Source organism: Alligator mississippiensis, chromosome 15, assembly GCF_030867095.1.
Source record: "Alligator mississippiensis isolate rAllMis1 chromosome 15, rAllMis1, whole genome shotgun sequence".
Lineage (NCBI taxonomy): Eukaryota > Metazoa > Chordata > Crocodylia > Alligatoridae > Alligator > Alligator mississippiensis.
In genome coordinates, this window is record NC_081838.1 from 20,545,985 (window position 1) to 20,668,940 (window position 122,956).

Consider the following 122,956-nt stretch of genomic DNA (forward strand, 5'->3'; position numbering starts at 1 on the left):
GTTATTCACCAAGAATGGACCAACATCCTAGGTCATTTTGCCATGTATGCTTTGTTGATCCTTACTTTTAAATGTATATGGCTGAATTTCGACACCCCTGCGACATTGATAGTCAATGCAGATGCAATTAGGTGTTTAGCATTATCTTTCCTTGAATTTGTTGTTCCTCTGCTCTCTGAAGTGCTGATGCTAGAATCCCTCTTCCAATCCTCATCTCCAGGCAGATGACATTGCTCATATGACTTCTAAGGATCCAGTGTTATACCAGGTGCTAAACTAGGTATGGAGCGGGTGGCCTTTGGCAAAGGTTGCAGATGAATTTAAGCTATTTGTTACACATCAACATGAACTTTTCACCCTTAAGGGATGCCTCCTATGGGGTAACTGAGTGGTCATTCCCAATACAGGAGGAACATGCATTCCTGATGCTCTCCAGGTGGGAGATTCAGGAATTCTTCGCATGAAAGCACTTGCCAGAAGTTACATATGGTGGCCAAAACTAGATGATGACATCAAGCAAATATTAAAGAGGTGTGAGCCATGCCGAGTACACACCATGCACCAGCTAAGGCCCAGTCCCGTCCAAGGGAAGTGGCCAGGACACCATAGTCTCACCTGTACAGAGATTTTGCTGACCCTTTCCAAGGCCAGATATTTATTGTCGCTGATTCTTTCTCAAAGAGGTTGGAAGTTGTTTCCATTGAATGAATGACTTTACACACCATAATACGAGTTTTATGGCAGCTGTTTGGAACTCATGGTTTTTCAGATACCACTTGCATCCAACAATGCTGTGCAATCCACCTCTGAAGAATTTATGTTTTTGGAGAGGGATCTCATCCATCACACCACATTCACATCATTTCACCTGTCATCAAATAGGCAAGCTGAGCAGATGGTCCAAACTACTAAAGATGCATTGAAGTGAATCACTGATGGTGATTAGAATCAAAATTTGCTAATTTCTTTCTACAAGAGCACATGCAGTGCTACAGATCACAGTACTGAAGAACTACTAATAAACCACCAGCTGAAAACTTGCTTAGATTAGATCCACCTAGAAATGGTAGCTGAATACAAAACAAGGCAAGAAATCCAGTTCTCCAAGAAACAAGATGTTTTACCTGTAAGAGCCTTTGAACCAGATGAAGGTGACATCTGAAACTATGTGACTGAGCCACAGTGGGTGCCTACATCTGTCTGTGGAGCTACAGGGCAAGTATCATATAAGATCCAGATTCCAGACACTAAGCAGGCACACTGACTGGATGCAAGGCCAAGTCTCAGACAGTGGGACCTCTGCAACAACAGTATCACTGTCTACCAGGCCAGCCAGCCTAGTGGGCAGAGCTAGAAGTGGCACTGGGGATTGCAATGGTAGGGGTCAGAAGCCACAGATCAGGAACCAAGTATCAAGCCAAGGTCAGGATCTGGGAATCAGAAGTCTAGTTACCAAATGCCAGGAACAATCCACAAGGTGAGGCCCAGAAACAGAGCTAAACCAGGGTCAGGAGCCAAGAAACAGATCTTCAGGGAAATCGAAAGCTGAAATCCAGAAACCAAGCCAAAAGTAGGGGCAGAAACCAGGAAAGCCAGAGATGTTGCTGAAAGCCAAACTGGAAACCAGTAAGTTGCTCAGCAGGGCTTAAGTGCTGGAGGAGTAGCCTTAAAAGCAGCCCCAGAACCAACCAAAGGGAAGGGGCTGGGGGTCAGCTGGCCTCGATTACTTGTTGAGTGTGACTGACCCAGTTGCAAGGGCTGTAGGGGAGAAGCATGACTGAACCTTACAGAGCTGACCCAGGCTGCAGGGCTTCTGCTCTGCAACCAAAGGTGTTGCGCTGCTGATGGACGCAGATTCTGCAAAGTCCATCAGCTGCTATTTTAGACCTGCCAACACTTCTGGTTGCTGGAGCTCCTCTAGAAGAGCTGAAGGAGCCTACTGCTGCTGCCAGTGAAATGTCTGTTTAAGCCTGAAGTGGACGGCATGAGATGGGTCACCGTCTGGCCCAAATTCTCACAGGACTATGTTATCAAGAGGAGAGGGGTGTTTTGTATTGAATGTCTGTATGCATGGATGTCAGAAATCCCTTGATTCGAGGATGATCTCTACCATGGCTCATTGATGAATCTTGAGATGACTTAAGAGTCCAAACCTTGAGCCACAGATCCATCCACAGAAGTTACAGGTCTTTCTGTGGGCCGTAAAGTGTCTTGCCCGCAAGGCAGAGAAGATGAAGGAGGAGGAGATGAATCCCAGGCTCCAGCCTGCTTTCCCCTGTGGAAAGACCTGCAACTTCTGTGGATGGATCTGTGGCTCAAGGATTGTACAACCTCAAGCATAGCTCTGCTACTAGCATGGATCTTCGAGAACTCCTGGCGCTCAGGCGAAGTGCCCAAAGATTGGAAGAAGGCCAATATGGTGCCTATCTTCAAGAAAGGGAGGAAAGTAGATCCAGGGAACTACAGGCCCATCAGCCTGACCTCTATCCCAGGGAAGATCTTGGGAAAAATCATCAAAGAGACCTGTCACAGAGCAGTGAGGTGCCCTGCTCCTACGAAGGGAAAAACTGCTGGGGAAGGAGCCCTAGCAGGGAGGAAGGAGCCCAGCTGTGGGTTGCCAGGGCAACTGGAGGGAGCAAGAGGTCACACCTGCCAGCGGTCAGCTGATTGAAAGGGGCCGGACCAGGCTCCTTTATAAACCTAGGAGATGAGGCCAGAGGTGGTTCCTTACTAGCAGCCATAGAGGAAGGAGCTCTCTCAGGGAAAGGATGGAGTATTTCCTGGTAGGCTTGAGCGTTGTTATGGCCGGGCAGCTTCTGTTTAAGTTATAGCCGGAGGGCTTGTGTTTGCGTTGTTGTTTGTAACCGGTGGTTTGGGTGAGGCTATTACGGGTTGGAGGAGGCCTCATAGGGGACCCACAGAGAAGTGTGGGGACCCAGTGCCAGTGGGGGCACAGCATTTGGGGTGCACAGACCCCAGCCCCAGAGAAAGGGGCAGCATTGTGGAGAAGCCCCAGTGTGGGCACGGTGAGCCCTGGAGAAGGGGGCAGCATTGTGGTGAGCCCAGAGAGAGGGCAGCCTTTATTGAGACAGCCCCAGAGAGAGGGCAGAATTATTGAGAAGGCCCCGGAGAGGGGGCACTACTGAGAAGCCCCAGTGCGGGCGTGGTGAGCCCAGAGAGGGCGCAACATTACTGAGGAGCCCCAGACAGGGGGCAGCATTACTGAGAAGCCCCAGTGCGGGTGTGGTGAGGCCCCGGAGAGAAGGCAGCACTACTGAGGAGCCCTGGAGAGGGGGGCACTATGGAGAAGCCCCAGTGCGGGCATGGTGAGCCCAGGGAGAGGGCAGCCTTTACTGAGACGGCCCCAGAGAGAGGGCAGCATTATTGAGATGACCCCAGTGCGGGCGTGGTGAGTCCAGAGAGGGCACAACATTACTGAGGAGCCCCAGAAAGGGGGCAGCACTACTGAGAAGCCCCAGTGTGGGCGTGGTGAGCCCAGAGAGAGGGCAGCCTTTATTGAAAAGGCCCTGGAGAGGGGGCACTACTGAGAAGCCCCAGTGCAGGCACACTGAGAACCCCGGAGAGGGGGCAGCACTATTGAGAAGCCCCAGTGCGGGCACGGTGACGCCCCGGAGAAGGGGCGGCATTATTGAGAAGCCCCAGTGCAGGCACGGAGGCCCCAGAGAAGGGGCAGCATTACTGAGGAGGCCCCAGAGGAGGGACAGCTCAATTGGGGAGTCCCAGGGAAGAGGGCACATAGTGAGTTAGGGCCAAGGAGAGCCCTAGCGCCGGAGAGGGCGCATGTCAAAGAAAGGAAGGCCCAGAGAGGACAAAAAGGGCCAGATTGTAATAAGGCTGGGACACAACGTCCATTCTGTCGGCGAGGTGTGGACTGCGGTGTAGGGGAGGAAACGGATCTGCAGATAGCGCCCCCTGGCAGCGGGGCAGTATGAGGGCAGCCTCCCACTAATTAACACCACTTAATCAATTAACAACAAGGCATGGCAGGAGAGTAGGCGGGCGGTTGCCCCAGGAAAAGGTGTGTGGGCCACGTTTAGGTCGGCCCAGAGCGGATACCTGTTACAAGACCGTTCTTGACAAACTGGCTGAAGGCAACATCCTGAGGGATAGCCAGCACGGGTTTGTTGCGGGTAGGTCTTGCCTGACCAATCTCATTTCCTTGTATAGATTCATAGATGTTAGGGTCGGAAGGGACCTCAATAGATCATCGAGTCCGACCCCCTGCATAGGTAGGAAAGAGTGCTGGGTCTAGATGACCCCAGCTAGATGCCTACCTAGCCTCCTCTTGAAGACCCCCAGAGTAGGGGAGAGCACCACCTCCCTTGGGAGCCCGTTCCAGACCTTGGCCACTCGAACTGTGAAGAAGTTCTTCCTAATGTCCAATCTAAATCTGCTCTCTGCTAGCTTGTGGCCATTATTTCTTGTAACCCCCGGGGGCGCCTTGGTGAATAAAACCTCACCAACTCCCTTCTGCACCCCCATGATGAACTTATAGGCGGCCACAAGGTCGCCTCTCAACCTTCTCTTGCGGAGGCTGAAAAGGTCCAGGTTCTCTAGTCTCTCCTCGTAGGGCTTGGCCTGCAAGCCCTTAACCATACGAGTGGCCCTTCTCTGGACTCTCTCCAGGTTATCTGCATCCCTCTTGAAGTGTGGTGTCCAGAATTGCACGCAGTACTTCAGCTGTGGTCTGACCAGCGCCCGATAGAGGGGAAGAATCACCTCTTTGGATCTATTCATCATGCATCTGCTGATGCACGATAAAGTGCCATTAGCTTTTCTGATGGCTTCGTCACACTGCCGACTCATGTTCATCTTGGAGTCCACTAGGACTCCAGATCCCTTTCCTCTTCCGTGCCACCCAGCAGGTCATTCCCTAGGCTGTAGGTGTGCTGGACATTTTTCCTCCCTAGGTGCAGCACTTTGCATTTCTCCTTGTTGAACTGCATTCTGTTGTTTTCTGCCCATATGTCCAACCTGTCCAGGTCTGCTTGCAGCTGTTCCCTGCCCTCCGGCGTGTCCACTTCTCCCCACAGTTTTGTGTCATCTGCAAACTTGGACAGAGTACACTTCGCTCCCTCGTCCAAGTCGCTGATGAAGACATTGAAGAGTATCGGTCCAAGGACCAAGCCCTGTGGGACCCCACTGCCCATACCCTTCCAGGTCAATACCGACCCATCCACTACGACTCTCTGAGTGCGACCCTCTAGCCAATTTGCCACCCACCGGACTGTGTAGTCATCCAAGTCACAGCCTCTTAACTTGTTCACCAGTATGGGGTGGGATACTGTATCGAAGGCCTTCCTGAAGTCTAAGTAAACCACGTCAACCCCTACTCCTGTGTCCAGGCGTTTCATAACCTGGTCATAAAAAGAGACTAGATTAGTCAGGCACGATCTGCCTGCTATGAACCTGTGCTGGTTTCCCTTCAGCATGATTTGTCCTGCCGGGCTCTCGCAAATGTGAGCCTTGATAATTTTTTCAAAGATTTTGCCGAGGATGGAGGTGAGACTGACTGGCCTATAGTTGCCCGGGTCCTCCTTCCTCCCCATCTTGAAAATGGGGACCACATTGGCCCTTTTCCAGTCCTCCGGGACCTGGCCCGTGCGCCACGAGTGTTCGAATATTTCCGCCAGTGGCTGTGCAATGACGTCAGCCAGTGCCTTCAGTACCCTCGGATGGAGCTCATCCGGGCCTGCCGACTTGAACGCATCCAGTTCCTCCAAGTGACTCTGAACCATCTCAGGGTCTACGCATGGCAGTCTGGCGTCTTGCTGCTGCCTCTCTACAACCCCAGTGAGAGACTTGTCGTGCCCCTCGCTTAGGAACACTGAGGCAAAGAACTCGTTGAGGAGTTCAGCCTTGTCCCCCCTGTCCGTCACCAATTGTTTCTGCCCGTTTAGCAGGGGTCCTATTCCTCCCTGGGCCTTCCTTTTACTCCCTATATATCTAAAAAACAATTTTTTGTTATCCTTTACTTGGGATGCCATCCTCAGCTCCATGGTAGCTTTGGCCCATCTAACTGCCTCCCTACAAGCACGAGCAGAGGAGGTATACTCCTCTTTAGTAATCTCTCCCTGTTTCCACTTTTTATATGCCCCCCTTTTTGGCCCGTAGACTGCCCTGGATTTCTCTGGTCAGCCAAGGAATCCTCCTGGCCCCTTTCCCTCTTTTTCCTCGCATCGGGATCGTCTTGCTTTGTGCCCGAAGGATCATTTCCTTAAGGCACAGCCACCTTTCTTGGGCTCCCATCTTTTCAAAACTCCTACTCTGCAGTGCGTCCTTGACTAATCAAGGAAAATCATTGAAATCGTTCATTGAAATCAGCTTTCCTAAAGTCTAGCACTTTCACCCTACTAGTTACCTTACCCACTCGACGTCTTATGATGAATTCTATTATTAGGTGATCACTGTCCCCCAAATGGCCACCGATCTGTAGGTCCCCTACCATATCATCCCCCGTTGCCAATACCAGATCCAGTAAGGCATCCCCCTAGGGGGACCGTGTACTTCCTGTGTCAGGTGGAGGTCCTGTACACAGGATAGGAACCTGCGTGACCTATCACCTGGACAAGGGAGAAGAGATTGACGTCATATATCTTGATTTTAAAAAAGCTTTTGATCTGGTATCCCATGACCATCTCATAGAAAAACTGGCCAACTGCGGCCTCGTCTACATCACAGTCTGTGGGCTGTGGAATTGGCTCCGTGGTTTGACCCAGAGGGTGGTAGCTGATGAAGTCAATCATCATGGTGCCCTGTGACCAGTGGGGTCCCCCCAAGGCTCTGTCCTTGAGCCTATTCTTTTCAACATCTTCATTAATGATGTGGACATTGGTATCAGAAGTGGACTGCCCAAGTTCGCTGATGACACCAAACTTTGGGGTAAAACATCCACACCCAAGGACAGGATGGTGATCCAGGCTGACCTTGGCAGGCTCGGAAAATTGGTGGACAAAAACCTGATGGCCTTCAACGCTGAAAAATGCAAGGTACTCCACCTTGGGAAGGAAAACCCGCAGCATGCTTATAGGCTTGGCAGTGCTATGCTTGCTAGCACCATGGTCAAAAGGGATTTGGGGGTCATGATTGACCACAAGATGAATACAAGCCACCAATGTGATGTTGCAGCCAGCAAAGTGAGCAAAATTCTGGCTTGCATCCATAGATGCTTCTCTAGCAAATCTCAGGATGTCATCCTCCTGCTGTACTCGGCCTTGGTGAGGCCGCAGCTGGAGTACTGCGTCCAGTTCTGGGCTCCACAATTTAAAAAGTATGTGGAAAAGCTTGAGAGAGTCCAGAGGAGAGCCACGTGCATGATCAGAGGGCAGGAAAACAGGTGTTATAATGAGAGGCTGAGAGCCATGGGACTCTTCAGCCTGGAAAAGAGCAAGCTCAGGGGGGACTTGGTAGCTGCCTATAAGTATATAAGGGGTGCTCACCAGGATCTGATGGAAAGTCTGTTCACCAGAGCGCCCCATGGAATGACAAGGTCAAATGGTCACAAACTCCTACAAGACTGTTTCAGGCTGGACATAAGGAAGAACTTCTTTCCTGTCCGAGGCCCCAAGGCTTGGAACAGACTGCTGCCAGAGGTCGTGCAAGCACCTACTCTGGACTCCTTTAAGAGTCAATTGGACATTTATCTTGCTGGGATCCTGTGACCCCTGCTGACTTCCTGCCCCTGGGGCAGGGGGCTGGACTCAATGATCTTCCAAGGTGCCTTCCAGCCGTAATGTCCATGAATCTATGAAACCAAGAGGCACCCTGTGTCAAGGAATGTGTCTTGCCCTTGATGCAGAGAAAAGAGAGTGGAGAAAGGAAGAGGAGAGGAATCCCAGCCTGTGACTGCTTCAGGCTCCTCACATTGGCCTTTACAGCTCCAGGACCACCAGCACTGCCTGGGCTTGGGGTGCAGTGAGGCCTCCCTGGGAAGCGGTTGGCCTGGTTGCTTCACTGGGTCCTGCTTTGCTCCTGTGGCCTGGTGAGATTGAGATCATGACTGTCCTTGGGGGTCTGCAATGGGGGGGCGTCCCTTCTATTCCTCCTGTGTTTCCACCAGTACCGGACCCTGGAGCACTTTCTTCCCGTAAAGGAGGCACACCCAGTGGCACACCCACCCTCTCCACTGGGGGCTGCTAGGACCACAGGGATTCAACCTGAGGCAGCCAGGCCAGCAGACGCAACCTGGGTCCTTAGCACCACTGCACAGCTGGTCAGACAGCAGCCCCAGCCCAGTCTGGTCCCTCCTATGAGGATGTTAAGAAGGAGTCAAGTGACCAAGGGAACGTATAGGCACCTCAAGCCCCTGACAGGGAGTATAAACCCCCTCCTACTTCCTGTGAGATTTCTCTCAGCAACATCACTCATGTATGTGCTCCTTGGACCTCTGCCTTGCTGGCCAGATGCCCTGGTTTTGAATTTTTATGGTCCTAACAAGGGTGTGGGGAGCAGCCAGGCCCTGTGCTCTGAGAGTGCCACTAGCTCAAGCTAGGAGGTGTAGGACATCCTGGCCGGTGAAGCCTGGTGGGACAGGAGGGTGCAAGCCAGAGGAGCATGAGGTGACAGGCGCGTCATGGTGTCTCTCGGTCCCCAGCAACTGTCTGTACTGGGGTGACAGCACTGCCGGCCTCCCAGGACACACAGGGAGGAGCTGACGGATGCTCCACTCTCTGCTGGGGCAGCACCAACCTACAGACCAGCGTGCGAGCGTGTGGGGCAGGCCTGGCCATGCCGGAGGGCTCTCCTGACCTGACCTGGGCTGCTCCAGGAGTGGGCTTAGTTGTTCCTGCCCCAGACCCCCGGGTCCCTGGACACTGCCCTCTACCACTTTGTATCCTACACGTCTGGGCATCAGTGCTAGGGTGATCACCTTTTTAAAATGTAAAAGCAGGACACATACCTGCCTCCCCCACTGCTGGTGGCACGGCTGGAGCCAAGCCAAGTGGGGGGAGATGCGGGCTGCCCGCTGTGGGCTCAGGGCTCCCCACCCCGCTGCCCTTCCCCAGGGAGCCCCACACCAGCTGTGCATCCCCAGTCTACCTGGCAACAGCAGGGGCGGTAGTGTGGAGTTGTGCCCCCTGTTGTTGCTGGGTGGGCAGGGGGTGTGCTGGTGTGGCGGCATGGGGGCTCCCAGGGCAAAGGCATCAGGGTGGGAGCCCTGAGCCTGCAGCGGGCAGCCTGTATCCACCCCTGCCCTGTGCACAAATTGGGGGGGGGGGGGCATGTGCCCCCCTCAGGGGGTGCAGCAATGGTGAGGAAGCACCCCTTGCCCCCTGGACGAGTTGCCTGTAGCTCCATTCTGCTCCCTGCCCCGGCCTGGGTCCCATGCACCACCCTGCCTGGGCAGCACCCTCCGGCCCAGCTCCTGCCCCACTCCCTCCCTCACTGTGGGGGCCTCAATCTGCCCGCCTGCCCCATTACCTGCAGGGAGCTGCTCTTCATACTGCCCAGCTGTACTCCTGGCCACGTGCATGTGTGCAGGTGCACACGTACACATTGCACCCCCTGTGTCCTGCTCCCTGCAGCCCCTTGTAGGCTGAAACACTGCCCACCTGCAAGAGGAAACCTGGCATCTTTCAATCCCTGCAGGATACTGCAGATCCAGGACAAATGCTGTTCCAGAGTCATGCAACATGGGACCGTGACTTGTTCCTATTCCAGGACCATCCTGCCCAATTAGAGGTGAGTGGTCACCCTACTCGGCATTCTCCCCTCCAAACAAACCTGTCACCTGGGGTTTGCTTTTGGGAGGACAGAGACAGGAATGAACACGTTCCTTGGGACTCTCAGACACCACGGAGGCTCAGTAACACTCCCAGCTCACAGAAGTTCCTGGGTGAGCCAGTGTATGGACAAGTCCCTGGCAGCTCTGCCTCTTCCTGACTGCAATCCCAGCCTCAGAAAGGGACTTGTGCCAGGCAGGACCACCTGCAAACTCAGGCCAGAGACTCCCGCCCCATGGCCCCTACCTTGGACTTGGGACTCCCATGTGAGTTGCAGCCCCTTAGCCCAGTGATGCCTAGCCCTGATTTGGAGATCTCAAGGGACAGATGGGTCATTCTAACAGCTAAATCCTCTCCCTGAAATCCTTTCATGAAAACCTTTTTGGACACAAACAGAGCACCTCTTATATCACAACACTGGAGAATCTTGGAGGAAAGCTTGGGCAGAAAACACTTTCCCGAATAAACACCTTGTTTCTGACCCAACAACAGGGCTTCAACCTTCCATGGAGCATGTGGACAACCCTGAATAGGATACACACTGGACATGGCCAGTGTGGCCCCTTGATTCATAGATTCATAGATGTTGGGGTCAGAAGGGACCTCAATAGATCATCATGATGTACAAGTGGCACCTAAAAACCTCACCTGGTTGTGACTGTGGAAACCTGGACCAAACCATGGAGTACATAACATCGTGCCCCAGATACAAATTTGAGGGCGACGTTCTGGAGTTACACTCACTTTCCAGCAGGGCATTGGCCTGGCTGGGGAATTTGGAATTAAAACTGTGATGATGGCTCTTGCTCCTAAAGCCATACAAAAGAAAGAAAGAAAGAACGAACCTTTTCCCCATGAAAATCTGCGCCTGGTCCTGTCCATCCATCACTGCAGCCCCAGGCTCTTTCTCTCCCTGTCTCTTCTGGATTACAGAGCCCTCCAACGGCCAAAAGCTCTCCTTGCAGGGACTTCCAAATCAGGAAAAAATCATCCCTACCCCACTGCCTTCGCTTTATTAAATTACCGTATTTAATGCCATATGTGGCATCAGGAAGGAATTTTGCCCCACAGACAGATTGGTATGAATGGGGGGTTGTTGTCTTCCTCTGTAGTGGGGGCCATGGCCTTCTACTGGGGATCTCTTGAGCATATACTGACAACCTTTGCTGCAGCTGGACATTGGCTGCCGTGGTCTCCCTGCTTTACCTGTGGCAGATTTGGGTGTGAGGTCTTATGTTGTGTCAGGGGTGACTGTAGTTTTGCTAAGAGCCTAGACAGTGGATGTGTCTGGAACAGTTTGGGTAGGGACGATCCTGCCTCAGGCAGGGGTTTGGATTAGATGTGACCTCTGGAGCTCCCTTCCAGCCCTGCTACTCCATGATTCTGTGACTGCAGAGTTGGGCACTTGGACAAGTTACCAGGGAGATAAAAAGGAAGGGATTTCCCATGGATCTGCTGCCTCAAGTCAATAACCTATGTGGACATGGGGCTGGGGGATATGACTTATGAGGAAAGACTGAGGAAAGTGGACTTATTTAGTCTAGAAAAGAGGAGACTGAGAGGGGACTTAATAGAAGCCTTCAACTACCTGAAGGGGAGTTCGAAAGAGGATGGAGCTGGACTGTTCTCAGTGGCGGCAGATGCTAGGACCAGGATGCAGCCAACTCCATCTGGAAAAGGGGCATGTGGCATAGGCTGTTCAAAGCTCCCCTGGGAAGGGAAGTGGACAAGGAAAACAAAGGGGACAATGACACAACTGGACCTGAAGACAGTGAGGAGGACAACAACAGGATCAGCAGCAGCGGAAGCAACAGTGACATGGACACCAACAAGGACTGTGAATGAACTGAGAAGGGAAACCCCAAATTGGGGCTGGGACTATGAGACTGTTTGGGTTAGGGAAGGACAGAGGGTGGGTGCGTGTGGGCACAGGGGAGCAGGTGTGGATATTGTAATGGGTGCATGGGTTTATTAAAGTGGTTTGGAAAAGAAAAGTTGCAATGGAAGTCTATGATAGAGGATTTATATAGATATAGATATATTTTAATAATTTAAAAAAGGGGAAGTTTAGGTTAGATATTAGGAAGAATTTTCTCACTAGAAGGATAGTAAAACACTGGAACATTACCTAGAGAGGTGGTAGAGTCTCCATCCTTGGCGGTTTTCAAAACCTGGCTTGACAAAGTCTTGGCTGGGGTGATGTAGAGGGGGCTGGTCCTGCTTTGAGCAGGGGACTGGACTAGATGTGACCTCCTGAGGTCCCTTCAACCCTCATTGTCTATGATTCTGTAATACTCTTAGCTCATGGTAAAGAAAGACCAACCCCATGGCACTGTGGCTCTCTTCTTTACCAGGATCTGAACTACTAAAGTATATGGTGCAGATGGTGCAGTGGACACCCCCTTTTACTTGGCCATGGAGTGTCCATGGCCTGAGTTTGTTTAATCCCCTCTAGCCACGTCTACACAGTGAGCTCACTGCACGTGGCAGCAGTATTTGCAAGGAAGGCACTCTGCTCCTGTAGGGATGCCTCCTAACCCAGAAGCAGCAGTCACCACTGCACAGTACTGTGGACTGGCTGATTAATTGGCTCTTTCTCCCTGCAGTGCTAATTAACCTTCCCACCGCACCATGTGGACATGGCTACACTGCTTGTGGGTTAAGATGCAGCACAGTGTGTCACAGCTTCACTACCTGGCATAAGATGTCTACTGAATCCCTAAAATGCCACACACCATTCATTTCTGGGCTCTCTCCAATTGTTTGTATCCTGCAGCCCTGGACCTGGATGCAGCATTCAATGATGATCTCACTCCCAGGTTTTGTCAAGGAATCCTTGCTTCTCATGTTGGGCAGGGGACCATTCTCGTCTTGTGATATTTTACCTATAATTTTATTTACGTATATTCTATGCATATATTTATCTACATATATTTTTGCTTTTCTCCTCCACTATTTCCCCAATGTGGTGGGGGGTGTTTGGAGCTGGGCCCCACAGGGAAGGGAGGTAACTCCTTTGCTAACTATCTTGGGGGGGATTGTTAACCCCTTTGTTAACAATCTTTGCAGCAGCAGGACATTAGCTACCACTGTTGCCCTGCTCCACCTGTGGCAGGTTAGGGTGTTAGGCCTTGTGGATGACAGGGGCACCTGTGTAGTTTTAGTAATTGGTTAGACACGGATTTCTTTAGGATGGTTTGGATAGGGATAATCCTGCTTCTGGCAGGGGGTGGGACTACATCTGACTTCTGGAGATCCCTTTTAGCCCTACTTTGATACAAAGATGGAGTGATTCATTTCTACTAGCAGGTTAGTTTTCTTCCACTAAAAACCCTATCACCTGCCTGTACCTAGTAGCATTTTTTTTACAAATTCCTGCAACCATAAAATTAAATTCCTGAAAGACAGGAAGCCTTAGAGCAGTGGGGCTGGAAGGGACCTCCCACATCTAGTCCATCCCCCTGCCTGAAGCCAACTGTATTCTTGTTCTGCCTCCTGGGTCCCTTCAAATGGACCCTGTGCACTTGTCCTGCACCAACAACTGTTTTGCTTCTTTCCTTAGCTAATTCAGCTGCCAGTGAAATTTGAATGCATTAGTCCAGAGTCAGGTCAACCTCTCCCTTAGTTTAGGATTAGATGTTCAACAAGTAATTCTGTTAGGGGGGCTCTTAAGTTCCCAAAATTATATGTGGATGCTAGTGTTTTCAGCTCTGTAACAGTTATTAATTCCTGATTCCAGGTAAAATAACAGTATTTTTCCAAAGCTGCTTTTTTTTTTTTTTTTTTCTGGGGTTACAGTACTTATCAAAAGCCTTCATCTGCTGCCCTAATGTATTGTGTTGTACTCATTTCTCTTTCCCTTGTCCCAGTGAGGTAATGGAAATGGTTTGCCTCCATTTTCTCATCCTTGGCTGCTCAGCTGTGTGTACAAGGTCAGCTTTTTCTTCCACAGCTTCTATGCTGCTGCCAGGTTTTTTGACTGGAAAGCCAGATGTGCAGGGGGTCTGAGCCCCATTCTGCTTCCTGCGGTTTCTGCTGTGTGGGTGATGCTCTCAATCGCATACTCCTCGTTGTTGTTCTCATCTACTGCCACCATATTTCCTGCATAAAGCTCTGTGCAGATAGCCAAGGGAGCCCATTTGGGCTGCAGGCACTCGGATCTTTATTAGAAGAGCCACATGCTCCATGCTGCTGCTTGCAGCCATGAGGTGCACCATGTGTCTGAAGCCATTACAAAATTCCCCAAGCGCACGGAGATTCCTGGTGTCTCTCTCCAAATCACCCCCACTACGGCTCATGTTCCAGCCTACAGGCTGTTACATGCCCATGATTCATTAGCTAAACCTAGGTATGTCCCATAGTAATCTATAGTGTCAAAGCATTTACACCTGGTGGACTGAGGTCTTTGCAACATATAAAATGCTCTATTTTATGTTGGTTTGTTTCTTGTAGTCAAGAAAAGCGGGAGTGAAAGCTAAGAGCATTTTCCAAGGGGGATGGAGCCTGAAAAGACTGAGAACCACTGGTCTAAGAAGACAAAACAGGTGGAAGGTGGAGCAGAGAATTAGTTTCTTAAATGCCAATGGCTTACAGATAGGCATCCCCCCCCCCACATCTTTTACAATTCATTATATCACACACAGAAGCAGCCCTCCACCCTTCTCTTCCCAGCTGCTTTCCCAGCATGCTTCCTTGGGAGCAGGACCCTTAAATTTGGCAGAGCCAAGCTGCTGCTGAGCTCAAACAGTCCTGTCCCATTAGGCTGCTGGCTGGCAGTTGTCTTTTTTCCAGCTTTACTGGTAAGTCTTAACTCTGGCTATATGTTGCTGTGTGTTCCCCTTTCTCTCTCTCTCTTTCTTTCAAGGAGACAGCAGTTTGGATATTCAGTGGTGTTGTGGAGCCCTGCATGTGAGAAAGGAGCTGTCTTTCCTGCTAACGGACCCCTGATGAGAGCCCTCAGGCCTTGCTGCAAGCCAAGTAAACAATGCCCTATCGAAACTGGGGAAACTGAGGCACAAAGCCATGCAGTAGCTTGTGCGCGTCAGAGCTCAGCCCTGACTCCAGGTGTCCTGCTCTGCAGACCAGCGCTCGCTCCTCTCTCTCAATAGCCCCTAGCAGAAAAAATCCCAGGGCTAATACATTGATGTAAATGGCCGAAGAGCAGAAGCTGTGCCAGGCGGAGATGAACCGGCAGGGATTCATAGATGCTGGGGTCAGAAGGGACCTCAGCAGATCATCGAGTCTGACCCCCTGCCCTGGACAGCAAAGAGTGCTGGGGTCAGATGATACCAGCCAGATGCTTGTCCAGCCTTCTCTTAAAGACCTTAAAGGATTTTTTTTGCAGAGGGATCTCTGGTCCCGTGTGGCTAGACCAGCTTTTGCATGCAAGGCCAGGTCTTGAAACAGCAGCTGCCTTATCTTATCAGGGGCCTGGAGGCATTTCTTGGTGTCAAGCATATGTTCTGCTTAAACACAAGGCCATATGTCTGTCAGCCGTGCCCCTGCCCAGCTGGCCTGGGAGCCCTCCACCCCTCCCTTCAGGTGCAAGGTGCCTGCCCGTCTGCCCTCACACAACATGGCGGCCACCTCCCCACGGTTCCCAACGGGAGTGAAGCTGCCCCCGCAGACCCCGGATGGAGCTGCCAGGCTGCCCTCGACCAAGATGGCGCCGCCTCCCATGCTTCCCAAGGGCGGTGAAGGCAGGGGTGGGAGCCCGGATGTGAGCGCCCCTCAGGGGGCGGGGCCGGGTGCCCGGATGTTCCTCCTGCTTCAGACGGGGAGAGAAGCTGACGGATCCAACATGGCTGCCCGGGTCCTGAGGAGAGAGTGAGCGAGGCCTAGTCAGCCCGAGCCCCGGGCGGCGCCGCCCGGCAGCAGCGGGGCATGGGCCAGCGGCACTAGGGGCGGGGAGGCCCCGGGGGCCCGGGCGGGGGGGCGCAGGCCCCGGCGGGCCGTTACCCGGCGCTCGGGGCGAGGCGGGGGCAGGGCGCCCGGCCCCTACCCCGGGCCGGGAGGGGATGGGGGGCGCCCCGGAGGCCTGAGCCCCTCGGCCAGGAGCCCCCAGGAAATACCGCCCCTCCTGGGCCCCTTCGTCTTTGCTGGGGGGAGGCGAGGAGCCAGGTGTGTCTGTTGGCCTGTGGGAGAGGAGAGGAGAGGAGAGTCTGAAGGCTGTGAATTCAAACCAAACATTTCTTAAAAATACACGGGGTTTTTTTGGGGGGGTGGGGGGAGGTTGGGGTGGTTGGTTGGGTTTTTTTGGTTTTTTTTTTTTTTTGTCCCAGCCTCAGCTCAAACCAGCTTTTCCTGGCCTGCCAGGAGAGAGGGCGGGGAGGGGGGAGGAGAAGGCAGGGAGAGAATTGCTAAGCTGTGATCACATGTATTAATTAATTAATACAAGGGGAGGAAAGCTGTGATCGTAGAGAACGAAGGAGTGGGGAAGGTTTTCGGGACCCTCTTCGGGCAGCAGATCGCCAGGTTTCAGGGGAGTTTTAGTTCTGTTGTTTGGGAGCTTTCAGCTTACTTTCCGGGAGAGTCAAATATTTAATTGCTGCAGTTAAAAGAAGGACGAGTCTGGCAGCTGTGCGGCGAGCCGGCTGTTGGGAATGTGACGCTTCTCGTCTGCGCTCGGAGAGGGGCCTTTTCTTGGACGAAACAGTGTTAAGGGGTAGGGGGAGGGAAACGAGCACTAAAAGCGACCATCGCAATTTAAAAATGAAGTGGAAGGTACGGGTTGAATTTTAAAATAATTCCCCGTTCTGTTGACCTTTCCTTGGGTATCGGTGAATTGGTTTTGGACGTCAGTTTTCCAGAAATTATTATATTATTTATTATTACAATATTAAAAGGAGAAAAATTGAGGGCAAGGAAAAGTAGGCGGGAAGCTCATCTTATTTGCAAGGTTAATGACAAGGTGTTAGCCGTAAAGAAATGGGCCAATCAGAGCTTTAATGCAAATTATACTTTTTAAGAGAAATGACCTAGAGGGTACAAATTTGATTCTTTTCCTCTTCCCTCCCTCACGTCAACGACTCTTTCAGTGAGGTAGGCATCAGAGTTTTTTGGGGGAAAACCTTTGGGCAACTTCAAGGCAAGTCTACCAGTTTCAATATTTCATTCTGCTCGTCGAACTTGAGAAGTTAGACTTCCCTGACCCAAGAGCCATATGTCAAACAGTTCACAATTTTTTATTTAATAAGAAGTAAAGTGAAGGGGGTTATAGAAGACTACTTAAAAATTCATGGTCGGCCACTGTATTCAAATCGCAGCACCGGAGAGGATATAAGCAGGAAAGGAAGCACTTCAGATTCAGGTTGGTTTTTATATATTTTATAGTATGGTAGTGATTCATTCACTTCTGTTTATCTCCCTGGAAGGTACGGTTAGCCCAAGTGGAAATAGGCAGAATATTAGGTCTTGTGCTGGTCTGGGTTCGTGAGACTGACTGGGCCTCCAGCTGAAGCATTACCCAGCGGATGTGTAAAAGTTTCCCTTCCATCGGGTAAGCTTTAAACTCCAGCTAAAACAGAGTAAGTGATTTGGATTGGGAGGGAGGGGACAGAGGACAGTGAACCTGGTTCTCAAGCCAAGGCGCAAACACAAGATTGTTCGGACAGAGTCTAGTGACCCTTGTGTCTTCCTGGACTCCAGAACAATTGTGGAAAGGTCTCTGCATCCTGCCTTCTAGAATTATGGAACAAAGGAGTGCTCTATAGAGATTCTGGGGCTTAATAACATTTGAAATGGCACCAGAGGGCTAGAAGCGCATCCCCAAAGTGTGGAGCTTCAGCTCACTGAATAAGGTAAATTTTAGAAGGTGCAGAACCCTTTAACAGCCCATGGGAAGGCTGAAGGACGATTTTGTATTGGTTTCATTTTTTTCTGAGGTTAAGGCTTAACTTCCAAAAGTTTGGGCATGGCGCTATAGGCACACACAGCAGGGAATCCTGTTGTGGAGGTGAAGGGAGGGAGTATACTCTGTGTATTGTATTAAGTTTTTGTGCTGTGGTCCAGGGAATAGGGCACTGCGCTTGGAGTAAGCTGCTTGGGCCAGATCCTGGCTCTGGTCCTGACTTCCTATGTGATGTAGGTTGCATTGCCTGGCTGACTTAGGCCCCAGTTATCCTTTCTATACAGTGGAGAAGATGAAGCTGATTTTCTTTGAGATGCTTGTGTGGAAAGTGCTCTCAAAACAGTGTGTGATTAGTCATGGCCAAAGTGCAGTTCAGAACATTTATTTTCAGAAGCAATCTGGGTTCCGATAGGCTTCCTTTCCTCTAGTGTTATGTCCCAGCCCTAGTTTTGACCCTGAATTCTAGCTACACACCGCTCTGGTTACCACTCGTGCAGACGTTGTGTTTCATCAGCTCTCTTTTTGGCTGTGTAGGCCCTGTGTACAGTGCAACTCTTGTGTGGTTACAAACTCAGCTGTGAGCTTAGCTGTCTGTGTGTCTGCCCAGCGTGGTTAATGTTTCATTTTATCACCCTAGTTGCAGCTTTGCCCCTGCCTGCACCCTGGCCTTGCAGGTGACTAAATTTCTGTAGCTATCTATCTGGACAAACTGTTAGTTTGCATTTTGGAAGGATCCCTTGTTTGCCTATACAGCCAGGTTGTCCCAGCTGTCTACATGATAATAGTATCTCGGGGCGCATTTCCCTGCTTACTGCTGTTCCTGCTCGGGTTACACTCCCTTCATCCTTGGCTGAGGCATTATGGGGGATCACTTGGATACTACTCTTAAGTGATATACATGCTCAAACTTTGTCTATGGCAGGGTATTTCTGCAGGCAGATAGCAGCTGCTGCAGGAAAGTCTCTGGAGCACGCGTGTCTCTGCATGCTTGTGTTGGATCTGTAGGCTCCACTGCTCAGCTATGGTGGAAGGGAGTAGAGTGCACCCTCAGGAGACATCACAGCTGAAAGGACCTCAACAGTGGGCAGAAATCTACACGTGTTGCCTAATGGCAGAGTCCTTTCAGTGGGGGAGATGGTTATTCTGCTGGCAGGAAACAAAAAGCACAGAGCACCTACTAGTGCGAACACATTTTTCCAGCAAAACTGTGCAGTGTTAGATCAAGCTTTGAGGAAGAGAACTACCTAGCTTGCCCCAGGGTACACTGATATTATGCTGCCTACTTGTGCTAGTATACATAAAGATGCAAACCAGACTGATCTAGGTGGCTGTGCTGTGAAAGAAGCTGTTAGTTTGGGCACCAGCCTTTTTGTAGGTGTCAGGTCAGGGGAGGTGGTCATGAGCAGCACACACAACTACAGTGGTGGTTATTGGATGTACAGATCTTTCATTACGTGGCATTGGAGCCAGCTGTGAAGTTGCTTTTCATGATAAAGGCCCTTTCCACTGGAAGAAAATTCATTCATTCTATTTTTCCATATGGTTCTCCCTTGCAGCATTAGTGATGGTTTGTAGCCCATGTTTTAAACACTTTAGTTGGTGTGCTTCCTTCTCGGATAGGCTCATCCCCTGCACACACCACCCAGAACAAGCTTTATTATACTAGGTTATGACATTAATCTGGCATAGTAAAAGGAGGGCCTCAGCTATAATAAGGAACTTGTAACTGTAAACTCGCTTGCATACAACACAAGCATCTTTAATAGCTGCTGAGCAGGGGTAGTTGATATAAAATAGCCAGGGCCTGTTTGCAGTTCAGCTTCAAGTGTTAGTAACATCAATCCTGCTCTACCCAGGAACGACATGGCCTCAAATAGTGTGGATAGGAGCAACCACAGGATGGCATTTTGTAAGCTACTGAGATTGCCATGCTGGCCATCAGTCCTTGTGGTCATGTATCCTTTTTGCTGCGAGCAACAATACCATTGCTGTACAGCAGGGGTGGGCAATTATTTTCAGAGGAGGGCTGCTTACCCAGTTTTGGCAGGCTGTCCAGGGCCGCATGGGTAGCCAGAAAGGGCCCCGCTGTTGTTGGAGCCTGCTGGGCTCCCCCTGGGTCCTACTGCCCTTGGTTCCTGTCACTTTTGACAGGAACCAAGGGCAGAGAAATAATATTAATTTCTACATTTCTTTTTTTTAGGGGCCCCGCGGGCCGGATAGAATGGCCTCGTGGGCCGTATCCGGCTCATAGGCTGTATTTTGCTGACCCCTGCTGTAGAAGAAGGTCCAAGAAACTCCACAGTGGACAATTAGGGGTTATAATAGATGTTTCTTAAGAGCTGTTTTTCATGATGGCTTCTACTCAAATCCTTTCTTGAACTTTTGAGTCGCTAGTGTTTTCTAATTCAGGCCTACTGAATTTGGGGTTGTGCGTGGCTGTGTTCTGGCAAAAATGGAGGCATTTCTCTTGTCTGTCTTCAGTTGATGATGCTGAGGATTGTAGGTGTTTTTCAGCTGATACAGTGGGATGTCTGTTTAGAGTCCTGGGAATTAGGAGGATATACTCATCTCATTACACAACAGCTAAATATCTTGGGCTATATAGCTGAAAATCTATGCAAGAACTTAGTTGCAGTCTTAACTGTCATTTTATAGCATTGCTTATGTGCTGGGTGAAAACACCAACTTGCATGTGTATCTGAGAGCCACGTGTCAAGTGTGCTGTGTGTAGCGATACTCAGTTTCTAACATGAATTGGGGATATGACTGGAGTCTGCTCTGCTGTGAAATAGGACCCTACTTTAACCATGTTAGTGACCTCACTTGTGACTGGGGGCCCTTCTCCTACGGACCTTAAACATGATGTGAAGAGAGAATCTTTAAATCCAGTTAATGTAAGTTGTTTTTCCTACTTTGATCTATGTAGGATGCATGAAATCTTTCTTTTCTCCTTGCATTTTGTCTTAAATTTCCAGAGTATTAACTGTACTTCTATTTGCTGTCAGTGATGATAAACGGTTTCTTCCAAAGCAGGTGCAAAAAATGGGTTACTGGGCAATACTTTCCAAATCCAGACAAAAAGGTGTGTTGTACCCATACCATAAATTTGCTTCCAAGAGGGCAGGAGGAAAGAGAGACTGGCTATAAAATGGAGGCAAGATAAGGGATTTTTTTATATTGGAGCTTTTGCCATACAGTGAGTTTTAAACTTTTTTTTAAAGAAGAGACTTGAAAGTGCTGATCACGCTCATGCCCTGCTACCATGCAAATAATCATAGCAAAGGTTGGCCGGGAGACTAAATAAGATGTTAGTTTCTTTCCAGTAACTCGTTCTCACTGATCAACTTAATATTATGATCTGGTCAGTCAAGCATTTCATTCAGTCTTTAGATAAGAGACTGAGCTTGATTTCACTTTTTTTGAGAGTCCTAGAGGATACTTCTGGGCTACACGGGGATAATTATCTCTGATAATAGCACTTTCTGAAACTAAGGTGAATGCTTAAAAATGTGGCATTGCTCCCAGTGAGCTGGGGACTTGAAAGGAAAGGCTAGTTCTTGATGCAGTTAGAATGCATGATTACTGCCATTGATCTTGAATTTTGTTGTTCTTATTATATATTTTAACTAAATTTAACTTTAGCTAACTGTAGGAACATCCGATTTTAATGGGAGGGACTATTCACGTGCTTAATATAATCAGGATGAGAGCTGAGTGCCCTGTCCTGGAGAAGCTCAAACGTTGTTCTTAGCTGTGAGTAGGTCTGCTGAAGTCAGAGGGACTATTTGCAATGTGTGAAATTACGTCTGTGCATAAATATGAGGTCAGGTCAATGATTGTAAGGGGGAAAGCCCTTGTGTGTACTTTTGTCTGCATTTTGCCTAGTTACTTAAAGTGTTTCCCCAATACAATTGGCTTCCTCCTGTTTGTGTGTCATTAACACAGCAGCAAGGGGACAAAAACACTCTTAAAAGAAAGTGACAGCAGAACTGTAAGAATGGTGGGTCAGCAGGGGGACATCCTGGTTGGTGGTGTAGCAGAAACTACCTGAAATTAGATTTTTGTTTTGTTTTTGTTTTAATAACCTCGTCTGGGATTATGAAAACAAGATCTTATGTTTGTTCTTTTGCTCACATTAGCATTTCAGTTTGATCATAACATTAAAATAGGAAATTACACATCCAGGCTTTTGGATAGTTTTGTGAAATGTTTTTTGTTGGTATGTCTTGTGGCACATTCTTTGGTGTCCTGATTTTTGGCAGGTGGAGCACTTCTGTTTTCTGTTATGGGGGGTGACTTCCCTCTTCTTCCCCCCCCCCCCCCCCCCAAATGCTTCTGAAGCTACATAAGGTTAAATCCTAATAGTACTTAAAACAAATGGATAGGTTTCTCGTTAATATTTATATGACCATGAAATTATCGTCCTGTATCGAAGAGGTGGACTTAAGGTTGCTTTTGGAAAGTTTATCTTGTGTTTCCTGAGTTACGTGCCAAATGCCTACTACAGCTTTGCCTTGATACGACCTTGAAGGTATTTTGTATGTGTGATTTCTATGGATGTTTAGAGGATAAGGTAAACCTGTTACTCCATGGAATGCATTTTTGCCAATTATTTTGTTAATTTAGAAAGTGAATACTTTTGAGAAGAAAAAATTCAAGAATGTATTTGGTAACAGCCAAGTAAATCTACAAAAACAAGAGCCAAAAAAACTTGAGCCACTGAACTGCCACCTGCATTGTAGCTGTAGGAAGCTGTTTTCTGTTTCAGGTTATCTTTAACTGTATCTTTCTGTATAATCATGACTCCTGGTTTACAAGACCTTTCTGGAATTGTAAGCCAGGGATTGTGAGGGGGGAAGGAAGAGGTGTGGGTCGGGAGCAAATTGAGGCCCCCATGGTGAGGAAGGGCGTGGGGCTGGGTATAGGTCTGGGTATAAGGCTGGGCCAGGCGCTGCCTAGCAGGGACAGAGCATGGGATGGAGCTGCAAGTGGCTTGTCTGGTAGGGGGGAGGTGTGGTTCCCGCTGCTGCACCCCCCCCCCCCCCCCCCCCCCCGGATCTGTGCATGGGGCAAGGGTGGGCTGGGAATGGGTGCAGCACCGGGCTCTTCCTGGTGGGGGGAGGGGTTGGCATGGGGCTGTGCTTGGGGTGGTGATGGTGCTGAGACGAGGGGCTACGATGAATTCTGGTGTGGCTGTAGCCCTCATTCCCAGCGCAGCCATGACCCAACCCCCACACTGGGAAGAGCCTGGCGCTGCCCCCAGCCCCAGCCTGCGCTCGCCCTACCCACAGATCCAGGGGGCACACACCCTCTGTGCCTCCCCCGGCAGGGTGTACAGCTATTTTTAGCCTTACCCCCATCACCCAGACAAACTGTGGTTCTGTCCCATGCCCCATCCTGACTGGGCAGTGCCTGCCCCAATCCCAACCCCACTCCCTCCCTCACTGTGGGGGCCCTGATCTGCCCCCTTCTCTCCCCTCTTCCTGCTTCTTTCTCCCCAACAGACTTACCAGCCAGACACTATTCTCCAAGCGGCCAGGTTGGCTGCGTGCATGGTGCAGCTGCATGCACGCACGTGGCATTTATCGGCAACATTAATAGCTATATCAGCCAAAAAAGCCAATTGTTGATCATGTCAATTTTTGTTTTTTCGGTGCTGATTTGATCTGGACCGATGTATCAGTGCACCTCTAATAATTGTTTAGGCAGTAGTTGTTAAGTTCCGTTCACTAGGATAGCAGTGATGTGTGGCTGAGACATTTTGCCTCCTGCATACTAGGTATTACTGTACCTAGTATTTTTTGTAGCCAAGTCACAAAGAGCTAGTCTTACATGGTTAAACAGGTGAGATATAGCTGTGATTCACCCCTGACTGTGCAGTGAAAATATTTGCATCAGCATGTGTATGTGCACGCATGCATGCACGCCAAAAAGAGTGCACTCTGAAGAAGTGGGCAGTTAACTTCTCAGTTTCTTATGGGTGTGTCTACATAGTGGGAGGGTATTGCCCACATACAGCTGCCACTAGGATGCCCTACTGCACGGAGATTTGGGAGCAAGGGGGATGAGCTGAACCAATTACAGGCTCAGCACTATGCATCCCGTCTGTACTACAGGCTTTAATGCCCTGATTGTAGTAGAACAGCCGTGGCGCCTCCTAGGCTAGTAACAAGAGTGCAGAGCTCGCAGTGTGCAAGTCTCATATTATCAGAGATACCATCAGCGTAAAATTGGATGTCTATGGAATTCTTCCTACTTTTTGTTAGAAGCAGGAAGCTGCAGCTAAGATAAGAGACCAAAAGAAATGAATGGTCTTTTGGCAATTCTACTTCATGCATTTGCCAATGGTTTGTATAGTCTGTTGTGGCTGTTCCTGTAGTCAACTTCCCCTGTTTGTATTGGGTTTTTCTCAACTCTGGGTAGGGGAAGAGAAAGGGGGCGGGGGTGAGTTTTAAAGATACACAAATTGACTAGACGTTTCAGGATAGATGCAAGACCTGAAACGACTTTAACTAGATCTCAAGTTCGTGGTGTCCCTTTGATCATGGAGGCAAAACTATAAGAGCAGGTCCTCACGTGGTTTATTATATCAACAAGAAACTATGGCAGCTAAGGACTTGGCCCCGTTATTTTTTTAAACTAGTCCATGCAGTTCACAGGTGACAAAAATATACCTTTTGATTTAATTTATTTATTTATTTTTAAACTTTAGTGAGGTGTTCCTTCTGCCTCTGAGCTCGCATGCTTAGGTGCAAAACATCCCTAAAAGAAGACGAAAGGATTCTCAGACTCTGTGTTAGCTTTCTATAATTCTGTATAGCCAGAGATTGGAAGGGACCTCAGGTGGTCACATCTAGTTCAACCCCCTGCTCAAAGCAGGACCATCTCTGACTAGATTATCCCAGCCAAGGCTTTGTCAAGCTGGGTCTTAAAAAATCTCTAAGGATGGAGACTTCACCACTTTTGGGTAACCTGTTCCAGTGCTTTACTACCCTCCTAGTGAGAAAATTCTTCTTAATATCTGAACTACCCTTGCTGGAACTTGAGTCTGTTGCTCCTTGTTCTGTCACCTGCCACCACTGAGAATAGCCTAGCTCCATCCTCTTTTGAACCTGCCTTTGAGTAGCTGAAGGGTGCTATTAAATCCCCTCTGTCTCATCTTCTCTAGATTAAATAAGCCCAGTTCCCACAGCCACTCCTCACAAGTCATGTCCTGCAGCCCCCATAACAATTTCATTGTCCTCTGTTGGACTCTCCAATTTGTCCACATCCTTTCTGTAGTGGTGGGGGGGAGGGGGCGGCACAACTGGACACAAGACTCCAGTTGTGGCCTCACCAGTGCTGAATAGAGGGGAAGAATCACTTCCCTTGACCTACTGGCAATGCTCCTACCAGTGCAGACCAGGATGCCATTGGCCTTCTTGGCAACAAGGGCACACTGCTGGCTCATATTCACCTTATTGTCCACTGTCACACCAGGTCCTTTTCTGCAGAACTGCTGTCCAGGCGGTTACCCCCAGTCTATAGTGGTGCATGGGCTTGTTCCATCGTAAGTGCACTTTGCTCTTGGTTTTGTTGAACCTCACGAGATTCCATTTGGCCAGTTTTATCTAGGTCACTCTAAATCCTAGCCCTACCCTCCAGCATATGTGCTACGTCCCACAGTTTGGTATCATCTGCAGACTTACTGAGAGTGCACCCTCTATGCTATCTTCCATGTTGTTGGTGAACAAAACCGGCCCCAGGACTGACCCCTGGGGCACTCCACTTGATACCAGCTGCCAACTGGACATGAAGCCATTGATTACTTTCTGAGCCCGATGCTCCAGTAAGTTTTTCTATCCACTTTACAGTCCGTTCATCCAACCCATACTTCCTTAGCTTGCCTGTGAGAATGGCTCTGGATGTGGGGTAGCATGATTTTACTAAGGCTTTTGATAGTCTCCCACAGCAGTCGCCTTGTCACAAAAGGCAGTCGGGTTGATCAGGCATGGCTTGTCCTGGCGAATCCATGCTGTCTGTTCCTAATCACCTTTTTCTCTTCCAAGTGCTTGGAAATGGATTCCTTGAGGATCTGCTCCATGATTTCTCCAGGGACTGAGGTGAGGTTGACTGGTCCGTAGTTCCCTGAATCCTCCTTCTTCCCTTTCATAAATATGGGTACTATTTGTGCCATTTTCAAATCATCCGGGACCTCTCCTGATCGCCATGAGTTTTCAAGATGATGACCAATGGCTTTGCAGTCGCATCAGCCAACTCCCTCAGCACCCTGAGGTGCATCCCATCCAGCCCCATGGACTTGTACACGTCCAGCTTTTCTAAGTAGTCCCTAATCTGTTCTTTCAGCACTGAAGGCTGCTCACCTCCTCCCCATACTGTGCTGCCCAGTGCAGTAGTCGGGGAGCTGCCCTTGCCTTTGAAGACTGAGACAAAGAAGTCATTGAGCACTTTAGCCTTTTCTGCATCCTCTGCCACAAGGTTCCCCCCCAGTCAGTAAGGGACCCACACTTTTTCCCTGATCCTCCTCTTGCTACTGACATACTTGTAGAAAGCCTTATTACCCTTCACATCCCTTGCTCGCTGCAACTCCAGTTGTTTTGGCTTTCCTGACTTCATCCCTGTATGCCTGAGCAATGCTTTGATATTCTTCCCTAGTTATTTGTCTAAGTTTTCACTTCTTGTAAGCTTCCTTTTGTGATTTCGTTCACTGAAGAGTTCCCTGCTAAGCCAAGCTGGTCTTTCTGCCCTACTTGTTAGTTTTCCCGCGAATCGGGATGGTTTGTTCCTGCACTGTCAGTAAGACTTCTTTAAAGCCTTCTAAAAGTTTGTTCTTCTGATTTGGGTAACTGTGAAATTGGCAGAGAGCTAGGTTACAAGGAAAGTAGATTTTCTTTTATAGGATGCATAATGGAAATCCCTGATTTGAAGTAATACAACAGACTTGCATATCATTCCAGAGCATTGCAGTAATAAGGAACAGCCCCCTGAGACTTCAAGAGAGCCAGATATTTTTTCAAGATGAGAATTTTTGTGCAGAAGCCTCCACTTGTTTCTGCCTGGAGTGCACAGCATGTTGAACAACTCTGTGGCTTCGTGCTTTTTTTTTTTTCCGCCCCTTTAATTACCATTTGGCTCCCAGGTGTTTGTTTAAAAACATGCAGAACAAACTAACACCATCCTTTTGTCTCGCGTGTAATTTTTTAAAAATAAAAACCTAATATACTTGAAAACAATTGGATGAAAACAGCAAGCCCTATTTTAAATGAAGTGTGAGCGCATAATACACTTTACATTCAAACTTGATTTACAGTGTTGGTTTTCCAGACTTAGAGCATTAAGGTAAAGCAGCAGTGTCGAGCTCACCTGTGTCCATGGGCCAGATCCGGACTGTGTGGCTGCTCACGAACAGATCTAGATGAAGTGACAATGGGGTGAGCAGAGGGGTTAATGCAGCCATTGCTTTCTCCCCTGCCAACTTCCAGCAGTAATGCTCGGCCCTGTGGGTGTGTGAGACAGCTTCTTGGGCCAGATTTGGGGTGCATGTTTGCCACCCTGAGCTAAAATATGATGACCAGGAAGTGAAAGTGGCCAAATGTATCCAGTAATCACAAATGAAACTTCTTATTTTTTGTAAAATTACTTCTGAAATGTGGGTGGCAAATTTGTTAATAAGGTCTCTTTACTCCCCTGGTGTGTGGATAACCGAGCAGAATGGAAGTTAAGTGTTGTTGTACCTTCAGTTGGGTACTTTTGGTTTCATGGGCTTCTCCCATATCTAGACAGATCGTAATGCAGCTGAAGTAGTATGAAATGCTAGAACTGGGAGCTGCAGGTGGAGAAGTGTTACTGTACAGCAACTGTCCAACCAAGGTCAGCAGGTAATCAGCTGAATAATAATTGGGACAGCTGCCCCCCCCCCCCTCCCCCCAGGAGACTTCTAAATATACAAGCATTGAGACTCACAACTGTCCAGATAGGTAGCAAACATTACCCTCTTTTTCATTGACTGTAGAATCTGCAGCCGTTTCCCCACCCATTGAAGAGCGGTTTATTTGGTTTCAGTGAGATTTTGAATTGGATTCCCAGTGGTTTGTCACAATCTTGAAATAAGTGTTTGTGGGGGCGGGGAGGGGGTAGAGCTCAAAGCTCCTTGCTTCCCCAGCACCGAATCCTGTGCTTTTCTTAACTAGCTTTGGACTAGTCTTCTCTTTTTAACATATGAGTTTCAGTACCCTAATTTCAGAGAAGGTGGCTTTTTTTGAAAATCAAACCTGGCACAGATATGGGATTTAGACTTGTTGGTTTTTTTTAACTCTTCCACTTATAAAATCGTCTTTGTTTCTTAAAGATTCTAAAGTATTTATAAAGAGGAATCTTTTTTTTTTAACCAGTGTTGAAACACAGCCATGTCTAGAGAGGAAGGGGATACCTGTTAAACTGTACAATATGTATAGCATGAGAAGCACCATGTCCAATTTCAAGTACTGGGTAAATGTAGTTAGGCAATATGGAAATTTTGCTAGGTGAGAATTTTAATCTGGGACACAGACTAACCCTTTTTCCGGTATTAATAAAAAGTAGTTTGTGTTCAAGTGAAGATTAGATGATTTCATACATTTTTAAAAGCAATACTGGTACACTTGATCTGAATTTCTAACACTGCTAGGTAAACGTTTGTTTGTCCCTGTTCACATTTGTGTTCAGTACTTGAACAGGATCTAGTTACTCACTTGTGAAAGGAACTTTGAAAGCAGTGCATTAGAGCAGTGGTACTCAACCCATGAGCTGGATCTGGCCCCTGGCACTGCTGTCCATCCTGCAAGGCTCCCCCTGGATCTATGGGGGACCGCACAGGCTGCGGCCCTATGCATAGGGCAGATGTAGAGGGCCTGGTCCTGGCCAGTGGAGGTGGCCTATGCTGTTCTGGCCTGCGGGGCCAAAACTGAACACCGTTGGGATTAGAGTAGTGCACAGATTGTGTGCACGTAATTACTGGAGGTCTCAGATTGACAGCTCTGAGAAGAAACATTCAGTGGTATAAAGAACCCTATCATTGTTGTTCTCTTTAAATAAAGCGTATAATTAAATCCTTGATGACAACAGAGGAGAGTCTGGCCTTTTTTCTAGGAGAGTCTTTTATAATAAGTTCCCCACTGAAATGAAAACACCTCCATGTTCATGGTTACAGTTCAGCAGTAAGCATCTCCCCTCTGCTGTTTTTCAGCTTACAGTGAAGCATGAGATAATATTCTTATTTTTCAACATGTTATTTCCACCTTTCATTGTAAATTTAATTTATTTTGTTTCCATTTTGTTCTCCAGTGATTTTGGAGCAGGCTGCCCAGAGAGGTTGTGGAATCTCCATCCATGAATGTTTTTAAGAGCAGGTTAGACAGACACTTGCCTGGGATGGTTAACTGGGGATGATCCTGCCTTATGCAAGGAGTGGGACTAAGAGCACTTCCACCCCTACTATTCTATGATTCTGTTTGTGAGGAAACTCTTGAGATTGCCCTGTCCAGTGGCCATAGGTAGAGTTCTTGTTGAGCATAGGTGCCTGTACATGAGCATGGAGGCTGCTCTGCTGTACAGCCCATTGCAGCCGTCTTGAGTAATCAAGTCTGTTGGGTGCCTGCATGTTGGAGCAGACGAGTAATCGAGTCTGCTGGAGTGTGACAATTACTGTGTTCCAGCAGCCTCCAACATCTCGTGTATCAGTGTCCTCCACTTCAAAATGGTGGCAGGTGTGCTTGAACTAAAGCTCATCAAATGAGCTTTAGTTTAAGTGTCCCTACCACCATTTTGAAGCATGGGGATGCTGATGCATGAGAAGCTGTGGCGCTTTAGTTAGAGCAGCTCTGAGAGGTAAAAGGCATGAGTGCAGTTAAGCAAGGTCAAGTCTGCATTCCCTCCGTGGATCTCTAGACATGCCAGACATGAATCTGGTTACCAGTCTGCAAATTGCTGTTTTGGTGAGGGTGCAAAGAGTCCTAATGCTTTTTCTCCCACGTTTTGACAGCTTACAAAGAACTGATGATAGTCAGGTGTTTGACTTGATGGTTTTCCTGACAGTATGAGGACCATGCACTGCTGAGAAACAGTATAGTATGGAGACCCCAGACTTCTGCATTTTTCTGCTGACATCTTGCACATCCCTTTGCATTCCAGGTGGATTGAGAACCTCTTTGACTCTTCTAAGATCCTTGGGTCATGGGTGCACTCTGTGCAATCTTGAAGTTGAATAAGTGGAGAAAGTAGAAATTAATCCCCTAACAGAATCCTGTTTCAAGCCATCCCTGATATAAAAGGTGGTTCTACTGTCAAGGGACCCTTCCAGCTCAGTGGGACAGCGTAATGGTAGTGAGCTGTTTACCTGATGTGCCAAGCTTCAGTAGATGATGTGCAGAGGGGCTAGGAGCACATGTCACCATGACTGTGCCATCCAGTTGCAAATTTAGATGTGCTATTTGAAACATCATAAATATCTTGCAGTAGAATCAGTAGAATATTAAGTATGTTGCTGGAAATGCCAGCAGAGAAAAGGGACTGCATAGATAGCTGAAAAGTGGTCAGTCATGGTAAATATGAGTAGGCCCAATAAAAAGCTGTCACTTTTTACTTTACAGGGAGCTGGAAGTGGACATTGGGAAGGGGCTTGTCTTGGGCAGCATCACTCATTATACAATCCCATATAAATTGAATAAATAGGCATTGCTTTTCTGTACCTCGCAGAAGTTATCTAGGGGGAACTGTAGTAGTAATAAAAGACACTTCTTCAGCATTTCCTATTGCTGGATCTCAAAGCACTCTACAAAGGAGGTCAGATTCACCTTTGTTTAACAGAGGGCAGCAGAGGCACAGATTAATCTGTTTCAGAGGGAGGTTTCCAAGGCCAGCAGAGTATTAGCAGAGCTGAGAAGGAAAAACCCAGATATTCAGAGTCCCAGAGCAACGCTCTAGCTAGCAACATCTTTTTGCCAGTCAGTGGTAGTTCAGCTTCCCTTTCAGTGGGCTTCATCTGACCTGCAGTTTCACAAGAACTGAGGATGTGGAAACTGTTCATGGTGGCTGTTGTGGAAAAGAAAGGAGGTCAGAGACTCCACAACTTGCTTGTCAGGCTGAGGTGTGAAAACTCGCTGGCAGGAATCCCGATGAGTCTGTGTTCTGATTCCATTGTCCTGAGCTTCAGTAGTTACTGCTCTAATTGATGGTCTGTGTTCTCATTAAACTCAGGTGTTCAGAGCTTTTGTGGCCCTAGATTCATTCCATGCAGCATGGAATACACTAGGCTTGAGCCTATGACCTTCAAGTCTTACAATTTTGGAGTGTTTAGATCATTCTGCACCCCCCCAGACATGCACCTTTTCAGGGGGGATGCATATGCAGGTATAAAAGCACCTTAATGTAGCCTATTTATTTGCAGATCAGAAGCTATTCTGATAAGAGGCACCTTTGTACAGAGAAGTGCATTCCCACTGGAGGTGGCACTAGTACAGTCCTAGTAAAAACATCTTTAACTGGGATAGTTGGAGTTCTGCAGAATTAGTTATAGTAAACTTCATTTAAGTTCATGGCCTTGGGATGAGGGAGGAAAAAAGACAATGCCCTTATCTGTATCTGATGTAAACAGTGCTCACTGACTGCATGGAGTGTGCTGGTGTTGGCTTTGAAACTGCTTGCCTTCTAATAGGGGGCTGCTAATCCCACAGTACTGCTAGTACCATGTACTTAACAAAAATCCTGTGAACATCCCGCTGTCATATCGCCTTTTGGACAAGGATCTTGCAGCATTTTAACTTTGTCAGGGTGCTCTGTAGTTAGGGAAGGTGTAAAAAGAGATGGGTTTTGCCCACCAAGAAAATGGCTTGATTCTAGGGTGGAATGTGACAGAGCTGCTTAGTATCTCAGGCTAATGACACAGCACTTTGGAGCCGGAAGTGAGTAAATCTTAGTGCTTGCATAGCTTCTTACGTCGTCAAAGCACTATGCAAACACTCATTAATCCTCCCACCATCCTGCGAAGTAGGTCAGTGTTATCCTCAGTCACTTGCCCAAGGCCAGATTGCAAGTCTAATCGAGCTAGGAACAGATGGTGGAGGTGCCTGGTTCTCCATCTCGTGTCTTCTCTACCAGACCGTGTTAGTTGTCTGAATACTGGACCACAGTGGGGCTCATTGTGCTGGAGCTGCCCCCATGCTATGAGCTGATAAGTGAGTCCCTCTTTCCAGGCAAGGACCTTTGGGTAGATGTGATATCTTTTATTAGACCAACTAAATAGTTGGAAAAAAATGTTCTTTCCAAGCTTTCAGGCTTTCTTTCCATGTGGTCTCTGCTACCTCCTTGTTTCTGTGTTTGCTGTAGACTAGATATTGTGGAGGGAGGCTGTGCACTACATGGGAAAGGTCTGTTCTTGGGGTGAGACCCACTTCCTCGAAGTGAGAGGCAAAGCACGGTTGGATCGGTTGAGGCTTGCAGCTATGTCAGAGCTGCTTCCACAGTTGGCTGCAGAGGCACCAAGGTTGTATAGGAGTCAGCACCTCTAGTCAGGGCGCAGGTTGAAACGGAGGGAGGAGTGGATCCAGGCATAGGCAGTTTCCCTGCTCCCATTGCTCTTTTCCTTCTCTGTACTTGTTCTCCAGCTGAGGATGGTGTGCCTGGGCCTGCTGTCTCAAGTTAGGAAATGCTGCCATGTCAAAGTAAAACTGCAAGAGGGAGTTAGAGTTAGCACCCTGACCCCTGTGAAAGGGGCAGAGGACCCTTCAGCAAGGGACGCCGTGTTTATATGATGTAAGTTAGCACCATGCAGAGATTCCCTGTGCTAACCCTGCAACCAGAAGCAGTGTGGCTGCATCAAGGTAGTTCTGATGCTAGTTCAGTATCTTCCTGGTGCTGACACATGCTGCATAGATGGACCCCAGAGGAGCGCAGGGCCTTGGTCGGGCATGATGCTGGGGAGGACCAGACCCTTGATCTTGCTGAACTGAGGGGCCAGTGCTTTGAGGGCATGGCTGCGATGGCAGTGCCACGTGGGCATAGCCAAGCTGTTTGTAACCGAGGTAGCTTGGGTAAAGTCCACCTGCAGTAGCATACAGCTTCAGTTTGAAAAGCATGCAGAGAAGGGCTGTGGTGACCAGTGTCAGGCAGCTGAGCAGTGACTGGACTACACTTCGGGAGGGAATAAAAGCAAGTTGGCTACAGGAAATGCCTGCCTTCAGGCTGCTGGATCTTCCAAGGCTGAGGGGCTGCAAAACGCATACCAGCACACACACGCTGCCTTTGGGTCTGTCCAAATGCTGATGCTTTAAATGTACCACTCGGTAGAGAACGGGGCCAACAATTGAGTGCTGCTTTTACTGCTTGTTGTCCCTCCAGTTTCACCTACTGACACACATCTCCCAGTGTTTGTCTTGACTGTTTAACTTGGGCATTGCTTAATTCCTAGTGCCCTCTTGCCCTAGTATGGTGTTTCTAGGCCTAGCAGCCTGACCTAGCAGCTTTTGCTTGGGCTGGTAACTGACCCACTTTATGCTGAGGATGCAGGATGCATCACTGGAGTACCATATCCTTTGCTGCTGTCCCACAGTGCCCCCCTGCCCTCAGATGGATGAACAAGTTCTACCACAATTTGGGAGGAAAGAGTTGCAGAGCAGCTCAGTTCATGCAGCCCCCGAGAACCATAGGGGCTCCTGCCCCAAATCTTCACAGGTCATAGAGGGGAGCACAGTACCAGGAAGAACACGGCCATTTTTAGGATGGCTTTACAGTGGTTGCTCAGACTTGACCTGGGTGCTAGTGACTGTCTTGCTTTGCAGTGGGGATGCAGTTTTGGAGACCTCCAGTTGAAATGTTGCTGTGTGCATCGTGAGAAATGGGAGGTCCCACAGTAGGGTGTTGGTGCTTGAAGAAAGTGCAGAACTGTGTTGACTTGCATGGCACTCTTCAGACATGGTGGGTGGGTAATGGGAATTCTGCCCCTCCATAGCAGCCCTGGAAGAAATGAATCCTCCTGTGGGATCATGGCATAGTAAAGGGGCTTCTTTTACACAGTGAGCGTGTGATGGTGTTAAAGCACAGCGTGTAAATTCATTGGTTCCTGGCTGCTAAACAATTGGGCCTCACCGTGGCTGAGCTATGGGGGCAGGAGCTGACGGACCAGGGGTGGAAGGTCTCTTATGTGTGGCTTTCATTAGTTGCATATGCTTTCTCCTACACAGATCCTGAAGCCACTCCTGCCTTCCCCCTTTTGATCTTTATACAGGTACTCCTCACTTAACGACCTACCTGTTTAATGACCGCGCGGACTTATGACCAGCTCTCTGAGCAGCCGGTATTGTACGAAACGTATTGTGGAAATGGCAGCGCGGCGTCTCAAGCCAAGGCACGCAGTATCAAGGGGCGGCTCCTCGCTTAACGACCTAGTCGCAGGAACGGAACTCGGTCGTTAAGTGAGGAGTGCCTGTAATTAATTTTTAACCCAGTTACTGCATGTGGGTGTAGTAAGACAAGGTTCTTTGGGTAAATGCGATATCTTTTATTAGACCAACTGAATAGAAAAATTATTTTTTGCAAGCTTTTGGTCACAAACACCCTTCTGCAGGCATAGGGAGAGTCTGCTGGTGTTTGTGTGCTTTCCTGGGTCTAATACAAGCATAAGTCAATAACTCTCTGTAGCTTGTTTGGGAGAAACAAGACTTCCAAAAGGCCAGAAAGCTTTTCTTAACCTATAAAATGTTTCCCTGTTAACTTTTTACAGCATTGCTGCGTAGCAGCTGTGCGCTTTGGTACACTACAGTTCCTGCTTCCGTCCCTGTGTGCGCTGTCTTGAAATTGTTCAAGAAGGGAAGCTGGTTTGGCAATACCTTTTTCTTAGACCAACTCTATAGTTGGGAGAGAGGGGTTAGATAAGCTTCCGGGTACAAAATGCCTTTCCTCGGGGCTGGAAAAGAAGCAGGTACAGCCTAAACTAAATGCTACGTAAAAGAATTACTATTTAACCACAGATGTTAAAAATATCTGGTGTAAACAGTTGAAGCGTATGTTATTTGGTTTTTGTTTGTTTGTTTTTCATAAAGCTTAGCTACTCTGAAAGAGGTTGATCTCTGAAAGGGAGTAGGCAAAGCTAAAGCCTATAAATGCTGCTGCTTAGTCATTTTGTAGAAGTGGGCAGAGATAGGTGTGTATGACCTGAAACGTACCTTCCTTAGATTACTTGGAGAAGTCTCCCCAGCTATAAATATCCATACTGATAGCTTGGGTTAATTTTTAAAGTGCGCCAAACATTTGGAGCCAAGGAAGTTTTCATCTGTAGGAATCTTGCTTTAATTTTAGGACTCTTGAGTTTCTGTGTTACCAGATACAGCAGATGTTTTACATACATTTTACTTTGTTTCATATGTCTGGTATCAGATCACTTTAATCAGCTTTCATGCATCTGGCAGGATGTTCAGTTGGCAAGCATGGTGAGAATTAAGCATTATGTTGTGTGGAAACAGGAGAAAACTCCAGTCACCTGAAGCTCCATCCAGGGCTCTGCTGTTAGGAGTTAGAATGGGGAGACTGTATCATGGTGGTTCTCAATTGGGGTGACACAGCAACCTGCCAGGGGTGTTGCAACACTGTCACTGCCTCAGTCTTCAACCCTGCATCAAGGTGAAATTGCACCCCTCACCTCCATTTTCAGGAGGCATGTCAGAGCCAAACTGAGAAGTGGCTGCAGCATAAAGGTGCCTGCCTGCATTAGGTTGTGCCTTTGTGCCATCTGAAAACCAAGGCTCAAGGCACTTGTTCACCGTATGGTGGCACTGACCAGGCTGCAGAATCCCCTTGGCTTCTTCCCTCTCAGGCATTGTGTCCTTTTGCTTCCCACATACTGCATGTACAGCCTAGCACCTTGCCTTGCTGACTGGGCATCCCCAGACTTTCTCCACTGGGGCCCTAGGGCTGGAGTTCAGGGGATTGCCCTGGGTAATTTAAGGGAAGAACTTGGTCCAGTGGTTCCTGAGCCCCACCAGTGACCTGGAGTCACATGTAGGAAGTCCACTGCTGCGCTAGGAGCAAATATGTGCTGGGCCAGGCAGGGCTAGGTGAGTGCTTCCTGCCAGCAGCCTGATGGGTGAATATAGTATAATATGCTATAATTATATCACCAATTATTGGCATATGAATGAATAATAGAATTCTAATGTTTATTATAATTTCCATAATATATTGGCTCTCTTAAATGGGGTGCCAGTGACTTCTGCAAAGTCTTGGAGGGGGGTGCCTTAAGTCTAAAAAGGTTGAAAACCACTGGTGTATTGGGACTCCTGGATTCTGTTTCCAGTGCTGCCACAGACTTTTGTGGACTGCTCAAACACATTTCACCTGTTTGAGCCAAAGTAAGCCTGTATTTAGATGTGGGGGGGTGTAATCCTGACAGACTCCTGGATGAAAAGCACCATCTAAGGGTAGAGTGCTACAAGTGCTCTAGCTGCCAAAGAAGTGTCCAAGCACAAGCTGCTCTCGATAGAGGAAACTCCAGCCTCAATTTCTTGAGATCCTTCTCCTACGAGGAGCTAGGGAACACACAGGAGAATTTCTGATTAAAGCCTGTTGCTTCTCTTTCCCTTCTAGGGTTGGAGTGCTAAGAGCAGCCTCCCGTTCCTTCGGGAACTGGGTGGCGCACACAGACATCAGCCCCTGTGCAGGATGGCTGCCTTGAAACGGAGTCGAGCCCAAGCTTGGCCGGAGGAGAGAGGGGACAGGGAGCATGGACTGTACAGCTTGCACCGCATGTTTGACATTGTGGGCACTCACCTGACCCACCGGGACGTGCGGGTGTTGTCCTTTCTCTTTGTGGACGTGATAGACGATTATGAGAGGGGCATGATCCGCAGCGGCCGGGACTTCCTGCTGGCGCTAGAAAGGCAGGGCCGCTGTGATGAGACCAACTTCCGCCAGGTGCTACAGCTGCTGAGGATTATTACTCGCCATGACTTGCTGCCCTACGTCACCTTGAAGAGGAGAAGGGCTGGTAAGTGTGACTGGCATCCCAGGCCCTTCTAAATGCTCTGCTGAAACGATTTAACATGTTGTAGGCAGCTTTTTAGGAGCACTGCAGCTGCTACTTCGTGTTGACAAGAAGAGAGCTAACAAAAGCTTTTCCGTGGTTGTTCTGGTAACCATGTGGGCAGCTCTGCGTGCGCAGTGTCCAATGCAGGGATGGAATTGAGTTCTCGGGGCTGTTTGGGTATGCCATGGGTGTCAGACTTGAATGGTTCCCCCAGGCCAGGTCCAAACAATGAGGTTCCTTGATCAAGTCAGCTGCAGTGGCAAGGGGGTTAATGCAGCTGTCATTCGTCCCCCTGCTGCCAGCATATATCCTCAATGAGACTATTTACTTGGGAATTCAGTGGTGGGCCTCAGCCCCACATTCCTGGCCCCTCCAGGAGACCTGTGGGCTGCGTGAAACAAATCTGTGGGCAGGATCTTTGGCACCACTGGGGGATGCAACCCCCAAGAGGAAGGGGGCATGATGGGAAGCATTGAGGCTTGATGCTCAGGCAAGAAATTTGCGGAAACCAAGAGAAAGCAGAGACTTTTTTTCTCTCTGCTGCTTTGCTTGCGAAGAAAAGCATCTTGTACATCAGCAAGAGTTCCTTTCACTCTGAAAATGCACAAACTGACCCTCTTGACAGTCTCTCAAATCCTGAAGCCTGCTTATGACGTTTCCTTAACAACAGAATGCTATAGTTGGGTTTCTTTTGCCAAGACTTCATTACTTCTACAAAATACGCAGCTGAACACTTGCTCTTCCACTGGCTGCACTGATGGCCCCATCTTTGCTATGGGAGTTATGGGCTCTAGGGTCCTCTTTTTACAAAAAGTCAATTGAATGGAGTTGATTAGGGAGGGAGGGGGTGGAATAAGTTTAAAAACTTGCGTTGAAGGTTTCTTGGTTTAGTGTCTTCATATCTGTCGCGCTCCACTCAAAATATTATCAGAGCTTCTAGTGTGCTCTCTGTACCTCATGCCTCACTGATAACTTGGTCTTTGCTTAAGTGGGAGGGAAAAAGCTCTGTAAAGTTTTTAATGCCTGTCCTTCTGGGAATGTCCACGGCATCAAGAGGCTGATGGGCAGTTTGAACTAGACTGAGTAGGGCTCAGGATTTAGGAGCGTAGCTTCGAAAATACATTCTGATTCTCCTGGGCTCAAAGGAAGAAAGGAAGGCTAAGATTTGTCCTCCCATGTAGCTCATTAAACCCCATCCCCTTCAAAGAGTTGGATGACCTTTCTGCTGTACCACCTAACTGCCTTTCATACACTGCATGCTCTGCAGCATGTGCTGTACTCTGCAGAGCCCCAGCCAGAGCAAGTTCATTGAATGTGGGACGTAACAACCGTCTCCAGCGTCACCATTCGCTGAGTCTTGGACTCCTGGGGTGGCCCAGATCTGAAATGGGAACACCCACTGCCTGGCAGACTCTCCTGCATTTCTTATGCTCTGCCTTTGCTTCTGCCGCTCAGTCTAAGAAAAGTCTCCCAGGTTATTTAATTTGAAAAGTGCAAGAAGAAAACTTCCATGACTTGCAAGACGGGCATAAGTAATAAATCTGAGCAAAACATAAGTGTTGTTTCAATAATAACATCCGAGCTCTGATAGCTGCACGGTTCTGTCCAACTCCGTTGCTCTTGGCATCCCTAAAGCATTCCTGAATAAAATTCCATGCTTCCAGCCAGGCTTCACAATTATGCCTTTGTATCACTGTAGACAGGAGTGACACATCCAGAGTCGGGTTCCCATAGCAGTGTTATAATCACGTGTGATATATCTCGTCATGAACTAACAGTGCAAACATCTAGGCACGCAGCATCTTTCTGTGGCTGAATCGATTGCCATAGAGAACCTCCAAGACATGTACAGTTTGAAATCATTGATTCTTTTAGAGTTAAAAGTAGTTTTAGGTTAATTCATATCCCTGACAATCTTTGCTGCATTTTGAGGCTTTACAATACCTTCCTGCTTTCTTTTTAAAGAGTCTTTTCTCTTGTGGAAAACTGCAAGCAAGTAAAAGGGGAAAATGGAAAATTCATTGTTTTGCATATAGTTAACAAAACACAGATTTTTTTTTTTTTTTTTTCCCTCCTCCTTAGCCTCATGTCTGTTTTGTTAGGTGTTAAAAGTAGGTAATAGAAACCAAATAAGACTTTACTTTCTTTTTTTCTTTTTAATGGTGTCACTTCTGAATTTTCTCTAATGTTGTGGAACAAGCAGGTTTAATATTTGAATGGTCTTTTTCTCTGCCTTCTGTCCCAAGGGTGGGTTCATTGATTTAAATAATTCAATTGAATTGTGGTGCTTTCTGTGTTCTAAAGGGAACGGTTGAATCACCATGGCTTTTATCTTGGTACTACTTCCTGCTAATCAGAAGGCTACACTATAGCTCTACGTATAAGTAGTCATAAAGATTGGTGTAAATCTGTTCAGACTTCTTATTTAAATTTTTATGATTATGCTTTTATTTCCTAGGTGACTTTTTTTTTTTCCTTGTGATTTTTTTTTTTGAGCTGTCTTCGGATAGAAATTGGAATGCAGTTATAATAAGCTATTATTTTAAAATAGTTAAGTAAAAATCTAATATTTAACATGCTTGACTTGAGGAGGAAAAATAAAAATAAATGAGGTTTATAAATCATAATTTTTAGTGTAAAATAACAGAGTTGCTAAAGAAATACCTTCTCTAAGTGACCCAAGTTACTTGTTTCTGGTCACTGTGTCCTTGAAGGTTTTGAATGTGGTAAAGGCAATCTATGAATAAAAGAGGTGTGAGATGAGAGGAACCAAGCTTTCATGCTGCTTCAACTCCCAGTTGACTTTTTTTCAACTTTAAATGACCTAGTTGACTAGCCTGAAATTAAGAAAATCATTTCTCTGCACCTGTAGGAGAGGCAACTGCTTCACAATCTAGTTGGCCCTTCCATAAACTCTAGCTCTGGGTGCCATCTAGTGACTTCCTCCCATTTAGGGGTTGGCCGTTCCTTATAGCTTGCAGGCCTTCCTCTTGAATATTTTATTTGACTTACCATTTTAATTGGGCCTTTACATATTTTTGTCATAACTCACAACTATTTACAATTCAGTTTTATCTTTAAAAGAACTTTAAATGATAAACATCCCAGATATTTTTTTCCCTTGGGGGAAAAAAATCATCTCTCCATACTGTCCTTTTCTCGGTACGTCTTCCCTAGCCGTGCTCAGCAGCTGCACTTTGATTTTGCGCAGTAACTGATTCCTGCCAGTTTCTTCAGGTCAAGTTTGAAACCAACTCCAATGTAATGCCTGCAATCACCACGTTTCTAATAGACTTCAATTTGCTGCTGTATGAAAAGCATTAATAAGGTAAGATGAAAGTGCAGGTTTAAATTCACAGGACTCTGCTGCTGCCTTAGGAGCTGCAGATTGTGATAAAGTAAAGAGATGCAGCTGGACAGCGTCCAGCAGTGTTAAAGAGGTTTTCAGTGGAAAGAGCTTGAAGTGACCTAAGTTTCTGAAAACTACTAAAAACTTACTAACAGATGCATGTTTAACTTAAAAACCTGGTACAGACTGAGCCTTATGGGGGGGAAAAAAAGTTTCAGAATTACTAAGCGTAGAAATCTTCCATTGATGTCACATGACAACATGGGCAAGTGCTACTTCTGGCCTCCGAGAATAGCCTCAGATGTTATGTTGTGGTGGGGCTACAATAACACACTTCTTTTAAGTAAGCTTTAAAATTTAAGATAATGTGGGCACTTAGTGTTGGGAGCTTAAAAAGAGTGAATTGCAAATATGGTGTATTCTCACAGCTGAGTTTAACCTGAATTCAAGATGACTTTGAATTTTAAGATGAACTATAAATTTGTTTTGAATTTTTCTCGTCTAGAATCTAGTTATTAGAGGTCCTCTTTAAATTCAAGTCCCCCACCACTGCTGCAGTGGCACGGGGACAGGCAGCCTGCCCACTGTTTCTTGCCTGCCCCATTGCCACCTGTACCAACCCCCTGCCCTGCCCACTTACTTTTGCAGCTGCTCTGGCTGTCTTCGCAGGGCACAGAGCACCCAACCAGGCCAGGTAGTAGTTGCCAGCTGTGGCTCCGGCCTGAGTTGGGGTCAGAGCTGCAGCAGCTCCCCACACTGCTTCGTGTACCCCCTCTCCATGGTGGCCCCCTACTCTGCATCTCCTCCTGTGCTCCCCCTGCACTGTGTGTTCAGTCCCCATGCTCTCTCCATGCTGCCCTTTCCTTGCATTCCCCCTTGCTTCATGCATCTCTTCTCCCTACTTGCCCCAGCACCATGCACCCTTTCCCTTGTGCGCTTCCCCCCTGCACTTTGTGTCCCCTTCTCTGCGCTCCCCCTGCACTGTGAGTCCCTTTCTCCTGCACTGTCCTGACCCACTGCATGTACCACATCTGCCACATGAGCCAACCTGGCTCTGGGTCTACTTGCCTGGCCCATACTCAACTCTAAGATGAGGCTTTTTCCCCCATACTGGACATTTTATATTCAAATTATTATGGCATTAGGGGAAACCTCCTCGTCTTATATTGTAACAAATAGGGTGTTACTGCATTCTGACTCTATTGCCTTCTCCAATACAGTCAGCAGCACATGCAGAAAATAACAGTATAATGCCCAAGGGAAACATCTGTCAGCAATTTTATACAGGTGTAAAATTGGAACTGGGTGAGACCTGAGACTTGAAGAGGGTGGAGGGGGCATCACTGGTGGAAGCCTTCCTGGGGTGGTGGCCAACTGCATAGTGTATGAAGGTACTTTTTACTCAACACCTGGTAATGGTGGTTGGTTGTCTTGTGTTATGTGCCATGCATACATGTCACTTTTAAGTGAAGACCAGTCAAATATTAGACCTTCTGATTCCATCAGGCTGAGATTTTGCAAGTAACAGTGGTAACAAATCCAAAGAGAAGTGTTCATCAATATAAGAACTGCCATTTTCTGGGTCAGACCACAGGTCCATCTAGCCTAGTCTCCAGTGTCGCGTAGTGGCAGAGAGCAGATGCTGAGAGTGAACTGGGTACAACCAGAGTCTTTTCCACTGTTGCTCTCTCATGTGCAGCCTCCAGCATTTAAAGTCTAGGAAGCTCTGATGCAGAGGCCGTGCCCCTCATTCCCATTCTCGATAGCTACTGATGCCCCTTTCCTCCAAGAACGTGTCCAGTCCCTCTTGGAATCTGGCTAATCTCTCCGCTTCAACCACATCTGGTGGCAACGAGTCCCACACTTTAATACCTTGCTGGGTGAAAAAGCTTCTGTTTTGTCAGTTTTAAACTTACTATCCCATAGTTTCATTTTGTGACCCCTTAGAGAAGAAAAATTAATAGTTTTAAATGTGGCATTTTTCATGTGCAGTTACATTTTTGAAAACTTTCTACAGCTTTTCGTATATGACTGATGGCTGGTGTTTTCAGAACTTGGCTAAATTAATGAAGTTTGATCATATGTAAGATCATAACCCTCAGGGTAAGAAGAATCTATTTGCAGCTGGCACCTAAGACATTGACTTCCGCAGGATCAAGGGTTTAATTAAAAACCACCTCGCAACAACCTGCTGTTATGGCTGTGAAGAAAACTTTCCTGGTGTGCCACGGTGTGGTCCACTGCTGCCCTAACAACCCCGTGGGCAACAGTGGAAGTGATGAGAATTGCCTGTTCCCCTCTGTAGTAGATCAGGAAAATAGTCAGGGCACTAGAGCTCTGAACCTCTTTGACCTTTCCTTTTGTCTTATAATGCACATTGGCTCCTCATAGGTCGGTGTCTGACTGTTCACGCCTAGATGATGGTTTTCTTTAGGCCCTCCTTTAAGCGTCTTCCATATCAGTCATGGTCTCTGCCCTCCTTTAAAAAAAGTCCCTCTCTTCCAGTGTGTCCAGACCTCGTAGACAAGTACCTAGAAGAGACATCCATTCGCTACGTGACGCCCCGAGCTCACAGTGATGCAGAGCATGGTCTTGGCCACCCTCACAAATCAGGTGAGCACTTGGTACTGTGCCTGAATCTCAAGGTGTGGACATTAGTTGCTGGGTAATGTCCATGTAACTAATGGAACAGTCTTACTTTGCCTTTTGTCTCCTTGTGCCTCTGCTATCATCCCTCTCATTCTACAAAACTCTCCCAAAATCTACCTTGAGGGAGTCTGTGCCCTACAGTCATAGCTTAGCCAGATGATAGTACCCAACAGAATTAAAATTCTGGGCAGCTGAAAATTAGTGCTGTTTCACCTTGTTTCCTGATGGCTTCAGTGGTTCATTCCCTCTCAGCAAGTAATTACCATGAGACTTATTTTTTTTTTTTCCCCTGCTGATCATCAGTAAGTGAAATGACACCTGCTGTCTAACCCTTTCTGGAAATACCTATCAAAACAGAAGTTTTCTACCCTCCAGCTGCTACATCAGCAGTTTACCTCCCATTTCTGTCTTCCCCCTGCCACTTCCACCACCCACAACTACTTCTCCTGGATCTCAATGCTAGTTCTTAATGGCTTCTTTTCCAACGTTTACTGCCTCCTTCCTTGGCTAGAGGTTCCTTCTCTCTCTCGTGCTGAACCCCCAAAGGCAAAGTTGCATTTAATGGATGTCTTAAACCCGTTTCACCCAGTCTGTTTGATTAGAAGTTCAGAAGGTCGGGAGCCTTTTGTGCTGGGCCACCACAGACTGTTTTCCATGCATCTCAAATTAGGCACCTGGCCAGTGTTTGGGTTGGGCATTTGGACAAAGTTGGAAGCTATAGGAAATGAGAGAGGAGTAGATGGTACTTTCCACTGAATTAATGGAACCCAGTGCTCTAACAGTGGAAGCAGGGAGTGACAGTCCCAGCTGCTAGCTGAAGTATAAAGCATGATCTTTGCCATGGTGCTTTAACCAAGAGTTGAGTCTTTAGCCCTTGATGCCTGGGATCAGCATCCCAGCTTGTTGCTGTCTGCACTAATTCCAGAAAGCAGTCACGTTTCCTGTCCTGAATTGCCATCTAACCATTCTTCATGCCATAGAATAAGTAAAGAAAAGTCTCAATCACCACATCATCTTTGACCCTACAATCAGTCAACCAGAATTTAACTGGCCACGCTGTTATTGGGCACGTCTCGACCATTTTTGAACTGGACAGGGTCACCTGGGCCTCAGACCTGTACCAATGGGATCTTTGCAATGACAATGGATGACCTTGTGGACAAGTTCAGACCACGTCCTGCATTGTTGACTCGTGTCCATTTACTAGGCTACATGGTGGCCTTCAAGCTCTTCACCCTGGTGATTAATATCCCCTTAAGATGACTGAAACAATATGCCAAAACCGCATACGCTAAATATAAATTGCTGTCTACTGTTGTGGTGGATGGATGAATAACTCTTTCACTCCACACCTGTGTGGTGAATGAAATGTTGTCCCTCCCTTTACATTTCTTGTAAAGCTCTCAGTGGATGCTGTTTAAACATATGCCGTAACCATTGATGAATGCCAGGTGCTTCAGAGCCTCCTATTGGAAAGAACTGTTTTGTCAAAGCCTGAAGTGACGTTTCTGTTGCTGATGGCACGAAGAAAGCCTCCTATCGGGCCGTTCTCCCTTTGCTGCTCCAGTATTTGCCTTTTACGCACTGACACATGTGATGAGGTAGTGAAGATCTACTTGACTTAGTCAAGAGATATGTGTTTTATTTCTGACAGTCTTCCATGGGAGACACTGAGCAAGTTGTTTTGCCTGTAAGCTCTGTGATACAGATATGACTTACAGTGATGTTGCAACTGATACAGGTTATACCCAGTTTTTATATGCTCTGGTTTAACCAGAAGTTGTGGGCAGGAATTACGGGGTAAAAATCTCTGGTTTGTTGTGCCAAAGGGCAAGTTAGCGCTTGTAAAGTAGTAGTGGTAATTCCAGTGGGTTTGCCACTATCTGATTCTTGCACTCCCAATCTGATTTTTCCCCTTAAATAAGTTCCAGTGCAAATGTCTTCTACTAGCAAATCAGAAGTGAACTTCTGCCTGCCCCCTTCAGTTGCTGGTAAGCTCCCTATCTGGTCTGCAGTCAGGCCTGTTCTTTGACAGTCTTGCCCAGCTCCCATTCTGTAGCCAAAACACAGCTGGCCCCAAACCAGCAGTCCAGATCCCGATGGATGGACAGACATGAATTGGTTTATCCTTTAATTAAACACAGCCACCATTTTGATGTGTCATTTGCTCCTTCATGTGCTTTTTGAGCAACAAAGTAGCTCAGTTTTCACATTGTCTTTTCATGCTGTCAGGCTTGGAAGAGCTCCCTCCCTTTCAGAGTTTTCTATTATTCTTCCAGCTATAACCTGAAAGTAATTTATGGTTTCAACCCCGTGTAGGAACAGGAGAGTAACTCCTGGAAGGTGTTTTGGATGCTGCTTTGTTGCTTTACTTGAGCTTGCCACTGGAGGGCAGGAGCAACAAGGCTAATTGGGTTTCCAGAAGGTCTTGAATCCAGACAAGGCAGATTCAGTGTGGACCCAGCTTCTGGGGTTGAATAAAGTCCCCACTAATGAGAGGTTGGAATGACATCTGCCTGGTTTTCCTTCGGAGGCTGTAGTCTGTTGTTTTTTTTCTTCCAGGTGCAGTACCAAAAATTAGGGACCTTAAGAGTGGTTTCTGTTCACTTGGGTGGATTTTCTCAGAACGTATGTAGGGGCCCAACCTTGGGTGCTTAGAGTGGCATTTGTGTAACTTCGCTGTTTGGGAAGATCTCGTATCCATTTCCCCATCCACTTCCCTGTGCATGGAGCAGCAGCATGGGGGTAGTCAGCCCATTAGCTGGGGCTCACTGCGCTACCCCATGAATGTCTAGTGACTTTGCCGTGTCTGTCTTGGTACAAAACAGCTGGTTACTGTGGTGGGTGCTGTCCCTCTCCATACCAGGAACTCTTGCTGTTACCCTTGCTTATGCCTGCCTCTGCCACCCTGTCCATCTTATGCTGTTGTCTGGTCGGACTTGTAGGATGGGGCCACGATTAGCTGTCCCATAAGATGTGGCTCCTTGGAACCGTTTCCCCCACCAAGCCGTCTGAGGGGCTGTGCTTCTGGAGCTGCCTGGCTTCTCAGGAGAGGGTAGGGATGACTTTTAATGGGAAGAGCTGGAGTGTTAACACCAGGGCATGGGTCAAAGTGTGGTCCAGGTGACTCTTACGTACTCCCCCTCTTTCCCCCCCCCATGCTTCAGAGTGAAGGCATCTTTCCTCCCTTCCTGTGCCCTGTTAGAGATACCGCACCCCTCCCAAGAGACGGCTGCATTTCGGCAGTGACTTTGGGCTGTGCAAGCCCTAGTACCTTATTGTGAGGTACTCTGGCTCAGACGTGGCCTGACCTGATCCTTGGCACAGTGGTGCCTGGTAAGAAGTTGCTGAGGAGAGGGTAAGAGAAGAACAGCAAGAACCATCTCTGAGCTGGAGGAGCTGGGTTGTGGGAAAACTGACTGCAAGTGCTGACCAGGTCCTGAAGCAGGAGTCAGCTGGCAGTTCAAGGAGTACCAGCAGTGGGGAGGGGAGATGCATGCAGTACTGCCAGGGAGGTAGTAACAGGTAACAATGGAGCATCTTCAACTCCCCCCAGGCCCCACTCGGGGAGCTCAGGGAGGGCTCTCATGTGGCCAGGGAGGAAGAATGTGGGGCTCAGTCGAGCCTTTTCTGTCTTTCCAGCATATGATGCCATTCCTTGGCCCCTCTATAACCCCTGTGCCCTCTTCCTCTGCCCTAGTGCCTCCCCATCACCCTGTGGTCTGCTGCTCCTCGGCGGGACCTCAGATCTGTACCAAGAGGCCTGGCCGTGGGAGAGCTCTTCTCAGTAGTCAGCGGAAGAGGAGGAAGTCGGTGACACCAGATCCCAAGGAGAAACAGACTTGTGGTAAGAGCCTCTGAGGATGCAGTCTCTGTCTTTTGTGGTCCTGGAGTGTATGCTGAGGTGCTGGCTCTTTCCAGGGCCTGATCTCTGTTTGAAAAAGCCAGTTTGCCTGGGTTGGCAGATGGTCTGATCATTCATTTGACTGGGACCTAAGCAGAGCGCTGCAGGGTAGGGGGCAAGAGGGGGACCTGGATGGCAGAAAACTGAGATCTGTGCTGAAGCTGGGAGCAGCTTGGAATGTTTCCAGGCAGCAGCATGAAAAACCCACAGGCACTGCAGCAGGCTTATCCTGCTCTGCTCCCCTTTCATGTGCCACAGCATCCTGGGATGGCACAGATTCCTTAGAGAGGTGCTCTGAAGCCCTGCTCCTGTGGAAGAAGGCAAGCCAGTGGTGCCTTCATATGCCAGGCAGCCAGTGCTTGCCCTGTGTCCCACTAGGTCTGAGAGTATGTGGGAAGTGGGGGAATAAGTGAACTGAAAAGTACAGTGTGCACCCCCCTTCCAGTTCCTATGCTTGTGGAGGTGGTGGAAGGGGCTGTAGGGAACCTGGAGGAGGGGCTGCAGCAGCCATAGATTCATAGACGTTAGGGTCGGAAGGGACCTCAATAGATCATCGAGTCCGACCCCCTGCATAAGCAGGAAAGAGTGCTGGGTCTAGATGACCCCAGCTAGATGCTCATCTAACCTCCTCTTGAAGACCCCCAGGGTAGGGGAGAGCACCACCTCCCTTGGGAGCCCGTTCCAGACCCTGGCCACTCGAACTGTGAAGAAGTTCTTCCTAATGTTCAATCTAAATCTTCCTAATGTCCAGCCAGGGCCCTGCTGACCCCTCGGGTAGGAATGGGACAGGCAGACAGTGGAAATAGCAGGGTACAGCCCTGCTGTCCCCCTCCTTGTGCCTGCTGCAGGGCAGCTGCCTCCTTCAGGGGTCTGATGACCCACCCCCAAGCTAACCAGTCTGCCCTGCTGAGCAGCTCCTTCTGGCACTTGGCCACTCCTTGCCATGCATCATGGGGTGCCCTGCCACCCATGAGATCCTTTTAAAGGTGCTACGTGGTGAAGTAAGGTCCGTAGGACAGTGATACTCACACTTGGCCCTGTGGGTCAGATGTGTGATGCGGGGCCCTTCTGTGGGCCGGATAGGCCAGGGGGCGGGGGAGTTTGGCCCTGTGTGCTGGGATCTCCTTTTCTCAACAGATTTGGTAGAAGAGGAACAGTGGCACCACTGTCCTCACTACTAAATTTGTGGATCCAAAGGGAGCTCCACAGCTTGGATGGCACGGTGCCATGGGTTGGATCTGGCTGGAGGTTTAGCACCCCTGCCGTAAGGAGATACGTTAGTCTTTAAATGGGGTGCCACTAAATCCCACACTGTGAGGCTCCCTTGCAAAGGCTGCACAAGAGAGGAGACGTTCGGTATCCAAGCTTGGCCACAGCCGTCCAGTCCATTTCCGCACATGCAGCTTGGATGGGCAGGACGGTGGCTCAGAGGCTGCGTTTTCCTCCACGCGCAGGTAGGAGGGAGAAGCTAGTTGAGTTTTCTGCTGTTTGACAAGGGGTGAAGCAGCTTATTACCATGCAGATGCTGCTAATGCATGCAGAAGCTTGGGCGTTTCAGGACTGCCTCGGGCAGCTGTGTCACTCGTGCCTAGACCTCTGACACGTGGCATATACTAGAAACAGCTTCATGGAAAGGGTCTGTGGGCTCCACCCTGCTCATGAGACTCCTCTAGTCAGTGCTTGATCCCCAGGGTGCCCTGTGGTGGGGTAAGGCAGGAGGACACAAACTGGCAGGGGAATGGCTGGGGGGTGGGTACTGGCTGGTGGCATCTCTGCTTCAAGTCTGAGCTCTGCTGTCTCTGGCTCTGTGCCACAAGGACAAGAGGCACAGACCCTGGCAGCAAGGGCATAGCGCCAGGGTCCCCGGACATGGGGGCTGTTGAGAGGAGAGTGCTCACTGTCCTGCCCACTGCCTTGTGCCCCCCAGATATCCGCCTGCGTGTGCGAGCCGAGTACTGCCAGCATGAGACGGCGCTGCAGGGCAACGTCTTCTCCAACAAGCAGGACCCCCTGGAGCGGCAGTTCGAGCGTTTCAACCAGGCCAACACAATCCTCAAGTCCCGGGACCTGGGCTCCATTATCTGTGACATCAAGTTCTCTGAGCTCACCTACCTCGACGCGTTCTGGCGAGACTACATCAACGGCTCCTTGCTGGAGGCCCTCAAGGGCGTCTTCATCACAGACTCGCTCAAGCAGGCGGTGGGCCACGAGGCCATCAAGCTGCTGGTCAACGTGGACGAGGAGGATTACGAGGTGGGGCGCCAGAAACTCCTGAGGAACTTGATGCTGCAGACGGCGCCCTGACCTGGCGGCTCTGGTGCCCATGCCCGGCAGCCCATCGCTCCTCCTCTTGGGTTTGTTTTTCTTTTCTTTTTCTTTTTTTTTTTTTTTTCCTTGTTTTTTTTGTTTTTTTAAAAAAAGATGATTTAAAGCCCTCCCAGCCCCACCTGCCCTGCGATGGACTGCCGAGCTAGGACTTGCGGCGCCACCAGAGCCAGGGCAGGGCTGAGAGCGGAGGAGGAAGGGGAGCACCCACCTACAGTGCCGGGGCTCCTGTTGCCCTTCCCTCGTTCTTCCCCCACCCCCGTGCAGTTTTTTGTACTGTCTGATTAAAAACCAGTCTCCCGTGGTGCCCGGGCCCTGTCAGTGAGCAAGGTGGGTGGGGGGGAGGGAGGGCTGATCCCAGGCTTGGGTCGAGGGACTGTTGTTAGACACTTTATCAGGGAATAGGTGCATGGCGTGAACCCCAGAGGGAGAGGGGGGCACCCTTGGGTGTGAGTGGGGGGGAGGGGGGATCATCTGTGAACCCAGATGCACCACGTAGCACTGGCCTGGGCACTGCTTCACCCATCTGCTGCTTGGCACAGGAGAGGATCTCAGCTGAGATGTTTTAGGCCTGGTCTCTGCCCCTTAAGTTGTGTTTCCTTTGGAGGCTGGGCACAGGGGACTAGAACGGCCCACTCCTGCCTCCCGGCAGGTGCTGTTGACTCCCTGGTACAGCAGGGCCCTTCCGTTGGCAAGAAGAGGGCGGCACCATGGGAGTGGCTCGGACAGGAGCAGGGCTTCTGGCCATGTTGTCATCCGAGCGGTTCTCATTGCCCTTTGGGGGGCTGGGAGTGGGACCACCCTGCCTGGCTCCATGCCATGGCGTGAGGGAAGAGTCCTCTGCACTGATGTAGCCTGTGCTGGGGGCAAGAGCGGACGGGGCTGTTCTGCTTCACCTCCCCACAACCATGTGCCTTCGTTACCCCGTCCTGCCCCCTTCCCTCCCCGGCCAGAACAGACGCTGACCTTTCCAGGATAAGGAGAGGTGTGGATATGGGCTGACATGTCTGCCAGCCCCAACCCCCCTCCCATGGGCAGCGGCCAGAGGAGCTGTCAGTTGTGCCACGTTGGCATGGAGAAGAGAGCTTGGCCCTGCAGCCTGTGTTGCTTGGGCATCCCAGCTCCCCTGGCTGGCAGTGGGAGAGCATACGGCAGCCTCTGAGGGGTGAGGGGCTGCTGTGAAGCATGGTGACACCCACTCCCAGCTCGTGTGGGAGAGCAGGCCCCATGCCCCCATCTCCCTTCCAGTCCTTCTGTGTCCCTACTACCACGCTGTGCCTGGCTGTTGTGGGGAGGGGGGCTGGAGTGTACCGGGGAAGCTGTGCAGCGTGGGTCCAGCGTCGTCTCTGTTTGATCCTGCCAATAAAGCGTGGTCTGAGTCACTGGCTTGCACTGTGCACGGGGCCAGGGGTGGGGGGAGGGCTGTGCAGGCAGGGGCTGGCTGCTGCTGTCGGCGCGGGGCCTATCCACTGCGGGCAGTGGGCGTCCCAGAGCAAGCGGTTGTGGGTGGCGCTGAGCCTGTGTGGCCTGTCCATTGCTCAAGCTGGGCTGGGCCCAGCATGCTGAGGCCTAGCAACACTAACTTCACCTGCCCCCCCCACTTATCCTGCAATGGCCCAGGTGGAAGCCCAGGCTGAAGCACTGATCCCAGCATGAGGGGTGCAGGATGTGCTGGGATCCCTCCTCCCAGCCCTGCTGATTGTGAGGCCAGGCCAGTCTAGCAACACCTGCTTGAAATCTCACAATTGCTGCTCTTAAGTTCTGAGGAGAGGCTTCAACCCCCTCCACCCGAACTTGGCACGATCACGGACTTAGCCCGTTATGTGCCCTGGGCACCAGGAGGGCTTCACCTGTTTGGCTCAGGTCCTGGAGGCCAATGAGGAACAACTGAGCCTGTGGGGCAGTGATGGCTTTTTAATCTCCCCCGCCAGGGTCTGGTGGTGCTCCCTCTTCTGTCCCAGGATCCAGCCCTGCTCTGTCCACAAGGGCTGGGCCCAGGGGTCACTTTCTAAACAGCAGCTCAGATGTTGGATCTTCCCCACAGAGCCCTGCCCCAAGGCCCTGTGTCCACCAGTCACAGCCTTACCCCTGGAGCTGCTCATCTGACATCAGGGGCTTGGTGTTGGGGGGGGGAGGGGCTCGGTGTGGATGCCAGTACAACTGGGGTGTGTTGTGCTGGCGGATCCCTGAGCAAGGGTGGGGGTGCGGGGGGTGGCAGCTGGGGACCGTGGTCAGTGGGAGGCTGTGAGCGATAGAGCTGCATTTTTTTCTAACCAATTTTCTGAGTTGTGGGTGCACGGTCAGTCTCCCCCTCCCTCCCCCAGCGCACGCACGCACACGTACGTAACCCCCCCTTCCCCAGTTTGAGGACAATTCTGGCACAAGTTGTGTAACTTCTGTGACTTCTGTATTTTTTAAGCCTCCAGTATATCAGTCATACTCCCTGTGTAGCTTTCAGTTTTCTTGAAATAAACATCTACTGCATCTCGCAGGCTCCCTGCGTCGCTGCTTCAGTGGGCAGCTGCTCTGCCTTGCCCCTGCCAGCTGGGGCTTTTCTGGAGACCCTTGATTTGGGGGGGGGGGAATCCTACTGCCCCCTTCCCCAGAGAACAGCTGCACCTGGCAGCACTGAGGGCTCCTTGTGCCCAGGAAGAGGCTTCCAAGCCTGGTACTGTGCCCTGGATGCAGCCCAGGGGCTCTGTCCTGTGGAGAAAGGGGGAGGGGGGGGAGGTGGGTTCCAGGCTGAGGCCCACCAGTGTGGCTGCTTCACTACCTCCAGGGTGTGGGATGCTGCCCACTGGCACTGAGGCCCCATCTGGCTGGCAGCACGGTGCAGGAGCTGTGCTGCTGGGTGCTTGCATTGGGGGTGGCTGCGTTCCCCTGAAGTCGGGCAGAGAGAGGGCAGGGCAAGGTGGAGGCAGCTGTCATGGGGAACAACCGACTTGGCCTAGGAATGGGCCAGGCCCGGAGCACCTGACAAAGTAGGTTGTTGTTGCCTTTGAAAGCTCCTGCCTCTGACCTGGTCTGACTCTTGGGTCTCTTGCTGGTGGTGGCTCTGGCCTGGGGAGCTGGGCTTGCTGCTTGCACACAGCTGTGCCAGCAGAGCCCTCCTATAACAAACAGCCCCAACTCTGGGCAACCTGCAAGGTGGTGATGATTGCTTTGCTCCCCGCAACCCCTGCCCAGCTCCACTGTGCTGCATAACAGGAGCTTTGTTCTCATCATCCCAACCCAGGTGGGGCTGAGCTCTCCAAATCTGCACTCAGGCCAAGCCAAGCTGGCCCTCCCTGGGGGCCTCAGACATAGTTTTAGGACTGGCTCAGACCCATTTTACAGATGAGGAAAGTAATTCCCCTGCATGTGAGCTTGGGTTGCATTTGAGCAAAGCCTTTAGGCCCAGGCTGGTGCAGCTGCTGCCTTGAGTCCTCCAACCCCCTCCCAGTAGGATGTTCCTGTTCCTCTGCTGCAGGCAGCATCTGAGCCATGGCTTTTACTGGCCAAGTGCCATGGTCCCTTTTACATGTGGAACAATTCACGTGCCAGCCCCTTCCCTGGCCAGGGAGTGCTGCCCTGGAGCTTGCACCATAAGACATGGCCAGGCTACAGCGCAGAGAAGAAAAGCTCACACCCATCCTGGACAGCTGCTCTGCTGGGACTTGAAGCAGGACCTGCCTGGTGCTCATGTGAAGGGGGGGGGGGTGAGCTGAGCCCTCCATGCCTGGAGAACTACACGTGCTTGATGGCAACTGTCCTGAGGCCTGCACCGCAACCAGGCGAGTGGCGCAGTCAGCAGCCAGAGCAGCCATTTCCTCACTCTTCGCATTTATTTTGTGGCTGTGAGGGGAAGGCAGCTCACCTAGGCCTAGTCTTGCGCCTGGGCCCTGTGCAAGGGCCATCCTGGCTGCTGGGGCAGCCACACTTGCTCCCTGCTCGGGGCAGGCTGAGGCAGCTATATGGCTGTCCTTTGCTGGAGCCTGGTGCCTGTTGGCAGTGGGAAAGGGGGGTGCAAGCCAGCTAGGCCCCCCCTAACTCCCTAGTTACTCCACCGAGGGAAACCTGATGGGCACAACCCACTCATGAACTAGCTAGTGATAGGTGGGGGCTCCTCCTGCTTCTCCTCTGTGCTGTCTCCAGGCTGGCAGGGGTCCGCCTCAGTTTCGACAGCCTCGTGGAGCAGCGGGGCCTTCTTCAGGATGCCGACACTGCCGTAGAGTTCGGGCCGGCGGTGAGCCCAGAGGGGCATCTCCTGGCGCAGGCGGTGCAGGTAGGGAAGGTCGATCTCGGCGTAGCACAGCCCTGGCCCCTCCTGGCACTGGGCAATGACACGGCCCCAGGGGTCCACCACCATGGTGTGGCCGTAGGATGAGCGATGCTCGTTGTGCTTCCCTGTCTGCGCTGCTGCAACCACGTAGCACTGGGTCTCTATGGCGCGGGCCCGGAGCAGCACCTGCAAGGGGCAGGGCTGGCCTGAGCCGCGGCGGGACTCCAGAGGGCCTGAAAACCAAGCGAGGGCACCTCTCCCCAGGCCAGGGAGGGGCTGTCAGCACTGGGAAACCCTCCCAGACCTGCCCACACAGTTGGGTGCTCCTTGGTGCCAGCCAGCCTGGGACAGCAGCATGCCTAGAGCCATGGGGAATGCCCCTGACCAGGCCCCAGAACTTGTTCTGCAGCCTCCTCCTCCAGGGCTGGGACTTTGCACCCAGACAAAGGGCATCTCCTCTGCTCTTGGGACTCGTGTTCCAATGAAAGCTGCGGAGAAACCAGCTCTGGAGCTGTTCCACATTTCCAAGCAGTAATGTAGTTGTCTGGATGTTGTTATGGCATGATTGTTCCTTTGCATGTGTGGCCTGCCTTAAGTTTATGGCATGATTCACCAGTTACCTGCATTATGTAATGTACGGCAGGGGCCTTGACGAGCTGCTACTGCCCCAAGGGGGAAGGGAAGCAGGGACTGCAGGATGGCTGATGTGGAGCTCTCAGCGCTGCAGCCCAGGACCTGCCATTGGGTGCAAACTGTGTGGGGAGTCCCTGGCCGGCACCAGTGCAGCCTGGCAGGGGTGCGGGTCTCACCTCCCAGTGGGCAGGCCCCGTGGTCTCGGTGAAGGCTGACGGGAAGGTGAGGATCTCGGCTCCCTCCCGGGCCAGTGCCAGGGAGATTTCAGGGAAGCGCAGATCGTAGCAGATGGCGAGGCCAACCTGGGGCAGGGGGGCAAGAAGATATCCCCACATGATGCAGAACAAGCCCCCAGCAACCCCATGGGGAGCCCAGCCCTGTGTCTGATGAGTCTGGGCCAGCCCTGGGTCCCCTCCCTGTAAGATGCTCAGCCCTGGGGCACTTGGGGAGGGAGGATGGGGTTTATGGTGGGGGCTGCTTGGGGTAAGAAGCTTTGGCCGGGGCAAAGTGGGGCCAGCCCAGCTCCCAGGCATGCAGCAGGTGCAAGGGAAAGGGATGAGATGGCCCCATAGGGAAACCTACTGCTGGTTGCGTGGGGTGAGGAGCACCCTAGCACCTGGCATGATTGGCCCTGGGGTCCCAGCCCCCCCCCCGTCCTTGGGGACTGAGCCCCTGGAGCAGCAGGGTGGGGGAGCCCCGTCGGGGCTCTGAGCTGCTGTCCTGAGCCCACGTGCCCAGCCTGGGCAGAAGCAGGGCTCCGCGGCGCGGGGCTGACGCTGCTCTTGGCCGCGCTCGGGCTGAAGCCGGGTCCCAGCTCCGCCGCTCGGGCTCCCCCTGCTCGGCCGTACCTTGCCCACGGACGTGCTGACCGGGGGCGCGATGTCGGAGCCCGGGTGGGTGTAGCTGCTCTCCTGCAGCGAGACGCGCCCCGCCAGCTCCACGTCGAAGAGGTGGATCTTCCTGTAGGCGGCCGCCATGGAGCCTGCAACGAGACGGGGGTCGAGGGGAGCCCGGGCGGGGGGGGCAGGGAGCGGAAAGCAGAGCGGTGGATGGGGGGGAGCAGACAGCAGAGCGGGGGTGGGGGGTGTCACAGACCGTCGGGCCCGATGAGCAGGTGGCAGTTGTAGGCGCGCCCCGCGCTGTCGCTGTGGCCGTGGCCGTGGCCCGGGCGGAGCTCGCGGAAGCCGCCGAGGGAGAGCCAGACGCGGCAGGCGCGGGCGAGGCGGGCGCAGCGCCGCACCAGGGCCCCGCGCAGCGGCTCGGCCGGGCCGGGCTGCCCGGGCGGCCCCAGCGCGGCGAAGGCCTCGGGCAGGCAGACGAGCCCCGCGCCGCGCGCCGCCGCCTCCCGCACCAGGCGCTCGCAGGCCGCCGCGTTACGCTCCGCGTCGTCCGTGGCCGTCAGCTGCACCGCCGCCACCAGCCTGCGCGGCCCGGGCCCGGGGGCCGCCATGGAGCCGGCGCCGCGCCGGGGGGGCCGCAGCAGCTCGCGGGACGCGGCCGGGGCCAGGCCCCAGCGACCTCCGGGCACCGGCGGCCGCGCCTGCTGCGGGCGCCCGCGACAAAGATGGCGCCCTAGGGGGGGCTTCAGCGCGACGCGCCCCTCACAAACATGGCGCCCCAGGGAGGGTTGCAAATAAACTCTCTTCAGGAGAAAGTAGCGCGACGTGCCCCCAACAAACATGGCGCCTGGGGGAGGGGCTTCAAGTTGGCTCAGGAACAGGCCGCGCGATGTGCCCCCAACAAGCATGGCGCCTGACGGGGATTTCGGTAGGCGTTGCTCCTGCGAAGACGGCGCGACGTGCCCCCAACAAAGATGGCGTCTGAAGGGGGTTGGGCACTTCGAGTAAATTCCAGAGAAAATAACGCGACGTGCCCCCAGCAAACATGGCGCCTGAGGGGGGATTTCGGTCGGCTTCGTTCCTGGGGGAAAACAATACAATGTGCCCCCAAGAAAGATGGCGACAGAGGAGCCGGGGGTGGGGCTTCAGTAAACTGTTCTCCGGGGGGGCGGTGCGATGCGTCCTCAACGAAGATGGCGCCTCAGGGGGCTGGGATTCAGAAACTCGGGAAAGCCGGCGCGATGTGCCCTTAACAAAGATGGTGTCTTTTTGGTTGTTCGTTTGTTTGTGTGTTTCCGGCGGGACGGCTCACGCCCCGGAAGTGGGAGCAGTGTAGCGCATGCGCAGAACGGGCGAGGAAATGGCGGATAGCGGGAAGGCTCGGCCTGGCCCGGCGTCTCCTGCTGCTGGCAAAACCTTGACGGCGGAGCAGGTGCCGGGCGGGGCGGGCAGAGCCACCGCACACGGCAGGGGGGCGGAGCTGGGCGCGTGCGGGGCAGGGTGTCGCACCCACGCGTAGGGCAGAGCGAGCACGTGCCGGACTGGACCGCTGTCGCTATGTGGGGTGCAGCGCTGGGTGGGACCACTGTTCGCATTGCGGGGGAGGGGACAGCGGGACCACTGTCCCAATGGGGGAGGGGGGGGCAGCACCGGGCGGGACCATTGTCCCTATGCGGGGGCAGCGCCGGGCCGGACCACAGTCCCTAATGGGGGGGAGGAGGCAGCGCCGGGCTGGACCACAGCCCATGTTGGGCGGGGGGGCAGCGCCGGGGGGGGACCACAGTCCGTATTGGGGGGGCAGCGCCGGGTGGGACCACAGTCCGTATTGGGGGGGCAGCGCCGGGTGGGACCACAGTCCGTATGGGGGGGGGGCAGCGCCGGGTGGGACCACAGTCCGTATGGGGGGGGGGCAGCGCCGGGTGGGACCACAGTCCGTATTGGGGGGGCAGCGCCGGGTGGGACCACAGTCCGTATGGGGGGGGGCAGCGCCGGGTGGGACCACAGTCCGTATGGGGGGGGGCAGCGCCGGGTGGGACCACAGTCCGTATGGGGGGGGGGCAGCGCCGCGTGGGACCACAGTCCGTATGGGGGGGGGGGCAGCGCCGGGTGGGACCACAGTCCGTATGGGGGGGGGGCAGCGCCGGGTGGGACCACAGTCCGTATGGGGGGGGGCAGCGCCAGGCGGGAGCACTGTCCAGCTGGGCGGGGGCGGCAGTGGGGCCGGCAGTGCCCCGGTGACATGTCCCCCCGCAGGTGGTGGCCGGCTTCAACCGGCTGCGACAGGAGCAGCGGGGCCTGGCCTCCAAGGCGGCGGAGCTGGAGATGGAGCTGAACGAGCACAGGTGGGCGCGGGGGGCGAGCGGGGTGTCCTTGGTGGCACGCAGGGCCGGGGGGCGCGTCACAGCCGCGGGACCTCACCCCCCGCACCCCCCTGTCCCGGCAGCCTGGTGATCGAGACGCTGCGCGAGGTGGACCCCACGCGGCGGTGCTACCGCATGGTGGGCGGCGTGCTGGTGGAGCGCACCGTCAAGGAGGTGCTGCCCGCGCTGGAGAGCAACAAGGAGCAGGTGGGAGACGCCGCCAGCCTCGCCGCGCTGGCACGGGGGGCAGGGGCTCACGGCTGGGCGGAGCCGGGATCCCCAGGGCTCGGCCCACGCACGTGGCCCCTCGCCGCCCTGCCCGATGCGCCAGGCAGGTCCTCGCCTCCCCCACGGCGCGTGTATCGTGCCCACGGCAGCCCCCAGCCGGCACGTCCTGATCCCCCGGGCTCTGCGTCGGGCCGTGCTGGGTCCTGCCACGTGCCCCCGCCCCGACTCCTCATCCTCCTCTCTCCGCCCGGCAGATCAACAAGATCATCGAGACGCTGAACCAGCAGCTGCAGACGAAGGGCCGGGAGCTGAACGAGTTCCGGGAGAAGCACAACATCCGCCTCATGGGCGAGGACGACCAGAAGCAGCCGCCGAAGGACAGCGCGGAGGGCAGTGGGCCCAAGGCCAGCTCTGCCGGCGTCCTGGTCTCCTAGGCGGCTCGCCCCATGCCCTGCCCCCTTCCCCAAGGACTGTCCACCCCCTTCCGGGGCCCTGGTTCTCTCCGCCCCCACCCAGCTTAACTTTATTACTTTGGCGTCTCATGTTGTATTTTTGTTAAATAAATTTGTTTTTGGTCGTGAGCTCAGTGCACAAGTGGTGGAAGGGGGGCTGGGGGTGTAGTTGGGGCAGGAGCTCGTCTGCCCCAGAGGGGACCCCTAGGTCCCCTCTGGTTCAATGCCAGCATAAGCCCTATGCGCACAGGGGCCCACGTCCTCATGGAAGGGAGGGCCCGGCTTGTCCGTCCGTCCATCCCGCAGGAGGGATTCAGGGTTCATCTCCTCCAGGGACTCTAGAGGCTCGGCTGGGCAAGGCCAAGCAGGAGAGGCCCCAGGCCTCGAAGCCAAGCGTGGAGAACGGCATTGCCGTCGGCCTCCCCACCATCACCGTGCCACGGAGAGGGGCAGTGAGGCGGGCACCGGGTGGTACCCCACAGAGGACAGAAAGGGGACAGATCCTGTTACACGGGGCCCTTTTATTTCCCATGCACCATGCCTGAGCCAAGGGCAGGCTGCACAGCTTGCAAGAGGAAGGCGGGTTGTCTGGGCCACACAGAGGATGCTGAGGAGATGGTGAGCGCTCTCTGCTCACTCGGGGACGTCCAGGACACAGACCTCGGGGCAGGGTGTCTTCCCATCGGGCCCGAAGCCCCCGACCAGGTACAGCTTGTCATCCCACAGGCAGGTGCGGTGCCCGACCCTCTTCTGGCGCCTGTCTGAGCCAGGGAAGTGGAGCCAGCTCGGGGAGGAGCATCCTGGGAAACACGAGAGGAAGGGCAGAGCATGGGGACTCGGCCAGGAGGGTCCCCCTGCCAGCCTGCCTCATCTAGCCCTGCCCGCTGCCGGCAGGCTCCACATCAGAGACCACCAAAGGGAAGCGGGCATCGACCTAAGGAGCTTCCAGGATGAGCGACTGCCTGTTGCAGGGACACCCGGGAGCCGGGACTGGTGACTCTGAGCAAGCCATTTCCCTGTCATGCCTCGGTTTCCCTACTCCGGGCATGGGGTGCACCCTGTCACAGTGTGATTCAGAGGGGGTTGTATCAAGCACTGGCAGGTGCTCACGGTTTGCCTGATACCCAGAGCCCCAGCCACCAGGAGCACTCTCCTTCCAAATCAGAGCCCAGGTTAGAGCAGCCAGGCCTCTGTCCTCCAGTAGCTCCAGCCTGTGGGAGAGTTGGGTGACAGCCCTGCCCGCCCCCAGGGCAGTGCCCGGGTGCAGGTGTGGGTGCTATGTGGTCTTGGAGATCCTGGGCCAAACGAAGCACGCGGGATCTGCAGTCTGCTGCTCCTGGCTTTCGCCTGAGCTCTGGGAGGCAGCTCCAGGTCCGCTCAGGTAGGTTGTACTAGGCATCGCTGGCTACCAAGCTGCTGTGGGAACAGGGTGCGGACCAGGATGCCCCTCTCCAGGCAGTGTCCAGCCCAGCCCTTGCTTCCTCTCCGTGGCCCAGGGAATCTCGACCTCTTCTGTGCAGTGTTGCAACTTCAGCTTCTGAGCTGCAGGGTTGTGGCTGCTTTCAGCAGGTGTGGGCCCTGGCACTGCCACTCCCATGAGCCTGTGCGCAGCAGCTCTGCCTCCCTTTGGAGCAGGGGTGGGGTGTTGCATGCTGGGAACTGTAGTTCCCCCACCTGTATCAGAGGGAAGGTGGCTACAGGCTGCTCAGGCCGAGTCCAGAGCCACATGCAGGGCATCCAGGGTCCAGTAACTACCCCAGACCATGGGCTTCCCTCACCCTCCTTCTTACCTCCTTCCTTCACCTTTCCCAGCCCATCTTTGCCCCTGGCCCCTCCCTGAACCCACAGCAAATCTTTTGGGCCATGCCAGGGCAGAGCTGTCACTGATTTGTGCCCTACGGTCACCCAGGACTTCTTAGCATTGGGCCAGGAGACGGGCAAGACACAGATCTTTGCTCCAAGGCAAGAACTAAGGGAGAATCACCACTTCTACCATGCAATATGGGGCTAAGGAGCCACAGGCTGAGCAGTCCTGACTCCTTCCAGTAGATGGCAGGAGTTAGCACATACATGCACACACACGCGCACACTTGTACATGTACACATACACACAGCTCTGTGCAAGCGCATGCCAGCCAGTTCCTTGCTCCCATGACGTACTTGTGTCATAGATGTAGAGGTCATTGCAGACGGCATCTCTCCCCTTGGCCAATGTCTCCCCCCCAAAGACCACAGCGAAAGGCCCGACCACGCTGCAGGACTGGTGCCTCAGGCCCTTGGGAGCCTGCGGGGAGCCTCTCCCCGAGCCCACCAGGCGAGAGAGCTGCGCCGTTAGCTTCGGCGCGTGCACGGGCTCCACCTGGGGGAACGGGAAGAGCAGAGGGTGAAGACGGGGTGGGTGAGCCCAGGAGCAGGCTCACCCCTGGGGAACAAAGGAGATTTCCCGCGCAGCCATGTGCTGTGGGGAGTGGGGCAGGAGCACTGGCTGGGGGTTAAGGAGAGCTCCTGGCTACTTGCAGTCTCCCACTGAAGCTGCCCGGTGCAAAGGGCTTGTTGCAGGCAGGGACCATCCAGCACCATCAGCCACTCACATGGATTTTGGTCTTGCTCCAGCGTCCGGCCACCTCCACATCACAGGAGTCGCGGCCCCCGAACACCACCAGCCGGTAGCCACCGGGGTCGTGGAGCAGCATGGCCGAGTGCCCGGCCCGTGAGGCCAGGCGCAAATCCTCCTCCTTGTACCTACAGCAGAGGGAAGGTTCCTGCCACCCCCGTACCAGGGTATTTGGGGGACCCCTTAAGCCAACTAAGGGGCTGATGGCTACCATCCAGAGGCCCCCCTGCCATGCACAGGAGACCCCACTGCCCAGGCCCAGAAGGACGCCGCATTATCGTAGCAGCCAGTTGGGGGTCTGAGCCCCCCAGTGCAGTTGGGGGCAGCTCAGACCTTTAACGACTCCCTTGGGTGTGTTAAAAGGGCCCCCAAACAGCCTGGGAAGTGAGGGGTCCCCATCACACCCAGGTAGGCCACCTTCCCAGAGCCCTAGGGGGGCCTGGGTGAGCTGCCCCGCAGGTACCTACCAGTAGGTCTTGGTGGTGGGGTTGACGCGCAGCGTGTAGAGGCTGGCGAAGCGCCGCTGGGTGCGCAGGCCGCCCTGCCGGCCCACCACCCGCAGCTCGTGCTCCGACACCTTGGTGCAGGTGTGGCTGCTGAGCCCCACCGGGGGGTCGTTGGAGGGCCCCTCGGCCCAGCGCTCCCAGCGCCCCTGCTCGGCATCAAAGCAGCCCACTGACGAGATGCGGTGCGCGCCGTCCCAGCCGCCCACCACGCACAGCCAGCGGTCGGCCAGCACGGCCGTGTCATGGTGGCTGCGCGGGTCCCCGCTGTCTGGCACCACCGTCTCGGCCGTCAGCAGCACAGGGTCAAAGGCCACTGTGTCCCCCAGCGGCGGTTCCTTGGGCTCGCCTGACCTCAGCCCCCCGAAAAGCAGCAGCTTCCCCCGTACCACGTCGCAGGAGTGGTGGGCGCGGGCAAGCAGGGCATCCCGGGCGACGGGCTTCCAGTCCCAGAGGCTGGGGGCAGCGCTCATGCCAGCACTGACCTGCAGGGAGCAAAGCAGCCGTCAGCGCCCCCCCAGCCAGCGGGTACCATGTTTCGGCCTCGCAGCCAGACCCCCACCCGGCCTGCTCCCTGCTCTGCCACTGATTCACAGCATGGCCTCAGGTAAGTCATGTCTCCTCCGCTTGACAACACGGATGCTCAAACCCCATTGATGCATTCATTGCTGCCGCCTGCTGGGTGGAAGCAGGATGGCCGACTGTGTGTCATAGGCCCTGCACTGCAAATAGTTAGCAATGATTCTCCTTCTACACAAATGGTACAGGCCTAAGTGCCCAGCACCCTGGTGCTGTGTTGACTACTGCATGTAGGATGGCAGCAGCTGTGAAGTCCCAGGGCCAGATCCTGTTCCGCTGACTGGGCACCTACATGCACCCACATGATTAATAGGAGCCCAGCTATAAGTTCAAATGAAAGCTGGATAGAAACCAGCTCTAGAGTTGTTACACATTTATCCTGCATAAATAACTTTATAGTGGGTTAGCTCTTTTTATAGTTGGAGATAATAAATGTATTGTGGGATCCACAAATTGCATAGTATATGTAACACGCTTTGCATGTGTGGCTGCTCTAAATTTCTTGCACAATTCACTATTGACTCGCTTAATATATGTAATGTACTTTGCATGCGTGGCTGCTTTAAGTTTATTGTGCGATTAATGAATTGCATAATATATGTAATGTAATTTGCACGTGTAGACACTATATTTATTGTGCAGTTCACCAGTGAATCACATAATAGATGCAACGTGTAGCAGGGGCCGAAGTGTGAGTTGCTGTAGTTCAAGTGTCATGAGATGCAAGGGTTAACGAGCTGGGTCCGAAGCCCTTATGCATATGGTGAGTAGTGTTACTGATGGGCCCTGGGAGGAGAGCCTGGGCTCTGCTCTGGCCGATTAGATAGGCAGGCACATACCCAGCCAGCCACAGGCATGCCTCTGGAGCCCGGCTCAGGACTGAAATGAAGGAGCCGAGGGGGAAAAGAAAAGCCTCCTCAGCTGGGGAGGGAAAGCAGAGGGAGGAAGGATCCTCAGAGGAGCGTGGGGGCCAGGAGCTGCTGCCCCCAGTGCTCCCACCAGCCGTGGGCACGGCCCTGCATGCCAGGCACCAGGGGCTCCCCATCACCCGGCCCTTTTTGGCAATGGAAGGGTGGGCGCCAGCAGTGTAAGTGGCTACACGGGCACAGGGCACTGCTGCAGACAGCAGTTGGCTTGGGGCAAGTGGGACTTGGGGGCATCTGAACCCCAAGGTCTCTGGGATCGCCCGTAGGATGCTGCCATGGACCTGGGGTGCTTGAAGCCCCAGGCTGAAGAGGACGCACCGCACAGACCTGAGCGATGGAGCTCTGCTCGCTCGATAGACCTCGCAGCTGGTTTGGCCCCAGGCAGGACATGAAAAATAAAAAACCTGGATAAAAACTCCAGGTGGGGCCAGGCCGGTGCAGCCAGGACTGCATGCCGGGGCCAGGGCTCGAGTTGGCGTTGCTCCTGCCTCTCTTGGGTGGGCTTCAGCCAACCCAGGGGGGGCAGCCTCTGCTCTCGCTGCACCGATGCACGGGGGTGGGGGATGGGACCTGTGTGTCGCCACCCCCTGCCCACGCTCTGCTGCCCCCCAGCTCACCCAGACCCCTCCCGGCCCCCCTCTACCCAGGGGCACCCCCAGCTGGAGCCCACCGCATCCCAGGGGGAGCCTGGGTCTCCCCCAGCTGCCTCCCCATGGCACCTGCCCCCCTGCCCTTGCCCTTGCCCTTGGCCAGCCCTGCAGCCCCCCCTCCACCCCACTGCCTGCTGTAGCCCCCGCCTTCCCCCCACACCCACCTTGCCTGCAGCCTCCTTGGCAACCGCCCTGGCAACCGCCGCGCGTCCTAGCAACCACTGCGGGGGCGCAGGGCTGGCGGGGCGGGGCTAGTACAGGGGGTGGTGCGAGGGCGGAGGGTTGGAGGGGCAGGGCTAGGAGGAGTCCTGGGGTCAGCCCCAGGGGAGGGCAGGGCAGGGCAGGGGGCACGGGGCTCCTGGGTTCTTTCCTCTGACCTTTCCCCTTCATTAAATCCAGGTGCGGGTTTGCACAGCCCGGGCCCGAGCTCCCCAGAGGTGCCAACAGACCACCCCTGGCAAGAAGAAGGATTTATCCTGGTCCCCTAAGTGGCATCTCCCCACCCCAGAAGCAGCTGCATCTCCCCTGGAGAGTTGCTTTTGCAAAAGGTTTTGGCATAAGAGCACCGACATTGAGACCCCGCCAGGCCCATGCCCTCCATGGACTCGCGCTCCCTCCCTCTGTGCACCCAGCTCTGGGTAGAAGCATTGGATTTTTTTTTTTAAGATAACTTTTCATGTCCCGAGCCAAATCCAATTCCAAATCCGTGAGTCAGTCCAGAACCATAAGTGGCCCTGCTACTGGCAAACATCCGCCCACCCCACCAGGGGCTTCAGAAGTTTCCAAATTCTTTGGGGAACATCCTACGTGCAGGCCCAAGCCTGGAGGCTTGGGGTTCAGATGCCCCCGATTTTTGCCTGCCCTCAGCCATAAGGCCCCAGGAGCAAGCTAGGGAGGAGTCTCCCCTTTCCATAAAGTGGGCATAAAGCCAAGATCTTTCCACTCCAGCAGCAAGTGGGAGGTTTACTATACGTGACCTCCATGGGTACTACCCCATGCCAGAAAAGCGGCTATCCACGGGTGCGACTAGGAAAACCGCCCCGGTGGTCACAGTATTTCCCAGCATTGGATGCCGGGCAGCGGCCTGTGTGGGGGCAGCCCAGTGCAAGATGGGCAGAGGCCTTTGCGGGTGTTAACGTGGCTGCTTCTCATTCATTGGGAGGTGCTGGAGAAGGGGAGCTCCTGTGCCAGGGGGTGGGAGGGGGTGTCTCGAGTCTCCAGCAGGTAAGAGAAGGATCTGGGGTCTGCAGCCACCTCCCTTGCTGGTTGCTGCATGTCCCACCCCGGAACTGGCTGCAGTTGCGGGGCAGAGTGCAGTGGAAGGCACGCGCCAGGTGAAGGGGCGCTGAAGGGGCATCCTCCAGGTGTGGGGATGCTGCTGGCAGATCCCAGAGCAGGGCTGCCTAGATGGGCAGGGCAGCCTGGGCGGTGCCCGCTGTTTACTGTACACGGCTCTGGTGGCTGTTGGACATGGCTCAGTTCTCTGTTACCCATTCCCCTTGCAATGACCTCCGTTGCCTTCCCCAGCTTCCTGCAATGGGCTCGGGCTGGAACTGGTTTCTGGGCAGCAGAGAGCCAGCCCCGGGCCTGTCCCTTCTGCCCCCTTGCCTTATAAACCCATCAGACGGCAGAGGCACAGCCCTGGGGACTGCCTGCAGCCCGCCAGCCCTGGCCTGAGAGGAGAGGAGAGGAGAGGAGAGGAGAGGAGAGAGCCTCAGGTAGGGACTGTCTCTGCTCTGTCCAGATCTCTGAGGGTGTCAGGACTCCTGGGATCTGTTTCCAGCGCTGGGAAGGGGTGGCGGTCCAGTGCCCGGGTATGGGTTCTCAGCGCCCGCACTCCTGGGTTTTGGACTAGGCTCTGAAAGAGGAACGAGGTGTAATGGTTGGAGCAGGTCAGGGACAGGAGCCAGGACTCCTGGGTCCTATTTGCGCTCTGAGTGGGGAGTTGGTGGGGGCTGGTGGTTAGCACCCTGCCCTTGCTCCGAGGCACAGAGATCACCTGTCCGGGAGATTCCTCCTGCTCAGAGTGACATGCGGAGCAGGAGGAATGGGTTGGGGGCTATTTCTCATCCCCCCCACCAGAGATGCGGTGCCCAGCAGCTCCGCTGTGCTGCACTCCCCAGTCTCACCCCAGGCGTTGACTGGCACCCACTGCTGAGCAACCCTTGCACCCGGGGGTTCCCCTGCCCACCACGCAGCACGGGCGCTTCTCCGCAGCCCAGCACCCAGGAGGACACGAGGGAACCGGGCTGAGCGGCACTACTTGGCTTTCTGGTGCGGATCGCAGCTCTCTGCAGCCTTGTGCGATGGGCAACTCCCAGCTCCGGTTTGCAGGTGGAGTGACCTGCTCGAGGTCTCCCCCCTGCAACGAGAGCCCTAAGTCTTGCTCCCCTCTTGCTCCCTTCCCCTGCAGGGCCTAGACTCACAGCTCCAGATTCCCAAGCTCAGCCCTAGCCCTGGTCCTGCCAAAAGATAGGCCTTTTCCCTGCTCTGCCCATCGAGCTAGAAGCAGGCGCTCATGCGGGTTAGCTTTCATCAGTGGAGGCTGGATCTGAAGCCCACGCTGCCAGAGCTTGGAGGGAGGTTTGCAAACCCAAGGGCTGTGCCCTCGGCTGTGGGAGAGCTCCACCACAGCGTGCCCGTTTCCCCGTTCACCCTCGCGTTGCTGGCTGCCCGCTGCCCCTGTTGCAGCCCCCTGCAGGGTCTAACCCGGGGGTTCTCCGCCCTTTTGGACACACGGTGCCCCTGCATAGACTCGAGGCCCTCTTCAGAAACGGCCAGCTCTTAGACTTCTCTCTTCTTTTTTGGCCTACAGAAAAAATAACAGAGCAGCCTTTCTGTTGCAAAGAACTCCAGGGGAGGGATTTCTGTTGAAAATCTCTGTCTTTGTCTTGTGAATCGTGTTTGTAACCTACCAGGGCTAATGTGGCGTGGTGACCTTGACAGCATCTCACTGCACCCCGGGGTGCTGGTACCTCCCCGGTTGAGATTCGCTGCCCTAACCCCTGCCTGTTCCTTTGCTCCCTGCATTTCTGGCTGCAGCAGCTCCCCTTCCTCTGGGGCAGGCTTCCCTTGGCTGGCGCAGGGGACAGATTGTGGAGTCAGAGGTGCCCAGTCCCCAGCACTTTGCCTGGCAGCGAGCACCTGGAGCCTTCCCCTGGCCGGCCTGTGACAAGTCCTGGCCAGCACGAGCTGGGTCTGGAGGGCCTGGAGCCTGAGCTGACAAGGCTGCACCAGGGCCTCCCAGCGCTGCCCAGCCCCGGGACGTGGGTTGCACCTGGCAGTGGCAGCCCAGAGCAATGCCCCCATAGGAGTCAAGGGTAGGATCTTCAGGGGAAGGAAAAGCCAGTTCCTCCAGGAGTCCCCCTGAGGTCCAGCTTCACCTGCGCCATCACGTTACCTGGCCGGAGCTGCACCCATGGGCCCACAAATTGCACCGCATGCCCACACATCGGCTGAAGGGGCATTTCCCTGACCCTCCCTGGGGGTGGGTCCAGCAGCGTGCCCTGTGCACATCTTGGCTAAGCTGGCCAAAGGTTTGTTATTGTCTGGCATCCTCCGGTCAAGTGAAGGTGGCTGGCTGCCGAGCAGAGGCAGCACCCCTGGGCCGTGCCCTCTGCCTTCCCCAGGGGCCCGGGTGGGCGGGCCCGGCAGCGTGCAGCGAAGCCAGCAGAGCGTGCTCACGCCTGCTGCTCCCAGCTGCACCCGAGCAAAGACCCGCTTTGCATCCCGGGGCAAAGAGCTGTGCATTGATCCTTTGCGGGGGTGACTGCAGCTTTTGCACCCCCAAAGCAGGAGCCAGGCCCGACTCGTGGAGAGGCTCGGCCAGGTCTCTCTCACCCCTGCAGCGCCGGGGCCATGGAGCTCTCCAGGCTGCCCCGGATCGAGGACGTGGAGGAGGAGAGCATGCTGGGCTTCGTGCACGGCGTCTCCGGGCCAGGTAGGGCAGCTATGACCCAGGCGCAGCGTGGAGGTGCGGGTGATTGCAAGGGGGTAGGAAATCAGTCGGGGTCCCTGGCTCAGCTGAGAGCGCCTCCGGCTCTGCTACCCCAGGGGGGCGTGGGCAGGGGTCTGGGAGGAGGGGGCAGGGAGGCAGAGGCTGGGGTGTGGGGCACGGCGGGCCCTGCGCGGGGGCTCATCGCAGCCTCTCCTGTCCCGGCAGTGGTCACGGCCTGCAGCATGATGGGGGCAGCCATGTACGAGCTGGTGCGCGTGGGCCACGCCGAGCTGGTGGGCGAGATCATCCGCCTCGAGGGGGACCTGGCCACCATCCAGGTGTACGAGGAGACCTGTATCCTTCCTGCCATCCCCTGCTGGCTTGCCCCTCGCCCCTCCACTCCCCCGCCAAGTCACCCCTCACTCCTGCCCTTCTCTGAGCCATGCCTCTCCCTCCCCTCTGCCTGCCCCTGGCCCTGGGTGTGCATGGGGGACCGGGTGCTGTGCTCGGGGAAGCCCGCCCCAGCTAGACCCCCAACTCGTGCCTTTCCTGAGCACGGCCGCAGCGGGGGTGTGCGTGGGGGACCCGGTGCTGCGCACGGGGAAGCCACTCTCGGTGGAGCTGGGCCCGGGCATCATGGGCTCCATCTTCGACGGGATCCAGCGCCCCTTGAAGGACATCACGGAGCTGACCCAAAGCATCTACATTCCCCGGGGCATCAACATCCCGGCTCTGTCCCGCCACCTCATGTGGGACTTCGCCCCCAGCCCCAACATCCGGGTAAGCGCACAGCTGGGCCAGGAGCAGCCCCCGGGCAGCTTTGGTGGGAGACTCGCCCTTTCCAAGCACTGGGCAGAGGTCCCGGTAGCAAGGGTCTCGTCATGGGCGATACTGAACGGCTGAGGCTGCCACAGTCTTGGGGGCAAGGAAGGGCTGGGCTCTGCAGGTACAGAGAGGAGGCAGGCCCCCGAAACTCTGGGATGGATGCAATGGGCACCGCATCTCCAGGACCACATTCAGGCATCTGAGTGATGCCAGGGGCAGTGCCCCTTACTGATGCCCCACCTGCCCCTGGCAATGCAGGGCTTCCTGGCACCGGGCAGGCATGAATGGGTTGTCACCGACACAGTCCCCGTTGACACAGCACCCCTCATACCGGCTGGGATCACCACCGAGCCTTTGTACATCACAGCCCCTTGCCCTTCCCAGGGGCACTGAGATCAGCGCTGGTTGCCAGGGAATAGCACCTCCTTCTGAGTCCTCTCGCAGCTCCCACACAGCCCTAGCACGGGCCAAGCGCGGGGCTTAGCTCTGACTCAAGCTATGGCTATGCTATGGTGGGCTCTACATGAGCTGTTACCACACAGGAAATATCTGAGAGGCATTATGGGCAGCTTGCTAAATGCATCCGCTCAGGGCTTAGCTGGTGCCAGAAAGGCAAACGACATGTGAGGGATTATTAATAAGGGAGTTGTAAACCAGACAGGAAGTATCAGGATGCCCCTTTGTAGATTCATGGGGTGCCCCCATCCTGAATCCTGTGCCCAGTTATGGTCCCCGCACCTCCAAAATGATCTAGAAGAACTAGAGCGGGTGCAGAGAAGGGCCATAAGGATGCTGAGTGTATGGAGGGGCGTCCCTAGGAGGAGAGACTGCAGAGGCCAGGCCTGGTCGGTTAGGAAAGAGATGCTTGAGGGGGGAGAAAAGAAGGGTTTACAAAATACTGACCGGTGAAGAGAAAGCGAATAGGGGTCTAGTATTGACCGTTTCTCTCCATACAAGAACGAGGGGTCACAACATGAAACCAGTAGGCAGTACGCTTAAAATGAACATAAGGAAGTACTTCGTCACACAGCGGGGAATTAAAGCGTGGGACTCAATACCAACAGATGCCGGGGAAGCTGAGCTTGTCGCCAGATCCCAAAAGGGATTGGAAACATTCTTGGAGGAAAGGGGCAGCATCGCTATTGAGCGTGGCAGCGAGGGGTACAGCTTCTGAGTCAGAGCTTCCCAGACCTTAAGTGCTGGAGGCTGCAAATGAGAGGGACAGTGGGAAACCCTGACCCAGTTCACTCTCCCTTTCAGGCTCTGCTTTCTGCCCCATGTGAGACAGGAGGCTGGGCAAGATGGACCCATGGTCTGGCTCACTCAATGGCTATGCTTGTGGTCTTACTATCCCTGAATCCCTGTTGTCCCTTGGCCCCGAAGGATGTATGTAAGGACAAAAGCATCTTAGTTCCCAGGTCATCCTTCTGCTTCTGCTGCTCTTTCCTCCGCAGGGCTCCCCGTGTAGGTGTCAGTTGTGGTGATATCCCAAGCAGAGGCATGGGGAAAGGGTGCAGGGGTGGATGAACCCCTGCAGAAAAGCAGAGGAGGGCTAGGAGCCTAGCCAGGGACACCCCCTATGAGGGGTGGTGGCTGTAAAAACCTGGCCTAAATTGGCATTAAGCAGTACCCCGTGCTGCACATCTCTGTCCCATCCTCTTGGCTGGAGGTCTCTGCAGCTCACCCATCCGTTCTCTCCCCTCCCTCCCCAGGTTGGCAGCCACCTGACCGGCGGGGACGTCTACGGGGCAGTGAAGGAGAATTCCCTCATCAAGCACAAAATCATGGTGCCACCTCGGAGCCGGGGGACGGTGACTCACATTGCCCCCGCGGGGCACTACGACATCTCGGTATGTCCATGGGGAATGACCTGCTGGGGCAGGAGCATGGGGTAGGCAGCCTTTATCCAGAACAAGGCTTGTGATTGATTGATTATGCAGCATCGGGGTGGGGGGAGGGCTGGAAGCTGGCCTGACGGCACAGCTGGTGAGTGCTCAGTGCCAGATTTGCCAGCTGCTATCGCCCGTCATGCTGGCACTGCTGTAGGAGCTACCATCTCACTGCTACCCCATAGGGACAGGGCCAAGTGCCAGGCAAATGGGGCCTCTGACCTTGAACTTGGGGATGGGGGCTTCTGGTTCTGATCCGGGCAGACCTAAGCTGAGCCATGTGGATCCTGGATGCAGGATTATCACCTGGACTGATCTGAAGGGTTTTAGGGTTTTTAAAGATTTTTTTTGCCATCTCAAGCAACATCAGAGGGCACATCCTGCTCTGTGTATTAATGGATGAATTCAATTCTCTGTATTTCACAAGTCCCTCTACATCTTCTCCCATGAATTGACTCTTCCTTGCAGTCGAATGCAGCCAAAGGGAACTAGATTCCCGGAGCGTTCTCCGCCTCCCCTCCCGTGGCCCCCTCCATATGGTCCTTTCAGCAGGCACAGCTGCTTTTCCACACATGGATCCTCTCTGTCCCAGTCCTGCTCTTGGCTCAGTGTCAGGCTTCTTCAGGGGGGCTGGGCTTGTTTGGCTTGACAACATGCATGCAGCCAGTGCCACGTTGTCAAAACAGAGCCTGAGACACAAGCGGTTTCGGTGCAGCTCAGCCAAGCCCCGTCCAGCTGGTTCCAGCAGTACGTTACCCTCTGCTCCTGCCTGGGGCTGTCCAGCAGAGCAGCACATAGCACTGCACAGGCACCGAGCCTCTCCGCTCGGGTGCATTGGCATCATGGCCCTGCTAATGGGCGGGAGCGCAGAAGCAATGGCAGAGCCGGGAGTGGAACCCAGGAGTCCTGGCGTGCAATCCCCTGCTTTCACCGCAGCATCATTGAGATCCTCACCAGACATTGGGATCCTTCAGCCTGCTGCTGCATCCAGCAGTCTCCCCCCGGCAGCAAGAGCTCTGAGAGGCAGGAAAGGCTCCCAGGATCTGACTTAATCCATCCTCCAGCTCTGCAAGAGTCTTCCCACAAGCTCCGGGTGTAGCCCTGAGTGTCAATGGCTTGCAAGCCATTAGCGGAGTTTGATTTTCTTGTGACAGTCTTGTTACCACAATCCGGTCTTGCCCCAGCCATTATCTTGCATTTTTTGTGCAAGAGACACTGCCCAAGCTTTCATGGTTTTCATATGCAGCACAGCTTGCACCTACTTTATTTGAATCCATATAGTGATTCTGGCTTGACCTCTCAGAGACCTCGAAGGCAGGAGTGATTGCTGTGGCTGTAGGGCCCAGATGGGTAGTTAGCCGTGTGAGTCTGAAGGCAGGGTAGGCAGGCACCTTTGTAGACTAACCAAAAAAAAATGTAGACAGCTTAGCCAGATTCACAAAGGCATTGGACACATTCTTGGAGGAAAGGGGCACGGGTTGCTGTGGGAGTGAGGGGCTCAGCTTCTGTATCAGAGCTTCCTGGACCATCAGTGCTGGAGGCTGCAAGGGAGAGAGGAACTGGGGGGAAATCCCTGGTTAGAGCCAATTCACCCTCCCTTTCAGCCTCCTTTCTCTGCCCTTGTGTGACACAGGAGATTGGGCAAGGTGGACTCGTGGTCTGACTTGGGCCATGGCAGCTCTTAAGTTCCCATGCTATGTTCTTGCAGAGCACAAGCTTTGGTGAACCCAAGGTTACTTCAGCAGATGCTGGGGTCCCTAGTCAAGGGCTTGTCTGAGCCAGTCCCTCTTTGAAATAGAGCAGATCTCCTATCAAAGCACCAGTAGGGACACTGCACTTGCCGAGAGTCCAAACCTGCGCTGGGGAAGCTCTGCCAATGTTCCTGTGCACCCGCCAATGTTCATCTTATCTGTCACCAGAACATGGTCCAGCTGTGATGTCTAGGCCCTGCCTCTTGTCCTACTTTTGCCTACCAAAGTGAGGCCAAAACCTGTCCTTGGAAGTGGGAACATGCCGCCCCTTTCCTCTGTGCAGCTGAATAGCTCAAGCACCTTGATCCACTCTCAGGGGCTTGTCGTCACTGTGCCAGCCCCAAATGCCATTCTGCGATCCTCATCTGCTCTTGTTTACACCCTCCAAACCCAGAAAAACCCCCAGTGAGACCACTCCAGTGCCATGCCCAAACATGCAGGAGACCAAGGACTTGAGAGCACGCACACAGGGAGGCCATGTAGCAGCTGTGTTGGCCCGTTGTCCTGTGTGGAGCATGTCACCATATGTGCGAGAGGGCCAGGCGTGCTTGAGAACATCCTGGCTGAGTGCATCCTGCCATGGGGGGCATGTTTCCAGCCCTTTCTTCTCCAGTTTTCCAGCTGCCTTTCTCAAATTGCAAACCTCTGGCTGCACACAGCAGTTCAGTAGCTGTCACACCCGGGCCAAGTATAGAGGTAATAAAACCACCCCGCTGTGTCACTCATTAGCTGTTCTGGCTGCAATACAGCCACAGAAGCTCGAGTCCAGCTGACTCTGCTCTGCCCCCTGCATCTGGTTCAGAGCTGCTGGTCTCTCCTTGCTGTTCAGGTGGTTTTCTGGTGCCCTGGCAGCTTTCACATGGCCTCTGGCAGGGAGGGGGAGTCCATCCCCTGTTGATATAGATGCAGCCATTGCTTCCTGAGGAGCTTTTGCTCAATATAGGGGCTTCTCTAGTACAGAGGCAGGTAGAAGGCTGCTCCCAGCCCCTCCTGGATGAAGGGCATGGCAGTGTATCTAGTGCTGTGAGTCCCCTGCACTCAGTCCCCAGTACCTATCTAGTACCTTTGCTCCCCAGAGCCTAAAGAAGTGGCATATACATATACATATATACAGCCTTAAGGTCACTCTGATGGCCATCAGGGTTAGGGAGAGCCCAGAATATGGGGAGCAGATAGTTAGTTATCCTCCTCTCCCAGGGACCAGCTGCAGAGAGCCCTGGTCCCCAGGGCCACAGCCCAGCAGTCTCCCCCCTGTCTCTCCAGGATGTCGTGCTGGAGCTGGACTTCGAGGGTGTGACTGAGAAGCTCAGCATGGTGCAGGTGTGGCCCGTGCGGCAGATCCGGCCTGTGGCTGAGAAGCTCCCTGCCAACAACCCTCTGCTTACGGGCCAGCGCGTCCTGGATGCCTTGTTCCCGTAAGTGATGCCCTCTTCCTCTGGGGTGGGGAGGGAGATACCAGGGGCACAAATGATGCTCCCTGCCAGGGTGAGGGGTGTGGGGCTGGTGTGAGGTCCTTGGAGCTGAGCCTCACTCTCTTCGTGCACTCTCTTTGTCTGGGAAGAACGGGGCCTCCCTGGATGCCTCCATTCCTCGGGATCAGGGGCAGATCCAGGGTGGCAGTGGAGCAGTCCCACCCCACTTTGATCCCTGCTCCACCCAAACTTTAAAGCCAACTGCCTGGGAGAGGCAGCAGCATTTCTATTCAGGCAGCGCAGAGGGAATCAGCTAACGTCATGGCTCACTGTCATCCCCCGGATTCCTGCTAATCTCTCCACTCCATGGGTGTTAATGGCCCTCTTTCCTTTTTAATGGTCTTGCTACTCCACTATTCAAACTATCCTTTTTTCTGCAGAGGTGCTGTCTGTCAGCCAGTGCTGGGAATCTCTCTCCCATTTCACAGCCCTGCAGACTGTTCTTAGCTCTAGCTAAAAACCTTACCTCAGGTGTGGTCATATTAAGTCTGGTATAGAAATGACTGACAGTGAAGTATGGGAGGTGCTGTCAAAACACCCAAGAAGGCGAGATTTGTTTTTATGACTCTGAATGAGAGATGCATATTTAACTAGAATGACTGTGGGACTAATGACAATATCTTTTGCCTGTTTTGACTATTTTTGCCTAGTTTGTTGTGTGATTTAAAAAAAAAATGAATATATGATCTAGCAAATCAGTGCTTGCTTCAGTAGCTATATTTCTTTTTCCTATGATCTTAAACTGAATGCTATAGCGTTAGACCCCCCAAGCACATTAGTAAAGCTTCTGATTTATCTTTAAGTGGAGAGAAACATGTGTTGTGTTGTATGTGATGGTGAGACACACCTGCTGCACCCACCTCTTCCAAGTCCTACATCTGCCCCTGCCCGGGATGACTGCTGAAGTAACATCTCTCGTTAAGGCACATTTCTGAGCAGAGCCCCCTTCCCCTGTTCCCACAGTGCTGGGCATCTCCAGCATCCAGGGCAGGGCTGCCTTCCTCCTCCTATGGATACTGCAGGGCATAGTCTCCGTTTTCTGCCAGGGATTGTGGTGGTTTTGTAGGTGACCAGCTTCTCTCCTGCATTGCCTGCGTAGCAGATCTTTCTCTTCCTTCCATCCCTGCTCCCAGCCTGAGGGCCCGATTCCCCTCTGCCCTTGAGCTCATGCAAAACACGGGCACGTCCATCACCTCTCACACTCACTTAGTGCTGGTGCAAATGATCCTCCCTCCTCCTCCCCCACCGCCCCCCTTCAGTGCTCCCAATGTTTTAGCCTCCACTGCTCCTCCCCAGAGTCAAGCAGGGTGAACTGGTGCCCAGGACTGGTCCACACCTTGGAGCTCAGCTGATGGATGGGGTCAGGGCACAGGGTTTTGAGGGTGCTCGCACTTGACGTGCCTCAGTGGTGGCAGAGCTCCCCTTCCTGCCGGCCGGGTGTGCTGGGTGGAATAAAGCTTTTGGTGTTCCCAGCAGAAGGCTTGCAAAGGCTCCCCCATGCCTTCTGCTGGCAGTTGTGGTGTCTTCGGCCCCTAGGGCTGCCCCTGGCTGTGCAGAGCCACCAGCCAACTTGCTACAGAGGTGGGTACATGCACACAGAGGCTTGGCCTCATGCTGGCTGGCAGGGCATCGAACTCCAGGCCATCGCTGCCTCAAAGAGAGGCCTTTGCTGTGTGTGCTGAGGGCATGGTCCCATTGGCAGGGGGCACAGGGAAGCTGGGACAGTGGCTGGCTGCCAGAGGGCACTCCAAGCACACCCATGGATGGCTTTGGCCCCCTGCACTATGCATCTTGGGTGGTGTAGATCTGCCCCTGCCCAGGGCAAGGCTGTTGATGCCCTGAGCTCGCTTGGGCAAGAGGAGGAGCCTATGCCTTGGGAAGAGCCACAGCTCGCTCTGTGCCCCACTTTCTTAGATTTAATAGATTTTGTAGACATTAGGGCTGGAAGGGACCTCGAAGATCATCAAGTCCAGCCCTCTGCCCCAGGGGTAGGAAGTCAGCTAGGGTCAAAGGACCCCAGTGAGATAAGCATCCAAGCGTTTCTTGAATAAGTCCAGAGTAGGTGCCTGCAACACTTCTGGAGGGAGCCTATTCCAGGTCCTGGGGGCTCGGACAGTAAAGACATTTTTTCTTATGTCCAGCCTAAAATGGTCTTGTAGGAGTTTATGACCATTGGTCCTTGTTTTTCCTTGGGGCGCTCTGGTGAACAGATGTTCTCCCAGATCCTGATGAATACTCTTTGTGTACTTAGAGATGGCCACCAGCTCCCTGCTGAGCCTACGCTCTTCCAGACTGAACAGTCCCATGGCTCTCAGCCTCTCTTCATAGGACCTATTCTCTTGCCCTCTGATCATGTGCGTGGCTCTCCTCTGGACTCTCTCAAGCTTCACCACATCCTTCTTGAATTGCAGAGCCCAGAACTGGACGCAGTACTCCAGCTGCGGCCTCACCAAGGCCGAGTACAGTGGGAGGCTGACATCCCGGGATTTACTTGAGAAACATCTATAGATGCAAGCCAGGATTTTGTTTACTTTACCAGCTGCAACATCTCATTGGTGGCTCATGTTCATCTTGTGGTCAATCATGACCCCCAAGTCTCTTTCAGCAGTGGTACTAGCAAGTGTAGCGCTGCTGAGCCTATAAGTATGCCGCAGGGTTTTTTTCCCCGAGGTGGAGTACCTTGCATTTATCACTGTTGAATGTCATCAGGTTTGTGTACACCCACTTATTAAGCTTATCCAAGTCAGATTGGATCACTAGCCTGTCCTCAGGTGTGGATGCTATGCTCCAAAGTTTAGCATCATCGGCGAACTTGGCCAGTGTGCTTCTGATACCAATGTCCACATCGTTGATAAAGATGTTGAAGAGGACGGTCCAAGGACAGAGCCTTGGGCAATGCCACTGGCTACAGAGTGCCATAATGACTTGCTGCCATCAACTACTACTCTCTGGGTCTGACCTTGGAGCCAATTTCCCAGCCATCAGACTGTGGTGTAGCTGAGGCCACATTTGGCCAATTTTTCCATGAGGAGGTCATGGGACACCAGATCAAAGGCTTTTTTAAAGTCCAGTTATATGATGTCAATCTCTTCTCCCTTGTCCAAGTGATAGCTCACCTGGTCATAAAAGGAGATGAAATTGGTCAAGCAAGACCTACCCACAACAAACCTGTGCTGGCTGTCCCTCAGGATGTTGCCCTCAGCCAGCTTATCCAGAAGGGTCTCCTTGATAATTTTCTTGAGAATCTTACCAGGGATTGAAGTCAAGCTGATTGGCTTGTAATTCCCAGGATCCACTTTCCACCCTTTCTTGAAGATGGGTACCACATTGGCCTTCTTCCAGTCTTCAGGTACTTCACCTGAGCGCCATGAATTTTTGAATATTTTTGCCAATGGTTGGGCTATGACACCTGCCAGCTCTTTTAGTACCCTAGGGTATAGTCTGTCAGGACCAGCTGACTTGAAGGTGTCCAGCCTCTCAAGGTGATCCTTTACTAGATCAACACTGGTGCTGGGTATAAATACACCCTCACCCTGGCTGTCCTGCATCTTGCTAGACAGTGCAGTCCCATTGGACTGACGAAAGACTGTAGGGAAGTCAGGTTGGCCTTTTCCTGGGTGTTGGTTATCAACTGTCCCATTTGGTTCAGCAGGGGTCCAATGTTACCCTTGCTTCTTTTCTGATTCCCTACATATCTGAAAAAGGACTTTTTGTTATCCTTGATATGTGAAGCCAGATGGAGCTTGGTTGCAGCCTTGGCTTTCCTGATCTGCTCCCTGCAGGCATGGACCAGTGCTGAGTACTTCTCCTTGGTAGTAACTCCAAGCTTCCATCCTTTATAAGTCTCCCTTTTGAGGCATAGGAGGTCCTCGAGTTCCCTGCTGAGCCAAGGGGGTTGCTGCACCCTTGTGCTACCCTTCCTCTGAGATAGGATAGCTGTCCCTTGTGCTGTCAGGATCACTCCCTTGAGGAGCAACCACTCCTTTTGGACTCCTCTGCCTGTCGAGTTGTGGTTCCTTAGGGTCTCAACAACGAGCCTCCTGAGCTTGTCAAAGTCAGCTTTCCTGAAGTTGAGGACTTCTGCTTTGCTGACTGACTTGCCAGCTTTGGAACGGATAGTAAAGGTGATCAGCTCGTGGTCACTGTCACTCAACTTTCCATCAATTCTTAGGTCACTGACTATGTCATCCCCTTTTGCCAGTACCAGGTCCAACAATGCTTTGCCTCTCATTGGTCCATAGACTTCTTGAGTCAAGTAGAGCTCATCTGTGCATGTGAGGAAGCTTTGCGACTGATCGGATTTGGCCGAACGCTCTTCCCATGAGATGCCCGGGTAGTTGAAATCTCCCATGACAACCATGCACCAAGAGCGTGCAGCCTCAGCCAGTTCCCTGCCGAATTCCTGGTCCTGTTCTTGTTTCTGGTTCGGAGGTCTGTAGTAGACTCCTACCATGATGTCCCCTGAGCCACGTTCCCCATGTATTTTGACCCAGAGAGACTCCAGTCGTCCCTCATGGGTGTCAAAGTCAATTTGGAGGGATGTGTAGTTGTCCTTGACATAGAGGGCTACACCCCCACCCCTTTTATCTGCACGATCACGCCTGTACAGGGTACAGTCATCTATACCCATGGCCCAGTCATAGGTGGAGTCCTACCAGGTCTCCGTTATCCCTATGAGGTCGTAGTTATTCTTCTTTAGCAGGAGGACCAGTTCCTCTTGTTTATTTCCCAAGCTCCTGGCATTGGTGTACAGGCAGGCAAGTGTCCCTTTGGGGGCCCTTGCCTTCCCCACTGATCGTTCTGGGGCTAGGGTAGGGGTGGGTTCCCTTAAGTGCCTTGGCCCTCTGGATTTACAAGGGTTACCCAACGGGTCAGCAGTGGTGATAATCCCCCTAACCTCCGGCGGGCTCAGTTTAAAGCCTGGTCAAGCAGCCAGGCTGGCTGAAAAGAGCCTCCTCCCCAGCAGAGAGAGGTGGAGGCCGTCTCTCCCCAGCAGACCACTGCCTCTCTCACCAAAGAGTGGACTGTGATCGTGGAAGCCAAAGCCTTCCCGAAGACACCAGCGCTGCAGTCTTTGGTTCACTACCTCAACCCATCTCTCCCTCCTCTGCCCATGACCCATAGCCGGGAGGAGCAAGGAAAACACCACCTGCACCCCCAACCCCCTAAATCCCGGTCCTAGAGCCCTGTAGTCTCTCATGACCTGGCTGGGATTGCTCTGAGCCACGTCACTTGTGCCCACATGGATAAGGAGCATAGGGTAGTGGTCAGAGGGCTGGATAATCTTTGGGATCCTCTCTGCTATGTCCCGGATGCGGGCCCCTGGGAAGTAGCAGACCTCCCGGGCTAGGGGGTCGGGGCGGCAGATTGTCCCTTCAGTCCCCGTCAGGAGGGAGTCTCCCACAATGACCGCTCTGGGTTTCATCGTAGGGAGAGTAGGGGTGGGTGATCCTCCCTTGCCTGCAGGAGCTGGCATCTCTGCAGGCTCAACTGGGGTTGCAAGAGGTTCATACCTGTTACAGAGCCCCAGAGGGGAGGGGACCTTGGTGCAGATCACCTTGAGGCCCTTGACCACCTTGGTCCAACCCCCTGGCTGGGCAGTATGAGAGCTCCTCCCTTGTCCTAGGAGGTGACCTTGGTCTACCCTCCGCCTCCAGGGGGTGAAGGGACTGGCAGTAGGTATTGATCTCCTGCTCGCTATCCCTGATGGCACGCAGTCTCTGGACTGCAGCCTGGAGCTCCTCTATCTGGCGTCCCAGAGCCTCCAAAATGGAGCAAAGCTCGCAAGGGGAGGTGGCCATGCTCCCGGTCCCAGGAGCCTGGAAACATGCCAGGCAGCCCCCCGCAGCCGAGAGCCAGGGGCTTCGTCTTTGTGAAGCCGGGAACCACAGGCTCCGTCTGGGTGGAGGTCTCTGAGGTGCGGGGGGGCACAGACTTTGAGGGGACCCTCGGGGTGTAGTGTGTGCCCATCCACTTCGTGCCACTAGTAGACCGGCTACTGATGGGACTGCCTTCCCTAGGGGGCGTCACTGGCAGGGCCGTGGGTCCTCCCGCTCATCCTCCTGTGCAAACTCCCATGCTAACTTGTGCGCTGGGCCCAGAAGTGCACCTGTTTGTGTGGCTCCGGTTGCGTGGCTCCCTCGGGGGCTGGGCCAAGTAGGAGCCGGGGTGGGGGGATGTGACCCTCCTCGGCTCCACTCAGCCACCTCCCAGCTGGCTACGTCCCTCCCACCACGGGCCCCTCCTTACTTGCAGGCAGGCTGGGGCTTGTTGGGGGTCCTGGGGTCTCTCCTGGGGGGTCCCTGGGCTCACGGGGGTGCAGCAAGCTTTCACCTGCACATCTCGCACCGGAGCTGGGACGCTTGCTTCCCTGCTCAGCCATTCTCACTCCCCCACACACCCTCTTCCCACCAGATGCGTGCAGGGAGGGACCACAGCCATCCCAGGGGCCTTCGGCTGCGGCAAGACCGTCATCTCGCAGTCGCTGTCCAAATACTCCAACAGCGACGTCATCATCTACGTGGGCTGTGGGGAGCGGGGCAACGAGATGTCCGAGGTGCTGCGGGACTTCCCGGAGGTGAGACGAGGGCAGCTTGCAAGCCCCGGGTGCCTCCTTTCTGCTGGGGGTGGGTGATGCCCTGGCACTGGGGGTGGCACTGCAGCCGTGAGTGTTTGGGCTCCTCCTGTCCAGCCCAGTGGAGCTGTGTCCATCCCACCGATGACTCCTCCAGGGAGGCTCCATGGTTCTTCTGGGTCTGGGGGGAAGGTTTGTGGTAGGGACTGGGGTCAGAGTGGGTCCCTTCAAAGCCAGGGTGGGACTTAGACCCCCAGAGGGACCTGCCTGACCCTGTAGCAAGGCAGGGCCTTCTTCACCAGCATGAGCGGCCTTCAGAGCTTGGGAGCAACTGCTATGAATGTAGCGGGCTGAGGGGACAAGCTTGTCCCTCCCACTGACTGAGCACAGAGTCGCCTAGCCTGTCTTGTGCTTGCTGTGGGTGGCTGGGTTAGTAGGAGCCACTCCTGACTGGGCCAGTGGAGCCATGCTGAGCTAGTCCAAAGTGGGAGGTGCATCCAACCTGGGCCAGGAGAAGCCATGCAGACGCTGTCTCCAGGCCTGCCCATCTCGCTTGCCCAGTGTAGGGGCTCCGCTCTCAGTCTACCAGCTGCGGGCTGTCAGCACTCAGGGCATTGCCCCTGCACTGACCATGCTCTGCTTGGCCCAGCTCACCATGGAGGTGGACGGGAGGACGGAGACCATCATGAAACGCACTTCGCTTGTGGCCAACACGTCCAACATGCCCGTGGCCGCCCGTGAGGCCTCCATATACACAGGTGCATGAGCACCCCTCCCCAGAGGCTGGGGGATATGGCTGGCGCCCCTGCCAGCTGCCAAGCACCCCTTGCCACAGCACCCATTGGGCGATGGGTTACTGTGGCCAGTGTTGTCCAGGTTGCAGGGAGCATGGACCACAATCGAGGAGATGGGGTGACGGGAGGTGGAGTGCTCTGGGAAGAACACCGCACACTTCAGTATGCATGGCTGTCTGTCCTGGGGGGGGATAGAGGGGGCTGCCGGGCACCCCAGCAGAGCGGGGAGTGGGAAGCTGGTTGGGAGGGGTCCAGCAGAGCTCCTTTGTTCATCCCGTGCCCCTGTCCGGCAGGCATCACCCTCTCTGAGTACTTCCGCGACATGGGCTACCACGTCAGCATGATGGCAGACTCCACCTCCCGCTGGGCCGAGGCACTGCGTGAGATCTCCGGGCGGCTGGCGGAGATGCCAGCAGGTAACGCTCCCTTCTGCACGCCTGCCCCTCGCTGCTTCCCTGCTCCACCTCCCTCTGGGGAGAGAGCAAGGGGGCAAGGCACTTGGCAAGCCCCTGCTCCATCCCAGGCCCAGAGCCGAGAGTGGAAGCCCAGCTCTGTCCCTGGGTTTTTGGAAGGGGCAGGGGATGAGAAAGGAGAGACACCATCCTCTTTCCCCAGGCATTGACCAGGCTGGCACTGCTCTGCTTTCTGACATGCCATCAGCTGGTCTGGTTTCCTCCCATCCCTCCCACTGCCCACATGGGCTTGTCTCTTCTCTGCAGCCATGGGATCATCCCCTGTTTGGTGCCATCCCATCCTTTGGGGCTCCCCTCTCAGGTGTAGGTGACCTCAGTGGTTCTCTGAGTCAGAGGGAGGGCTCCTGGCCCTGTGCAGAGGGTAGTGCTGGCATCTGCAGTGCCCTGTGAGGTGGGGGGGCAGCGCTGAAGTAGCAACCTCCTTGTCCCCCCCGGAGTGACCCAGCCACATCCCCAGTCCCAGCTCTGGGGACTCCCCGGCCCTTCCATCCACTGGCTTTGGATCACATGGCATCTCCCTGAGCCTGCCCAGTCTCAGGGAGCTTGTCTCACTAGTGTGGTTGGGACCTGGTGCCACAGCCCTGAAACTGTATCTTGATCTCCAGACAGCGGCTACCCAGCCTACCTCGGTGCCCGCCTGGCCTCCTTCTATGAGCGTGCGGGTCGAGTCAGGTGCCTGGGCAGCCCCGAGCGGGAGGGCAGCGTCAGCATCGTTGGAGCGTGAGTCCTTCCCAAGCCCTGTGTTTCCCTGGGGCTGGCCACCGACCCAGCCGTTGGCTTGGGAGGCTGATGAGGAGGGGCCTGGGGAGATGATGGAGGAAAGGGGCCAGAATAGCCATGCCCTGGGCCCCCGAGTGCCAGCTACAGGTAGCAGAAATGCTCAGGATGGGATGGGGATGTAGCCAGTTAATGCATGAGCTTCTGCCCCAGCCACAGTGTGGACTATTGCCTAGTGGTTTATGCTGAGGCTCGTTTGCCATCTCATCTCATCTCATCCCATCCATCCATTCATCCATCTGTTTCATCCATCCCATCCCATCCTGTCCTCCGTCCATCCCAGTGTCTGTCCCACATGCACTTCTGTGGGGTTTGAGGACCCCCTGGGAGAGCTCAGCAGCAGCAGGATCCTTAGCATCTGAACTAAGCCCCTCCCCATGTCCCCCACTAGGGTGTCCCCTCCTGGAGGTGACTTCTCCGATCCTGTGACTTCCGCGACCCTGGGCATTGTCCAGGTGAGTCTCCTGGGGCTGGGCATTTCCCCTTTCCCCTGCCCCATTCTAACCCACTCCCTTCCCCCTGCCGGCTGCTTCCTCCAGGTCTTCTGGGGCCTGGACAAGAAGCTGGCCCAGCGGAAGCACTTCCCCTCTGTGAACTGGCTCATCAGCTACAGCAAGTACATGCGGGCGCTGGATGAGTACTATGAGTGCCAGCACCCGGAGTTCCCCGCGCTGCGCACCAAGGCCAAGGAAATCCTGCAGGAGGAGGAGGACCTGGCTGAAATTGTGCAGCTCGTGGGCAAGGTGTGGGCTGGGTGCTGGGGAGGGGAGGCTGGGCTGGGCTGGGCTAAGGGAGGGGAGGTGGAGATGGAAGGATGAGGGAGGGGAGGGAAAGGCCATGCCCGCTTCCTTCTGCAGCCCCTGGCCATGTGCTGTGTCCCCCCTGCAGGCCTCCCTGGCCGAGGCCGACAAGATCACCCTGGAGGTGGCCAAGCTGATCAAGGATGACTTCCTACAGCAGAACGGCTATTCCTCCTATGACAGGTAACTGCTTCCAGCTGGGCTGCCGCAGCTTGGCTGCTGACTGCTGCTCACCCTGGGGCAAGGAGTGGGACAGGCTGCCCCCTTTGTTACCCCATTCCAGGGTTTTCATAGATTCATAGATGTTAGGGTCGGAAGGGACCTCAATAGATCATCGAGTCTGACCCCCTGCATAGGCAGGAAAGAGTGCTGGGTCTAGATAACCCCAGCTAGATGCCTATCTAACCTCCTCTTGAAGACCCCCAGGGTAGGGGAGAGCACCACCTCCCTTGGGAGCCCGTTCCAGACCTTGGCCACTCGAACTGTGAAGAAGTTCTTCCTAATGTCCAATCTAAATCTGCTCTCTGCTAGCTTGTGGCCATTATTTCTTGTAACCCCCAGGGGCACCTTGGTGAATAAAACCTCACCAATTCCCTTCTGCACCCCCATGATGAATTTATAGGCAGCCACAAGGTCGCCTCTCACCCTTCTCTTGCGGAGGCTGAAGAGGTCCAGGTGCCCCAGTCTCTCCTCATAGGGCTTGGCCTGCAAGCCCTTAACCATATGAGTGGCCCTTCTCTGGACCTTCTCCAGGTTATCCACATCCCTCTTGAAGTGCGGTGCCCAAAATTGCACGCAGTACTCCAACTGCGGTCTGACCAGCGCCCGATAGAGGGGAAGTATCACCTCCTTGGACCTATTCGTCATGCATCTGCTGATGCACGATAAAGTGCCATTGGCTTTTCTGATGGCTTCGTCACACTGCCGACTCATGTTCATCTTGGAGTCCACTAGGACTCCAAGATCCCTTTCCACTTCCGTGCCACCCCGCAGGTCATTCCCTAGGCTGTAGGTATGCTGGACATTTTTCCTCCCTAGGTGCAGCACTTTGCATTTCTCCTTGTCGAACTGCATCCTGTTGTTTTCTGCCCACTTGTCCAACCTGTCCAGGACTGCTTGTAGTTGTTCTGTGCCCTCCGGCATGTCCACTTCTCCCCACAGTTTTGTGTCATCCGCAAACTTGGACAGAGTACACTTCACTCCCTTGTCCAAGTCGCTGATGAAGACATTAAAGAGTATCGGTCCAAGGACCGAGCCCTGTGGGACCCCACTGCCCACACCCTTCCAGGTCGATACCGACCCATCCACCACGACTCTCTGGGTGCGACCCTCTAGCCAATTCGCCACCCACCGGACTGTGTAGTCATCCAAGTCACAGCCTCTTAACTTGTTCACCAGTATGGGGTGGGATACCGTATCGAAGGCCTTCCTGAAGTCTAAGTAAACCACGTCAACCCCTACTCCTGCGTCCAGGTGTTTTGTAACCTGGTCATAAAAAGAGGCTAGATTAGTCAGGCATGATCTGCCTGCCACGAACCCGTGCTGGTTTCCCCTCAGCATAATTTTTCCTGCCGGGCTCTCGCAAATGTGAGCCTTGATAATTTTTTCAAAGACTTTGCCAAGCATGGAGGTGAGACTGACTGGCCTATAGTTGCCCGGGTCCTCCTTCCTCCCCTTCTTGAAAATGGGGACCACATTGGTCCTTTTCCAGTCCTCTGGGACCTGGCCCGTGCGCCATGAGCGTTCGAATATTACCGCCAGTGGCTCTGCGATGATGTCAGCCAGTGCCTTCAGTACCCTCGGATGAAGCTCATCCGGGCCTGCCGACTTGAACGCATCCAGTTCCTCCAAGTGACTCTGCACCATCTCAGGGTCTACACATGGCAGTCTGGCGCCTTGCTGCTGCCTCTCTACAACCCCAGTGAGAGACTTGTCGTGCCCCTCGCTTAGGAACACTGAGGCAAAGAACTCGTTGAGGAGTTCAGCCTTGTCCCCCCTGTCTGTCACCAGTTGCTTCTGCCCATTTAGCAGGGGTCCTATTCCTTCCTGGGCCTTCCTTTTACTCCCTATATAGCTGAAAAACAATTTTTTGTTATCCTTAACTTGGGATGCCATCCTCAGCTCCATGGTAGCTTTGGCCTGTCTTACTGCCTCCCTACAAGCGCGAGCAGAGGAGGTATACTCCTCTTTGGCAATCTCTCCCCGTTTCCACTTTTTATGTGCTCCTCTTTTAGCCCGTAGGCTGCCCTGGATTTCTCTGGTCAGCCAGGGAAGCTTTCTGGCCCCTTTCCCTCTTTTTCCTCGCATCGGGATCGTCTCCCTCTGTGCCCGAAGGATCATTTCCTTAAGGCACAGCCACCCTTCTTGGGCTCCCATCTCTTCAAAACTCCTACTCTGCAGTGCGTCCTTGACTAAACGCCTGAGTTCATTGAAATCAGCTTTCCTAAAGTCTAGCACTTTCACCCTACTAGGCGAAAGTAGGGTGGATGATAGGGAGTCTTTATGGAAGTCCCTGGCTTTTTACTTTCCCTGCTACATATGTCCATGATTCATATACAATTATATATATATATATAATTGTATCTATGTGTATGTAAGCTGTGGGGAATCAAGGACATATATAAAATTATTAATGACATGCATCTATCCACAACCTGATTGGGTCTATGTTAATGAAAGGGGTTGCTCATGAAGACTCCCTCACCAGCAAAGTGAAGAGTTTATATGATAATTACTTAATAGCTCTTTACCTAGGATGGCTTCAGAGTTTATCAGTTAGGCTTCAAGTCTTAACAATGAGGCTAGTCCTTGTGGTAACGGGCTTTGGTTTGTGTGGCTATAGTGAAACACTTAAGTCAGTGCTTTCTTGTTTACATTAGCAAAAACCTGGGATCTGCCCGTACCACCCTGCCTCTACAGGGTAAAAAGAAAGTTTGGCCCAACCTTTATATAACAGAAGATGTAGGCAAGATGGAGGCACTTATGCCAAGGCCTCTAATGAGTTTGTTGCACAGGGAAGGCCCCAGGGACAGCCTGGATTGGGAGAAGGCCTAAGGGAGGCATTTCAGCTTCCTGGCCTTCGCTGTCCATCCATCTGTCTGTCTGTATTCCCCGTCGCAGGGTGGGTGTCCATTGGTGATGTGCAGTGGGTGCATGTGCACTTCCTGAGATTGGCCGTTGCCAGTGGTGCCATGACGTTCATGTGGGTGCCATCCCATTCTTGCAATGCTGGGGCTGGTCCAGCTCAGCACCCTCCATGGCTCTGAGGGGCGGTTTTCAAACTCCCAAAAGTCACAGAGCCCTTTCATGCCTCTTCTTTTCGCCACAAGACCCATACCCTTGTCCTCAAGACTGATGGCCCAGCAATGGTGGCATGCCACCTCCCACCTCCTTCACCATTACCCGCAAGCTCTTTGACTTATGGTGGGACCCTAGGGTTTGCAAGCCACTGGGGTACAGCATCCCTCCCTGCCTGGCCTTGACCGCTGCCAGTGCTTCTGTGCCCCCTCCCCATGAGACAGTAGAGCGAGCACCAGCCTGGATACAGCCCACCTGGTTTCTCTCCCCTTTCAGCTGGGCCAGGACAGGGTGTAATGGCAGGAGCGGGGAGTCAGATACATGGTCCAGGGGCTCTTTGAGGTCGCCTGAGGTGATAAAGCCCCCAAGCCTGGAAGGGGCCTCATGCACCATCTGGTTCAGCCCCCTGCATGGATGTGGGATTGCATCTCCTAAACCACCCCTGACCAGGCAGATCCAGACTCCTCAAGAACCACCATGAGGTTTCTTGAGCAGGTCTATTCCACTGCCTCGCTGTCCTAGCACTAGGAACGTTTTTCCCCTGCGATCTAATCTAAATGAGCCTTGCAGCAGTTTAAACCCATTGTGTGGGCTCTGTTCTCTGCAGCAAGGGAGAAGGGTTGTTCTCCCTCTTCTTCGTGGCAGTCTTGCAAACACCTGGAAAATCAAGTCTATCTCCCCCCAAGTTTCCTTTTCTCTAAGATAACTCTACACAATTCTTTCAACCTGTCCTCATATGGTTCCCCAGAAACCCTGTCTTGCTGGCCTCTGGACCTGCTCAGGCTTCTCCACATCCTTCTTACATTGTGAAGTCAGACCTGCACACAACGCTCTAGGTGAAGCCTACTCAGAGCCAAGTTAAGTGACACTGTCAGCCCCTGCGATCCCTGTGATCACACCTAGTGCTCCTGTGGATAGAGCCCCAAATGACACCTGCCTTTTGGCCACAGTGTCACACTGCTGACCCGTGTTGAGGCTGCAATCTACCAATACCCCCCAGTGCTTCTCAGCGATTCTGCTGCCTGAATTGGCACCTTTGGTTATTCTTTCCCCCTGTCTGCCTGCATTGGACGTCATCCTGTTGCTGCTAGCCCAGTCCAGGAGTTCTCCTCCTATCTTCCTGTACTTTTGCTGCCCTTTCCAGTTTTGTCTCATTTGCAAACATGATCTGGAAGCTCTCTGTTCTGGCTTCTAAATCGGTAATGAACCCAGTCAGACCCTCTGGAACCCCCTCAAAACCGTCTGCCATTTTGATGTTGATCCATGTATAACTCCCCTTTGCTTGTCCTTACTGAAGCAATTATCTACCCACCCGGCTGTAATTTTATCTCGCCCATGTTTCTGCAGTTTGCTGATGAGACTATTAAAGCCTTGCTAAAGTCCAAGCATACTATGTCTGCTGCATTCCCTTCATCCACTACTGACTTCGTCAAAGAATGAGATCCAGTTGGTTTGATGTGATTTGCTCTTAGCAAATCCATGCCAAGAACATCAGGATCAGCCTTTCTTCCTCCAGATGTTTACAAATTGGCTTCGTTATAGTTTTCCCAGTAGGTTCCTGGGTTTTGAAGTTGGGCTGATCAGTTTGTAGTTCCCAAGGTCTGCTTTTTGCCCTTTCGTTTTTTGAAAGACAGGCGCTGTGTTGACCCTCTTCCAGTCCTCTGGAAAATCACTTTTCTTCTATACGTATAATTGCTCTGAGATCCTTTCTGCCAGTCTCTTCCATGGGATGAACTTGCCAACTTCAGTTCATTCACACCAATCCAAAGCTCTCAGATTCTCTTTAGTTATCATGTCCCTCACCTTTCCCTTTGTCTGTATTTTTGTTGTGAGCTGTTGGATTGCATCAGTTTTTTTTGTTAAGACTGAGGCAAAGTAGCCCTTGATTACCTCTGCTTTCTTGGCACCTTCTGTTAAGAGTTGACCCTGGGGAGTTGGCAGTGGCCCCGCAGCTCCCTGACAAATTCTTTCTTTTGACACGCAAATTCGTGAAGTTCTTTCTTTCTTTCTTTCTTTCTTTCTTTCTTTCTTTCTTTCTTTCTTTCTTTCTTTCTTTCTTTCTTTCTTTCTCATTGCCCGTAACATCTCTTGCCAGCTGGGATTGAGTCATCTCAGGAGCACCATGTGTGGCCACGTCGGTCTCCTGCTGTTCTTCTTATCTTTTCACCAAGCCAGAAGAGCTTCTAACAACATCATGAGTGCCAAGCTGGGTCAGACCAGTGGTCCCCGTAGCCCTTTATCTTTCCCCGACAGTGGCAGAACTGGATGCTATGCAGGGAGAGCGCTGAACTAGATATTTCTAGAGTGATGTTTCCCCTTTTCAATCCCTTCTCTGGCATCCACCATTTATTTGGCACTATAGAGCTGCCAAAGGAAACACCTCCCTGTACTCTGCTGTTCAATAGTTATCAATAGATCCATCAGTCATGAATTTATCTGTTCCCTTGTTGACTCTGGCTATGCTATCTGCCTCCACCAGTATCTGCCTCCATCACCTCCTCTGGTAATGAGTTACACATGTTTAAAAAGCCTATCTCTTGTTACTTTTAAACCTGTCACCTACTAATTTCAGTGGGTGCCCCCTTGTTCTAGTATTCTGGGAATGGTGAACAAGTTAAGCTTTCAATACTGAGTCTTTTAGAAACTGTCAGCCCTCTGTGACCCCGTTATCCTTCAGTCTGTCCACCCACAGGACATTTACTACTGTTTCTGAGTCAGATGAAATCTGCCTTTTTCAGTGAAGTGGTTAGTTCTGCTGACCTCGTGCTTCCCCTTAGATTCATGAATTCTTTCAGATCATGACACTTCCACACAAACTTTTCATAACCTTGATGTTCTCTGCCAATTCTTCCTTACTGGTCAGGATGAGATCCAAGGTGGATGATCCCCTGGTCATAGCCTCAGTTTTCTGAAACAGAAGGTTGTTATCAACACATATTAAGAGCATGCTAAGTTTTGCTGTATTATTCTTCCAGCAGATATCAGAGAAGTGAAAATCCCCCATATCATAATTTTTGTATATTCTCTGCTGATGATCTTCAAGAATATCTCATCCAACTTTTCCTGACTTGGTGGTTTGCAGTAGAGCCCCACTATGATATCACCACTGTACTTTTCCCCTCTTCCTCCTGGACCTGGGGACAAGCATCTATAGCAGGGGCAGGCAATTATTTTGGGTGGAGGGCTGCTTACTGAGTTTTGGCAAGCCATCGAGGGCCGCATGACAGGCAGCTGAAGGAAGATTAATATTAATTTTCTAAATTTTTTAGGGGCCCCGCGGGCTGGATAGAATGGCCTGGCGGGCTGCATCCGGCCCCCGGGCTGCATTTTGCCCAGCCCTGACTATAATGATGACGTACCCTGTGGAACTACTTCCTTTTTTTGTAATCCTAACTTTCCAAAACAGAGGCTATTCCTCAGTGTTGATGTTCCAGTCATGGGAGTTATCCCACTGAGTCTGTAATAGCAATCAAGTCCCAGTTTGCATTACTAGTTAGGCTCTCATGCTGTTTATTGCCCATGCTCCTTGCTCATCAGAAAGTCATGGAGAAGTTGAGCTGGAAGGCAGCCCAGAGGTCACATCTAGTCCAACCCCATGCCTGAAGCAGGATCAGCCCTGTCCAAACCATCCTGTACAAATCCATCATCTGACCTCTTACTAAAATTACTGTCACCCGTGCCACAACACAAGACATCACACCCGAACCTGCTATGGGTAAGGCAGGGGGATGACAGCAGTCAACATCCTGCTGCTACAAAGGTAGTCGATATACACTCAAGAGATATGTATACCTGCATCAAAGGTACTTTGCATCTTGCCCTACTCATTTTCCTCTTGCACCTTTGTCTACTCCCCACCCCAGAGAACCTAGTTTAAAGCTTTCCTTATTAGGCTGGCCAGACAATGCCCAGAGATGGTCTTTCAGCTGGATCCCTCTCTTTGGTAGAAATCCTCTTCTTCAAACATCTGCGTCTTTTTGAAGAATCCAAAGTCTTTGCATTGACACCAGTGCAATAGCCCCTGCCTGGGCCTTTATCTTTAATGGGGAGGATTAAGGCCTGTACCCCAAGCCCCTTCATTCTGCCTAGAGCCTTGTAGTCCCCTCTTATGTGCTCAGGACCGCTTCTGGCTGGGCTCTGTGCAGAGAGGTTGTGGGGTGGGTGCTCTGCAGAGGGCAGCCAGGGGTAGGGATGGAGCAGGCTCCAGCTGTGGTGGCCCTGTGCCCAGGAGCAGGAGGTGAAGGGTAGCAAGGAGCACACTTGCACCAGCCAAGCCCAAGCTCTGGCGTGGTTGGAGGCTCCCAGATGCACCCATGTCTCTACCTGGCAGGTTCTGTCCTTTCTACAAGACGGTGGGGATGCTCCAAAACATGATTGCCTTCTACGACCTGGCCCGGCACGCGGTGGAGTCCACGGCCCAGTCCGAGAGCAAGATCACCTGGGCGGTGATCCGCGAGAGCCTGGGCGACATCATGTACAAGCTGAGCTCCATGAAGTTCAAGGTGAGGCACTGGGCAGCCCTGGCCCATTGCAGCTGCACACCATGGCACGGTTGGCTCACAGGGCAAGCGTGGTTAACTTCACATCACTGGTGCTCCAGGTTGGCTTGTGTCTCATGGCTTTCCCCTCCATCCACCCACCCTTTGCCTGTGCTGAGTGTCTAGCTAGGTAGGCAGCTAGGAAGCTGCCCCTCACCCATCCATCCATCCCTGCAGTACCCCCTCCACCCATCCTTCCTTCCCAGAGCCTCTCCCGGCCCCATCTCTTACCTGTTCTCTGAGCCTGGTGGCCCTTGCTGCGTGCCCTGCTCACTCAGTCCTGCAGCCCTCCCAGCCCAGGACAGTTGCAGCCACCCAGGGGACAAGGCTTGGGAACTCTCCTGCCTCCAGGCACTAGGTCTGTCCCAGGGGAGGAGGACACAGCCCCCTCACTGACAGTGCCATGAGGAGGGAGGGTCCTCGGGTGACTGCTACCTGCTGTGCATGGCCAGCCCTGCCCTGCCCCTGCTGCTAAAAGTGAGGCAGCCTCGATGCCACAACGCATTGCAGGGCACGGGCCCAAACAGCTGCTTGACTTGTCTGCCTGCATTTCCGAGATCCCAATCAGCAGCTTCCTGAGAGGATTTCCAGAGGATTTGCTCTCACGCTTGTCCCCCGAAGCTGTAGAGCAGGTCCTCCAAGGGGCCCAGGGCTGCCTTCCCCTGGGCCCCACCTACAAGCAGGACTGGCTCCTGCCGTGGCTGTGCTGGGGTCTGTGTGGGGCACAGGTAGTCCAGAGAGCTCCCCCCAGCCCAACATGCTTGGCATGTCCTTCTGGCCTGGTTGACAAAGGGATTTAGCACCCGGAGCGCTGAGCGAGTAGAAACGTTCCAGAGCACGTGATTTATGTTGACATCTGAGTTGCGCAAGCTGGCTTGGCGCCTGGGCCCGGGCTCTGTAGAGCTCGAGCTGAGCTGAGCCCACGGGGGGTTTCCTATAAGAACATAAGATCTGCCCTGTCCTGGGTCAGACCGCGGGTCCGTCTTGCCCAGTCTCCTGTGTCACAGGGCAGCAGAAAGCGGAGGCTGAACAGGACAGTGACTTGGGTCTGACCTGGGCATTTCTTTCTCCCTTGCAGCCTTCATCATTTAGGGTCTAGGAAGTCATGATGCAGAGGCCGTGTCCCTCACTCCTGTGCTCAATAGCGACCGATGCCCCTTTCCTCCAAGTTGTCCAACCCTTTTTTGAATTTGGCTAAACTCATGTCAATGGCCAGAGCAAAGCCCCAACGGAAGGGGTTTGCTCTGGCCATTGACATGAGTTTAGCCAAATTCAAAAAAGGGTTGGACAACTTGCTTCCCCTGGAGGGCCTGTGGGGCTGGATGTCGGGTGCTCAGGCTGGGTGTGATTATTTAACTCTTTTCCATGGCCTCATTTTTAACCTGGAATGAAAACTAGTTGGCAACGAGCATTCGGGATTTTCATTTATCAGAGCTTGCAGGGAAACTGTCTGCAGCTTCCATTCATGACTGTTTTTTGGGGAGAAGCCGACCATTGTTTGTTTCTGGCTCATGCTCTCTCTCCCCCTGCCCCAGCAGGCGGTCCCTGCGGACAGGGCCATGTAGAGAACAGGAGGTCGGGACCTTGTTTCCTGCTTCAGGAAATGTACCTTGCTGTTCCTGAGCCAGTTTGTACCATGCGGGGCTGCGATAGCCCATCGAGGAGCGAGAGGAGCCTTTTCCAGTCCTGGCTGCCCCAGAGTGACATTCTCCCCTTCCCCTCTCTCCTTTGCCAGGACCCGGTGAAGGACGGCGAAGCTAAGATTAAGGCAGATTACACCCAGCTCAACGAGGAGATGCAGAACGCCTTCCGCAGCCTCGAGGACTAGGGGGCCCAGGACGGTGGGCCGAGCCGGCTGTGCTCCCCTGGATGACATGTGCCGTAACAAAACCCCCATCCCTGGCCCACGGCCTGGAGAAATAAACCCTGCCAAGTGTTTCCTCTCATGCTTGCTTTCATTAATCAAGAGGCCTCGCTAATGGAGGAGCCTCCATTTCCTCTGCACCTCCTAGCGTGTGTGGCGGGGCATGGAGCCACTGGCCGGGTTCTGCTGCCGGATTCTTGCCTCCGATGCTGCTCCGTGAAGGCTGTGCCCATCCCCACGGGGACTCAAGACCAGCTATGCGGGGAGTGAGTCCCCAGCGCAGCACTGTACCTAGACTCCTGGCAGCCCCAGGCAAACTTTTAGCATCGGGCCCCCCCTTCGCCAGGATAATAATAAAATTACCATTTTCAGGCCCCCTTTCTGTCCGGACCCTGGGTACCTGCCAAGTTCACCCATGCCTGTGTCTGGCCCTGGGCTGGGGCAGGCTCTGGGTGCCAGGACGCTGGGGTTCCTTTCCCAGCCCCAGCAGGAGGACGGAGCAGGGGCTGGGAGTCAGGCTTGTGCTCCCCAGTCAGCCCCGCCTGGACAAAATACCAAGCAGGGAGGGGGTGTAGTGGGTGCCACGGGACTGGGCACTGGGGCTGGCCTGGCAGGGAAGATGGGAGGCCCCTCCATATGCCAGCTCTTTGCACCAGTGTGTTACCAGATTTGTCCATCACTTTGGGATGCGCTCATTTATTAGGTTATGTTTCTAGGGTCTTTGTAATTCTGTCAATGTGCTGCTTGTGTTTCTATATGGAGCTGTATCTCTCTCTTCTGCACGTCCTCACCCCCAATGGAGATACCTTGCAGGACTCCGTTTCAATGGGGCTGGGTTCCTCCAGACACCAACTCAGTCACACACACACACACACACACACACACACACACACACACACACACACACACACACTAATGTGACATGCCAGATCCGGCCGGATTGACCAGCATTGACAGGCTCATATGCCAGGAATCAGTCCATCAGGACAACAATAAAATGCAGTCAGACACAAGCACACAGAATCCCTCTGACTCCGGCTGGGTGTCCAGCTGACACCCTCGTGGGCCACAATTCAGTTCATTAGGGCACGTCTGAGCCAAACTGGGTCAATCAGCCTGTACAAGCTGATCCCCTTCTGTGTCTCAAACTCAGCACATCCCCATCTTTGGCCCTAACTGCCCTAGTAGTGGTAGGCTCTTGATGAGCGGATACCACAGTATTTTGGGGCTTCACAGGGATCTTTGGCTTAGGTAAAAGAAGTGTGGCTGCAGAGCAAGTGGGGAAGGGAAGTAGAGAAGGAAAAATACACCCAGTTACCACCAGTTTGACTACAAAAATTATTCATTGCTAAGTATATGAAATTTATGTTGGTACTAGTAATAGCCATGCAAGGAAAAACAAAAATAATTACAATATTACCCTGGTTCAGTTGAGTATTTGGGGAAACCTAGCTCAAGCTTAACTAATAAAATTCAGGTTGAGACAGCTATGCCTAGAAAGAGAAAGAGAAAGAGGGAGCAAGAGAGAGCTGGGATCTTGCCATTTCAAGGGACTTGGGTGGTTTGTTGACCGGCAAAGTTCCCAGCACAATCATTGAAGGTCACACAGGTGACGGAAAGAGATGATCTGTTTAACCCAGCTTCTTGAGAACAACAGCGGACGGTGTCAGACAGATTTCTCCCTCTTGAAGCACACTGTTTGCTGCTTTTGCAGCTTTTTTATACCCTTAGTCAAGCCTCTTCCAAGCATTCTTTTAATTGTGTAAATCAAGAGGGTCCCAAGCCGTCATTGCCAGGGAAAATCCTGTTATATAAACAGTTTCAATTTGAATGGATTACCTTTCTCAGTGACAAGGGGTTATCTGGTTTGGAACATCTCAAGAAACTGATTAACAACCAGGAAAAACAGCAAGTTTTAAGGAATAACCAGACAGCTAGTAGCCAGCTTGAAATGATTATGAATATATAAGATATACTGGAAGGGCTTCTCAGATAGCCTAGCTGTGCTCGCACTGTGAAGTCAGCATCAGTGTTTTGTATTTTACCAGTTGTGAATAAGCCTGAGTTTCACATGACTTAGATTTTACTGTAGTCTTTTAACAGACTTGGAGCGCTCATAAACTTTGTGGGGAGTACTTCTGCCAGTCATCCTGGGAAAAGTATAACAGCATGCGTGGTCAGGGCTCCCACAGGCTGGATGTTGTGATGATGTTCAAATGTTGCCCGTATCCCCTCTGACTCAGTCTCTTGTCTCAGCATTTGCTAACCCAGCAACCAAGTTTTAGTCAATCAAGTTTAAATAGGCCTCCCATACTGGGACTGGGGAATGTACGGCCCGAGATGCCTATTAAACTTTTCTTCCGCTTAGTTCTGGTTAGATGAGGTGTGTGTGTGTTGGAGGGGTGGGATAAAAGTCCTTTATAAGTCCAGCAAGCTGGGTGCCAGGGCTCCCGCAGACACACAGAGCTGACTGGTAACAAGTGCCACTGGGTGCCCAGGAGCAGCCCATGCCTGGCAGAGTCCAGCTCAGTCCTGTGTCAAGTAGAGCAGCCTTGGGGCTGCCCTGAGCACCACTAAGCTGCCTGGGGGGTCTGACACACACCCAGGTGCTTTTGTAGGGCTGGAGGGAGCAGGGCTAGCACAAAGCCCCTCCTCTGCAGCCTCAGGGGGCTGGTTCCACTCAGCTGGGGCCCAAGCATTATTGGGAATCTGCTGATCCTCTGGTTTCCCAGCTGCCCAGACAGGCCTGCTGCATCTGCTCCTTCAGGCCCCGCCAGCCAGCCAACTGTGAGCATCTGAATGCACATGCACAAGCACATGTGGCTCATGCACCCCTGCACATGTGGAAGCAGCTGTGGATGCACATGTAAACACATGCACGCACGCACAGATGCCTGAAGTGCAGCTTTCAAAAGGAAGGAGATCAGCTGTTTTGGGTGACTGCAGGGGACAGGACAAGGAGCGACTGTTAAATTGAAACGAGGGAGATTTCGGCTGGGTATGAGGAAAGACTCTTGCACTGATGGGGGCTCAACGCTGGTACCAGCTGCTGAGAGATGGTGCAAGCTCCGTCTTTGGAAGCTGTTAGAAGCAGATAGAATAGACATGTGGCTGGGATGATTTAAACTGGGATGGGCCTGCCTGGAGCACAAGGCCGGACTGGATATGACCTCCTGAGGGCTATTCTATGGCACACATGCTCCTACATGTATAAATACACACATATGCACAGGCAAATCAAGTGTGCACATGCAAGCACACCATCAAACTGATGCATACATACATGTCCACCTCCAAATGAACACACAAACATGCACCAGTGTACATATGACATGCACCTTTGCAGGAGCCTGTGCTAATGCGTGATGCACGCACATTTGCACAAGCCCTGCCCCCAGCCCTGATCAGCATCAAAGCTCCCGGGCTTCATCCGTGGGGGGGCTGATGGCTGCAAAGGCCCAGCCCTGCACAGGCCCTACAAGATGCCCTTGGCCCAGCCCTGCATAGGCCCTACAAGATGCCTGCTCTTGTCTTTGCACTGGTTCCAGTGCTGCCATGGCTTTGTGCATTCTTTGCAGGCCTGGCTGGTGCTGCTGACTTCACCAGGGCTGCAGCCAGCTGACATTTCCCAGGCTCCCTCAAGCTGCGGGGTGCTGGTCTCTCTTGCTGTCATGGTCCCGTGGCCTCCTGGCTCGCTCCTGTTTCCCATGCCTCCTGGACAGCCGACTGTGAGACAAGCTGTGCCATGCCATCCTTCCCCCTCCATCACCCCACAGTGTCTGGGTCCCCTGGTCTCCCTGAAGCTGCAGACAGAGCTCAGATTGAGTCCTGACTCCTCACCACAGGATACCTCCAAGCATCTGTCTGCTCTATCCAGGCACCCGGCAGCTCCTGCCTTGCCGAGCTGGAAGGCCTGGAGGACAGGCTGCCAGTGGCATGGGTAGGGGTGGTGGGTGGCTGGAGGCTCAGCTGCCCACAGGGTTGCACTGGCAATGATAAAGGCCGACACTGACATTGACAGGCGTCCCCCCTCGGACCACGCCAGTCCAGGGGTTATGGCACCACTTGGCCTGACTCTTTCCTGGACATGCCCAGGGTCCCTGGCTGGCTTCTGCATCTGGAAGATGCCCTGACCCCAGACTGCAAGCAGAGGGGGTGGCTGGCTGCATTCTGGCAGGAGCTCCCTTCCTAGTCTGGACAGGGAGGCTGGGATCGAGGAGCTGGCTCAGGGCCCAAGGCACGCCCAGCTACTGCTGGAATAGGCAGCGCCTGCAAGGCAGAGGCAGGGACTGGCTGGGAGTGGGGGCTGACTGCACACACGGTCAAAGGCTCAGGCTGAGGCCAAAGACTTTGCAGGACCTGGCTGCCTAGACTGAGAGGGAGCAGCTGGTGGGAGCAGGGGCCTTGCTGCCTGGCAGGTGAGAACCCGTGTCACAGGCTGGCACGTAGCAGCTCCTCGAGGACAGTCCGCTTGGTCCAGCCACTCTGGCAACCGTGTTTCAGTCTGGGGAGCCCGGGTATCCCTGTGTCCATTAGTGCAGGGGGCCAGGGACCCACTTTGTGGGAAAGCATAGTGCAGGTGGGACATGCCATGTGCTGGAGGAGGGTGGGTGCAGGTGGGACATGCCATGTGCTGGAGGAGGGTGGGTGCTAGGGGCAGGTTCCCTGTGCTCTGTCGTGGCTGCCTGCAGGTGGTACATGCCGCATACTAGATGGGGGCCAGGTGTGGGTGAGTGTGGAGTTTCTGGATCAGTTTGCACAAGAACCGTGTTCTGTCAACAGGCCACGTGTGGCAGGGCACATGCTCCAGGGAGGCTGGCTATGCCGCGCATGGTTTATACTGGCTGGTTGCACATAGGCACGCACCACGTCCTGGAGGACTGTGGGATCAGGTGAGCACACGCCCTGTGCTCACAGCTCTGGGTGGGCAGGGGCCATGGGTGGGCATGGGTGGGAGGTCTCCTAGGCTGCGAGATCACTGTTGTCAACGGGCGGACCCCTGCTGTTGAGGGGTAGCCTCTGTGCTATAGAGGGCTGGGCATGGGGGTAGGTGCCAGGCTCTGCAGGTGTCCGGATGTGGCCTGGCACACATTATTTGCAGGACAACAAGTCAGGGGGGCTGTGGGACAGCTCGGTGCAGGAGGCACATGCCCTGTGCTGTCAGTCAGCCATGGCAAGGGGCACATGGTCATGGGCTGTGTGATGGCTGAGGGCTGGGCACATGTCCTGTGCAGTGGGATCAGTGGGTGCTAGAGCAGGACTGGGCATAGGGGACATATCTGGGTCAGCTTAGGTCCAGGGTGACTAGGCAGAGGTGGGCACGTGCCATGTGCTAGAACGGGGGTTCCCAATGTTTATGTGCCCAAGAGCACATTCACATTTAAAAGAAAAAGAAGCTGGAAGTTTAGAATTGAGGATCCTGGATATGCTCATATGCATAGTTTCATTTGCGGAGGGAGTAGTAAGTGCCACCCCGTCACTGCATCAGTTAGACTGACTCAGTCTCATTTTAGCAGCCGTTGCATACAGCCTGAGTTCAGTCGGCAGTGACAGCATTTTTTGTTGGAATAATGATTTTTACTGATCATGAAAATGCGCGCGGGCACCTGAATAAACCTCGGGGGGTGTCATGGCACCTGCGGGCACTGCGTTGGGAACCGCTACACCAGAGGCTGGCTGAGTGCCCGCAGGCTGCGCAGTGTGCTGTACAGGGGCAGGTGCTGTGATGGCCTGTGCAACGGGCAGGTGCTATGTGCTAGAGAAATGGTGGTTGGGGAGGGGGTTGCTGGGCTCACCTTGCCTTTTCCAGTTGCTTTGGCACTAGCATACAGTTTGAGAGTCTACTGGGCAGGCAGGGTAGATGCACAAGCTGCTAGGGCAGGTGGTACAAGGTGGCTTCAAGAGAGGAGCTGTAGCTTGGGCTCTGTGCAGGAGAGATGCGGGTCCAAACCCCTCAGGGGAATGGGGCTGAGATCCCAGGCGAGTGCCACAGCCACTGGGGTTTTGGGGCTAGAGCCTGAGAAGACCGGCCACCATCTCCTCCTGCAGCTAACACCTACTGGTCACGGGCTTTGCTGGCTTCCTGTTCGGGACTTTGCTGGCTCAGGCACTGAGATCTGCAGCCTTGTTTCTGGCTGACTGGTGCAGCCCATGGCCCACGTTCAGCAGCCAGTGCTTGTGCATCTGTGCGACCCACAGAGCCAAGTTGCAAACTACGCCCCAGGGCTGAAACAGGCACTGACCAAGCTGCGTGACTGCCCTGGGGTGCCCAGCATGGCACAGGGCACATTCTCATCTTGGCAAAGGGGGATTTTGCCCAACCTCTGCAGAAATGTGCCTGCCTGGGCCCAGAGTCCCCTCCGGGGTCAGAACAAACACAGGGGAAGACATCTGTTGTCACTGTATTCCAGCTGCTCTCCCTCTTGTTGCTGGGACTGAACGCGCTCCAGGGCCAGGAGGTCCATGCCGTGCTCAGGGTGGCTGGCACAGGGGGCCCTGCCATGCCCTGGAGGCATTGCTGCAGGAATTAGTAAGAGGTGCCATCTCCCACCCCACAGCCAGGCAGGGCCAGCATGCCTCCACCCCACAATGAGCCTGGCCTATGTCCCCAGCCTGTTCGGGGCCACAGGTCCCCTGGGAGCAGTGGTGAGGACCAGCAGGGTGTCCCCTGAGCTGGTCACAGCAGTCAACCAGGGCTGGGCTGTGGCTGCATTTTGCTCCATGGCCAGGAGGCAGGAAGCTCCATAGGACGTTTCTGTTGCGGTGGCTCTTTCCATCACCCGTTGGAGGGAGCTGGGGGCTGACAGCAGCTGCTCGGAGGTGACGGAGGGAGCTCCCGGCAACAGAAGTGACTGCCTAAGAGCTGAGACGTGCCCCTGGTGAGGGGCTGGGGGAGAGTGACAGGAGGCATCCTTCTGACCTTGTTGTCCCCAACGGATGGTGTGAGTTCGTGCCCGGTGCGCTCTTGCCAATGAACACACAGGGTGGAGGATCCAACTTAATCTTTATTGTTTCAAGTCTGCGCAGAGAGGGGTGCTTGGCAATCGTTTGCAAAGCAAGCACCACCGGTTTTTATCTTTGGGTACCTTTTATACATATGTTTGCAAATGTATCGCTCAGTGATTGGTTACAAGCCACTGACATAAGACGTTCTCTACTGAGCATGTCTCTATACCTATGTTTTAGCCATGTATTTCATTTACATACATATATGTTTCATTAACATACTTTTACTCTGCCCAGGGGTGTGATTTTTAGCATTATAATGAGACCTTTTTCTGAACTTCTTGCTATCTTACAGGTGTCAGGGAGACATTATCCTGCTGGTGTTAGGGAGGCATTCCAGGAATCCTCCGCATCCCACACGCTGTGCTCTGCAAGCATCTCTTAACACACACATGCCACACCCCTCCCAGCATCTGCAAGTTGCCTTAAGTATTCGGTTAGATATAGTTTGCAAAAGCTATATATACCATAAAAAAGATTACATAAAAAGATTACATCAACCTGATCTGGTCAAGCCCTTCTTCAGGCAGAAGCAGCAAAGCTGGGTGACCGGCAGGGGCCTGGGCACTGGCTGGACCAGGAGACAAATACCTAATGGTGAGAGCTGTCCATCCATCTGTCTGTCTTTGGCTATGGACCAGAGCTCTCCGTGGGGCGCTGGCACCTGCTGGTACCTGGTATCCCGCTTTCCAGCCTCCATCCTGAGCTGCACCAGGACTCCTGCGTGCAGAACTTCCACTTCCAGCCCCTCTCCTCTCTTCCGGATGCCTGCTCTGCATGGCTGCCCCAACCCTTGCTGCCCTTGACTGGGGCTGCAAACAGACCCCGGCCCAGAGCCTCGGCCTCTGTCTCTCTGCCTCTGCGAGACCGAGCAGAGATCCTGAGGTTCCAGGTGGGTGCCTGCCTTCCCAGGGCATGGCCTTTGGCAGCAAGCACTGTGCACGGGAAGATGTGAACCTGATTGTGATCTTCACCATCCCCTGGCTGCTTGGAGAGAGGCTGCTGGATGCAATCCCTGGGCTGCCCATCAGCCTGCTTCCCCCAGCAAGGACAGCAGCAGGGAGGCAGCCTGGGGATGTGGGGAGCTGGGAGCAGGGCAGAGGTAGGGTGCTCCCAGCTTGGCTCAGGACAGGTAAGCAGGCGAGGAGAGTGAAGTACTGGGGGGCCCCTATGTGCCACGTGCTGGGTAATCCCCGTTCTGAGCTGGAGCAGGATTGTGGCCACCAGCTCTGTCGGTGTCATGGGAACTGGCGCCTGGCTCACCTCAGCCCAGCGAGGAGCAGAGCTCTCTGTCTCTGCACAGAGCAGGCATCAGCATCCCATCCACTGTGACCCACGTTGCCTCCCACTGGCCTCCCTTCACCTCTCCTGTGCACAGCTCCCCTTTATCTCTCTGTTTCCCCCCCCTCAGGTTTGGGGGGCAGCGCTGCCCTGACAGCTGGCAGAGATGTGGCTCCTTCTGCTGTTCCTGGGACTCCTGGTTAAGGCTTTCATGCAGCAAGGTAAGGCCTGGGGGGGGGGGGGGGGGATGCAGGGATGCCCTGTCTACATGCAAGTGGGTGCGTCTGCTCCAGTCCAGAACAACAGAGCAAGAGGTGTTTGGAAGTTGGGGAGATGGCGATGCTTGATGGGTGCTTTGTCCTGCCAGGGTGACACAGGGTGTCTTAGAAGGGCTCTGCCCTGGCTCTCTGCTCCTCCTGCAGCACAGGGCAGGTGGCCTGGCAGACCTGCCCCACAGCCGCTCTGTGGAGCAAAGGTCCTGTTTGTTGCCCAGGAAGCCACTAAGACCATCTGTTTCCCAGGGGGCTGCAGCGAAGGGCTTCACTACAAGAACCTCTCGCAACGGCCGTATTTCCTCGCATGCCACACACCCTGGTAGAAGACACTAGGGCTGTCTGTGCAAAACCGCACCGTTCTGTTTTGACTTCCGTTTTGCCATTTCGACGGGACAGTGTTTCGTTTCAAGTTTCGTTTCATTTCGAAACCACTCTTCCATTTCATTTCGTCAAAACTGTTTTGCTGTTTCCACGTTGTTTCGACGTTTCGCCCGTAGGCTATAATGGGGAAGCACAAAACTGCCTATAACTTTGTCATTTTTAGGCAGATTTTGATGAAAACAGCAGGGGTGGTAGACCCTTCTGAGGGCATGAAGCCTGCAAAGGTTCAAGGAGATAGAGATTTCTGGAAAATTGCACCTCAAGCTACTGACAAGCAAAACTAGTGACATGTGTGACTGCGTGTGTGTTAAGGGGCACCCTCGCTGGTGCTGGGGCCTCTACACAACACAGTAGTGTGCCCCAATGAGGTCTCCTCCTTCCCTATGGCCTCATCCCGGTCCACCACTTTAAATGACAACAGGTAGTAACCTAGTAAGCAGCACAGTAGCACCAGCCGCATCTCAGGCAGCCAAACTGTCACAGTCAATATGAGAGCAGTCCTTCCTCCTCTTCCCCCTCCCTCTCCTTACCGCCTGTTTCCCAGCAGGCAAGCCCAGCTTCAGCTTCAGCTTCAAAACTCAAAATGGTTCAAAACTTTTAAAATGTTTTGACTGCCCTCGTTTTGTTTCAAGGCTGTTTCGAAGCCTTTCGTTTTGTTTCAGTTTTGCTGTTTCCAGCTCGAAACGAGTCTAAACAGCGTTGAAACGAAACAGCTGGTGAAATTTCGCACAACCCTCTAAGACACATGCCTCATTTTCAAAAGGCAGAATGAAGAAAAAAAGCTCTTTCCTTGTAGGAACTGAGTTGCAGCAGCGAGGTGGATCATGTGAAGACTGACTTTTGCCTGTGCCCCCCAAAGCTTCAGTAGCAGAAAAGGCTGTTACCATATTTCCTGACTTACGATATGCACCTTGATTTCCAACAGCTGTTTTGGGGGGCAGGGGTAACGTGCCTTTTGTGTGCGAGAAAATACGGTAGATAAACAACCAGATTTTGGGTTTAGGGGAAATGTTCTGGTTTGAGTCAGACTTTAATACCCTAGGGAAGTGGTTTTCAACCTTTTTTCATTTGCAGACCCCTAAAAAAATTCGGAATGGAGGTGCAGACCCCTTTGTATGGTAAGCGTGGGTAGGCACATACTTTTCATTGATAACAGTCATCTTTCACGGACCCCTTAGACATACTCTGTGGGGTCTGTGGACCACAGATTGAAAAGCACAGCCCTGGAGAGAGCTTGGCACATTGGAGACAAGGGGGCGTGATGCTAGCAATCTTCAGATAACTGCAAGACTGCCCGAGAACAGAGGGAGAGTGACTGCTCTCTCATGCTGCAGGTTACCATATTTAAATCGGAGCAGACTGGGGTTGGATCTCAGGAAGAACTTCCTCGCTGTCTGGACAGTCAGATGGCAGGACAGCCTGCTTGGGGACGTGGTGCTTCTCTAGAAGCAGCTGGATAAGCCTAGAGGCGGCTTGCTAGCCACGCTGCTGTAGGTAGCTAGGCCAGATGACCCTTGCGGCTCTTTTGAGACCTCCAACTATAAATCTCAGGTCTCACATGCCAGAACTGCCTTGCCCTAGCACTGAGTCCATCCCCTTGAGCCCTCTTCCTCGCCGGCTTGGCCGAAGGCTTGTTTTCCTCCCAGCACTGTCCGAGGCTCTGAGCCTAGAACTGAGCAATGGAGCTGGTTTCCGAGCCATGACAAGCTAGTAAAGGAGCCCATAAATAACACCCTTCTCTTGGGCCTGGCTCAGCTGGTTGTTAATAGTGGCAACACCCAGTCTCTTGTGTGCATTACACCACGGCTCTGCAATGCAGCAGGGCAGCACTCTGCGGGACCTGCGCCCCCAGCCACACACCCCTGCCTCCCGGAGCCCCAGCCCCCAGTCCTGGGCAGCAAAGCTCCCAGCTGCACCCCAATGGACAGAGGCTCCACGCCTGGCCTCCAACACCCTCCTGTGTCCCTTCCTGCCCAGTCAGAGACTGCCCTGGCACAGCCCCCTGAGGCACAGGCTGCCCCAGCACCTCGGACCTGCCTCCACTCCCTCTCCTGGCTCCCGCAGGCAGGAGAATAGGAGGCAGGACCTCTGTCTTCATCTTCACGGCACCAAATCTGCTGGCTATAAAACACCCCCAAATTGCTGGATAAGCCTAGAGGCGGCTTGCTAGCCACGCTGCTGCAGGTAGCTAGGCCAGATGACCCTTGCCCTTGTAGTCTGGTCTGTGCAGGCCTCTACGCTGCCCTCGCACCTGTAACTCCTGGGCAGCTTCCACGGCACAAACAAGCCCCCTAGCTGGCATCTCCAGGGGCATTTGGAGCTGCTCCCCCCTCCCTTTTGCTTTGGCTGCATTGGGTGTTTTATGGGGTGCCTGCACTTCCCTGGGGTCTAGCTCAGAGGCCAAATGGGGTCTGGAGAGTCCTCCCCCCCCAGGGAGGTCATTCCACACTCAGGGACTGGATCCCGATGATGCTCTGTCTCCTACCCCCATGCACTCTGCCCTGAAGGCGGAGAGGTCCCTGGTGCCTGGGCCGTGGAGCTGGGCCCAGGGCCCACCTCCGACATGCTGCGCAATTTGGGGGTGTTTTATAGCCAGCAGATTTGGTGCCGTGAAGATGAAGACAGAGGTCCTGCCTCCTATTCTCCTGCCTGCGGGAGCCAGGAGAGGGAGTGGAGGCAGGTCCGAGGTGCTGGGGCAGCCTGTGCCTCAGGGGGCTGTGCCAGGGCAGTCTCTGACTGGGCAGGAAGGGACACAGGAGGGTGTTGGAGGCCAGGCGTGGAGCCTCTGTCCATTGGGGTGCAGCTGGGAGCTTTGCTGCCCAGGACTGGGGGCTGGGGCTCCGGGAGGCAGGGGTGTGTGGCTGGGGGCGCAGGTCCCGCAGAGTGCTGCCCTGCTGCATTGCAGAGCCGTGGTGTAATGCACACAAGAGACTGGGTGTTGCCACTATTAACAACCAGCTGAGCCAGGCCCAAGAGAAGGGTGTTATTTATGGGCTCCTTTACTAGCTTGTCATGGCTCGGAAACCAGCTCCATTGCTCAGTTCTAGGCTCAGAGCCTCGGACAGTGCTGGGAGGAAAACAAGCCTTCGGCCAAGCCGGCGAGGAAGAGGGCTCAAGGGGATGGACTCAGTGCTAGGGCAAGGCAGTTCTGGCATGTGAGACCTGAGATTTATAGTTGGAGGTCTCAAAAGAGCCGCAAGGGTCATCTGGCCTAGCTACCTACAGCAGCGTGGCTAGCAAGCCGCCTCTAGGCTTATCCAGCTGCTTCTAGAGAAGCACCACGTCCCCAAGCAGGCTGTCCTGCCATCTGACTGTCCAGACAGCGAGGAAGTTCTTCCTGAGATCCAACCCCAGTCTGCTCCGATTTAAATATGGTAACCTGCAGCATGAGAGAGCAGTCACTCTCCCTCTGTTCTCGGGCAGTCTTGCAGTTATCTGAAGATTGCTAGCATCACGCCCCCTTGTCTCCAATGTGCCAAGCTCTCTCCAGGGCTGTGCTTTTCAATCTGTGGTCCACAGACCCCACAGAGTATGTCTAAGGGGTCCGTGAAAGATGACTGTTATCAATGAAAAGTATGTGCCTACCCACGCTTACCATACAAAGGGGTCTGCACCTCCATTCCGAATTTTTTTAGGGGTCTGCAAATGAAAAAAGGTTGAAAACCACTTCCCTAGGGTATTAAAGTCTGACTCAAACCAGAACATTTCCCCTAAACCCAAAATCTGGTTGTTTATCTACCGTATTTTCTCGCACACAAAAGGCACGTTACCCCTGCCCCCCAAAACAGCTGTTGGAAATCAAGGTGCATATCGTAAGTCAGGAAATATGGTAACAGCCTTTTCTGCTACTGAAGCTTTGGGGGGCACAGGCAAAAGTCAGTCTTCACATGATCCACCTCGCTGCTGCAACTCAGTTCCTACAAGGAAAGAGCTTTTTTTCTTCATTCTGCCTTTTGAAAATGAGGCATGTGTCTTAGAGGGTTGTGCGAAATTTCACCAGCTGTTTCGTTTCAACGCTGTTTAGACTCGTTTCGAGCTGGAAACAGCAAAACTGAAACAAAACGAAAGGCTTCGAAACAGCCTTGAAACAAAACGAGGGCAGTCAAAACATTTTAAAAGTTTTGAACCATTTTGAGTTTTGAAGCTGAAGCTGAAGCTGGGCTTGCCTGCTGGGAAACAGGCGGTAAGGAGAGGGAGGGGGAAGAGGAGGAAGGACTGCTCTCATATTGACTGTGACAGTTTGGCTGCCTGAGATGCGGCTGGTGCTACTGTGCTGCTTACTAGGTTACTACCTGTTGTCATTTAAAGTGGTGGACCGGGATGAGGCCATAGGGAAGGAGGAGACCTCATTGGGGCACACTACTGTGTTGTGTAGAGGCCCCAGCACCAGCGAGGGTGCCCCTTAACACACACGCAGTCACACATGTCACTAGTTTTGCTTGTCAGTAGCTTGAGGTGCAATTTTCCAGAAATCTCTATCTCCTTGAACCTTTGCAGGCTTCATGCCCTCAGAAGGGTCTACCACCCCTGCTGTTTTCATCAAAATCTGCCTAAAAATGACAAAGTTATAGGCAGTTTTGTGCTTCCCCATTATAGCCTACGGGCGAAACGTCGAAACAACGTGGAAACAGCAAAACAGTTTTGACGAAATGAAATGGAAGAGTGGTTTCGAAATGAAACGAAACTTGAAACGAAACACTGTCCCGTCGAAATGGCAAAACGGAAGTCAAAACAGAACGGTGCGGTTTTGCACAGACAGCCCTAGTGTCTTCTACCAGGGTGTGTGGCATGCGAGGAAATACGGCCGTTGCGAGAGGTTCTTGTAGTGAAGCCCTTCGCTGCAGCCCCCTGGGAAACAGATGGTCTTAGTGGCTTCCTGGGCAACAAACAGGACCTTTGCTCCACAGAGCGGCTGTGGGGCAGGTCTGCCAGGCCACCTGCCCTGTGCTGCAGGAGGAGCAGAGAGCCAGGGCAGAGCCCTTCTAAGACTCAGCCGGCTCCCTACTTATCTCTCCATGTTCGCTGACAGTGAGTAAAGTGGGGGGGAGAGGTAATTAAAGGCAAAGTGAGCAGATTTCAGGGGCAAATAATTTGCACCATTTATAGAACCAATTGGGAGAGCGGAGCTAATTAGTACAGTCGTATTCTGCCGGTGCTGAGGGCAGGGTTTGCCAGACAACGCACACATGGCCTGGCTGTGGCTAGCCCCTGTCTGCCCACGGCTGTGTCCTCTGGAGTGCCACTCCATGCTTTCATGCCAAACCCAGCAAGATGCTGCTTGCTATCAACCCAAGACCCGTTTATCAGACTCAGAGGGGAAATCCCTCTTCTTTCTTGCTGCAGAGGACACGGATCAATGGCTTGGAGTGGCAACAAAGCAGGTTTCGATTGGATCTCAGGAAAAACTTCTGCGCTGTCAGAGCAGGGAGGCCATGGTATAGACACCAGGGAAGGGGTGGACTCTCCGTCAAGGAGAGGTGGCACAGCCACTGGTTGGGGATGATCTAGGTGTAGCAATGCCTGTGTTACACTATGGGTAATCCTCAGGCTTTTGGGTTTTGCTGATTGCCACAGGGGGCTGGGAAGGAACATCCCCCCCTGCCCCTCCTGCAGCTACGTGTTAGGTTTTCTTTTGCGCTGGGTGCTGGCTGCAGCCCAGGCTGGGGATGGGGACTAGACGGTGCCAATGCTCCCACTGGGACTCAAACCCAGAGGGTCCTTGCTAGAGGGTCTCTCCCATCTGCTCAAAGTCAGACCGGTGCCATATTTGGGGTCAGGAGGAATTTTCCCCCTGGTCAGATTGGTACGGACTGGAGGGGGCTTGCCTTCCTTGGTAGTGGGGGCACAGCCTCTGCCTGGGATCTCTTGAGTGTACAGTAGCAATCTTTGCATGCTGTTGCAGTCTTCCCTGGGGCAGGTTTGGGAGTGATGTCTGCTGTTGTATTTGGGGTGACTGTGTAATTTTGCGAAGAGGTTAGCCAATGGTTTTGTGTGGGATGGCTTGGACAGGGCTGATCCTGCCTCAGACGGGGGTGGGACTGGATGTGACCTCTGGGGGTCCCTTCCAGCCCTTCTATATGACTATGACTCAGGGACAAGACTCCCATTCAGGGCATCCTCATGGATCCAGCCCTGGCATTCAGGATACCTGTCTACTTTGGTGTGGGATTTCTTAAGTCCAGCAGCCAAGGCTAGCTGTAAGCCCCAGCTCGCAGCAGGGAGTCTGCAGGGTTTCAGGGTCTCCAGGGCTGGTCAGTGCCACAGCAGCAGTGTCTGGCACCAGGGCCCTGAGTAGGCCTCACACACCCAAGCTGCAGGCAGCTCTAGACCCAGAGATTTGCCAGCGAGCTGGCTCTGGGATCTTTCCCTCAGGTGCTCGGGACCTGGAGCTCCACAGCAAACCTGCCAGGTGCATCACTCTGGGCCCAGGGACCTCGTGCTGCCCTGAGGCACTCTGCTTGGCAGAGATGCCTGGAGCAGCTGGAGCAGATCCCCTGTGCTGGGGCAGTCCAGGCAGCTGGACCCCTATCAGCAAGGAAGCCCCTTTTCCTACCCTGTGTGGTGTCTGGAGGTGGTCCCTGCTCACTCCTGGTCCTCAGGGTCTTGGCTGAATTCCAGCACAGCTATTTGCTTCCTCGTCTTCTTCCCCAGCCCCTTGGACAGGAATTCTCCTTCTTTCATTTTGCTCTGTGTTGCAGAATGAGAGGTAGCAGCTTTCCAGTGGGGTCTGAGCATGTCTCCTGTGGCATGGACTGGCACACAGAGGCCACTTGGAGATGGGGGACAAGGCACTGCACTGCCATAAAAGCAGCAAGGGCTGCTAATCCAGCTCTTTCATGGATCAAACCTGCTCTCCAGGCCTGTGTAACCAGGTGGCCCATCACAGCCTTGGACCATGGGTGCAGAGGGCAGGCAGGGCTTCATTGGGTGCCATGCATGAGTGGGTCAAACAGCTCTTGGGCCTCCTGTGTCTCACCCATCTCCGCAGTCTTGGCTTGGAGAGAGGACAGGGGAGCAGGGCACAGGGAGTACCAAGCATGGGATGGGATGGGATTTGGGCAGCAGGGGTGGGGCAGGAGCCATCCAAGGGCTTGCTGGGGCAGGGGGAGGGTTGGCGTCATGTCACAGCTGTCACTGGAGGCTGTACTCAGCCTCTGCTGCTGGCACATGGGTCTGATTTTGCTCTTCTGCTCAGACTGCCAGATTCCATGCCACGGCATCACCAGCACTACCCAGCAGGAGGCCATCACTGGGCACAACGTCTCCCTGAACTGTTTCTTCCCTGTCAGCAGTGGGGAAGGGACCACGAAGTTCCTCTGGTATTTTGCCAACAGCACAGTCTGCAGTCCGATCTATCGGCAAAACCAGAGGCTGTGCTCTGGCTGCGAGACCTGGATGTGGGTGGATGAGGCGGGGCTGGCCCTCGGGAATGCCACGCTGCACCTTGCTGACGTCACAGTGTCCAACGTGGGCAACTACTCCTGCTGGGTGAGCTTCGGCTACGACTGCCAGGTCACAGAGGTGGAACTCCTGGTCCAGGGTACGTGCATGGGGCTGAGGGAGGGATCTGTCCTGGCCTGCACTCAGCAGTGATGTCCCTGCATAGGTGGGGGGAGTGGAAGACCCCAAGATTACCTGATTCCTTCTGCACGGGGAGGTCGGGAGCTAAGCTTCCCTTCACAGCACTGCCACAGCCCCATTTGCTGAAACATGGGCCCGTGCACCCATGCACGGCATTGAAAGAGACCTCTCCATGCAGGGAGACAGTAGCACCTGTGGTTCATGAGGGTAGGGCATTTCCCTGGGGCTAGGCAGACCTGGGCTCAGGCCCCACTTATCCAAAGGCAGCAGGGAAGGAGCCTGACAGCAGTCCAGGGAGGAGACTCCCCTTGCAGGTGCAGGGCTGATGGTCTGGGCCCTCCTGCCAGGCTAAAAGGACCAGTGAGCATGTAATGAGAGCAGGATGAGGGCCCAGGAATCCCCTTTCCCAGCTGTGGACTCATCCTCTGGCTGCAGTCTCACCTCCTTCCTTCTTGCGGGATACCCCAGAGCAATACAGAGGACTGGCTCTGCCCCGCCACAGTAACACAGGCAGGGGCAGCTGCTGCAGAAGCAGTGCTCTGTAAAACCGCAGAGGGCCCTGGAGATGGTGTAGAGCCAGCCAGGACCCTCTGGGTTTGAGTCCTAGCGGGAGCATTGGCCTCGGTAAGGTGTCTGCTTGAGCTTGGGGCTGGGCTCCGGACCCTTTGGAGAGCAGGAGCAAGCAGGCAGTGCCAGTCCTGCTCCAATAGCCATGCTGTTGAGCTGAAAATGAGCCTCACACCCTTTCCTCTTTGCAGACCACAGCTTCAGGAAGGGGATTAACACAGGGCCTGCAACCACCTGCCTTCCTGGCCTTGTGGGGCTCCTTGCAGCAGCAGTCACCTGGTACACGTGGATGCAGGGCCATGGGCTCTGCCCCATCTAGGACATAGCAACACCACAGCAGAGAGGAAGCCAACGGCCAGCACATACTCTCTGAACAAGGGAGCAGCCTCATCGGATCCCAGGACCCTCCCAGAACGACCCCTTTCTGGCACACTGGCAGGGTGGCAATGCTGATTGAGGCCATGGACCTCTCCCAGCCTGGCAGAGGGACACTGGGGTTCAGGGTTGTTGCTGCTGATGGACTGGCCTCAGGGTGCAGGACTCCTTATGGGAGATTTTGTGAGCTGTGAGAAGCTGGCCACGTGGCATGATGCTGGCTCTGGGCAGAGCGGTGGGGGGCTGCCCCTCTCCATTCCAAAATTCATGGACTCTGCTTCTGGCGAAAGCAATGCCGGGATTGTCTCAGGGACCACCCCGATGTGTCTGCCTCTGCCATTGCTTCGCTCTACAAGTGCCTTCTCATGACCCAGGTCCTCAGGGAGAGACCCAGGCCTGGATCTCCGACCACGGATCAGATTTTCCTTGTTTCCCTGACAGGGGGTGAGTGTAGAAACACCCTGACCCAGTGATGGGGATGGAACGGGAGGGAAGGAAACCATATTCCCCCAGGTGGGGCAGGTCAGCAGGCATCAACACGTGGCTTGGTGAGGGGAAGTGGGAGGCCTGGACCCCCCCCAATCCTGAACTGGACGTAGCTTTTTGCTGAGGGTTCGTGCCCCCGGCTCTCAGGACAGACATCCTTTTTCCTCTCTGCTCCTGAGAGCTGCCATCAGTGCCCAGATAGGCCCCCAACCCCTCTACCCCGAACACCCTCAGCTCCCTGCAGAGGCAGTGTGGGCAGGCACGTTGATGCCACGGAGCGCTGTGCTGCCACGTGACATGACTGCTGCGGGAGCCGGGGAGAGTTAATCTGGGGTAAAGGCTATGTGTCCACTGCACGGGGAGCCCTTTGCTCCCTGCAAACTGACTCCCTCACCTGCTAGTGGCCTGGTGCTGTCATAGGGCCTGCAGACGACCGGAGGGTTGTGTGTCTTTACCTCTGGTTCAATTTACTGTGGAGTAAAATCCAGTGCAAATAGTTCTGGAGCAAACATGTGTTTGTCTCTGCACCCAGCGCTCGCAGCTGGGAAATGGCGCTGCACAGCTGCTGCTGATCCCTGCAGAAGGAGTTGTCCACAACCCCTCCATGACAGAGAAACGGTGATTCCCTTCCCACCGTAGGGCACTACAGGACAGATATAATGGGGCAATTGTGTACTGCCTCTGTCCTGACTCAAAGGGGTCTGCTCTGCTCCCCTGCCCCGTGTTTTCAAGAGGACGCTGGAACCTAAAGGGATCAACTCCCTCTGGCTGCCCAGCCCTGCCAGGAGGGCAGCAGGGTTGGAAAAAATCAGCCCCCAGCTCCCTGACATCCAGCACCTGGGATAAGCTCAGGATGGATGGACCGAGACAGACAGATCAGGCAGCATAGCGGAGGAACCGGCCAAAGCGTGAACAGTCAATCCTGCAGACCATGATCTGGGAGAGCCACCCCCATCCCAGCATACCTCACATGCTTCAGGGGGGCAGAGTCACTCGCAGATCCTTGTCTCCCTGGAGCCAACTGGAATTTCCTTGTTGAAACATCCAGGATTTTGCTTGTTTGTTTGCTTCTGATTTTTGGCGACATGGATGTTGCATCAGGATAAAAAATCCTGCATGCATGGATGTGCATGAATGTATGTGGGGGTGTCAATAAATGAGGTTCCCAACCAACTCTACTGGGCGTTTGCATGTTTGTGTGCGTGTGTATGTATGCGGGGGTATCAAAAAACATGTTTCCCAACCAAATCTATTGGTGGCAGTGTCATGAAAGGAATTTCTCAGCCAGTTCTCCTGCTGAGATTGTTGCTGCAGTGGTTAATACATGCAGATGTGACTTTTGGATGGAGAAGAGGAGGAAGTCCAGACAAATCTGGATCTGTGGAGATTCAGGGAGAGTGTTAGCAAATGTTACCACCCTCCTGATCATGCAGCAATTCACTTGGCCTAACATCAACCACACAAATGGGACATGGGGCAAGGGTGTTGCCAGAGAGGGCTGACTCCCTGCAAGGCCGAGGCCCCTGGACAATGACACGTACCCAGAGGCATCCAAACCCGCTCTTCCTGAGACAGGCTCACCCCACAACTTGGGAGCACTGGGTGACTCTCCTGATTGATCAGTATTAGTCATTTGAGGAGGAAATGCCTGGAACATGGGCTGATCCCAGGGTCCCCAGCTTTGCCTGGGAGTGGGGGCTTCCTGCTGAGCTTACATCCTGCCGTGGGCTGTGTGTAGTCACTTCTGTCTGAGAATGCTGCCTGGACCACACGCACAAATGCAGCCCTATGGCTGCTCTGATGGGGCCGCTCCCCACCTCCTAAATGAGGAGTTGCCATTTTGTCCCAGAGCCACTGCTCTCCCTGGCTGTCTACCCACTCCCGGAGCTCCCCCTCCAGCCCTGGCTCCTTCTCCCTCCAAGCAGGCAGGACTCCTTCTCCCCCGGTTCTTCCCCTTTCTGTCCCATCTGGGGCCTCCCACATTTCTTCCCTCTGCCTCGGTTTCTCCCTTTGCCCTGACTTTCCCAGCCCCAGCAACATGTCCCTTCCTGTACCACTGGGCACGTACCACGCCAGTCATGGGCAGATCTAGGATTTTGAAAATCAGGGTGGAGAAGGCGAGATACATCCATCACATATGGAACAACACACATTGTTGTCTGGTTAAAAATAAACTAGGAGCTGCACCAAGGGCCCAGGGCTGGATTATTCAATTTGAGGTTGAAGCAAAAACAAATACATCTTCGTTGGAACGAGTCCAAAACTATCTGCAGTGCTGTGAAAGAGGAGCTTTAGGATCAGGAGCAGCGAACAGACAGCGGCTGACTTGATTGGTGGGACATCAAGAGCGTTACAAAGGAGAGAGGGTCGTTAACCCCTGAGGAATGGAGAGTTTGGAAGGGATCAGGGTGACGACAATGAGCCCTGAAGTCAAGTCACTCTCTCAGCACTGTCGGACTAGGGCTGCTGGGCAGTTGGCTTTATACTCTGGGTGCAGCAGGAATCAAATGGGGTGCGAGTACTCCTGTGCACCCCCCTGGATCCACTTCTGATGCTGGCTCTCCCCTGTCGACCCCGGCTAAAATTCCACTTCCACTGCGATGCCTCCCACGCTGGCGATGCCTCCCACGCTGGCGATGCCTCCCACGCTGGCGGGTTCACGTGGCTGGCTGCAGTGGGTGCGCCAAGGCCAGGACTCCGCGTGTGCTCAGACCGCCATTTCCCTCTTCCTTCCACTGCTGCAGCCCCATGGGCCAGGTCCTGCCCCTTGCTACCAGCACAAGCACATCAAGTGGAGAGGTTGGTGCTCCATGACCCAGCTCCTGCGGATTTGCACACGCACCCTTGGTATGGTGGCCAGGCCCTAGCACGTTCTCCCTGGGCACAGGGTGAGGCTGCCTATGCTTACTCCCCTTCTGGGTCTACAAGGGGGAAGCACAAGACCTGCCCCATAAGTCAGGGTTGGGGACACGGGGTTGGGGCACCAGAGGTAAGGACCAGGGACTTGGCTAGCTCCGGGGGAGGAAGCCCCCTATGATGCTAAAATGTGCCTGTGCTTAGGTGGTGAGGGGAAGCAGGAGTCAGGCCGGGGGTAGGTGACATGGCCGCCAGCTGGACCTGGCTGCCAGGGGTCAAACTGCCCTCCACGGCCCCCAGTGTTGGCTTGTATAAGCAGCAGCTCTTGGGCTCAGGAGGCTGCTCCAAGGGACAAATGCCTCTGCCTCACCCGGGGCTGCTGGTGCTGTGGTCTTAGCTCCCAGGGGCCTGTCTCTTGATTCCTAGTTTTGCAGCTCCTGCTGGTCTGTCCCTGGCTTCACCCTGGCTCCAGGCTCCTGTCCACTGACTCCTGGCTCCAACTCCGGCTTGGCTGCCCCGTCTTATCCCTGTTCCAGGCTAATGTGCTGGCTTCATGCTCCAACCCAGCCCCTGTCACCCATGTCCTTGCTCTTACTAAGGGTAATGCTGTGCTCTGTGACATGAACTCTTTCTTCCCAGGTGTCTCTGCCTCCCTGTTGGCACATGCCAAGCCCTGGCATGGTTAGAGGCGGTGGCAGTGCCAAGCTCTTTCAAAGTCCACGAGAGGAACAGAGCACCCCCTTTTACATCACAGAGAAAGCTGCATGTGCTGGAAAGTCACCCACGTCAGAGCTCAGCTCTGTGGTCTGGAAGGCTTCGCTGCCTAGGTTGTGTAAGAGCCAGAAAAGCCTGGAGGGAGGATAGTGAGCATGATGCCATGAGACAGCAGGGGATGAGACGGCTTCTTGGTACAGCACTGGCTGGCAGGCTGGGCACAGAGGGGTAAGTCACCCCGTGCCCATCCTGCAGCCTCGTCGGCTGTCCTGCCTTGACTCCCACTGGTCTGTGTCATGCTGGAAGGCATGCAGAGGTCTAAAGGGCTGGGAGGGAAGCAGCAGCCGTCTGCTCAGCACCACCTGCCCCCGGCCAGACCACGACTCCTGATCCTTCCTCGCCTGATTCTCGTCTTGCTCATGGAGAGACCCAGCCTGGACACCGATGCAGAAGCCTCTGAGCGAGAAAGGAATCTGGCCCCGTTTGTCCAGCTGGTGCTCAAGGCAGCAAAGCCCTGTGTACATGCACAGCAAATAAACAGCATCCCACCAAGAATCCTGTTTATCCTCTTGACAGCAACATCCTTGCAAGGCTGTAAGCATGTCACTCACCCAGCTCCCTCCTCAGGGCCACTCCGCACTGTGCCCTGGGTTTCTGGGCCCTTTATTTTTCATGGGGCAACCTTGCCCCCATAGAAGCAAAAGAAAGGGCAGGCAGACAGACAGGGAAACCACACCATGAGGTCTTCCTCAGACCCTGAGAGGGAAACCCAAGGTCTCAGCTTCTCCCTTAGCATCACAGTTTTCCCCTTCCTCCTGCCTGGGGAGTTATTAACCCTCTTTGTGGCTCCAGCCTCGCTACTAATGCAGGTGATTCCCAGCCTTCTGCCAGGCAGCCGATGAGCTCCTGCCTACCTACAGCTGGGGTTTCAGTGCCCTGAAGCCTGCACCTCCTTACAGATGTCCTGAATAAACACTGGGTAATCTGTTGAGCCCAAGGGACAGTGATATGAGGAGCTTTCTCTTTATTCCTCCACTCTGTCACCTTATCCCATGTGTTCCTGATGGAAACTGAAGTAGACCCGGCATCAGGCTTTTAAAAACATAGAGCAAAATAAATCTCTGCTGATATCTAGTTCACTGCAGTCTTCCAGGCCAGGGTAGAAGCAAGCTGACCTAAGCAGCAGGCAAGGGAGAGTCATACTATTGTTTGACTCGGTTATACAAATGCAAATGTTTGCAGATGGCAAAGGGACACAGATAGCAGCCACCCTGGGTATCCCCTCGGGAGGGGTGGGGCGCAGCTGGCTGGAGGCTTTGCACCTCTGGGACAAATTTGTCTTGGGGTAACTCCATTGACTTCATATAGGTAACACCACCAAACATCTCAGTTACCTGTTTCCTCCCTCCCAAAAAGAACCATCACTACACCGGTGATTCCCGACCAAGAGCCCATTAAGGGTATTGAATGATGCCACGCCATATTAGCACTGCGAGGTGTGCAAACACCTGCATCTAATTCACAAGATAAACCAAAAGATTTCCAGTAGGAATCCAGAGCGTCTCGCACGCTCTGCCCTGCTGGGGGCTCACTGAGTTCTTTGCAAAAGAAGCATTGCTCTACTATTTTTCTGTAGTCAAGAAATGAGTGAAAGTGAAGAGCTGGCATTTTCCAAAGGGGGTTTGAATGAGATTAGGGAGGGTCTTTTTGATGCCTGCTCAGTGCCCAAAGAAGCAGGCTCCCAGGCCAGTGGTGAGAAGGGAGGTGCTATCACAGCATTGGTGCTAAGGCTGCTGACAGTGCCGAAGGCATGGGTGTAGATGATGGAAGGTTGCAACAAGGGATGCGATTGGATGGCCAAGAGGTCCTATGTTCATTTGTGCAGCACAGCAGCTCCATTTCAAATGAACCCAAAGAGTATTTTACCAAGGCCTTGCCTACATACCCACTGCACCATGTTGCTAATGCCAGGAGAGTTAAACCACTACAGCCCACTGCTGTGGTTGCTGGTATACTGGCACAGAGGTGCTCAGGCTGGTATAGCCTACTGGAAGGGGAAGAAAAATTATCTATGTAAGGCCCCTTTACTCCAATCTGAATTGTGTCTGCCCTAGAGGTGGTCTTCAGTTATCGACCTTAGTAAAATAGAAAACTAGTGAGCATAGCACCAAACTTGCGTGAGAGTGCACCTCACTGGAGGCCTCGTTCCTGTTCACTTGAAATTGAGCCATGGGGCTTTGGGTTCAGGGCAGCCAGGTATCTTGCATGGTATAGGCTGCTTTTCTGCTCTCCTTCATTATGAACCTTATTTCTTGTGGCTGCATTCATGCAACCTGGAACATGTGGGGCAAAGCCTTTACTCTTCTTGTCTAGATCGGGACCATCTTCTGCACTACTTTGGGCCTCTCTGGTGGATCTTTGCAGGAGGTTTCAGACACAACAGGTCTTATCTTCATTCACATAGATGTCCTTCTGGCATTGGTCTAGCCATGCAAAGAAGCCTTAAAGTGGATCACTCCCAAAGGAGCCTAGTTTACACTGAGGACGCATCCTGTGAACATTGTATACAGTCCTGTCCTGAACCACAATCCGGTCCTGAGACCGTTGTCTTCATTGCCTGTATGGACTGATTCTGTGAATGGAGGCACCTTGGCAAGCCTGTGGAAGACCAAAGAGAAATCTCCACCTCTCTCGCCTGGCAGCCACAGGGAGCAGCACACGTGGCACCGGTGTGATGGGAATCTGACAAGCAGGCGGACATTCCCAGGACCCACCAGGGAATGAGAGATGGTCCCATCCAGCTGTGGCACAGAGGCAGCCATGCTGCCAGCATGGGCTTGGCTGCTTGTTTCCATCCTGAATGGAGGCCCTGAAGCCTGGGCTTGGGCTGACTAACCCCTGGATTGACCCTGCTGGCTGCATGGTCCCAAGGGCATGAAGTCTGGCAGGGGCCTAAGTTCTTTGGACATGATGGAAAAAACAGTGCATAATAGGGGGTTAATCCATCTTGAGGTAGCCGGAGTGGGTGGTCTTGGCATTGCTGAAGTGGTGGCTTGGAGCCCACCCCTAAGACAGCGCAGTCCTCAGGGAGACTGAGCAGTGGCTGGGTCCATATTTCCTTGGAGACAGTGAAAACAAGATCCATCAAGAAAACCCTCATGGAGAACTAGCTTTGCATTCTTCTGAGGGGGCAAAGGGGAGGAGGGCAAGCCATTGACCCCCTAACAGGGAGAGTGCAGCTCGTGTCCCTGAGAGAGATCACACATCTGTTGCTTCCTCCATAGGGATGGGCAGGCAGAGAATGCAGTCTGCACCCAGCTGACGGTCTGGAGGAGAGCCAAAGCCCTCTTCCTGCTGGGGGAACAGAGCCCCAGGACAGTCTCAGCGGTGTCTGCCAGAGCCAGTTTCCCAGCCCAGGAGCTGGAGGGGCAGGAAGTGCAGCTAGATGCGAGGAGGCATGAGTGTGAGGCAGGCAGGTGGGGGGCTCTCCTGCGCTGAGCCACCCAACTCACCGCACCCGACCACCTGCCAAGCTCCGGGTGCCTCTCCTGGGGTGCCTCACATCCGGCCGACCCCCTTCCCAGAGCACCCGCAAGCCCAGGGTAACCGCTGCCACCACCCAAGGGTCTGATCTTTATTCAGGCCCTGTGCCCCCCGAGGTACACAGGCCTTGTAGACCTTGAGGGTGCTTGACCCACTGTGAAAACTTGGGGTGCTTCCTTAAGCCTGAAGCACAGAAAGTAGCCTCCCTTAGTCAGCTGAGTTTAGGGAGCATAAAGGCATGCCCCAAGCCCTCTCCCAGCCAGTACCACTGAGCCTGTTATAGGGGAGAGCTTTATTGGTTAAAGAGGGTAGGCTTGGGGAAGGGTATGGGTTAGAGAAGTGGCAAAGAAAACCAGAGCAAACTGTGGCTAGGTAGCCTTTTGTTATGTTTCTACATTACAGTAAGCTATATTTCTAGATAAGTTTCAGGGAAGTTACTCACATGTTCATCCGGAGCCTAGAAGAGCTCCAGAGGCCGTGCTTACTCCATGTGCATACTCCATGTCCCCCAACATGGCTCTCCTCCTTCCAGGAAGAAGGGACCCTTCAATAACCTTTCTGGCCTCATCCGTTGGACCAACCATAAACCAGTATTCTCAGACCATGGCCGACACTGGCTGGTCAGCTTAAAAAACATCAGCACCCTCAGGGGAGAGTTTAGGGTTACAGCAGATGGGCAAGTCTGCCCCCCTTCTTGGGATTTACAACCCTGCTATCATGGAGACCAGGTGCATCCAGGAGCCAGTTTGTAACCAGAATGGGGGGTTTGGGGCTGTAGCCCTACATCAGGGAGACAAGCAAGCGGAGAGGTTTGTCCCTCCACAATGCTGGACTGCCAGAAGCCGGCTGGGGGGAGACAGCAAGGCAGGACTTGGAAGGGGAGAAGCTGGCAGGTCCAAGGTGGTGAGCCAGGGGGAGCACAAATGCAGGGAGCATGGATGATACTTGACAGCCCCATTCCCAACCACCCTGCACATGTCCCTTTCCCTTGCTTTGTGCACAGCCCATCCCAGGCCCAGTCCTGCATCTCCAGGCCCAAGGGCAAGGGCTTCATCACTTGTATGACCAATGTGGTTGGCGCAGTTCAGTCTTGCACAATTTGCACTGGGAGACCCTAAGAATTAATTTCCCCTCGGGGGGGTAGGAACCAAACAGGGGCTCGTGGGGTCAGGAAGCACATTTGTGTTGGACAACTGGCCCATGGGAGGGGCTCATGGGATCAGGAGGCTCATCTGTGTTGGGCGATTGGTTTTCCCATCCTGTGGAAGATCAATGAGTCATGTCCACTTCTCCTATGGGGAGCAGAGCATGTGACACCAACACCATGAGAATGTGCAGCACAGGCCGGCGGCCAGCACTGAGACCTGGTTGTCTGGCTGGGAGAAGGAGCTCTGGGCTTCTGGGTCAGAGAGGTGAGAAAAGCTGCCAGCAACACTTTATATCTAATCTCTGTGTTTTCCACGCTAATCTACAGACTCCAAATACTGTATTGCAGTAGCCTAATAAATCCTGGTTGCTTTTTTTACAAGGTTAACTATGACTCTGAAAATATCTGGTGGATGGATCCCAAAGGGGCTCTGGGATTAACTCTCTCTACACATTCCCATTTGTTGTCTTGAGTTTCACAGCCGGGGGGGGGGGGGGGGGGGGACACATTCCAAGCAGTGCACTCAGCCCACGAGGTCCATGGAAAACAGATGTGACCGACGTTGAGACAGTGCTGAAAGAAATTCCATTTTTATTTCAGCAGATGTGCACACCCCTTCCAGCTGGTGAATGTTTGCCCCTTGCTCTGTGAGAATTCATTGGTACGAGCACTGAGTGATGATATTGGGCTCCCTGCTTTGTCCTGCCTGGGCCTAAACAAAATAGTCAGCACGTTGCAGCTCTCTAGTGAACTCCATGTTTCATGTGGATTGGGCTCAGTCCTGTTGTTTCACAGAACAGTCTCAGAGAAAAAGTTTGTGCAGAACTTAGCAAAGATCACCCAGCCCAATGTTCCCATGCCGTGCTAGAGAAGCAGGGCCAGGCAGTTTGGCTCAGCCAGCAGCATTAGCTGAGGGCCTGAGCCTGCAGGAGCTGAACTGCCCAGCCCTGCTCCTCAAGCCAGTTAGGCACGTGTCCTGCAGCTAAGAGGTTAAAGCTGCCACAGGTTTTTGCCCCCTCTCCCCCTGCTGTAGCTGTCTGAGTTTTTCCCTGTAAAAATACTAGAAAGTAAAGGCAAATCTGGTTTTCTTCATTCTACCTTCCAAAAACCAGACACATTTACTACTGGAAGGGACAAAGAGCAGGGGGAGGTAGCATACAGAGAAATAAGGGGCAAAGTGCCAGCCATCCATAACGAAGTAGATGAGAAACCCCAGCTACAAGGGACCTGCAGAGCCAATGCAGCTTGCAGGGAGCCTAGTTGCAAAGGAGACAGCCCAGGAAAAGGGCACCAGGGCTGAGCCTGCAGGCAGGGCAGGTGAGGCTGTGAGTAGGCCCTGTTACCAGAGGGCCAGGACCGGTGACTGGAAGGGGGAGGCGAAAGGGCCATATAAGCCTGAGCCTGGGGCTAGTGGCTCAGACTGGCCCTGACCCTGCACGAGGAAGGACCTGTGCTGAACTTCTCTGAGAGAGAAGTGGCTCTGCCCTGTAGCTGCCTGCCTGTCTTCAGAGTTTCTGGAGAGACAGAGAGCGAGAGAGAAAGCAGTCCTGCAAAGGTCAAGGACCCAGTGGACTGCAGCTAGTTAAACCAGGGCTGGAGGGTTCAGAGAAGGAAATTAAAATAAGACCTATGAGACTGTGAGGGTGGCTAGAGGCCATGATTACAGCCCCGAAGGCAAACAGGGCCAGTATGGCTGCAACTACTTCTGGCAGGACACGAGTGGTGCCCATGACATGGAGAAAGGCTGGGAAGAGACACAGAGACATCGAGCTCAGGCAGGGATTGGGGCCAGAAAACGGGCAGCCTGGGGATAAGCAAGTCAAGCATCCAGGGCTCACTCTGGTCTCGGAGGGCAGCCTCCTGTATCTATTTGCTAGACATCAAGGCATGGCAGGAGAGCGCAGGGAAGTGGCCTGAGAGATGAGAGGGGGTGGGACAGGGTTGGAGTGGGCTCTAGGGGGTGCCACGGCCATCCTCTAGGGCAGACCCTGTCATAGGGGCACGATATATGAGAAAATACGGCTTTTCTTCCTGCTTCCAACTGCTGCTGGCTGCTGGGCTCTCCAGGGCACTCCAAGAGCCCTTTGGGTTTGGTATAAGACTTTCATTAGTGACATTGGCCTCCAAAAGGGAGGGGGGCTAATGAAAAATGTGGATGACTCCATTAGGGGAGGCATTGCCAAGGCAGAGGAAGATCTGGATATCCTAGAGGGAGAACCATTGCCTTGAAGACTGGAGTGTTGGAAATCAGATGACATTTTGTAGTACAAAGGGCAAGGTCATGCTCTTGGAGATGAGGAACATCAGATTCTGCTATGAACTGACTCACCAATTGGAAATGAAAAGGGAAAAGACAGGACTGAGCGTACTAGTCAACAATGACTCATGAACAGGACTGTGAGCTGCCAATGTAATGCGATCCAGGGGTGAATCGGGAGTCGTGTTTCCTGCAGAAATAGGTACTCTGTAATGAAATGGCACAAGACATGGGTGAGGCCTCATCCGTGTCCCATTCTGGTTGCCCAGTCCAACACCAGCAAGCACGGAGCAGGGTTATAGGATGATCATGGTCATGGAGAACTGGTCAGGGTGGGGGACTAGAGGAGATATGACTGCTCTAGATGAAAACATCGGAGGAGTAGACAGCAGGGAAGGAGCCACGGGATCGGGATCATGGGAAGCGCAGTGTCAGGACTTGCAACAGGAACAATGTTTTCTCCTCCAGTGTTGTGTGAATACCAATCAGGCCATCACTCGTATTATTTTCTGACTTCCAAATAACAATGAATCCTCCAGACAATGCCCCCCCTTCAGTGCAGTGGCAACTGTATGGTTCTACTATTGTCAGATAATGAGATGTCATAGATTTCATAGACATTAGGGCTGGAAGGGACCTCGGAAGATCATCAAGTCCAGCCCCCTGCCCCAGGGGCAGGAAGTCAGCAGGGGTCATAGGATCCCAGCAAGATAAAGGTCCAAATGTCTCTTAAAGGAGTCCAGAGCAGGTGCTTGTGCCACCTCCGGCGGCAGTCTATGCCAAACCTTTGGGGCTCGGACAGTAAAGTTCTTCCTTACGTCTAGCCTGAAACAGTCTTGGAGGAGTTTGTGACTGTTTGACTTTGTCATCCCTTGGGACGCATTGGTGAACAGGCATTCCCGCGCATCCTGATGCACACCCCTGATGTACTTATAGGTTGCCATCAGGTCCCCCCTGAGCCTGTGCTTTTCCAGGCTGAAGAGTCCCATGGCTCTCAGCCTCTCATCATAAGGCCTGTTTTCCTACCCTCTGATCACACATGTGGCTCTCCTCTGGACTCTTTCAAGCTTCTCCACATACTTTTTAAATTGTGGAGCCCAGAACTGCATGCAGTACTCCAGCTGTGGCCTCACCAAGGCCAAGTACAGCAGGAGGATGACTTCCTGTGATTTGCCTGAGAAGAGTCTATGGGTGCAAGCCAAAGTTTTGCTTGCTTTATTTATGGAGTGATGATCACAAAAGCCGTGAGAGGGGTTGAAGGATGGGCAGATTGTGGTCTTACTCACAGAGATGAATTGGCCAGTCAAACACCCAACATGATGGTGGATACTGGTGAGGAGGCCTAGTGTCTCTAAACTCAAGACTGAGTTTGTGAAATGTGAATTCCATCAAGCTGAAGGATGATTGTAAGGAGGATGGAGATGGATGTTCTCTGGGGTCCTAGGGAGTCTGATTAAGCACAATGGTCTCAAATTGCAGCAGGGGAAATTGAGGTTGGGGATTAGTAGGAACTTTTTTAATATGACAGCGGCCAAGCGTTGGAACAGGCTGCCTAGAGATGTTGTGAAATTGCCACGCTGGGAAACTTCCAATGGACAGACCTTTGACTGGGCTGGTTTAGTCAGGGATGATCCTACCTTGAATGGGGGGCTGGACAAGACGTGACTGCCTGAGGTCCCTTCCAGCCCCATGTTCCTACGACCCTATGAGTTCAGCTCCCTGCATGGAGTGACAAGGGCTCTTGATGTTGGCTGTGAAGGGGCGGAGGAGGCTGTTTACACGGTGAGGATATGCACTCTTGGCCTGGCCATTGCAAAGCACTCAGATTAGCTTGGTGGAAATGACAGTAAAAAATGGAAGCCCCTTGAAGAAAAATATCTTCCAGCCTGGCTGAATAACTAAATCCCCTTTCTCAGCAGTCTGTGCACAGATGGATGGCTGCAGGTTTGGGCATATACAGTTTGCGTTCCAGCTCTGGCACACACTATGTACACACCCGTGGAGCTGCCCTTTGGCGGGGAGGGTATGCCACCACCCAGGGACATGCTCGCAGCTGGGTGACTCCTGGAATGGTGGACAGTGGACAGACTTTTGCCAGGCAATGAAGAGAGGGTGCTTGATACCAGAGTGGGGGGAGGAGGAGGAGAAGAGCTCTCCCATGATTCAGCCAACCACCTAGGGCAGGGGTGGCCAACCCATGGCACAGGACAGGGAGCAGAAAAAAGACCAGCAGATTGGGCAGGAAGCAGAGCAGCAGATTGGACAGAGAGTACAGGGCAGGGAGCAGGAAACCTGGGTTGCAAAGTGCCGTCAGCTGGTGGGTGCTGTCCCTGCCATGCCACAGGTCAGGCACGACCCAAGCCCCTCTCCGGTGCTGCCCTCGAAGCTGGGCCCCTGGGCAGCCATGTGAGGGAGCTCTGCGGGACCAGGAAGAAGTGTTCAAGGCAAAGGGCATATGGCTTAGTGAGATGGCTGCTGCTGGTAGCCTGGACCCCTGCTCCCAGTGATGTGATGAATAGTAACGCAAGGGGCAGTGGGGCCAGCTTCCAGGGGAAAGCTGGAGTGGGGGCCACGTGCTTACT

At 53.4% G+C, this 122,956-nt stretch overlaps 5 protein-coding genes across 12 annotated transcripts; 3 read left to right on the forward strand and 2 right to left on the reverse strand.

Moving 5' to 3' along the window:
* The first annotated feature begins 2,760 nt into the window (after positions 1-2,760).
* On the forward strand, positions 2,761-51,358 carry DEDD (death effector domain containing). Of its 6 annotated transcripts, none has more exons than XM_059718656.1 (6): positions 14,471-14,542; positions 17,117-17,241; positions 36,205-36,604; positions 42,498-42,605; positions 46,342-46,488; positions 48,473-51,358. In XM_059718656.1, exons 3-6 carry the CDS (start codon positions 36,280-36,282, stop codon positions 48,847-48,849), a joined length of 957 nt encoding a protein of 318 aa, XP_059574639.1. In that variant the 5' UTR covers positions 14,471-14,542; positions 17,117-17,241; positions 36,205-36,279; the 3' UTR covers positions 48,850-51,358. The 6 variants fall into 6 exon arrangements, with proteins under 6 accessions (XP_059574641.1, XP_059574639.1, XP_059574640.1 ...); XM_006262726.4 differs by lacking the exon at positions 14,471-14,542 and adding an exon at positions 15,477-15,569; XM_059718657.1 differs by lacking the exon at positions 17,117-17,241 and having other exon boundaries at positions 14,502-14,542.
* A 1,317-nt stretch (positions 51,359-52,675) lies between these two features.
* NIT1 (nitrilase 1) lies at positions 52,676-55,661 on the reverse strand. The gene is made up of 4 exons (XM_006262732.4): positions 54,860-55,661; positions 54,613-54,746; positions 53,941-54,066; positions 52,676-53,317 (listed from the first exon to the last, which is right to left on the reverse strand). Exons 1-4 carry the CDS (start codon positions 55,509-55,511, stop codon positions 52,952-52,954), a joined length of 1,278 nt encoding a protein of 425 aa, XP_006262794.2. The 5' UTR covers positions 55,512-55,661; the 3' UTR covers positions 52,676-52,951.
* A 264-nt stretch (positions 55,662-55,925) lies between these two features.
* Positions 55,926-57,772, forward strand: PFDN2 (prefoldin subunit 2). The gene is made up of 4 exons (XM_006262723.4): positions 55,926-56,035; positions 56,857-56,945; positions 57,047-57,170; positions 57,446-57,772. The coding sequence occupies exons 1-4, from the start codon at positions 55,943-55,945 to the stop codon at positions 57,623-57,625; spliced, it is 486 nt and encodes a 161-aa protein (XP_006262785.1). The 5' UTR covers positions 55,926-55,942; the 3' UTR covers positions 57,626-57,772.
* A 372-nt stretch (positions 57,773-58,144) lies between these two features.
* KLHDC9 (kelch domain containing 9) lies at positions 58,145-63,167 on the reverse strand. 2 transcript variants are annotated; one of them, XM_006262722.4, is made up of 5 exons: positions 63,080-63,167; positions 60,725-61,245; positions 60,235-60,385; positions 59,804-60,002; positions 58,145-58,443 (listed from the first exon to the last, which is right to left on the reverse strand). In XM_006262722.4, the coding sequence occupies exons 2-5, from the start codon at positions 61,231-61,233 to the stop codon at positions 58,277-58,279; spliced, it is 1,026 nt and encodes a 341-aa protein (XP_006262784.2). In that variant the 5' UTR covers positions 61,234-61,245; positions 63,080-63,167; the 3' UTR covers positions 58,145-58,276. The 2 variants fall into 2 exon arrangements, with proteins under 2 accessions (XP_006262784.2, XP_019353162.2); XM_019497617.2 differs by lacking the exon at positions 63,080-63,167 and adding an exon at positions 62,593-62,856.
* A 1,237-nt stretch (positions 63,168-64,404) lies between these two features.
* Positions 64,405-91,988, forward strand: LOC102571000 (V-type proton ATPase catalytic subunit A). 2 transcript variants are annotated; one of them, XM_019497623.2, is made up of 15 exons: positions 64,405-64,633; positions 66,708-66,855; positions 67,078-67,206; positions 67,418-67,632; positions 69,390-69,527; positions 72,581-72,732; positions 79,204-79,366; positions 80,013-80,121; positions 80,451-80,573; positions 81,236-81,350; positions 81,799-81,862; positions 81,947-82,150; positions 82,296-82,390; positions 89,835-90,006; positions 91,778-91,988. In XM_019497623.2, exons 2-15 carry the CDS (start codon positions 66,774-66,776, stop codon positions 91,868-91,870), a joined length of 1,854 nt encoding a protein of 617 aa, XP_019353168.1. In that variant the 5' UTR covers positions 64,405-64,633; positions 66,708-66,773; the 3' UTR covers positions 91,871-91,988. The 2 variants fall into 2 exon arrangements, with proteins under 2 accessions (XP_019353168.1, XP_019353169.1); XM_019497624.2 differs by having other exon boundaries at positions 66,711-66,855.
* The last annotated feature ends 30,968 nt before the right edge of the window (positions 91,989-122,956 follow it).

Excerpts from the sequence above, each read along its gene's own strand:
- DEDD (XM_059718656.1), top strand. The coding sequence starts at position 36,280 with ATGGCTGCCTTGAAACGGAGTCGAGCCCAAGCTTGGCCGGAGGAGAGA. Across the intron at positions 36,605-42,497 it reads CTTGAAGAGGAGAAGGGCTG|TGTGTCCAGACCTCGTAGAC; the intron begins GTAAGTGTGACT and ends CCTCTCTTCCAG. Across the intron at positions 46,489-48,472 it reads CAAGGAGAAACAGACTTGTG|ATATCCGCCTGCGTGTGCGA; the intron begins GTAAGAGCCTCT and ends TGTGCCCCCCAG.
- NIT1 (XM_006262732.4), bottom strand. The coding sequence starts at position 55,511 with ATGCTTGTTGGGGGCACATCGCGCGGCCTGTTCCTGAGCCAACTTGAA. Across the intron at positions 54,747-54,859 it reads CCTGCTCATCGGGCCCGACG|GCTCCATGGCGGCCGCCTAC; the intron begins GTCTGTGACACC and ends GTCTCGTTGCAG. Across the intron at positions 54,067-54,612 it reads TCAGCACGTCCGTGGGCAAG|GTTGGCCTCGCCATCTGCTA; the intron begins GTACGGCCGAGC and ends CCCCTGCCCCAG.
- PFDN2 (XM_006262723.4), top strand. The coding sequence starts at position 55,943 with ATGCGCAGAACGGGCGAGGAAATGGCGGATAGCGGGAAGGCTCGGCCT. Across the intron at positions 56,036-56,856 it reads AAACCTTGACGGCGGAGCAG|GTGGTGGCCGGCTTCAACCG; the intron begins GTGCCGGGCGGG and ends GTCCCCCCGCAG. Across the intron at positions 57,171-57,445 it reads TGGAGAGCAACAAGGAGCAG|ATCAACAAGATCATCGAGAC; the intron begins GTGGGAGACGCC and ends TCCGCCCGGCAG.
- KLHDC9 (XM_019497617.2), bottom strand. The coding sequence starts at position 62,718 with ATGCAGTCCTGGCTGCACCGGCCTGGCCCCACCTGGAGTTTTTATCCA. Across the intron at positions 60,003-60,234 it reads GGAGCAAGACCAAAATCCAT|GTGGAGCCCGTGCACGCGCC; the intron begins GTGAGTGGCTGA and ends CCGTTCCCCCAG. Across the intron at positions 58,444-59,803 it reads CCTCTACATCTATGACACAA|GATGCTCCTCCCCGAGCTGG; the intron begins GTACGTCATGGG and ends CGTGTTTCCCAG.
- LOC102571000 (XM_019497623.2), top strand. The coding sequence starts at position 66,774 with ATGGAGCTCTCCAGGCTGCCCCGGATCGAGGACGTGGAGGAGGAGAGC. Across the intron at positions 79,367-80,012 it reads TGCTGCGGGACTTCCCGGAG|CTCACCATGGAGGTGGACGG; the intron begins GTGAGACGAGGG and ends TGCTTGGCCCAG. Across the intron at positions 81,351-81,798 it reads AGCGTCAGCATCGTTGGAGC|GGTGTCCCCTCCTGGAGGTG; the intron begins GTGAGTCCTTCC and ends GTCCCCCACTAG.